Source organism: Ranitomeya imitator, chromosome 2, assembly GCF_032444005.1.
Source record: "Ranitomeya imitator isolate aRanImi1 chromosome 2, aRanImi1.pri, whole genome shotgun sequence".
Lineage (NCBI taxonomy): Eukaryota > Metazoa > Chordata > Amphibia > Anura > Dendrobatidae > Ranitomeya > Ranitomeya imitator.
In genome coordinates, this window is record NC_091283.1 from 414617135 (window position 1) to 414761313 (window position 144179).

Genomic DNA, 144179 nt, shown 5'->3' on the forward strand with positions numbered 1-144179 from the left:
AGAGAACACAAGTCACCCAGTACCATCTGTAACCACCAGAGGGAGCCCAAAAACAGAATCCACAACAGTACCCCCCCCTTGAGGAGGGGTCACCGAACCCTCACGAGAACCACCAGGATGAGCCCTATGAAATGCACGGACCAAATCAGCAGCATGAACATCAGAGGCAACCACCCAAGAATTATCCTCCTGACCATAACCCTTCCACTTGACCAAATACTGAAGTTTCCGTCTGGAAACACGAGAATCCAAGATCTTCTCCACAACATACTCCAATTCTCCCTCCACCAGCAACGGAGCAGGAGGCTCAAGCGAAGGAACAACAGGTACCTCATACCTCCGCAACAACGACCGATGGAACACATTATGAATAGCAAACGATGCCGGGAGATCCAAACGAAACGACACAGGGTTAAGAATTTCCAAGATCCTATAGGGACCGATGAACCGAGGCTTGAACTTAGGAGAAGAGACCTTCATAGGAACAAAACGAGAAGACAACCACACCAAGTCCCCAATACGAAGTCGAGGACCCACGCGGCGACGGCGATTAGCAAACTGCTGAGCCCTCTCCTGGGACAACTTCAAATTGTCCACCACATAACTCCAAATCTGATGCAACCTATCCACCACCATGTCCACTCCAGGACAATCAGAAGGTTCCACCTGACTAGAGGAAAAACGAGGATGAAACCCCGAATTACAAAAGAAAGGAGAAACCAAGGTAGCAGAACTAGCCCAATTATTAAGGGCAAATTCGGCAAGCGGCAAAAAGGTAACCCAGTCATCTTGATCAGCAGAAACAAAACACCTTAAATAAGTTTCCAAGGTCTGATTAGTTCGTTCCGTCTGGCCATTCGTCTGAGGATGGAATGCAGACGAAAAGGACAAATCAATGCCCATCCTAGCACAGAACGTCCGCCAAAATCTAGACACAAACTGGGATCCCCTGTCAGAAACAATGTTCTCCGGAATCCCATGCAAACGAACCACGTTCTGAAAAAACAGAGGGACCAACTCAGAGGAGGAAGGTAACTTAGGCAAGGGGACCAGATGAACCATCTTAGAAAAGCGGTCACACACAACCCAGATGACGGACATTTTTTGAGAGACAGGGAGATCCGAAATAAAGTCCATGGAAATGTGCGTCCAAGGCCTCTTTGGGATAGGCAAAGGTGACAACAATCCACTGGCGCGAGAACAGCAAGGCTTAGCCCGAGCGCAAACTTCACAAGACTGCACAAAAGAACGCACATCCCTCGACAAGGAAGGCCACCAAAAAGACCTGGCCACCAAGTCTCTAGTACCAAATATTCCAGGATGACCTGCCAACGCAGAAGAATGGACCTCGGAGATGACTCTACTGGTCCAATTATCCGGAACAAACAGTCTTTCAGGCGGACAACGATCAGGTTTATCCGCCTGAAACTCCTGCAAAGCACGTCGCAAGTCTGGGAAGACAGCCGACAAAATCACCCCATCCCTAAGGATACCAGTGGGCTCAGAATTTCCAGGGGAATCAGGCACAAAACTCCTAGAAAGAGCATCCGCCTTCACATTCTTTGAACCTGGCAGGTATGAAACCACAAAATCGAAACGGGAGAAAAACAGTGACCAACGAGCCTGTCTAGGATTCAGACGCTTGGCAGACTCAAGGTAAATCAGATTTTTGTGATCAGTCAAGACCACCACACGATGTCTAGCACCCTCAAGCCAATGACGCCACTCCTCAAATGCCCACTTCATGGCCAAAAGCTCCCGATTACCAACATCATAATTCCGCTCAGTGGGCGTAAACTTTCTAGAAAAGAACGCACATGGCTTCATCACCAAGCAATCGGAGCTTCTCTGTGACAAAACCGCCCCCGCTCCAATCTCAGAAGCATCAACCTCAACCTGAAAAGGAAGCGAAACATCTGGCTGACGCAACACAGGAGCAGAAGAAAACCGGCGCTTAAGTTCCTGAAAGGCCTCCACAGCCGCAGGAGACCAATCAGCAACATCAGCACCCTTCTTAGTCAGATCCGTCAAAGGCTTAACAACACTAGAAAAATTAGTTATGAAACGACGATAAAAATTAGCAAAGCCCAAGAACTTCTGTAGACTCTTAAGAGATGTAGGCTGCGTCCAGTCACAAATAGCTTGAACCTTGACGGGATCCATCTCAATAGTAGAAGGGGAAAAAATATACCCCAAAAAAGAAATCTTCTGGACTCCAAAGAGACACTTTGAACCTTTCACAAACAAAGAATTGGCCCGCAGGACCTGAAACACCTTCCTGACCTGCTGAACATGGGACTCCCAGTCATCAGAAAAAACCAAAACATCATCCAAATACACAATCATAAATTTATCCAGATATTCACGGAAAATATCGTGCATTAAGGACTGGAAGACAGAAGGAGCATTAGAAAGTCCAAAAGGCATCACCAAATACTCAAAATGGCCATCAGGCGTATTAAATGCGGTTTTCCACTCATCACCCTGCTTAATCCGCACAAGATTATACGCACCCCGAAGATCAATCTTAGTGAACCATTTAGCCCCCTTAATGCGAGCGAACAAATCAGTCAACAATGGCAAAGGATACTGATATTTGACCGTAATCTTATTCAAAAGACGGTAATCTATACAAGGCCTCAAGGAACCATCTTTTTTGGCCACGAAAAAAAAACCTGCTCCCAAAGGAGACGAAGATGGACGGATATGTCCCTTTTCCAAGGACTCCTTAACATAATCCCGCATAGCAGTATGCTCTGGCACTGACAGATTGAACAAACGACCTTTAGGAAATTTACTGCCAGGAATCAAATCTATAGCACAATCGCAATCCCTGTGAGGAGGAAGCGAATTGAGCTTAGGCTCCTCAAAAACATCCCGATAATCAGACAAAAATACAGGAACCTCAGAAGGAGTAGATGAAGCGATAGAAATCGGAGGTGCATCATCATGAACCCCCTGACATCCCCAGCTTAACACAGACATCGTTTTCCAGTCCAAGACTGGGTTATGAGTTTGTAACCATGGCAGACCAAGCACTAAGACATCATGTAAATTATACAGTACCAGGAAGCGAATCACCTCCTGATGAACGGGAGTCATACACATGGTCACGTGTGTCCTGTACTGAACTTTATTCATAGCCAAAGGTGTAGAGTCAATTCCTTTCAAAGGAATAGGGACTTCCAGAGGCTTCAGACTAAACCCACAGCGGTTGGCAAATGACCAATCCATAAGACTCAGGGCAGCGCCTGAATCCACATAGGCATCGACGGAAATGGCAGATAATGAACAAATCAGAGTCACAGACAGAATGAACTTAGACTGCAAAGTACTAATGGCAGCAGATTTATCAACCTTTTTTGTGCGTTTAGAGCATGCTGATATAACATGAGCTGAATCACCACAATAAAAACACAACCCATTTTTCCGCCTATAGTTTTGCCGTTCACTTCTAGACTGAACTCTATCACATTGCATTGTCTCAGGTGCCTGTTCAAAAGACACCGCCAAATGGTGCACAGGTTTGCGCTCCCGTAAACGCCGATCAATCTGAATAGCCATAGTCATAGACTCATTCAGACCTGCAGGCGCAGGGAACCCCACCATAACATCTTTAATGGCCTCAGAAAGGCCATCTCTGAAGCTTGCAGCCAGGGCGCACTCATTCCACTGAGTAAGCACCGACCATTTCCGAAATTTCTGACAATATAATTCTGCTTCATCTTGCCCCTGAGAGAGAGCCAATAAAGCTTTTTCAGCCTGAATCTCTAGGTTAGGTTCCTCATAGAGCAAACCCAATGCCAGAAAAAACGCATCCACATTGAGCAACGCAGGATCCCCTGGTGCCAATGCAAATGCCCAATTCTGAGGGTCACCCCGCAGGAAAGATATCACAATCTTGACTTGCTGAGCAGGGTCTCCAGAGGAGCGAGATTTCAAAGAAAGAAACAACTTGCAATTGTTCCTAAAATTCAGAAAACTAGATCTATCTCCAGAAAAAAACTCTGGGATAGGAATTCTAGGTTCAGACATAGGAGCATGTACAACAAAATCTTGTATATTTTGAACCTTAGCAGCAAGATTATTCAGGCTGGAAGCCAAACTCTGGACGTCCATGATAAACAGCTGAGGTCAGAGCCATTCAAGGATTAAGAGGAGGTAAGACGCAGCAAACTCTGAGGGAAAAAAAAAAAAAAAACTTCCTCAGACTACTTTTCCTCCTACTTCAGCCAATATGATTACCACTTTTCGGGCCGGCGATACTGTCATGATCCCAATGGCAGGGGATCACAAAAGGACAAGCACACAAAAAAACAGAACAAGCTCTAGGGTGATGGAAACTGAGCTGACCGCGATCCTGAACCTAATTCACAACACTAGCAGTAGCCGGGGAACGTGCCTACGATGATTCTAGACGTCTCGCGCCAGCCGAAGGACTAGCTTCCCCTATTAGAAGAAACAAAGACCTCTCTTGCCTCCAGAGAAACACCCCACAGAAATAGCAGCCCCCCACATGTAATGACGGTGAAATGAGAGGAAAGCACATACGTAGTAATGAAAACAGATTCAGCAAAATGAGGCCTGCTAAAACTAGATAGCAGAGGATACAAAAGTGAACTGCGCGGTCAGCGAAAAACCCTACAAAAAAACCATCCTGAAATTACCTGAACTCATGTGCCAACTCATGGAACATGAGGAGTAATATCAGCCCACTAGAGCAACCAGCAACAAGGAATCACATAACTGCAAGCTGGACTAAAACAAAAATAAAGCAAAACGTGGAACAGTAAAATCAAAAACTTAGCTTGTCCTGAAGATTACTGAAGCGGAAAGCAGAGGTAACAAGACACACTGATTACATTGATCGCCGGCGAGGAAATGACAAGAAAGCCAGGTTAAATAGGAAACTCCCATATCCTGATAGAACAGGTGGACACCAGAGACCGCAGAGAACACAAGTCACCCAGTACCATCTGTAACCACGAGAGGGAGCCCAAAAACAGAATCCACAACAGGGGTGTAGAGAGATGGTGTTTTCCACTCCAAGGTGTTCTCCAGGTTGCCTTTCCTGAGCTTCGATCTTCCGGCTCTCGTTTAGTAGTTGTTGGAAACTACGCTGCATTAGGCCTACAAATTGGGTATGGGGTGTAGAGAGATGGTGTGTTCCACTCCAAGGTGTTCCCCAGGTTTCCTCGCCAATGCTTCGATCTTCATGCTCTCGTTTAGTAGTTCTTGGAAACTACACTGCATTAGGCCTACAAATTGGGTATGGGGTGTAGAGAGATGGTGTGTTCCACTCCAAGGTGTTCTCCAGGTTGCCTTTCCTGAACTTCTATCTTCAGGCTCTCATTAAATTGTGGTTAAACGGAACAACTGCATTTGGCGTACTAGTTGGTTTGGGGCCTACTATCGGTGTCTGCCACTCCTTGCTGTTCTCCTGGTTTCCTGTCCTGAAATTCCGTTTTCAGGCGCTCGTTAAGTAGTTGTTAATGTTAGACTGCATTTGGCCTACTAGTTGGGTTGGGGCCTACTATCGGTGTCTGCCACTCCTTGCTGTTCTCCTCCACTGAACAAAGCTGTGCCGCCTGTTTACTACGGTTGCCAATTTTGAACTGCATTTCGACTACTTACTGATTTGGGCCTACTCTCTGTGTCAGCCTCTCATTCCAGTTGTCCTCCACTGCAATGCCCCCTGGTTATTCCTGTGTTACCAATTTTGAACTGCATTTAGCCAACTTTATTCTTTGGGCCTATATCTGTGTTTCCTCCTCATCCTGCCCATTGCCCAGCCAGTGATAGATGAGTCTGCTGGTACATTGACCCATAACGCAACATTCCCCGTGCACGCTACACAACAACATTGTGACCCTGCTGAAAGTCAGGTTGCTCTTCCCGCATACCATACCACCTTACACGGGGACAAAGAGGAAGGTGCAGATGAAAGTGCAGGTTCCTTCATCAGGTGGGGGGAGGAATACTAGTTGGCGACGTCACTGGCACAGGGCCTCTCATAGTACGCAAAAGTGTTGCTGCCGGTGGGAGGCGCCCCCGCCGTGCAAACACACCGCTGTACTTTGAGGGGCCCTGTGCCAGTGCCAATGCCAACGAGTGGGCCCCCCCTGCTTGCTCAGGTTCACAGCACTTGCAAAGTTGAAATACTTACCTCTCCCTGCTCCACTGCCGTGACGTGGTCCAGATTTCCTGGGCCCACTAATTACTTGAACCAGCCCTACCCACCACAACTTTAGCCAAATGACCCCCAATTTCAAATGCCTTCCAATTATTATAAGGTAAATTACGCTTGACAAGCTTCATTAAGAAGAATGGATGGTTTTGACATTAAAATGGGCACTCTAGGTGTTTTCCTGGCCCCCACTCACTGCCGACTATGCTGCCCCATTGACTTGCATTGGGTTTCGTGTTTCGGTCGATCCCGACTTTACGTCATAATCGGCCGATTTCACTCGACCCGACTTTTGAGATAGTCGGGTTTCGCGAAACCCGGCTCGACTCTAAAAAGGTCAAGGTCGCTCAACTCTAGTCGTGACCAAAATCTCATCTGAATTAGAGACAGAGATTTTGGAGGCACAGGCACTGGCTCCAGGGGTAAACCCTTAGGTAAATTATTTGTACCAGAACACTTCCATCTCAGACTTCTCCGTGAGTTTCATGATTCAGTGTTGAGTGCCCACCCTGGGGTTTCAGCCACCCAGGGGGCTGTTGCTAGGAGTTTCTGGTGGCCCCCTATGATAACAGATGTTAAAAAATTTGTGTCTGCCTGTGGGGTTTGCACCTGTTCAAAAAACTTCTCATTGTCGGCCGGGAAATAGGTGCCTTTGCCAATTCCAGATAGACCATGGACACATTTGTCCATGGACTTTATCAGGAATCTACATCTTTCCAGGGGCAACTCTGTGGTGTGGATGGTGGTAGATAGGTTCTCCAAACAGGCCCATTTTGTACCAGTCTGCTTTACTGTCTGGTGAGACTTGGGCCCGCTTGTTCATACAACATGTGGTCTGGCTGCACGGCATCCCAGTGAATATTGTGTCGGACAGAGGTGTGTTGTGAATTCAGCTTTTGGGCTCCCTCCGGTGGTTGTAGAGGGTAATGCAGTTGTGCCTGGACTGCAGAATTGGACAGGTGTATCTACTAATTGCAAAACTGACTGGGGTATATAGCTTTGCAGGACTCTTTAGTCCCTGCCAGTTGTCCATTGTTTTTGGAGGATTCACTTCCCTGCTGCTCTCTCCTGTTTGCTGTGCTTTTCTTCAAAGATAAGTCCTGGCTTTGTTTTTGCTGTCCACCTACTGTGGACCTTATAGTTCTGTGCATATTCATGTTTTGTCTTGTCCAGCTTTGTCTGTGAAGGATTTTTTGCAGCCAAGCTGTGTCTCTGGAGATGCAGATATACCCTCCATGTCTTTAGTCAGATGTGGTGATTTGTATTTTCTGTGGTGGATATTTTCTAGTGTTTTAATACTGACCGCATAGTACTCTGTTCTATTCTTTCTTTTTAGCTAGTATGGCCTCCTATGCTAAATTCTGATTTCATGTCTGCGTATGTTATTTCCCTCTCCTCTCACAGTCAATATTTGTGGGGGGCTATCTATCCTTTGGGGATTTTCTCTGAGGCAAGATAGGTTTCCTGTTTCTGTCTTTAGGGGAAGTTAGATCTTAGGCTGTGTCGAGGGGTCTAGGGAGTGTTAGGTACCCCCCACGGCTACTTCTAGTTGCGCTGCTAGGTTCAGGGTTTTGCGGTCAGTACAGGGACCACCTTCTCCAGAGTCCGTCTCATGCTGCTCCTAGGCCACCAGATCATAACAGTACAACTGGCCGACAATGAGTTAATTGCATCTCAGAAGAAGGGAGGGAAGCTTTTGAGCCATTTTTTTTCCTTAGCCTGTTTGGTATTTTCCTCCCTCTTAATCTCTGGGTGGCTACGGAATCTAGTATTAACATGAATATTCAGGAGTTAGTGTCTCGGGTGGATCAGCTTGCTGCTAGGGTACAGGGTATTTCAGATTATATTGTTCAGACTCCTGCCTTAGAACCTAAGATTCCCACTCCTGATTTATTCTTTGGTGACAGATCCACATTTTTGAGTTTCAAAAATAACTGTAAACTGTTTTTTGCATTGAGAACCCGGTCTTCTGGTGATCCTATTCAGCAGGTTAAAATCATCATATCTCTGCTGCGTGGTGACCCACAGGATTGGGCATTTTCCCTGGAAACTGGCAATCCTGCTTTGCTTAATGTTGATTCTTTCTTTCAGGCATTGGGGTTGTTGCATGATGAGCCTAATTCTGTGGATCAGGCTGAGAAAATCTTGTTGGCCCTGTGTCAAGGTCAAGAAGCGGCAGAATCGTATTGCCAGAAATTTAGAAAATGGTCTGTACTGACTAATTGGAATGAGGATGCCTTGGCGGCAATTTTCAGAAAGGGTCTTTCTGAATCCGTTAAAGATGTTATGGTGGGGTTCCCCACGCCTGCTGGTCTGAGTGATTCTATGTCTCTGGCCATTCAGATTGATCGGCGCTTGCGCGAGCGCAGAGTTGTGCACACTGTGGCGTTGTCCTCTGAGCGGAGCCCTGAGCCTATGCAGTGTGATAGGATTTTGTCTAGAGCTGCACGTCAAAGATTCAGGCGTCAGAATAGGTTGTGTTTTTACTGCGGCGATTCTGCTCATGTTATTTCTGATTGCCCTAAGCGTACAAAGAGAATCGCTAGTTCTGTTACCATCAGTACTATACAACCTAAATTTCTGTTATCTGTGACCTTGATCTGCTCATTATCATCATTTTCTGTCATGGCATTTGTGGATTCAGGCGCCGCTCTGAACTTAATGGACTTAGAATTTGCCAGACGTGGTGGTTTCCCCTTGCAGCCTTTGCAGAACCCTATTCCTTTAAGGGGCATTGATGCTACACCGTTGGCTAAAAATAAACCTCAGTTTTGGACACAGCTGACCATGCGCATGGCGCCAGCCTATCAGGAAGATTGTCGTTTTCTGGTGTTGCATAATTTGCATGATGATATTGTGCTGGGTTTTCCATGGTTGCAGCTACATAATCCGGTGTTAGATTGGAAATCCATGTCTGTGACTAGTTGGGGTTGTCAGGGGGTTCATGATCATGTTCCTTTGATGTCAATTTCCTCTTCCCCCTCTTCTGAAATTCCTGAGTTTTTGTCAGATTTCCAGGATGTATTCGATGAGCCCAAAGAAGGGGCATATTCGACCATCTTCTTCACCGTTGGGAGCGGGGTTCTTTTTTGTTGCCAAGAAGGATGGCTCCTTGAGACCCTGTATTGATTATCGCCTCTTGAATAAGATCACGGTCAAATTTCAATACCCTTTGCCTTTGCTTACTGATTTGTTTGCTAGGATTAAGGGGGCTAGCTGGTTTACTAAGATTGATCTTCGAGGGGCATATAATCTTATTCGTATTAAGCAGGGTGACGAATGGAAAACTGCATTTAATACGCCCGAAGGCCATTTTGAATACCTTGTGATGCTATTCGGACTCCTTCATGCATGATATTTTTCGGAGTTATCTTGATAAATTCATGGTTGTATATTTGGATGATATTATGATTTTTTCCAATGATTGGGAGTCTCATGTGAAACAGGTCAGGATGGTATTTCAGATCCTCCGTAATAATGCTTTATTTGTGAAGGGGTCAAAGTGCCTCTTTGGAGTGCAGAAGGTTTCTTTTTTGGGTTTCATTTTTTCTCCCTCATCTATAGAAATGGATCCGGTTAAGGTTCAGGCCATTCATGATTGGATTCAGCCCACATGTGTGAAGAGCCTTCAGAAATTCTTGGGCTTTGCTAATTTTTATCGTCGTTTCATTGCCAACTTCTCCAGTGTGGTTAAACCTCTGACCGATTTGACAAAGACAGGCGCTGATGTGACGAATTGGTCCTCCGCGGCTGTTTCTGCCTTTCAGGAGCTTAAACACCGATTTACTTCTGCCCCTGTGTTGCGTCAGCCAGATGTTTCTCTTCCATTTCAGGTTGAGGTTGACGCGTCTGAGATTGGGGCAGGGGCCGTTTTGTCTCAGAGGAATTCTGATGGTTCCTTGATGAAACCGTGTGCCTTCTTTTCTCGGAAGTTTTCGCCTGCGGAACGCAATTATGATGTCGGCAATCGGGAGTTGTTGGCTATGAAGTGGGCATTTGAGGAGTGGCGACATTGGCTTGAGGGGGCCAAGCACCGTATTGTGGTCCTGACCGATCATAAGAATCTGATTTACCTCGAGTCTGCCAAACAGTTGAATCCTAGACAGGCTCGATGGTCCCTGTTTTTCTCCCGTTTTGATTTTGTGGTCTCGTACATTCCTGGTACTAAGAATGTTAAGGCGGATGCCCTCTCTAGGAGTTTTTTTCCTGATTCTCCTGGGGTTCTTGAGCCGGTCGGCATTCTGAAGGAAGGGGTGGTCCTTTCTGCCATTTCCCCTGATTTACGACGGGTTCTTCAGGAATTTCAGGCTAATAAACCTGACCGCTGTCCAGTGGGGAAACTGTTTGTTCCTGATAGATGGACTAGTAAAGTGATTTCTGAGGTTCATTGTTCTGTGTTGGCTAGCCATCCTGGGATTTTTGGTACCAGAGATTTGGTTGGTAGGTCCTTTTGGTGGCCTTCTTTGTCGCGGGATGTGCGTTCTTTTGTGCAGTCCTGTGGGATTTGTGCGCGGGCTAAGCCTTGCTGTTCCCACGCTAGTGGGTTGCTTTTGTCATTACCGGTCCCCGAGAGGCCCTGGACACATATTTCTATGGATTTTATTTCCGATCTTCCTGTTTCCCAGAGGATGTCGGTTATCTGGGTTGTCTGTGACCGATTTTCTAAGATGGTTCATTTGGTGTCTTTGCCTAAATTGCCTTCTTCTTCTGATTTGGTTCCATTGTTTTTTCAGCATGTGGTACGTTTGCATGGTATTCCGGAGAATATTGTGTCCGACAGAGGTTCCCAGTTTGTTTCTAGGTTTTGGCGGGCCTTTTGTGCCAAGCTGGGCATTGATTTGTCTTTTTCTTCTGCATTTCATCCTCAGACAAATGGCCAGACTGAGCGAACTAATCAGACCTTGGAGACCTATTTGAGATGCTTTGTGTCTGCTGATCAGGATGATTGGGTGGTTTTTTTGCCATTGGCCGAGTTTGCCCTTAATAATCGGGCTAGTTCGGCTACTTTGGTCTACTTCCCGTCATGTTCCTATGAAGGTTTATTCCCCTAAGTTTAAGCCTCGATTTATTGGTCCTTATAGGATTTCTGAGATTATTAATCCGGTGTCCTTTCGCCTGGCGCTTCCGTCCTCTTTTGCTATTCATAATGTCTTCCATAGATCTTTGTTGCGGAAATATGTGGAGCCCGTTGTTCCATCTGTTGATCCTCCGGCCCCTGTGTTGGTCGATGGGGAGTTGGAATATGTTGTTGAGAAGATTTTGGATTCCCGTTTTTCGAGGCGGAAGCTTCAGTACCTTGTCAAATGGAAGGGTTATGGCCAGGAGGATAATTCTTTGGTTTCTGCCTCTGATATCCATGCCGCTGATTTGGTTCATACCTTTCATCGGGCTTATCCTGATCGGCCTGGGGGCTCTGGTAAGGGTTCGGTGACCCCTCCTCAAGGGGGGGTACTGTTGTGAATTCAGCTTTTGGACTCCCTCCGGTGGTTGTAGAGGGTAATGCAGTTGTGCCTGGACTGCAGGATTGGACAGGTGTATCTACTAATTGCAAAACTGACTGGGGTATATAGCTTTGCAGGACTCTTTAGTCCCTGCCAGTTGTCCATTGTTTTTGTAGGATTCACTTCCCTGCTGGTCTCTCCTGTTTACTGTGCTTTTCTTCAAAGATAAGTCCTGGCTTTGTTTTTGCTGTCCACCTGCTGTGGACCTTATAGTTCTGTTCATATTCATGTTTTGTCTTGTCCAGCTTTGTCTGTGAAGGATTTTTTGCAGCCAAGCTGTGTCTCTGGAGATGCAGATATACCCTCCATGTCTTTAGTCAGATGTGGTGATTTGTATTTTCTGTGGTGGATATTTTCTAGTGTTTTAATACTGACCGCATAGTACTCTGTTCTATTCTTTCTTTTTAGCTAGTATGGCCTCCTATGCTAAATTCTGATTTCATGTCTGCGTATGTTATTTTCCTCTCCTCTCACAGTCAATATATGTGGGGGGCTATCTATCCTTTGGGGACTTTCTCTGAGGCAAGATAGGTTTCCTGTTTCTGTCTTTAGGGGAAGTTAGATCTTAGGCTGTGTCGAGGGGTCTAGGGAGTGTTAGGTACCCCTCACGGCTACTTCTAGTTGCGCTGCTAGGTTCAGGGTTTGCGGTCAGTACAGGGACCACCTTCTCCAGAGTCCGTCTCATGCTGCTCCTAGGCCACCAGATCATAACAAAGGTGTGCAGTTTGTGGCCAGATTTTGGAGGGCTTTTTCAAGAAGTTGGGGGTCATGTTAGCTTTTTTTTCTGCTTATCACCTGGAGTCCAACGGACAGACTGAATGCACAAATCAATCCCTGGAGCAAATTCTAAGATGCTTAGCCTCTGCCAGACAAGAAGACTGGTGTGAGGTATTAAAGTACCGTCACACATAACGATTTCGTTAACAATATCGTTGCTTTTTGTGACGTAGCAACGATATCGTTAATTAAATCGTTATGTGTGACAGCGACCAACGATCAGGCCCCTGCTGGGAGATTGTTGGTCGCTGGGGAAAGTCCAAGACTTTATTTCATCGCTGGATCTCCCGCTGACATCGCTGAATCGGCGTGTGTGACGCCGATTCAGCGATGTATTCACTGGTAACCAGGGTAAACATCGGGTAACTAAGCGCAGGGCCGCGCTTAGTAACCCGATGTTTACCCTGGTTACCAATTTAAAAGTAAAAAAAAAACACTACATACTTACATTCCTGTCACGTTCCTCAGCATCAGCTTCCCTGCGTCCCCCAGTGTCAGCGCCGGCCGGCTGTAAAGCAAAGCACAGCTGCTTTCCGGCAAGCGCGCTTACACAGAGCAGGGAAGCTGAGGCCGGGGGATGCGACAGGAATGTAAGTATGTAGTGTTTTTTTTTTTACTTTTACAATGGTAACCAGGGTAAACATCGGGTTACTAAGCGCGGCCCTGCGCTTAGTAACCCGATGTTTACCCTGGTTACCCGGGGACTTCGGGATCGTTGGTCGCTGGAGAGCTGTCTGTGTGACAGCTCTCCAGCGACCAAACAGCGATGCTGCAGCGATCGGCATCGTTGTCTAGATCGCTGCAGCGTCGCTTAATGTGACGGTACCTTTACCTCTGGCAGAATTTGCATTTAACAGCCGTGTGAGTCAGTCTACAGGGAAATCTCCCTTTCTGGTCAACAATAGGTTCAACCCGCGTTTTGGGGAATTTTCTCATATGGATTCTGGTTGTCTTGGTGCTGAGGGTATGGTTCAACATTTGAGAACTCTTTGGAGGGAAGTTCAGGGTAACATATCCATGGCCCAGGAAAGATATAAATGGTTTACAGATAGGAGGAGGGGGTCAGGTCCAGTATTCATTGTGGGGGATAAGCTGTGGTTGTCCACTCGCAATATCAAACTCAAGGTACTCTCGATGAAGCCTGGACCTAAGTTTATTGGGCCTTACAAAGTGGTGGAAAGGGTCAATCTGGTGGCCTACAGGTTTCAATTGCCAGCCTCCTTCAAAATATCTGATGTCTTTCATAGGTCTCTCTTAAAACCGTTGGGGGCTGTCGAGGAAGATCCCTTGTCCGATATTAGGAGCAGTGCCTAGTTAAAGGACTATAAACATAAGGAAGAATGCCTGGGGGCAGTGTTCTGGATCACTGCGTTGAGAAACACGTGATAGTGTCTCTGCGGTGTTGGATGTTTTCATCTCCCCGAGGTCATTCTTCCTTATGTTTATAGTCCTTTAACTAGGCACTGCTCCTAATAGCCAGTTTCCTACTCCACACTGATGAGGGGCAAATACCCCGAAACAGCTGTCTGTGGATGGATACCATGTTTTGGCATAGGTGGTTTTCCCTTTTGGGATGCTGCCCTTCCCGTGGTTTTTCCTTCCTGGTGAAAGACCTGGCTATTTATTGCTTGCGTTGAGAAACACGTGATGGCGTCTCCGCAGCTTTTCTACATGCATTTGCATATTTCCCATAAGGAATGGGGGCAGTGTTCTGGATCACTGCGTTGAGAAACACGTGATAGTGTCTCTGCGGTGTTGGATGTTTTGATCTCCCCGAGGTCATCCTTCCTTATGTTTATAGTCTTTTAACTAGGCACTGCTCCTCCTAATAGCCAGTTTCCTACTCCACACTAATGAGGGGCAAATACCCTGAAACAACTGTCTGTGGATGGATACCATGTTTTGGCATAGGTGGTTTTCCCTTTTGGGATGCTGCCCTTCCCGTGGTTTTTCCTTCCCGATGAAAGACCTGGCTATTTATTGCTTGCGTTGAGAAACACGTGATGGTGTCTCCGCGGCTTTTCTACAAGTATTGGTGGAGGGGCAGCTGGAGCATGAGATGGGTCACATTATTGAATCTCGGGTAGTGCATTGGAATCTCCAGTATTTGGTACATTGGAAGGGGTATGCTCTGGAAGATCGGTCGTGGGTTCCGGCCAGTTCGGTGCATGCTGATTGAATCGTGCGGGCTTTTCATGCCAGACATCTGGAGAAACCTGGAGGTCCGGTGGCCCCCCGTTGAAAGGGGGTAACTGTCATGGTTGTGGTCTGGGTTCTCCCCCAGTGCTCATGGGGTTAATTGTCTTTGGCCTCCTTTTGGATCTGGGAGGGGCATGTATACCCACACCAGGCTCAGTTATACTTACGCCTTCGGCTGAGTGTGTTGACCCTCGTGTTCCTGTGCTTTTTGCCTGCTCTTGAGCTTGATCTTTTGGCTCTGACCTGGTTTGTCCCTTTGATTGTGATTTGGTACTTTGTCTCAGTACTGTTTGTTTGCCCGTTTTGTATATTGACTCCTGCCTGGCTTTTTGATTACCTGCTCTGTCTTTCCCCCCTGGTACCACTACATTATCTATGGTTCTGACCTTTGCCTGGCCCTGATTACGTCCCTTACTGTTCCCCCTGGTAACGGTGTCATCCTCTGGTTGTTACCTCCACCTGTCTGGCAGCTCTCCTTTTTTCCCCGTCAGAGCCTAGCTCTCCGCAGCGCCGGCCGTGGTCACTGCCCCCGGCCACTCCCCCTGGTGGTCTTGTGCCTCAAGTCCTGTCCGCCTGAAGCACATCTTTCTGCCACTGCTGCTCCCCGTCCCTGGGATCCTAAACTGACCCCGGAATCTGTCATTCTGAGCACTCACACCGGGCTAGTCTGTAAGTACCACTCGGAGTGCATGACAGTAGATACACATAAATTTAAAAAAACTGACCATCACATCCAAACTAAGGCTGGTTTCACATTTGCGGGTTTTTTTTGCGTTTTTGCGGTAAAAAACGCAAGAAAACGCATGCGTTTTTGTCCTATATTTAACATTAAAAACGCATGCGTTTTTTTGCATGTGTTTTGACGCGTTTTTGCAACGCATGCGTTTTTTCTCTGCATGCGTTGTGTTGCAGAAATGCAACGTAGTAATTTTTGCGGCGTTTTTTGCGGCAAAAAAACGTATTGATGTCTATGTAAACGCATGCTTTTTTAAGCACATGCGTTTGCATGCGTTTTTATAGAAAAACACAAGAAAACACCCTAACCCTAACCCAAACTCTAACCCTAACACAAACCCTAACCCAAACTCTAACCCAAACCCTAACACAAACCCTAATCCAAACTCTAACCCAAACTCTAACACAAACTCTAACACAAACCCAACACAAACCCTAACACAAACCCTAACACAAACTCTAACACAAACCCTAACCCTAACACAAACCCTAACCCAAACTCTAACACAAACCCTAACCCTAACCCTATGGGATCCTAACCCTAACCCAAACCCTAAGGGTTAGGGTTAGGATCCCTAGGGTTAGGGTTAGGATCCCTAGGGTTAGGGTTAGGGCTTGGGTTAGGGTTAGGGTTAGAGTTTGGGTTGGGGTTAGAGTTTGTTTTTTAGGGTTAGGGTTAGAGTTTGTGTGAGTTTGTGTTAGGGTTAGGGTTAGAGTTTGTGTTAGGGTTAGAGTTAGGGTTAGGGTTAGAGTTTGTGTTTTAGGGTTAGGGTTAGAGTTTGTGTTTTAGGGTTAGGGTTAGGGTTAGGATCCCTAGGGTTACTAGGGATCCTAACCCTAACCCTAGGTATTTCTGTTTATAGTGGGTTTTCTAGTTGATTTTGATGATTGGCAGCTGTCACACACTTCTTATCATGCGTTTCAAAAATGCAAATGCAGGAATAAACGCTTGTAAACGCGTCAAAACGCCGCGTTTGCGTTAAAACATGCAAAAACGCATGCGCCTAAAAAACACAGCGTTTAAATGCATTTAAACGCGTTTTTGCACCAAATGCATTTAAATGCGTTTGCGTTTAAAACACTGCAGATCAAAACGCAAGTGTGAAACCAGCCATAGATCAAGTGTGAACAGGTGCTGAACCTAGAGTCACCAACTCGTACATAGTCAAATAAATAAGGCAGCACACTGTAGCGCTAAAATATGCAAACAAGAAACTTGAAAGTTGAACTGCATTACTGCACTAGAAATAGGAAAAAATGAGAGCGTTTAGCGCATAAAATGGCCAATTTATGTGTACCTGGTAGCCACATTAGGGCATCTCTCGTACAGTTCTTCAATACAAAAAGTATTGTGGCGTGTGTCAATGACTGCCTTTTGGACATCTGTCACTTCAACAGTCTTCCCCATGATTGTGGAGCCTACTGAAACAAACTAATGCACCTTTCTAAACACTTAGGAAGCCTTTGCAGGTGTTTTTTTTTATTAATTATTCTAATTTACTGAGATAATGACTTTTGGGTTTTCATTGGCTGTAAGCCATAATCATCAACATTGACAGAAATAATCACTTGAAATAGATCACTCTGTTTGCAATGACTCTATATAATATATGAGTTTCACTTTTTGTATTGAAGAATTGAAATAAATTAACTTTTTGATGATATTCTAATTTTGTGAGAAACACCTACAGTGCCTATAAGTAGTATTCAACCCCCTGCAGATTTAGCAGGTTTAATAAGATGCAAATAAGTTAGAACCTTCAAACTTCAAACAAGAGCAGGATTTATTAACAGATGCATAAATCTTACAAACCAAAAAGTTTTGTTGCTCAGTTAAATTTTTATAAAATTTTAAACATAAAAGTGTGGGTCAATTATTATTCAACTCCTAGGTTTAATATTTTGTGGAATAACCTTTGTTTGCAATTACAGCTAATAATCGTCTTTTATAAGACCTGATCAGGCCGGCACAGGTCTCTGGAATTATCTTGGCCCACTCCTCCATGCAGATCTTCTCCAAGTTATCTAGGTTCTTTGGGTGTCTCATGTGGACTTTAATCTTGAGCTCCTTCCACAAGTTTTCAATTGGGTTAAGGTCAGGGGACTGACTAGGCCACTGCAACACCTTGATTTTTTGCCTCTTGAACCAGGCCTTGGTTTTCTTGGCTGTGTGCTTTGGGTCGTTGTCTTGTTGGAAGATGAAATGACGACCCATCTTAAGATCCTTGATGGAGGAGCGGAGGTTCTTGGCCAAAATCTCGAGGTAGGCTGTGCTATCCATCTTCCCATGGATGCGGACCAGATGGCCAGGCCCCTTGGCTGAGAAACAGCCCCACAGCATGATGCTGCCACCACCATGCTTGACTGTAGGGATGGTATTCTTGGGGTCGTATGCAGTGCCATCCAGTCTCCAAACGTCACATGTGTGGTTGGCACCAAAGATCTCGATCTTGGTCTCATCAGACCAGAGAACCTTGAACCAGTCAGTCTCAGAGTCCTCCAAGTGATCATGAGCAAACTGTAGACGAGCCTTGACATGACGCTTTGAAAGTAACGGTACCTTACGGGCTCGTCTGGAACGGAGACCATTGCGGTGGAGTACGTTACTTATGGTATTGACTGAAACCAATGTCCCCACTGCCATGAGATCTTCCCGGAGCTCCTTCCTTGTTGTCCTTGAGTTAGCCTTGACTCTTCGGACAAGCCTGGCCTCGGCACGGGAGGAAACTTTCAAAGGTTGTCCAGGCCGTGAACGGCTAACAGTAGTTCCATAAGCCTTCCACTTCCGGATGATGCTCCCAACAGTGGAGACAGGTAGGCCCAACTCCTTGGAAATGGTTTTGTACCCCTTGCCAGCCTTGTGACCCTCCACGATCTTGTCTCTGATGGCCTTGGAATGCTCCTTTGTCTTTCCCATGTTGACCATGTATGAGTGCTGTTCACAAGTTTGGGGAGGGTCTTAAATAGTCAGAAAAGGCTGGAAAAAGAGATAATTAATCCAAACATGTGAAGCTCATTGTTCTTTGTGCCTGAACTACTTCTTAATACTTTAGGGGAACCAAACAGAATTCTGGTGGGTTGAGGGGTTGAATAATAAATGACCCTCTGAAAAGACTTTTCACAATTTAAAAAAATAAATAAACAAAGAAATAAAAAATTTTTTTGCTGCAGTGCATTTCACACTTCCAGGCTGATCTACAGTCCAAATGTCGCAATGCCAAGTTAATTCCAAATGTGTAAACCTGCTAAATCTGCAGGGGGTTGAATACTACTTGTAGGCACTGTATATATACAATATATATATATATTCAATACTTTGATTAATGATTTGACAAGGATTACATTTTTGGTGCCCTTATGCAGCGCCCCAGAGTCCTGGTCGTTGCAGTAATGTCGCTCTGCCACTAAGGGGAGTGATGTTATGTCTGATTGCACTAAAGGAGTTCACCTGACCAGGTATCACAGTCACACATTACACTTCACACTCCGGCCACCAGGGGGAGCAAAAGGCACTATGTATTAGGCCACTCCTCACACGCTGGTAAAACTGGGGGTTGGATAGGAAGTTAGACAGAGCGCAGCCTGGGAGAGCTCCAGGGAGGACCTGTCAGGGGTGGGTTCCTGGCAGGTACCTAGCAGAAAGGACAGAACGTGACGGAGCCGCACCTTGCGGCAGTATCCTAAGGAAGGACATGAAGCGGAGTATATTGTGGAGAAGTGAGAAACGAGATCACAGCACAAGGAGATAGAACCAGTAGGAGTCGTGCCCCGAGAACGGCAACATCCTACTGAGGTGCGTAGCCGGTGGCCCGGAACGCCGAGGAAGTAACTGACTCCAAGCATTACTTCAAACAGCGGCAGGACAGTTGATTACAGGTTGGCTGTCTACCTTAAATCACCTAAGCAGACATAGGGGGCAAACGTGGAGAGGGGCGTCTCTAGGGTCCCAGAATAGCTCCGAGCCTACCCGTCATATGGGTACATCCTAGCCAGATAAACTTGGGGGACGGAGAAGAGAAAGAACTGATACGAGAGTTGTGAGGACTATCCCGTGGTGCTCAGCAGGGAAGGACTACAACACACAGGCGCTAGTTGGTAGGCAACGATTTCCACCTGCAAAGGGAACTCTGGATGTGCCTTCGGACCGACCGGACTCAGCCAGCCCTGTTAACAGTGCTTTGGATTGCGGATCCCGAAGCCTTCAGTAAAAAGGTAAAGAGACTGCAACCCTGTGTCCTCGTTATTAATCGCACCTCACATCATCACCACCTATACTACTGGGAAGCCCTGGGGATACACTTCACCTGTGGGAAGGTATACCATCTAGCTGCCATAACACCACTCCAGTGGGCCCCAAGCAGCGTCGGTCACCCTGACCGAATACCACAGGTGGCGTCACGAACCCTTGACAGACTTTCATCACCTTTCATTGGACGCCCCTTAGCCGGGTCACTGACTGGGTCCAGCCACCGTGGCAACCCCAGGACCGAGACAGAGAGGACTGGTAACGAGTACCCCGCGGCCCTGTGTCTGAGGGCGCTCCACTTACTTATATCTGTGGGCTTGCACTGCCAACTGTGATCAATGTTAATGTATTGTGCGGTACTATCCTATCTTATTTTAATGTTCAGAACATACTTACTATCCCATTACTCTGTGATGTTATTTCCTACTATTGCTTTAAGCTTTATACAATTTCTCTGCTATACAGCAGGAGATATTTTTCTGTATTGTATTCTGAATAAGCTCCTATTTTATTTTATTTTATATATCATCTCACTGGGCATTATAATAAATTGTTATCCACAATTTACTCGGGACATACCCATCACCCTCTAATTTTTTCTTCTTTTTCTATGTTTTAAGTGTCCTTGTGTATATGTGCTTGGTTTTATATATTTGATCTTCTAATAAAATTAATACTTTTTATATTTTGCTGTGTTGTGAATACTTTATGTGTTGTTCTCTTATTATGGTATTCCAGGGCATTTATCCATTTGTATCTTTGGCACTTCCTTCTCTTATAGGTTTTTGTTACATACAGGAGGGGGCTAGATACGAACGGAGCTTGGAGTTGGCCCCACATAACAGAGATTGGCAGGAGGATTCAAATTTAAAGGATGACATGGTGGTGATTGGGGGAATTGAGTTATGGGCAGCGGATTGGGGGTATATAGGGAAAAGGGCGGTTAAGTGGCCATTTGGGGTTTACAATCCTATGGATAAGTATTCTTCCCCTACAGCCCATAACCTAGTATCTGATGTCCGACGTTGATTCTCTCCCTAGGCAACTACAGTCAGTGGTGAGGGTTGGCAGCAGGATCAGATTGCCTTGATGTTGGGCGGTTATGGAGGGGCAGGATCTGCCTGAGGGGGCCCAAAGGTGGGCTAGAAGAATCATGCCTCCATAACATTTAAGCCCCGAGGTTACCCGTCGCTGCAGGTGCAGGCTAAGGAGCCCCTCCTTGGACCCTGATGGTGGTGGGTGCAGTCAGGCTGTCGCTGCCAGACACTCCAGGCACAGCAGGAATCCAATCAGCCGGCCTGCTGCTTCGTGAGTGAGCAGGCCGTGGCCTAGACCAGAAGTGCAGCCTGCAGCACTTGGATCTGCTGCCTCGGGAATCCTTGCTGTAGGCACACCCAACGATGTTCCGGTTGGGGTGCCTGCCAGATGGAGCAGTTGGGTAGCAAGTACTTTGAAGGAGATAGGCTGGTAGCATGGGGGTGAGGAGGTGCACCCTGACTCCACATGATGCTGCTACATTTCCCCCAATGTAGTATGATGCTTCCTTAATGGCCCCAGCACAGTGATGTCCCTACAGTTCCCCACACAAATTATGAGACCTCCAGTGTCCCCAACAAGGTATTATGTCACCCATAGTCCTACAACAGTATAATGGCCCCCACACAGTATAATAGCCTCCAGAGTTCCACAGCACAGCATGATGATCCCTCACTATCTCACAACATAGTATAATGTCCCCACAGTCCCATAACACAAGAGGGTATCACCACAACATAGTATACTGACCCCCATACAGTCCTCCATAAAGTATAAAACTCCCACACAGCATAATAGCCCCAACATAGACCTCCACACAGTATATTGCAAACACAGAGTTATGGCCCTCATACAGCCCCATACCCAGTTTGATCAATCCGATGTACAGTTGGGGGCCCCCAAGCAACTCTAGCTATTACCTCAGTACTACATTCATTGCAGTGTGTAGTCTAGAGCTCCGTACAGCAGGCAAGATGTAGTTATGTCACAGCTCAGACACTCTGAGTGAATGATAAAGAAAGCAACCAGCTGACATCTAAGGCTACTTTCACACTGGCGTTTTTTTTAATACGTCACAATGCGTCGTTTAGGGGAAAAAACGCATCCTGCAAAGTTGTTTGCAGGATGCGTTTTTGCCCCATAGAGTAACATTACCGATGCATTGCGGCATATTGTCACACGTCGCAACCGTCGTGCGACGGTTGCGCCGTGTTGTGGCGGACCGCCGGGAGCAAAAAACGTTAAATGTAACGTTTTTTGCTGCCGACGGACCGCTTTTTCTGACCGCGCATGCGCGGCCGGAACGCCGCCCCTACCTCCCCGTACCTTACAATGGGGCAGCGGATGCGCCGGAGAAATACATCCGCTGCACCCGTTGTGCGGTGCATCAAACGCTAGCGTCGGAATCTCGGCGCAACGCAATGTGACGGGCCGAATCCGATGCTAGTGTGAAAGTAGCCTTATGTTCCTTCATTGTTCTCGACTGTATTTACATCCAAGATGCAGATACCAAAGAAGATGTGACACCAGGTGGAATGGGAGGGGAGTGTTGGCATTGGACCACCTGACTCATGGCTCCCATAGTGGCGATGTGGTTTGCTGGTATTAGCAGTATGCCTCTGCATGGCACATGATAAGTGGGTTCCAATTCCAAACCTTGCATTGGCGACGAAGAGTTTAGAACTCCTATGAAGCAGGTATGCAGTTATAAGTGTAGTCCGTAAGAAGAAAATCAGATGGCAATAGAGGCTTATAGATACCAGCGGAGGTTGAATTTTGTGCCGTTTTTTTCTCTCCCTGCTATGTAGTTATAAGTGGAGCCCTCCTACTTAAGGAGGACTCTTTTAAACATCAGAAAGCACCAGAAAGATTAATTGCACATGATATGAGAGAGCGCATTCCATAATTTTCATTAGGGCCCAGAACTGTAACTGCAAGTTACCAGTAATTCCAAGGATATGGTTAGTCCGTGATATTTTTCAGTATATTAAGAACCACTTTGTAGAGCACAATGAAAAGTCACACAATGTGCCCAAATAGTGACGAATAGCCAAAAAGCAAATAAAAAAATAAAGAAGAAAATAATACTAAAAGTGATGCCAATGACACCGTTTTGTGCCAGTTTTGTATCCTTTGAAAAGTTAACAATTTCTCCATCGTGAATGGTAATTCTTGTCTCCTCTTCAAGAAAAAGTTGATTGAACTGAGATAGAAGTGGCTTTCGCCCACCTCTTTGCATTTCTCAGCTTTCATAATTAACCTGTGATCTCAGAGAATCAGCTCCTGAGATCTCTTCACATCCTCAGTCTCGTCATTGTGCTGGGCTCAATAGCGGGATTCAGAGCGTATCATAGCGCAAACTGCTGCAATCAACATCATAGTCATATGCTAAGATCTATATCCGCTCCAGGTGCTATGCCGACATATAAATAGGAAACATAAATAAGCGTCTCAAAAACAGCAGTCAACAAGGGATTGTCAGAAGACATTTGTAGAATGCAGGTTTTCTTCTAGGCGCTGCAGCTTCCCTTTAATTGCTGATTTTATTTTAATTTGGCACAGTACTTTCCGAGGCATCCTGCTGTTGGAACATTAGATTCTGTTTCCTACTTTTGTTACCCAACATGGTCTCTTCTATGTTTTTGCATTACTCTCTTATTTAATACTTTATGTAGAGCCTAAAAGTCGATTGTCGTGGCATTGATTTCTAACTTTTCCAATCATGGTTGTGTAAAAGAGTGTGCACTGGACAATGAGATTCCCCAGCATTGTGCACCATTTGTGATCAGAGATTGCCATCTACTGCTCAAACAGAACGCTGGAGAACTAGAAGAAAGAGGAAGTGTTTCAGGAAGGACTGGTCCAAAGGGAGCGCCGGGTCAGGTGACATCTGTGACGCAGCTCCCCAATATAAAAGACCAGAGTGACAAGGTCGAAAGCAATTTGGTGCCAAGAAGTGAGACCAGCAGAACGTGTGCTGAGAAGGACGCCGTGACTGAGTCACCATTATGGGTTCATGGGCTTTGTATGCCAGTGAGTCTATCAAGACTTGGGAGCTAGACTAAGCCTATCAATACCTGAGCGTAGCCCTGCGCCGGTCAAGATCCGTGACCTAGATTATGGCTGTCAAGACCCGAGGCCCAGCGCTCATCCATCCTGACCAACAGACGACCGTTACAGGTCAAGCACTGAAGACGGAATGCGGACTCCAATCTGGAAGTGAACATCCATTGCGGTGATCGGGAGGCGCTAATGAGCAGGGTCGTTACTTCCAACACTGATGTACAGTACAGGGTTCGGTCCATGGAGGTGCTGCAGATGGAATGGGGGTTAGCCAGTGTGAGGAAGGCCCAGAAAGCTTTAATTGACTTTGTTAGAAAGACTTTTGGCCTAACAGGAAGACCTGGTGACCCTTGTAAGAACTTGTAACTTGAGCAGAACCACTTTAATGACATCAATATTCCTGTGAATGCTGCACCCACTATGAATCAGCTAGTTAGGGAAGAATAATTCTGCTATACAAGTTATATTGTGCTTGATATCAACTATGACAAATTTGTATCCTGACATATTTTGTTCTCACACTTTTTACTTCCTATTCAAAACTACCCCTCCCTTCATCTGTGTCCGAAGAAATAAACTGTTAGTTACTTCCGCCTTGTCCTTATCTGTGTGTTGCATCCCAGTAACCTGCTTACAGTTGTCATTTGTCAGCATCAGCCTTTCTTTTCCAATTCATGTTATTCCCGAGATATGCCACTGACTCCATCATCATTGCCATTCCCAAAATCAGGCCTTAATTTTTTATTATATGGCACTGATTCCTAAATTTGGTGATTATGTTTGTCATTCACCAGTGTCAGCCTAACTTTTCTTATTGATACGATTCTGGTTTTTGACAAAGGACATTGGTTTGTAACTCTGTGAATGATGGTTGTCACTTGTCAGAAGCAGATCTCATATAAAACGATGTCTGTCTCTGACATTACTCCACTGAGTCACGTATCAGTCATTTATCATTTCTCCGGCACGCCTTTCACTCTTAAGATGTTTGTTTTTTAGACCATTTGTGGTTATTACTTGACAGCATTCGCACTCTTCTTCCAATTCACTTATGTCTGTCTCAGACATTTGGCACTGAATCCTGATTTTTTGTTGTCAGTTTGTTATTGAACGTTTAATTTCCCCTCCTGACAATGTGAATGGTCAGAATCAAGTATTGGTGTGTAAGAGGAGGTGACAATACTCCTGTGTATCATTGTGCTGTGTATCATTGGTGCGTGAAGGCTGCCACATACTGTTCAGATGGAAGCATGCGGAACTAAGCGGAAAAGGAGAAGTTGCAGGGAGCACCTCCAGTCTGATGCGACTGATGATAAAAGTTCCTCAATATAAAGGGTCTGTGCGCCAAACAAGAGCTGTTTTTTGCGCTAAAGGAGAGAGTGGACCAGACGTGCCCATGAGAAAGCACTACAGCAGAAGTGACAGGTCTGATAGAGAAGTGTGTGCCAGTTGGCTGCTGTACAGTTACAAACAGGATGCAAGCAGCACCAGTTGACACCTGGCAACCAGACTGTGCCGATCAAGACTCAAATATCCAATCTGCTCCAATCAATACCCACAGTCTCAACTACGCCAATCAAGACTCGAATCTCAGACCTGCTCCAGTAAAAACCCAGAATCCAGCTGACTGTTCAAGAACCAGAGCCCGGCTCTCTTTCCCTCAGACCTAGAACCTGATGTCAGTCAAGCACCGAAAATCTGTGAGGACACTTTAACTAGAAGAGGACACATGCAGTGGTGAAACTGCACGTGAAACATGAGTGAACTGAGCTGTCGCTTCCAGCACCGATGCATGGTACAGGGTTTGGCCTGGGCATGGATAGTGGGCATGGTCAATTGAGGTGAAGGAGGCCCAAAGTGCTGTGATAGACTTTGTCAGGAAGACTTGCTGCCTTTCAGTAACATTGGTATGGGAATAGTCTGTGCAGTAGTTCCCACCAGAATGGGTATATTTACTCCTGTTAGAGGGACATAAGCATAGCCTTCAAGAAGCTCCCCTAACGTTTAAAGTGAACTTGAAAGACTCATTGAATGCTCTGTATTGTATAATTTATCTGTGATGCACCTGTTGTACCTTGTTAATTGTTATTATAACTATTGCAATTTCCCGCCATATCCGAGGAAATAATTAGCTCATTGATTGTTTCTGCCTTATCCTCTTCTGTCTGTTGCATCTGACGATCTGCATTATAGGTGGCAGAAATAATTTAAAGTGGAAAAATTACTTATTGCTGACAACCATGAAAAACTATGACTGTCGAAGTTAGAAATCTGTAGCATGTGTCAAAGATAGTTATCATCTCAAGAAGGCTGATACTGAGCATGAGTAACATAGTAAGAACCTAGGCTCACGTGACTCAGAGGAAAACACCAGTCAACAGCAACGACTGCCACTGAAAAGTGACTGGAATGACTGACAAAGTTTGATTCTGATAATTGACTTTGTCAATTATAGTTGTCCCTTATCAACATCTCCATACTTTCCACTTGAAATTATGTCTTTCTCTTACATGAGACTTGATCTCCTTCCTATGTCAATCATCTTGTGTCACTTATCAGTGACTGACAACCTAATACCTGCCTTTGACAAATGATTTTGAATTCTAACATTGTCAATCATTCTATTCATTTGTCTCAGACCAATTTTCCATTCCAGATCCTTCTAGCAACAGGTGACTTTGTCAATCATGATTGTCATTTATCAACTTCGGTTCTTAGACATTATTATGTCTGTCTGAAAAACATTTTTCCTTTCTATGTTGTTAATTTTTATGCACTTTGTTTTATTATATAACCAAGTCAATGGGGAATGTTATTCTTACGCCTCTCTCTGACACATAGTCCAAACTTTTCAATCATGTTTGTCACTTATTAGCATCAACCTATGTTTTTCACCGGTATTAATGCTTGTTACGTATTTCATTGGTTTCTGACATTGACAATGATAGTTTCTGCTCTAACTAAATAAAAAAATATGATTTTGGTTCCGGAAATTGTCACTCATTTGTAAGTGTCAAGTCACATTTCCACTGTAAATGGTGTCTATAACATCAACAAAAACATCTCTAAAATTGGAAAAAAATATTGTTAAAACAGTTTTTAAGAATGTAATTTTATATTAGGAATATTAAGATAATATTAATAGTGATGAGCGATCGTGCTCGGATAAGGTGTTAGGTATGGTAATTACTGTATGCAATCCCTGTATTTTTCGAGCACGCAGAAGAAACTTGGTTAGCATATGAGCATTGTCAGATAACACCTTATCCGAGCATGTTCGCTCACGACTAATTATTAACAGTTAATATTAAATTACATCAATATTAATACATTATATTATGAAATAATCTATATATATAATTGTCTAAGGGTTTTTCCGTCTGTCTGTCTGTCTGTCTGTCTTTCTGTCTGTCTGTCTGTCCTGGAAATCCTAGAATATGCATGTCCCCGTAGTATATGGACAATGATGATTCCAGAATTCGCGGCAGACTGTGCCCGTCGCTGATTGGTTGAGGCAACCTTTATGACATCATCGTCGCCATGGCAACCATTATGACATCTACGTCGATACTGTGCCCGTCGCTGAATCAGAAACGTGAGATGTCTACGTCCTTTATGACATTATCGTCGCTGTGCCCGTTGCTGATTGGTCGAGGCCTGGCGGCCTCGACCAATCTGACGCGGGATTTCTACATCCTTTATGACATCATCGTCGCTGTGCCCGTTGCTGATTGGTCGAGGCCTGGCGGCCTCGAGCAATCAGAGATGCGGGATTTCTACGTCGATGCTGTGCCGGTCTCTGACGGCCTCGCGGCCTCGACGTCGACGTCTACGTCGATGCTGTGCCGGTCTCTGACGGCCTGGCGGCCTCGACCAATCAGAGACCGGCACAGCATCGACGTAGAAATCCCGCGTCTCTGATTGCTCGAGGCCGCCAGGCCTCGACCAATCAGCAACGGGCACAGCGATGATGATGTCATAAAGGATGTAGAAATCCCGCGTCTGATTGGTTGAGGCCGCCAGGCCTCGACCAATCAGCAACGGGCACAGCGACGATAATGTCATAAAGGACGTAGACATCTCACGTTTCTGATTCAGTGACGGGCACAGTATCGACGTAGATGTCATAATGGTTGCCATGGCGACAATGATGTCATAAAGGTTGCCTCAACCAATCAGCGACGGGCACAGTCTGCCGCGAATTCTGGAATCATCATTGTCCATATACTACGGGGACATGCATATTCTAGAATACCCGATGCGTTAGAATCGGGCCACAATCTAGTGTTATATAATTTTAATATATAAAAGAACACTACTATTATTAATACTATTAATAATTATACAAATATTATATATTTATATAATAATTATATTAATATTATATATTTATACAATGCTAATATAATAATTGTTACGATTAATTATATAAGAATATTATTAATGATATTGATCATTAATATATTAATGCTGTGAATAATTAATAATATTATTAATCTTAATTATTTTATATAGTTTTATATACGGTAAATTTGCGTGTACAAAAAATTTGTGTTTTTCCCATTTGAACATTGTCTGGTTTAATATTTAATTCTTGTTTCTCACTGTGCCACTTATAGTGGGTCACTGATTATTGCCACTCTCTGATGATGCCTCCTCCTGACACACGACACTAATTTTTAATAATTTAGCAGCATCAGCCAACTTTTTCCTTTGCAAATAATTTATTTCACCAATGCATAATGCTGATCTTCGACTTTTCACTCTTGGTTGTCCATCATCATTATCATCCCCATTAAAACCAAAAAGTTAATTAATCCTTTAGTGCAGACCTGGACAAAGTGCGGCCCGCGGGCCAGATCCGGCCCTCTGGCTGTCTCAGTCCGGCTCTCGGAATGAGACAGCCGTGGGGCTGAAAACCTGAGGTCCGCGGGCCGCACCATGCCCGCCTACTCGCTCGCTGTCTCCCGCAGTCAGCATTGGTGAAGGAGGGGCCTCCGGTCACTTCTTCCACCAATTAGCGTGTGAAACAGCTGACGCGATGATGTCATGTCATCGTATCAGCTGTGTACCGCCAGAGTGTCAGCGCACCGGAGACAGCAGCAGAAGCAGAGCACCTGGAACCGGGACAGAGGTGAGTATGTGGTGTTTTTTTTGTTTGTTTGTTTTTTCATGGGTATGAACATGGGGATTCTATGGGGTGAACATGGGGATTCTATGGGCTGAACATGGGGATTCTATGGGGTGAACATGGGGATTCTATGGGGATGAACATGGGAAATCTATGGGGTAAACATGTGGATTCTATAGGGTGAACATGGGGATTCTATGGGGTGAACATGGGGATTCTATGGGGGTGAACATGCAGCACATAGGGAGGTTATGGGGTTGTCATGCTGCACACGGGGAGGCTATGGGGGTGTTATGCTGCACACGGTGAGGCTATGGGGGTGTCATGCTGGACACGGGGAGGCTATGGGGTTGTCATGCTGCACACGGGGAGGCTATGGGGGTGTTATGCTGCACACGAGGAGGCTATGGGGGTGTCATGCTGCACACAGGGAGGCTATGGGTGAGTCATGCTGCACACGGGGAGGCTATGGGGCTGTCATGCTGCACACGGGGAGGCTATGGGGTGTCATTCTGCACACGGGGAGGCTATTGGGGTGTCAAGCTGCACATGGGGAGGCTATGGGGTTATCATGCTGCACATGGGGAGGCTATGGGGGTGATATGCTGCACATGGTGAGGCTATAGGAAGGCTGTATACTGTCATGCAATATATAGGGAGGCTGTGTGGGGCTCAATCAGTATATGGGGAGGCTGTGTGGCTCATGCTGTATGTAAGAAGGCTGCGTGGGGCTCAGTTTTTGGGAAGGCTGTGTGGGGCCTCATGCAGTATATGGGGAAACTGGGGCTCATGCAGTACATAGGGAGGCTTTGTGAGGCTCATGCTGTACATGGGGAGGCGGTGTGGGGCTCATGCTGTACATGGGGAGGCTGTGTGGGGCTCATGCTGTACATGGAGAGGCTGTGTAGGGCTCATGCTGTACATTGGGAGGCTTTGTGGGGCTCATGCTGTATATGGGGAGGCTGTGTGGGGCTCATGCTGTATATAGGGAGGCTGTGTGGGGCTCATGCCGTATATAGGGAGGCTGTGTGGGGCTCATGCCGTATATAGGGAGGCTGTGTGCGGCTCATGCCGCATATGTAGTAGGCTGTGTGAGGCTCATGTTGTATATAAGGGGCTGTGGTGGGTTCAAAGATATATAGGGGGGTGTCAGCATACTTAATTACATATACTCGAGTATAAGACGACTCGAGTATAAGCCTAGGGTGGAAAATGCAGCAGCTACCAGTAAATTTCAAAAGTAAAAATAGATACCAATAAAAGTAAAATTAATTGAGACATCAGTAGGTTAAGTGTTTTTGAATATACATATTGAAACAGGAGCCCCATATAATGCTCCATAAAGTGTGATGGGCCCCATTAGATGCTTTATATTAAAATATGCCCCATATAATCCTGCATAAAGGGTAATAAGGGCCCCATAAGATGCTCCATAGAGATATTTGCCCTATATAGTGCTGCACAAACGTTATGGCCCCATAAGATGCTCCGTACAGCCACTTGCCCCATATAATGCTGCACAAACGTTATGGCCCCATAAGATCATCCATACAGTCACTTGCCCCATATAGTGCTGCACAAGCGTTATGGCCCCATAAGATGCTCCATACAGTCACTTGCCCCATATAATGCTGCACAAGTGTTATGGCCCCATAAGATGCCCCATACAGTCACTTGCCCCATATAATGCTGCACAACCGTTATGGCCAGATAAGATGCTCCATACAGTCACTTGCCCCATATAATGCTGCACAAGCGTTATGGCCCCATAAGATGCTCCATACAGTCACTAATATAATGCTGCACAATCGTTATGGCCCCATAAGATGCTTCATACAATCACTTGCCCCATATAGTGCTGCACAAGCGTTATAGCCCCATAAGATGCTCCATAGTCACTTGCCCCATATAATGCTGCCCAAGCGTTATGGCCCCTTAAGATGCTCCGTACAGTCACTTGCCCAAAATAATGCTGCACAAGCATTATGGCCCCATAAGATGCTCCATACAGTCACTTGCCCCATATAGTGCTGCACAAGCATTATGGCCCCATAAGATGCTCTGTACAGTCACTTGCCCTTTATAGTGCTGCACAAACGTTATGGCCCCATAAGATGCTCCATACAGTCACTTGCCCCATATAGTGCTGCACAAGTGTTATGGCCCCATAAGATGCTCCATACAGACACTTGCCCCTTATAATGTTGCACAAACGTTATGGCCCCATAAGATGCTCCATACAGACACTTGCCCCATGTAATGCTGCACAAACGTTATGGCCCCATAAGATCATCCATACAGTCACTTGCCCCATATGGTGCTGCACAAGCGTTATGGCCCCATAAGATGCTCCATACAGTCACTTGCCCCATATAATGCTGCACAAGCGTTATGGCCCCATAAGATCCCCATACAGTCACTTGCCCCATATAATGCTGCACAAGCGTTATGGCCAGATAAGATGCTCCATACAGTCACTTGCCTCATATAATGCTGCACAAGCGTTATGGCCCCATAAGATGCTTCATACAGTCACTTGCCCAATATAATGCACAATCGTTATGGCCCCATAAGATGCTCCATACAGTCACTTGCCCCATATAGTGCTGCAAAAGCGTTATGGCCCCATAAGATGCTCCATAGTCACTTGCCCCATATAGTGCTGCACAAGTGTTATGGCCCCATAAGATGCTCCGTACAGTCACTTGCCCCATATAATGCTGCACAAGCGTTATGGCCCCATAAGATGCTCCGTACAGTCACTTGCCCCATATAATGCTGCACAAGCGTTATGGCCCCATAAGATGCTCCATACAGTCACTTGCCCCATATAGTGCTGCACAAGCGTTATGGCCCCATAAGATGCTCTGAACAGTCACTTGCCCCTTATAGTGCTGCACAAACGTTATGGCCCCATAAGATGCTCCATACAGTCACTTGCCCCATATAGTGCTGCACAAGTGTTATGGCCCCATAAGATGCTCCATACAGACACTTGCCCCTTATAATGTTGCACAAACGTTATGGCCCCATAAGATGCTCCATACAGTCTCTTGCCCCATTATAGTGCTGCACAAGTGTTATGGCCCCATAAGATGCTCCATACAGTGACTTGCCCATTATAGTGCTGCACAAGTGTTATGGCCCCATAAGATGCTCCATACAGTGACTTGCCCCATATGCTTTTGCTGCGATAAAAAAAAATCACATACTCACCTCTCTTCTCTCAGGACCCCGGCACTTTCAATAATTACCTGCTCCTCGTGCGGCTCAGTCTTCAGCACTGACATTCAGCAGAGGACGTGCACTGACCACGTCACCGCGCCCTCTGACCTGAGCGTCACAGCTAGAGGACGATGAAGACGGAGCTGCACCAGAACGAGGAGCGGTAAATATCGCGCAGCGCTTCCCTCCCCATATACTCACTTACTGCTGGCGCTGTGCAGGTCCCTGCTTCTTCCAGCGCTGCATCTTCTTCCTGTAGTGAGCGGTCACCGTTACCGCTCATTACAGTAATGAATATGCGGCTCCACCTCCCATAGAGGTGGAGCCGCATATTCATTACTGTAATGAGCGGTACCATGTGACCACTCAGCACAGGAAGATTCTGCAGCGCTGGAAGAGGCAGGGACCTGCAGGGACCGCGCCAGCAGTAGGTGAGTATTATTAGACAGCCCCCGCCCCCCCTCACCTGCCGACCCCTGGGTATGACTCGAGTATAAGCCTAGAGGGGGACTTTCAGCCCAAAAAAATGGGCTGAAAATCTCAGCTTATACTCGAGTATATACGGTATGCTCAATATTAAGTGATACAATTAAAATTAATAAATTAATATTGAGTAGAATTAATTTCAAGCTATTAGTTTGGCCCTCCACAACAGTCATGGTCTCTCATGTGGCCAATCGGGAAAATTAATTGCCCACCCCTGCTGTAGAGGCTTCACTGGGATTAAAGTAATGTGGAAGGAACAAATACAAATTTTACTTTTTCCCACAAAAATGTTGCTTTAGCTCCACATTTTTGCATTTTTATAAAGAGTAACAGTAGACCATACATTTTGTTGTGCAATTTCTCCTGAGCATGCCGATACCCCATATGAGGGGGAATCTACTATTTGGGTGCACGACAGGGCTCAGAAGGGGAGGAGCATTATTTAACTTTAGTAACGCAAAATTGTTTATGTCGCGTTTGCAGAGCACTTGATGTGCTTAAACAGTGGAAACCCCCCACAAGTGACCCCATTTTACAAACTACACTTCTCAAGACATTTATCTAGAGGTGAGGAGAGCACCTTGAACCCACAGGTGATTAGTAGAATTCTATAACGTTAAGCCAAGAAAATGAAAATAATCAAATTTTTACCACAGTAATGTTGTTTTAGCCCCAAATTTTTCATTTTCACAGGGGTAAAAAGGAGAAAAATGTATCATACAATTTGCTGTGCAATTTATCCTGAGTGCGCCAATACTCCATATGTGGGGGGAACTGTTTGTACCTGAAAAGGACATGCCAAATCAGCAGAAACCCCCACAAGTGACCTAATTTCAGAAACTACACTTCTTGAGGAAATCATCTACGGATGTAGTGAGCATTTTTAACCCTCAGGCAATTCACATAATTGCATAACATTGTATATTATTGAGCTAAGTCAATGGAAAATTACCAATTTTTCCACTAAAATGTTAATGAGACCCCAAGTTTTAAATTTACAAAAAGGATAATAGGAGAAAATGGACTACACAATTTGTTACACCAACACCCCATATGTGGTAAAAAAAAAATACTTCTGAGGCACTCTGCAAAGTTCAGAAGGGAAGGGATGCAATATAAGAGTTCATACTGTATTTTGCGGGAATGGTTTGAGGGTGCCACGTCACATTGACAGAGCCCTTGAGGTGACAGAACAGCAGAACCCCTCAATAAGTATCCCCATTTTACAAACTACAATTCTAAATGAATTCATCTAGAGATGCTGTGAGCGTATTAACACAACATGTGCCTCACAGAATTTTATATCATTGGGCGGTGAAGAAAGAATAATTGCATTTTTACCTTAAATGTTGTTTTAGCACACAATTTTAATTTGTATAAGGGTTAATAGGAAAAAATGGACTGTGTAGTTGGTTGTGCAATTTCTCCTGAGTGCGCCAATAACACACATGTAATCAGGAATTTCTGCTGAACATGCAATGTGGATGTTGCTGAGTGAAAATTGCAAATCTGCCATTGTAGTGCCCAGTACATTGTACAGCCCGTACAATGTGCTCAACTTGTGCTTCTGGAGACATGGACCCTGTAAATTAAGCAGACTCTCATTGCTGCAGAAATGCCACACGTGTGGACACTAAATGTGGTTTAGGCAAACCAAGGCTCAGAAGTGAGGGGGGCATTTGGATTTGGGAGCTCAGAATTAGCTGGATTTCTTAAAGAGGATTGGGGCCAAAGTGCTTTTCCAAAGCCTTTGTGCTACCAGTAACGTGGAAGCGCCCTATATTTCCATTAACAAATTATGGACCTGAGTGGGGACTTTTTTGTGGATTTTTTATTGGGAACATTTTACATTACATTTCGGATCGCATTTATCCTGCTCTCTACAATGAGCACTTACACCAGGGTTTCCATCGAAATCTCAGAATGACGTGATTCGGCATCTCCATCTGCCTTATTATGGAGGATGTCCACTGGGGGTTCCGTCTGAATCACGTATTTCAGAGATGTACAAGGAAACCCCATTGTAATCTGTGAGGAGCTGGCCCCAGACTAAAGACTATTGGAGCAATGGACATACAGTGGAGACCACAGCTCTAAGGGATGCAGAGTTTTCCAGGACGAAGCATCTGCTACCTCCACCAATGCACAATTAGCTTTGGGGGGTGTTTCCCAAGAGTCGGGTTCAGTTCCAGGGGTCAGCTTGGGATATTTAGAACACTGGAAAGGGAATGGGCGGTTGCTGCTAGCTGGGCTGAATACACATGCTACGGCCATGGTATCCATCATCTGGAAAAGAATAGGCTGTGACTGCAGACCATCCCAGCGGGAAATACAAAAGCTGTGGGCCAACCACAAATTAGGAGATTGGGTATTGCCTACTGCAGGGACAGTGGAACTACTGGTTCCGGGTTGGGATCTTGTGGACTGGGGGCATCTCATTGTGGCCATCTACCCGTAGTTGCAAATTGCAAACTAATTGCATTATAAACCTGCCTATGTGATTAATACAACCCACGACCTGATATTTTCATATTAGCACTCAGTTCATATAAGAACTCTGCATAACTGCAGTGTTCAGGATAAATGTGCTCCAAGCCTTACAGCAGTATTTGCGAGGCAGAAATGAACAAATCATCAGCAGGTGAAAAATTGGTTTTATTTTTTTTTTAAGCTGTTCCTCATGCGGTCTAAGTGACTGGATGACTTTATTTGGGTCAGAGTGATCAGAGCAATACCAGATTTATAGAGTTTTTTTGTGTTTTGCATCAACATATTTTGAGAGCTATAAATTTTCTATATTTAGGCCCAGAGTCGTGTGAGGGCTTGTTTATTTGAGGGACGAGTTGATGCTTTTATTGGCCATTTTCGGTCACATAACATTTTTGATCTCTTTTTATTTTCATTTATGGGTGGAAGAATAAGCAAAAACCAGCAATTCAGAAATATAGAGATATTTTTTATGCTGTTGGCATGGTCTATCAGGCCGAACTCCCGCCGGTGATCGCTTGGGCATCGCTCACACGATCACCATGATGCACCTATACGTCAAAAGTACGGAACCGGAATCTGACAAATGACATATAGGTAAGTCAAATGTAGTAAAGGGAACACAGAGTAACCTATATATTTTTTTTTTCATAAATCAATAGTCCACATGAAAATAGACAATATTGTAGTATATCTTATCAGGGAAATCTGCTTATTTCTACTCCTTGACTGATCTTTCACTATCAATTCATGGTGTATTCAATGAAGACAGATTTTCCCATTACTGAGATAGGAGATGACAGTTGGTGCTTTTAAAATTCTATGGAGAGTGGAAGAGCTAGAGGCCAACACAGACATTTTTCTGCAAGTTCTCCTGAAAGACAGTTAGGGTATGTGCACATGGATCTCTGGATGGATGGATCTCTGCAGATTTTTTGGCACCTGTTTTTGAAAATCTGCAGGTAAACCACACTACGGATTACCTGCGGATGCACTGCAGAATTATCGCGGATTTACCGCGGTTTTTGTGCGGATTCCACCTGCGGTTTTAAACTTGCGGATTCCTATTGAGTAGCAGGTGTAAACCGCAGCAAAATCCGCACAAAGAATGGACATGCTGCGGAATGTAAACTGCGGCGTTTCCGCGTGTTTTTTTCTGCAGCATGTGCACTGCGTTTTTTGTTTTCCATAGGTTTACATGGTACTGTAAACTCATGAAAAACAGCTGCAGATCCGCAGCGTCAAATCCGCAGTGGATCCGCAGCAAAATCTGCACAGTGTGCACATAGCCTAAAGGTACTGTCACACTAGACGATATCGCTAGCGATCCGTGACGTTGCAGCGTCCTCGCTAGCGATATCGTCCAGTGTGACAGGCAGCAGCGATCAGGCCCCTGCTGGGAGATCGCTGGTCGGGGAAGAAAGTCCAGAACTTTATTTCGTCTCTGGACTCCCCGTAGACATCGCTGAATCGGCGTGTGTGACACCGATTCAGCGATGTCTTCACTGGTAACCAGGGTAAACATCGGGTAACTAAGCGCAGGGCCGCGCTTAGTAACCCGCTGTTTACCCTGGTTACCAGTGTAAAAAAACAAACAGTACATACTTACATTCAGCTGTCTGTCCCTTGCCGTCTGGTTCCTGCCTTGACTGCTGGCCGTAGTGAAAGCAGAGCACAGCCACAGCGGTGAGTCACCGCTGTGTGACTCACCGCTGTGCTGTGCTTTCACTTTCACTTTACGGCCAGCAGTCAGTGCAGGAACCAGACGGCAAGGGACAGACAGCTGAATGTAAGTATGTACTGTTTGTTTTTTTACGCTGGTAACCAGGGTAAACATCGGGTTACTAAGCGCGGCCCTGCGCTTAGTTACCCGATGTTTACCCTGGTTACCGGGGACCTCGGGATCGTTGGTCGCTGGAGAGCTGTCTGTGTGACAGCTCTCCAGCGACCAAACAGCGACGCTGCAGCGATCCGGATCGTTGTCGGTATCGCTGCAGCGTCGCTAAGTGTGACGGTACCTTTACAGTGTCCATAGAACTTTATAATCACCAACTGCCATCTCCAATCTCAGTAATGGGATTGAGAAATAGAGAATGAATGATCAGTCCAGGAGGAGAAAGAAGCAGATTTCTCTGATAAGATATATTACGGTATATTAGTTAATTCTTTTCATGTGTCCTACTGTTTTATGGAAAAAAACGAGTATTCTTAGTTTTCCTTAACAGAAAATTATTCTTCACTTTCATGCTGTTCATTTTTTGTACAAATGAGCTAATCTAATTTGCATGTCAGTGGCTATGCCTGTGCTGTGTTCATCATAATAAATATCCGCATGGTCAGCCTATGCATGCCTCTGATAAATGACGCCGGGTGTCATTTTTCATCATCATATTATGTTTTTCACTGGCATTGATGCCGTCACATATTCTAGTGGTTCATGACAGTGTCAATTTACTTCAACTAAATTAAAAAATGTGTTACTGGGTCCCTGAAATCGTAATTCATACTTGTCATTTTGAAGTGTCAGCTCACATTTTAACATTAAATGGTTCAAATAACACACATATATTTATTTCCATCAACCAAGAAGGAACAGTCCAAACGGGACACAGAAAGATTCAAAGTAGAGTGCGGCAGCAGACAAGGCTGCACCCTGTCACCGTTTCTCTTCAATTTATGCAGAAGCTATTTTCAGGCAGGCTGAACTTGCCGAAAAAGAAGAAGGAATCAAAATTGAAGGACTTATTACGGAATGTCAAAATGGAAAGCTTGAACATGGGACTGCTACTCAACACAAGGAAGATACAGATATTGACTACTGCCAGGTACAGTACGACCAGAACATATTTGAGATGGACAGAGACGAACTGGAAATTGTAAAGAATTTCAACCTACTCAGATCAATGATAACTCAAGATGCGGCTGTGACCCCGGAAGTTTAAAGGAGAATAGCTGTAGGCAAATCAACAATGAAGTCACTGGAGAAGGTCATCAAATTGAGAAACATTTCGGACACGGCTCATACGTAGTCTGTTTTTTGTGTTCTACCATACAGATGTGATACTTAGATGATAAAGAAACAAGACAGAAGAATAATGAATGCCTTTGAAATGTGGTGCTGGAGAAGGATGTTATCAATACCATGGATGGCAAGAAGGACAAACACATACATTTTGGAGCAAATCAAGTCAGACAGGTCACTTAAAGCAAGGATAACCAAGCTACGACTTGCCTACTTTGGACACAGACATCATACAAAGAGAACAATCACTAGAGAAGGACATCATGGTCAGAAGAATAGAAGGAACAAGGCAAAGAGGAAGATGAACAGCTAGACAATTTGATGCCATTAAGATAATGGTGGAGAAGATCCTGGTGGACCTATGTGGGCTTGCATAATATCGATCTTCCTACACAGCATTCATCAAATCAAGTTGCCATGGCTCAAGATTGAGCCTACGGCTGTTAAATAATATATATGTGACACCAGTTATCCAGTTATATGTGGTACCAATTATCAGTGTCAGCCAACTTTTCGCTTTTGAGATTTTGCCTGCTTCTGACACATGATGTTGATTTATAACTTTTCTTAGTTTTTCCAATCTCTTGTCAGCTTCAGTCAACTTTTTTTCCCCTGGAAATGATTTCTACAGCAAAAAACCTTGACTTTTGTCACCCCTGGTTGTCAGTTATCAGTATCAGCCCCCTATGCATTATTACCATTATTACCATATTTCTTCGTCTTTAAGTCTTCCTACACAGAATAATATTCTTTGTTTCCATGTTGTTCATATTTATGCAAATTGCTTCATTTAATAGGCCTGTCAGTGGATACCTGTGTGCTATTCTTGTCACATTACATGTGTACTCGCGGATTCATAATGAGAATACAATAATTGGTTCTATAGGAACACAACCTATAATGAGGTTTACTGGGTGACTTTAGCAAGCCGCATTCTATTGTCTGATGTCGATAACATTGTAAATGAGAAATAACAGTAATATGGGTCATTTTTAACTTGGCCGCATTCCCATGAGCGCTCACGCTCCCCAGAGAAGGTGGAGAGTCCATGCCTTTCCTCCGCCAAAAAAAACTGAAAAAACACCTCCCCATGTAAGTAGAGAATGATGTAATTTTACACATGGATGGAATAGGATGAAATTGAGCCATGGGATGGATTCGGAGACTTCAGGAATGTTCTGCTAATGTTAAATGAAGCATGATCCTAAATGGACGAGGCTTCTGCCACACCATTTAGAGGCACTGAGTTGGCAATATTCAATCATTTCTAAGAGAATGGATCTCATTTACCATTTGCTGGAGAACAAAATATTTCTACCGGAAAGAGGAGTCAAAAAAGATGCCCAAAATACTAGTCTACAGTTTTAAAGGGGACCTGGCATGTTAATGCAAATGCCAACAGAATCAGTGCTGCCAGAGGTAGCTACAGGAGATGCCGAGATGACATGATTGAGGTTAACAGCCACAGAAAAAATAGATATACTTTTTGTGCCATTTTGGAATTATTACACACATATATCATTATCTCTCCCCTCTTTGCCCCTCACTTTGTTCTGCTTTTAACTTCTTCTCTGTTTTCCTTTGTTTCTCTTCCTGCCACATTACTCTTGACCCTCTCCCCTTATCTTGCCCTTTTGTCACCAGTAGCTCCCACCACTTGGCATCAACACCAAACAATCCAATTTTTGAAGAATGCATTTGATACCCCTCTTTTTACACAGGACAACATTTATTTCTGAAAACGGCTACTACATACATATTTAATTTATTGTTTTACCCTTATAGATTTGTCACAAGTACATACATACGTTTATTTTTACAGTTACATAGTTTGTTTTATTCTGCTTGCAATCTTTGTATCTGCTATAAAGATGTGGTATCACATGACCACAAAAGGTCATTACTGCGCACCTTTTCTTGAATACGTTGTCTACATATTCCTTAACTTTTTGAGTTGTATCCTATCATTGTGGTTTTGTCCTGATGAATAGGTTTGAAACCTTGAAATGCGTTGATATAAACCTGATTCATGCTTCCTCTTCATGTGTGATTGGATCTTGGAACCTTGAGGACCCCTGGGCAGCGCGGACTCTGAACCATCATATTCCTCATTTATTGCAACGTATCTCCTTGATGGTCCTGCTGCAGCCTTTACATGCTTTTATTGGAGTTGTGGCTGTCACAACCCTATGACTGTACCTAAAAACACAATACTATAGCAAAAAATACTGTTTAAATGTGTAAGAAATAAAGATATTGTATGAATTGATAGTTGAGGTGAGAGTCTTATAGCTGATCAGCCACTTTAAACAGTTCACAATACAGATATAGATTCTCAATGATGCACTAATAAATACACAATAAATCCGACTTCCACTCCATTCCCTTGGGAAATCTAGTGTCCAACTCCAATATCCCGAACGCTTCTCTAGTTATACGTTTTTTGTGCCATTCATTTAGTCTTTTTATACCTGTTCGATGTCAATTATCCTACAACCGTTTAGATCGCGATGATGAACCGGCGAAAAATGTTTTTAGAAAACTGAGATATTTCGTGTGCACGGATTTTTTTGAATCACGAAGATGTCTTGTAGCACACAAGACTCATATTGGAATGTGTGCATGACATGTGGAGTATTCCAATTAATCAAATATTTGCATAAATCACATTGGTTAATACCCAATTATGACAGACTGTGGCATTTAACCAGAACTATATTGATTTTCTGTCTGCGGTATACTGCACAGACTTGTGGATAACACTGTATTACCAAGGGGTTGTCCCTCACACAATTTCGAGTATTCCTGATAGATTTTTTCATGCTGATTTCAGAAATAATTTTAGATTTTTCCTATCACGCAAGGTTTTTGAGAAATGATACCAAACATAATATTCTGTTATAATTCTAAAAACTTATTTATGAACTTTTTCTGAAACAGTATATTCTGAATTTTCCACTGAAATAACACACAGTGGGGCAAAAAAGTATTTAGTCAGTCAGCAATAGTGCAAGTTCCACCACTTAAAAAGATGAGAGGCGTCTGTAATTTACATCATAGGTAGACCTCAACTATGGGAGACAAACTGAGAAAAAAAAATCCAGAAAATCACATTGTCTGTTTTTTTATAATTTTTTTTGCATATTATGGTGGAAAATAAGTATTTGGTCAGAAACAAACAATCAAGATTTCTGGCTCTCACAGACCTGTAACTTCTTCTTTAAGAGTCTCCTCTTTCCTCCACTCATTACCTGTAGTAATGGCACCTGTTTAAACTTGTTATCAGTATAAAAAGACACCTGTGCACAACCTCAAACAGTCTGACTCCAAACTCCACTATGGTGAAGACCAAAGAGCTGTCATAGGACACCAGAAACAAAATTGTAGCCCTGCACCAGGCTGGGAAGACTGAATCTGCAATAGCCAACCAGCTTGGAGTGAAGAAATCAACAGTGGGAGCAATAATTAGAAAATGGAAGACATACAAGACCACTGATAATCTCCCTCGATCTGGGGCTCCACGCAAAATCCCACCCCGTGGGGTCAGAATGATCACAAGAACGGTGAGCAAAAATCCCAGAACCACGCGGGGGGGCCTAGTGAATGAACTGCAGAGAGCTGAGACCAATGTAACAAGGCCTACCATAAGTAACACACTACGCCACCATGGACTCAGATCCTGCAGTGCCAGACGTGTCCCACTGCTTAAGCCAGTACATGTCCGGGCCCGTCTGAAGTTTGCTAGAGAGCATTTGGATGATCCAGAGGAGTTTTGGGAGAATGTCCTATGGTCTGATGAAACCAAACTGGAACTGTTTGGTAGAAACACAACTTGTCGTGTTTGGAGGAAAAAGAATACTGAGTTGCATCCATCAAACACCATACCTACTGTAAAGCATGGTGGTGGAAACATCATGCTTTGGGGCTGTTTCTCTGCAAAGGGGCCAGGACAACTGATCCGGGTACATGAAAGAATGAATGGGGCCATGTATCGTGAGATTTTGAGTGCAAACCTCCTTCCATCAGCAAGGGCATTGAAGATGAAACGTGGCTGGGTCTTTCAACATGACAATGATCCAAAGCACACCGCCAGGGCAACGAAGGAGTGGCTTCGTAAGAAGCATTTCAAGGTCCTGGAGTGGCCTAGCCAGTCACCAGTTCTCAACCCTATAGAAAACCTTTGGAGGGAGTTGAAAGTCCGTGTTGCCAAGCGAAAAGCCAAAAACATCACTGCTCTAGAGGAGATCTGCATGGAGGAATGGGCCAACATACCAACTACAGTGTGTGGCAACCTTGTGAAGACTTACAGAAAACGTTTGACCTCTGTCATTGCCAACAAAGGATATATTACAAAGTATTGAGATGAAATTTTGTTTCTGACCAAATACTTATTTTCCACCATAATATGCAAAAAAAATGATAAAAAAACAGACAATGTGATTTTCTGGATTTTTTTTTTCTCAGTTTGTCTCCCATAGTTGAGGTCTACCTATGATGTAAATTACAGACGCTTCTCATCTTTTTAAGTGGTGGAACTTGCACTATTGCTGACTGACTAAATACTTTTTTGCCCCACTGTAAATCGCTGATCTACACATATCCAATCACTTATTATGCGAATTCCGCGCAGGCGCAGTGAATCATTCAGCTGAACGTGTACAGAGCATACCACATCTCCAGGGGATAAATCAAAAGACAATACTGACATTACAGCAGGGGATCACAGTGGATTAATTTTGTGAGGTAAAATATTTCACTGAATGTTTTTAAACAATATTTAACCTTACAAAATGTATCCTCTGCAATCTCCTGTTGTAATGTCAGTATTGTCTTTTGCTGCCTCCCCTGCCCAGGAGCTGTGAGCACATGGGGGGAGAGATTCTCATCAGGCCTCCATCTAGTTACTATCATATATGTGATTAGCTTGAATACTTTTCATTGTAAAAACTGAAGATTTTTTTTCGAAATTGGAATGCCCGATAGGGCCGTGGGGTACTCGCTACCGGGTCGGCACAGTTCTTAAAGGGGATGTGTTACGGCAGCAGTGACCCGGTCCGTGGCCCTGGGCGTACAATAAAAGGGGATATAAAGTGGAGTGGGAAATAAAGTCTAATGTTTGTGATGCCACCTGTGGTACTCGGCCAGGGATGGCTGACACTGCTTAAACGGGTCCACTGGGACTGATGGTAATGCAGCAGGGTTAGTATAGCTCCCCACAGGTGGAGCATAGTCCCCAGGGCTACGGGTGCAGTTGGTAAGAGGGATGATAGATGGTGCGGTGCGGGAAATAATTGGAGAACACAGGATTTGCAGTCTCTTTACCTTTTACTGGTGAAATTGCAGTCCAAGGCACAGGTTACAGGTGATCTTGAAATCCAGGCAGCCTGGAAGTGGTTCGGAATCCCCCTTAGCCAGGTGGGGTTGGAAGCCTTCCTTTCTGCCCTGAATTCTAGGTACTTGATGCTTTAGCTTTCCTCAAGTCCCTCTCTCAATCTGTCCCTTAGATGGAACACTACCTGCATGGCAGGCAACTCAAGCCTTTTTACAGGTGTCCCTCTCTCATGGTGACTCCGGGCTCTAATCTGTTGCTGTGCCTTCGGGCATAGTTGTGGCCAGGAGACCTGCAATCTCTTGTCCTCCGGTTTATGCTGTGGGGCATACAGTTCCCGCACAACCTCGGACCCTGGTGTCCAGTTTCTTGTGCTTAAACTTGAAGTGAGCCCAATCGCAGCTCCACTTCAGTTTCTCTCTCCTCATGTGCTTCCTCTCCCTTCACTGTCTCACACAGACTGACCTCTAACTCATCCTCCAAGCCAGAAGTTATAGGGAAGTTACCCTGAAACTGGGCCTAGAGCTCCCCCTTCTGGCCTGGAGTTAGAAAAGTGTTGTATGTAAGTGTTACCTGCCAAGGGGATTCCTTCTCGCTTCCAGGCATGGCATCACCTTCCTCAAGAGGCAGGCATTACCACTGTGACAACCGGATTCCTGGGATGTCACAAAATGTTGCTTTGGTGTCTCAAGAGCAGTGATAATTTCTGATACATATGCAGAGAATATACAATGAAAGCACAAAAGATCAGCTTGACTGAACAGATGTGGATTAGCTGTAGAAGGCTCAAAGTCTGGGTCTGCAGCAGTTTCATTTTCCACTGACATTGTTAGTTCATCTTCACGGTCCTCCATTGTCCATACTTTGGGCGGCTTTGGAACACGAAGACTTTCATCGTGTGGCACTGGTCTTATGGCTGAAGGAAGATTAGGATATTCTATTGATTTCTTGCTCTTTGCTGAATATCCTGTTACATTTGTAAGGTAGAAGTGGCAATCTGTTACATGATCTCTCTGCTCTCTCCATATAATTGGGACAGCGGACTGCATTGAAGGTCGTGATCCATTCAGCCATGTTCTAAGGCTTCTAGAACAAGATGCACAGCTTATATGAGGTGCCCACTGTTTGTCCTGATCTCCAATTGAACATTCAAAGTATAGTACATATGCTTTCTTAACAAGTGGAGTCATTTCCTTCTGAGTGACTTGGTCATAGATTTGAAATTGTTGAAGAGGCAGGCAGAATTATTGGGATCAAGGCTAGAAGAGCGGAATCTCTTATTACAAGGAACAAGGGTTTTTGTTTTTCGCAGTCGTCAAGAAGACCTTAATCAATTTTTCAACCATGTCAACAGTTTAACCTTTTGCAACGAAGTCTTGGGGTTGTTTAGTGCTCTTGGAAGCGAACTTGACCCGAAGGAATGGCGACTGATCATAGACTGGGTCAGTTTTATGTCTGAAGGCTGTTGTACTACACAACGGAAATATCTATCCTTCTATTCCTATTGGACATGCCGTACACATGAACAGGGCTGTATTTGCCACTAGGCACTTGAGGGCATGTGCCTAGGGCGGGACGATGCGGGGGGGGCGGCACCTGAGCAAGTTTTTTGTTATCTGCTTGAGGATGTCATACTCACCTACTCCAGCAATGCCTGGTCTCAGCACCTGCAGCTCGTCCTGTATGAGCGGTCACATGGTGCCGCTCATTAAGGTGATGAATATGGATGCATATTCATCAACTTAATGAGCGGTACCACGTGACCGCTCACGCAGGAAGAAGCTGCCGCTCCGGGACAGAGCTGGGTTCAGCGCGTTGTGGAAAGGTGAGTATGACAGCCAGGAAGGACGGGGGGAGGATGAAGGAGGGCGGAGGGAGGATGGGCGAGTGAGCCATGCATGCAAGATGGGAGCAGGAGTCGGGGAAAGCTGAGCCATTCATACAAGGGGGGAGAGCTGAGCCATTCATACAAGGGGGAGGAAACTGAGCCATTCATACAAGGGGGAGGAAACTTAGCCATTCATACAAGGGGGGAGAGCTGAGCCATTCATACAAGGGGGAGGAAACTGAGCCAATCATACAAGGGGGGGACGAAAGCTGGGCCATTCATCAAGGGGGAGGAAACTGAGCCATTCATACAAGGGGGAGGAAACTGAGCCATTCATACAAGGGGGGAAGCTGGGCCATTCATACAAGGGGGGGAACTGAGCCATTCATACAAGGGGGAGGAAACTGAGCCATTCATACAAGAGGGGAAGCTGGGTCATTCATACAAGGGGGGGAACTGAGCCATTCATACAAGGGGGAGGAAACAGCCATTCATACAAGGGGGGAAGCTGGGCCACTCATACAAGGGGGGGGTGACTGAGCCATTCATACAAGTGGGAGGAAACTGAGCAATTCATACAAGGGGGGATGAAAGTTGGGCCATTCATACAAGGGGTAGGAAACTGTGCCAATGATACAAGTGGGGAAAGCTGAGCCATTCATACAAGGGGGAGGAAACTGAGAAATGCATACAAGGGAGGATGAAAGTTGGGCCATTCATACAAGGGGTAGGAAACTGAGCCAATCATACAAGGGGAGGAAACATCCATTCATTCAAGGGGGGGGCGAAAGCTGGGCCATTCATACATGGGGAGGAAACTGAGCCATTCATACAAGGGGGAGGAAACTTAGCCATTCATACAAGGGGGGGAAAGCTGAGCCATTGATACAAGGGGGGAGAGCTGAGCCATTCATACAAGGGGTAGGAAACTGAGCCAATCATACAAGGGGGAAAGCTGAGCCATTCATACAAGGGGAGGAAACATCCATTCATTCAAGGGGGGGACGAAAGCTGGGCCATTCATCAAGGGGGAGGAAACTGAGCCATTCATACAAGGGGGAGGAAACTGAGCCATTCATACAAGGGGGGAAGCTGGGCCATTCATACAAGGGGGGGAACTGAGCCATTCATACAAGGGGGAGGAAACTGAGCCATTCATACAAGGGGGGGGAGAGCTGGCCCACTCATACAAGGGGGGGGGAAACTGAGCCATTCATACAAGGGGGGATGAAAGTTGGGCCATTCATACAAGGGGTAGGAAACAGCCAATCATACAAGGGGGGAAAGCTGAGCCATTCATACAAGGGGGGGGGGAGCTGAGCCATTAATACAAGGGGAGAAAACAACCATTCACTCAAGGGGGGACGAAAGCTGGGCCATTCATACATGGGGAGGAAACTGAGCCATTCATACAAGGGGGGGAAGCTGGGCCATTCATACAAGGGGGAACTGAGCCATTCATACAAGGGGGGGGGGAAACTGAGCCATTCATACAAGGGGGAGGAAACTGAGTCATTCATACAAGGGTGGGACAAAAGCTGGGCCATTCCTACAAGGGGGAGGAAACTGAGCCATTCATACAAGGGGGAGAGCTGAGCCATCCATACAAGGGGGGAGAGCTGAGCCATTCATAGAAGGGGGAGGAAACTGAGCCATTCATACAAGGGGGGAGGAAAGCTGGGCCATTCATACAAGGGGTAGGAAACTGAGCCAATCATACAAGGGGGGAAAGCTGAGCCATTCATACAAGGGGAGGAAACAGCCATTCATTCAAGGGGGGACGAAAGCTGGGCCATTCATACATGGGGAGGAAACTGAGCCATTCATACAAGGGTGGGAAGCTGGGCCATTCATACAAGGGGGGAACTGAGCCATTCTTACAAGGGGGAGGAAACTGGGCCATTCATACAAGGGGGGGAAACTGAGCCATTCATACAAGGGGGAGGAAACTGAGCCATTCATACAAGGGGGAGGAAACTGAGCCATTCATATAAGGGGGAGAGCTGAGCCATCCATACAAGGGGGGAGAGCTGAGCCATTCATACAGGGGGAGGAAACTGAGCCATTCATACAAGGGGGGGAAAGCTGAGCCATTTATACAAGGGGGGCGAGCTGAGCCATTCATACAAGGGGGAGGAAACTGAGCCAATCATACAAGGGGGGGACGAAAGCTGGGCCATTCATACAAGGGGGAGGAAACTGAGCCATTCATACAAAGGGGAGGAAACTGAGCCATTCATACAAGCGGGGAAGCTGGGCCATTCATACAAGGGGGGAACTGAGCCATTCATACAAGGGGGAAAGCTGGGCCATTCATACAAGGGGGAGGAGACTGAGTCATTCATACAAGGGAGAGGAGACTGAGCCATTCATACAAGGGGGAGGAAACTGAGCCATTCATACAAGGGGGGGGGAAGCTGGGCCATTCATACAAGGGGGGGAAACTGAGCCATTCATACAAGGGGGGGAAACTGAGCCATTCATACAAGGGGGAGAGCTGAGCCATTCATACAAGGGGGAGGAAAGCTGGGCCATTCATACAAGGGGGAGGAAACTGATCCATTCATACAAGGGGGGGAAACTGAGCCATTCATACAAGGGGAGGAAACTGAGCCATTCATACAAGGGGGGAAACTGAGCCATTCATACAAGGGGGGAAAGCTGGGCCATTCATACAAGGGGGAGGAAACTGAGCCATTCATATAAGGGGGGAAAGCTGAGCCATTCATACAAGGGGGGGAGAGCTGAGCCATTCATACAAGGGGGGAGGAAAGCTGGGCCATTCATACAAGGGGGGGAACTGAGCCATTCATACAAGGGGGAGGAAACTGAGCCATTCATACAAGGGGGGAAAGCTGGGCCATTCATACAAGGGGAGGAAACTGAGCCATTCATACAAGGGGTAGGAAACTGAGCCATTCATACAAGGTGGAGGAAACTGAGCCATTCATACAAGGGGGGGGAGCTGGGCCACTCATACAAGGGGGGGGAAACTGAGCCATTCATACAAGGGGGGATGAAAGTTGGGCCATTCATACAAGGGGTAGGAAACAGCCAATCATACAAGGGGGGAAAGCTGAGCCATTCATACAAGGGGGGGAGGAGAGCTGAGCCATTCATACAAGGGGAGGAAACAGCCATTCACTCAAGGGGGGACGAAAGCTGGGCCATTCATACATGGGGAGGAAACTGAGCCATTCATACAAGGGGGGGAAGCTGGGCCATTCATACAAGGGGGAACTGAGCCATTCATACAAGGGGGGGGGAAACTGAGCCATTCATACAAGGGGGAGGAAACTGAGTCATTCATACAAGGGTGGGACAAAAGCTGGGCCATTCCTACAAGGGGGAGGAAACTGAGCCATTCATACAAGGGGGGAGAGCTGAGCCATCCATACAAGGGGGGAGAGCTGAGCCATTCATTGAAGGGGGAGGAAACTGAGCCATTCATACAAGGGGGGAGGAAAGCTGGGCCATTCATACAAGGGGTAGGAAACTGAGCCAATCATACAAGGGGGGAAAGCTGAGCCATTCATACAAGGGGAGGAAATAGCCATTCATTCAAGGGGGGACGAAAGCTGGGCCATTCATACATGGGGAGGAAACTGAGCCATTCATACAAGGGGGGGAAGCTGGGCCATTCATACAAGGGGGGAACTGTTATGAAAGGCAATTCAGTATCACAATGGACATGGAGGTCAGAGCACATACAGTGATCTGACCATAACCCAAAATAATAGAACGAATAGAACTAGAGGCAGCCGTGGATTGCGCCTAACGCTACCTATGCAACTCGGCACAGCCTGAGAAACTAACTAGCCTGAAGATAGAAAAAATAAGCCTACCTTGCCTCAGAGAAATACCCCAAAGGAAAAGGCAGCCCCCCACATATAATGACTGTGAGTAAGATGAAAAGACAAACGTAGGGATGAAATAGATTCAGCAAAGTAAGGCCCGATATTCTAGACAGAACGAGGATAGGAAAGATAACGTTGCGGTCTACACAAAACCCTAAAGAAAACCACGCAAAGGGGCAAAAAGACCCTCCGTACCGAACTAACGGCACGGAGGTACACCCTTTGCGTTCCAGAGCTTCCAGCAAAACAAATAGACAAGCTGGACAGAAAAAATAGCAACAAATAGCAAAGAAGCACTTACATAGTAACATAGTAACATAGTTAGTAAGGCCGAAAAAAGACATTTGTCCATCCAGTTCAGCCTATATTCCATCATAATAAATCCCCAGATCTACGTCCTTCTACAGAACCTAATTGTATGATACAATATTGTTCTGCTCCAGGAAGACATCCAGGCCTCTCTTGAACCCCTCGACTGAGTTCGCCATCACCACCTCCTCAGGCAAGCAATTCCAGATTCTCACTGCCCTAACAGTAAAGAATCCTCTTCTATGTTGGTGGAAAAACCTTCTCTCCTCCAGACGCAAAGAATGCCCCCTTGTGCCCGTCACCTTCCTTGGTATAAACAGATCCTCAGCGAGATATTTGTATTGTCCCCTTATATACTTATACATGGTTATTAGATCGCCCCTCAGTCGTCTTTTTTCTAGACTAAATAATCCTAATTTCGCTAATCTATCTGGGTATTGTAGTTCTCCCATCCCCTTTATTAATTTTGTTGCCCTCCATTGTACTCTCTCTAGTTCCATTATATCCTTCCTGAGCACCGGTGCCCAAAACTGGACACAGTACTCCATGTGCGGTCTAACTAGGGATTTGTACAGAGGCAGTATAATGCTCTCATCATGTGTATCCAGACCTCTTTTAATGCACCCCATGATCCTGTTTGCCTTGGCAGCTGCTGCCTGGCACTGGCTGCTCCAGGTAAGTTTATCATTAACTAGGATCCCCAAGTCCTTCTCCCTGTCAGATTTACCCAGTGGTTTCCCGTTCAGTGTGTAATGGTGATATTGATTCCTTCTTCCCATGTGTATAACCTTACATTTATCATTGTTAAAGCTCATCTGCCACCTTTCAGCCCAAGTTTCCAACTTATCCAGATCCATCTGCAGCAGAATACTATCTTCTCTTGTATTAACTGCTTTACATAGTTTTGTATCATCTGCAAATATCGATATTTTACTGTGTAAACCTTCTACCAGATCATTAATGAATATGTTGAAGAGAACAGGTCCCAATACTGACCCCTGCGGTACCCCACTGGTCACAGCGACCCAGTTAGAGACTATACCATTTATAACCACCCTCTGCTTTCTATCACTAAGCCAATTACTAACCCATTTACACACAATTTCCCCCAGACCAAGCATTCTCATTTTGTGTACCAACCTCTTCTGCGGCACGGTATCAAACGCTTTGGAAAAATCGAGATATACCACGTCCAATGACTCACCGTGGTCCAGCCTATAGCTTACCTCTTCATAAAAACTGATTAGATTGGTTTGACAGGAGCGATTTCTCATAAACCCATGCTGATATGGAGTTAAACAGTTATTCTCATTGAGATAATCCAGAATAACATCCCTCAGAAACCCTTCAAATATTTTACCAACAATAGAGGTTAGACTTACTGGCCTATAATTTCCAGGTTCACTTTTAGAGCCCTTTTTGAATATTGGCACCACATTTGCTATGCGCCAATCCTGCGGAACAGACCCTGTCGCTATAGAGTCCCTAAAAATAAGAAATAATGGTTTATCTATTACATTACTTAGTTCTCTTAGTACTCGTGGGTGTATGCCATCCGGACCCGGAGATTTATCTATTTTAATCTTATTTAGCCGGTTTCGCACCTCTTCTTGGGTTAGATTGGTAACCCTTAATATAGGGTTTTCATTGTTTCTTGGGATTTCACCTAGCATTTCATTTTCCACCGTGAATACCGTGGAGAAGAAGGTGTTTAATATGTTAGCTTTTTCCTCGTCATCTACAACCATTCTTTCCTCACTATTTTTTAAGGGGCCTACATTTTCAGTTTTTATTCTTTTACTATTGATATAGTTGAAGAACAGTTTGGGATTAGTTTTACTCTCCTTAGCAACCCATCACTTAGCTATGCAGAGCAGCAGGCCACAGGAATGATCCAGAGAAACACAAGTCCAACACTGGAACATTGACAGGAAGCATGAATCAAAGCATTAGGTGGGGTTAAGTAGAGAAGCACCTAACGACCTCACCAGATCACCTGAGGGAGGAAACTCAGAAGCAGCAGTACCAGTTTCCTCCACAAACGGAAGCTCCCAGAGAGAATCAGCCGAAGTACCACTTGTGACCACAGGAGGGAGCTCTGCCACAGAATTCACAACAGTACCCCCCCCTTGAGGAGGGGTCACCGAACCCTCACCAGAGCCCCCAGGCCGACCAGGATGAGCCGCATGAAAGGCACGAACAAGATCGGGAGCATGGACATCAGAGGCAAAAACTCAGGAATTATCCTCCTGAGCATAACCCTTCCATTTAACCAGATACTGGAGTTTCCGTCTTGAAACACGAGAATCCAAAATCTTCTCCACAATATACTCCAATTCCCCCTCCACCAAAACCGGGGCAGGAGGGTCAACAGATGGAACCATAGGTGCCACGTATCTCCGCAACAATGACCTATGGAAGACGTTATGTATGAAAAAAGAATCTGGGAGAGTCAGACGAAAAGACACAGGATTAATAACCTCAGGACCAATGAAACGAGGTTTAAACTTCGGAGAGGAAACCTTCATAGGAATATGACGAGAAGATAACCAAACCAGATCCCCAACACGAAGTCGGGGACCCACACGGCGTCTGCGATTAGCGAAACGTTGAGCCTTCTCCTGGGACAAGGTCAAATTGTCCACTACATGAGTCCAAATCTGCTGCAACCTGTCCACCACAGTATCCACACCAGGACACTCCGAAGACTCAACCTGTCCTGAAGAGAAACGAGGATGGAACCCAGAATTGCAGAAAAATGGCGAAACCAAGGTAGCCGAGCTGGCCCGATTATTAAGGGCGAACTCAGCCAAAGGCAAAAAGGACACCCAGTCATCCTGATCGGCAGAAACAACGCATCTCAGATAGGTTTCCAAGGTCTGATTGGTTCGTTCGGTCTGGCCATTAGTCTGAGGATGAAAAGCCGAGGAAAAAGACAAGTCAATGCCCATGCTACCACAAAAGGCTCGCCAAAACCTCGAAACAAACTGGGAACCTCTGTCAGAAACGATATTCTCTGGAATGCCATGCAAACGAACCACATGCTGGAAGAACAATGGCACCAAATCAGAGGAGGAAGGCAACTTGGACAAGAGTACCAGATGGACCATCTTAGAAAAGCGATCACAGACCACCCAAATGACTGACATCTTTTGAGAGACGGGAAGATCTGAAATAAAATCCATAGAGATATGTGTCCAAGGTCTCTTCGGGACCGGCAAGGGCAAAAGCAACCCACTGGCACGAGAACAGCAGGGCTTAGCCCGAGCACAAATCCCACAGGACTGCACAAAAGAACGCACATCCCGCGACAGAGACGGCCACCAAAAGGATCTAGCCACTAACTCTCTGGTACCAAAGATTCCAGGATGACCAGCCAACACCGAACAATGAACCTCAGAGATCACTTTATTTGTCCACCTATCCGGGACAAACAGTTTCTCCGCTGGACAACGATCAGGTTTATTAGCCTGAAATTTTTGCAGCACCCACCGCAAATCAGGGGAGATGGCAGACACAATTACTCCTTCCTTGAGGATACCCGCCGGCTCAGATAAACCCGGAGAGTCGGGCACAAAACTCCTAGACAGAGCATCCGCCTTCACATTTTTAGAGCCCGGAAGGTACGAAATCACAAAGTCAAAACGGGCGAAAAACAGCGACCAACGAGCCTGTCTAGGATTCAAACGCTTAGCAGACTCGAGATAAGTCAGGTTCTTATGATCAGTCAATACCACCACGCGATGCTTAGCTCCTTCAAGCCAATGACGCCACTCCTCGAATGCCCACTTCATGGCCAGCAACTCTCGGTTGCCCACATCATAATTCCGCTCAGCAGGCGAAAACTTCCTGGAAAAAAAAGCGCATGGTTTCATCACTGAACAATCAGAACCTCTCTGCGACAAAACAGCCCCTGCTCCAATCTCAGAAGCATCAACCTCGACCTGGAACGGAAGAGAAACATCAGGTTGACACAACACAGGGGCAGAAGAAAAACGACGCTTCAACTCTTGAAAAGCTTCCACAGCAGCAGAAGACCAATTAACCAAATCAGCACCCTTCTTGGTCAAATCGGTCAATGGTTTGGCAATACTAGAAAAATTGCAGATGAAGCGACGATAAAAATTTGCAAAACCCAGGAACTTTTGCAGACTTTTCAGAGATGTCGGCTGAGTCCAATCATGGATGGCTTGGACCTTAACAGGATCCATCTCGATAGTAGAAGGGGAAAAGATGAACCCCAAAAATGAAACCTTCTGCACACCAAAGAGACACTTTGATCCCTTCACAAACAAAGAGTTAGCACGCAGGACCTGAAAAACCGTTCTGACCTGTTTCACATGAGACTCCCAATCATCCGAGAAGATCAAAATGTCATCCAAGTACACAATCAGGAATTTATCCAGGTACTCTCGGAAGATGTCATGCATAAAGGACTGAAACACTGATGGAGCATTGGCAAGTCCGAATGGCATCACTAGATACTCAAAATGACCCTCGGGCGTATTAAATGCAGTTTTCCATTCATCGCCTCGCCTGATTCGCACCAGATTATACGCACCACGAAGATCAATCTTGGTGAACCAACTAGCCCCCTTAATCCGAGCAAACAAATCAGATAACAAAGGCAAGGGGTACTGAAATTTAACAGTGATCTTATTAAGAAGGCGATAATCTATACAAGGTCTCAGCGAACCATCCTTTTTGGCTACAAAAAAGAACCCTGCTCCTAATGGCGACGATGACGGGAGAATATGCCCCTTCTCCAGGGATTCCTTCACATAACTGCGCATAGCGGTGTGCTCAGGCACGGATAAATTAAACAGTCGACCTTTTGGGAATTTACCACCAGGAATCAAATTGATAGCACATTCACAATCCCTATGCGGAGGTAGGGCATCGGACTTGGGCTCATCAAATACATCCCGGTAATCAGACAAGAACTCTGGAACCTCAGAAGGGGTGGATGACGAAATTGACAAAAATGGAACATCACCATGTACCCCCTGACAACCCCAGCTGGACACCGACATGGATTTCCAATCCAATACTGGATTATGGGCTTGTAGCCATGGCTACCCCAACACGACCACATCATGCAGATTATGCAACACCAGAAAGCGAATATCCTCCTGATGTGCAGGAGCCATGCACATGGTCAGCTGGGTCCAGTATTGAGGCTTATTCTTGGCCAAAGGCGTAGCATCAATACCTCTCAATGGAATAGGACACTGCAAGGGCTCCAAGAAAAACCCACAATGCTTACCATATTCCAAGTCCATCAAATTCAGAGCAGCGCCTGAATCCACAAACGCCATGAAAGAATATGATGACAAAGAGCAGATCAAGGTAACGGACAGAAGAAATTTTGACTGTACCGTACTAATGGTGGCAGACCTAGCGAACCGCTTAGTGCGCTTAGGACAATCAGAGATGGCATGAGTGGAATCACCACAGTAGAAACACAGCCCCTTCAGACGTCTGTGTTCTTGCCGTTCAACTCTGGTCAAAGTCCTATCGCACTGCATAGGCTCAGGTTTAAGCTCAGGTAATACCGCCAAATGGTGCACAGATTTACGCTCACGCAAGCGTCGACCGATCTGAATAGCCAAAGACATAGACTCATTCAAACCAGCAGGCATAGGAAATCCCACCATGACATCCTTAAGGGCTTCAGAGAGACCCTTTCTGAACATAGCTGCCAGCGCAGATTCATTCCATTGAGTGAGCACTGACCATTTTCTAAATTTCTGGCAATATACAGTGGGGCAAAAAAGTATTTAGTCAGTCAGCAATAGTGCAAGTTCCACCACTTAAAAAGATGAGAGGCGTCTGTAATTTACATCATAGGTAGACCTCAACTATGGGAGACAAACTGAGAAAAAAAAATCCAGAAAATCACATTGTCTGTTTTTTTAACATTTTATTTGCGTATTATGGTGGAAAAAAAGTATTTGGTCAGAAACAAAATTTCATCTCAATACTTTGTAATATATCCTTTTTTGGCAATGACAGAGGTCAAACGTTTTCTGTAAGTCTTCACAAGGTTGCCACACACTGTTGTTGGTATGTTGGCCCATTCCTCCCTGCAGATCTCCTCTAGAGCAGTGATGTTTTGGGCTTTTCGCTTGGCAACACGGACTTTCAACTCCCTCCAAAGGTTTTCTATAGGGTTGAGATCTGGAGACTGGCTAGGCCACTCCAGGACCTTGAAATGCTTCCTACGAAGCCACTCCTTCGTTGTCCTGGCGGTGTGCTTTGGATCATTGTCATGTTGAAAGACCCAGCCACGTTTCATCTTCAATGCCCTTGCCGATGGAAGGAGGTTTGCACTCAAAATCTCACGATAAATGGCCCCATTCATTCTTTCATGTACCCAGATCAGTCGTCCTGGCCCCTTTGCAGAGAAACAGCCCCAAAGCATGATGTTTCCACCACCATGCTTTACAGTAGGTATGGTGTTTGATGGATGCAACTCAGTATTCTTTTTCCTCCAAACACGACAAGTTGTGTTTCTACCAAACAGTTCCAGTTTGGTTTCATCAGACCATAGGACATTCTCCCAAAACTCCTCTGGATCATCCAAATGCTCTCTAGCAAACTTCAGACGGGCCCGGACATGTACTGGCTTAAGCAGTGGGACACGTCTGGCACTGCAGGATCTGAGTCCATGGTGGCGTTGTGTGTTACTTATGGTAGGCCTTGTTACATTGGTCCCAGCTCTCTGCAGTTCATTCACTAGGTCCCCCCGCGTGGTTCTGGGATTTTTGCTCACCGTTCTTGTGATCATTCTGACCCCAAGGGGTGGGATTTTGCGTGGAGCCCCAGATCGAGGGAGATCAGTGGTCTTGTATGTCTTCCATTTTCTAATTATTGCTCCCACTGTTGATTTCTTCACTCCAAGCTGGTTGGCTATTGCAGATTCAGCCTTTCCAGCCTGGTGCAGGGCTACAATTTTGTTTCTGGTGTCCTTTGACAGCTCTTTGGTCTTCACCATAGTGGAGTTTGGAGTCAGACTGTTTGAGGGTGTGCACAGGTGTCTTTTTTATACTGATAACAAGTTTAAACAGGTGCCATTACTACAGGTAATGAGTGGAGGAAAGAGGAGACTCTTAAAGAAGAAGTTACAGGTCTGTGAGAGCCAGAAATCTTGATTGTTTGTTTCTGACCAAATACTTATTTTCCACCATAAAATGCAAAAAAATGATAAAAAAACAGACAATGTGATTTTCTTGATTTTTTTTTCTCAGTTTGTCTCCCATAGTTGAGGTCTACCTATGATGTAAATTACAGACGCCTCTCATCTTTTTAAGTGGTGGAACTTGCACTATTGCTGACTGACTAAATACTTTTTTGCCCCACTGTACCTCTATCTCATCCTGACCCTGACAAAGAGCCAGCAAATTCTTTTCTGCCTGATCCACTGAATTAGGCTCATCGTACAGCAATCCGAGTGCCAGGAAAAACGCATTGATATTACTCAATGCAGGATCTCCTGGCGCAAGAGAAAATGCCCAGTCCTGAGGGTCGCCGCGCAAAAAAGAAATAATAATCAAAACCTGTTGAACTGGATCACCAGAGGAACGAGGTTTCAAGGCCAGAAATAACTTACAATTATTTTTGAAACTCAGAAACTTAGTTCTATCTCCAAAAAACAAATCAGGAATAGGAATTCTTGGTTCTAACATAGATTTCTGATCAATAGTGTCTTGAATCTTTTGTACTCTTGCCGAGAGCTGATCCACAAATGAAGACAGACTTCTAATGTCAATCGGTACACCTGTGTACTGAACCACCCAAATGTCTAGGAGAAAAAAAAGACAAAACACAAAGCCAAGAAAAAAAAATGGTCTCAGAACTTCTTTTTTCCCTCTATTGAGAATCATTAGTACTTTTGGCTTCCTGTACTGTTATGAAAGGCAATTCAGTATCACAATGGACATGGAGGTCAGAGCACATACAGTGATCTGACCATAACCCAAAATAATAGAACGAGCTCTGAGACGTGGGAACTCTGCAGACCGCAATCCCTGATCCTCTCCAAACACAACTAGAGGCAGCCGTGGATTGCGCCTAACGCTACCTATGCAACTCGGCACAGCCTGAGAAACTAACTAGCCTGAAGATAGAAAAAATAAGCCTACCTTGCCTCAGAGAAATACCCCAAAGGAAAAGGCAGCCCCCCACATATAATGACTGTGAGTAAGATGAAAAGACAAACGTAGGGATGAAATAGATTCAGCAAAGTGAGGCCCGATATTCTAGACAGAACGAGGATAGGAAAGATAACGTTGCGGTCTACACAAAACCCTAAAGAAAACCACGCAAAGGGGCAAAAAGACCCTCCGTACCGAACTAACGGCACGGAGGTACACCCTTTGCGTCCCAGAGCTTCCAGCAAAACAAATAGACAAGCTGGACAGAAAAAATAGCAACAAATAGCAAAGAAGCACTTAGCTATGCAGAGCAGCAGGCCACAGGAATGATCCAGAGAAACACAAGTCCAACACTGGAACATTGACAGGAAGCATGAATCAAAGCATTAGGTGGGGTTAAGTAGAGAAGCACCTAACGACCTCACCAGATCACCTGAGGGAGGAAACTCAGAAGCAGCAGTACCAGTTTCCTCCACAAACGGAAGCTCCCAGAGAGAATCAGCCGAAGTACCACTTGTGACCACAGGAGGGAGCTCTGCCACAGAATTCACAACAGGGAACTGAGCCATTCTTACAAGGGGGAGGAAACTGAACCATTCATACAAGGGGGGGAAACTGAGCCATTCATACAACGGGGAGGAAACTGAGCCATTCATACAAGGGGGAGGAAACTGAGCCATTCATATAAGGGGGAGAGCTGAGCCATCCATACAAGGGGATAGAGCTGAGCCATTCATACAGGGGGAGGAAACTGAGCCATTCATACAAGGGGGGGAAAGCTGAGCCATTTATAAAAGGGGGGCGAGCTGAGCCATTCATACAAGGGGGAGGAAACTGAGCCATTCATACAAAGGGGAGGAAACTGAGCCATTCATACAAGCGGGGAAGCTGGGCCATTCATACAAGGGGGGAACTGAGCCATTCATACAAGGGGGCGGAAACTGAGCCATTCATACAAGGGGGGAAGCTGGGCCACCCATACAAGGGGGGGGGGGGACTGAGCCATTCATACAAGTGGGAGGAAACTGAGCAATTCATACAAGGGGGGATGAAAGTTGGGCCATTCATACAAGGGGTAGGAAACTGAGCCAATCATACAAGGGGGAAAAGCTGAGCCATTCATACAAGGGGGAGGAAACTGAGAAATTCATACAAGGGGGGGATGAAAGTTGGGCCATTCATACAAGGGGTAGGAAACTGAGCCATTCATACAAGGGGAGGAAACATCCATTCATTCAAGGGGGGGACGAAAACTGGGCCATTCATACATGGGGAGGAAACTGAGCCATTCATACAAGGGAGGGGAAGCTGGGCCATTCATACAAGGGGGGAACTGAAACATTCTTACAAGGGGGAGGAAACTGAGCTATTCATACAAGGGGGGGAAACTGAGCCATTCATACAAGGGGGAGGAAACTGAGCCATTCATACAAGGGGGGGACGAAAGCTGGGCCATTCATACAAGGGGGAGGAAACTGAGCCATTCATACAAGGGGGGGACGAAAGCTGGGCCATTCATACAAGGGGGAGGAAACTGAGCCATTCATACAAGGGGGAGAGCTGAGCCATCCATACAAGGGGGGAGAGCTGATCCATTCATACAAGGGGGAGGAAACTGAGCCATTCATGCAAGGGGGGAGGAAAGCTGGGCCATTCATACAAGGGGGAGGAAACTGAGCCATTCATACAAGGGGGAGAAAACTGAGCCATTCATACAAGGGGGGGAGAGCTGAGCCATTCATACAAGGGGGAGGAAACTGAGCCATTCACACAAGGGGGGGAGAGCTGAGCCATTCATACAAGAGGGAGGAAACAGCCATCCATACAAGGGGGAGAAAACTGAGCCATTCATACAAGGGGGAGAAAACTGAGCCATTCATACAAGGGGGAAAGCTGGGCCATTCATACAAGGGGGAGGAGACTGAGCCATTCATACAAGGGGGAGGAGACTGAGCCATTCATACAAGGGGGAGGAAACTGAGCCATTCATACAAGGGGGGGGGAAGCTGAGCCATTCATACAAGGGGGGAAAGCTGAGCCATTCATACAAGGGGGGAGAGCTCAGCCATTCATACAAGGGGGAGGAAACTGAGCCATTCATACAAGGGGGGGAAGCTGGGCCATTCATACAAGGGGGGGAAACTGAGCCATTCATACAAGGGGGGGAAACTGAGCCATTCATACAAGGGGGAGGAAAGCTGGGCCATTCATACAAGGGGGAGGAAACTGATCCATTCATACAAGGGGGGGAAACTGAGCCATTCATACAAGGGGGAGGAAACTGAGCCATTCATACAAGGGGGGAAACTGAGCCATTCATACAAGGGGGGAAAGCTGGGCCATTCATACAAGGGGGAGGAAACTAAGCCATTCATACAAGTTGGAGGAAACTGAGCCATTCATATAAGGGGGGAAAGCTGAGCCATTCATACAAGGGGGGGAGAGCTGAGCCATTCATACAAGGGGGGAGGAAAGCTGGGCCATTCATACAAGGGGGGGAACTGAGCCATTCATACAAGGGGGAGGAAACTGAGCCATTCATACAAGGGGGGAAAGCTGGGCCATTCATACAAGGGGAGGAAACTGAGCCATTCATACAAGGGGTAGGAAACTGAGCCATTCATACAAGGTGGAGGAAACTGAGCCATTCATACAAGGGGGGGGAGCTGGGCCACTCATACAAGGGGGGGGGAAACTGAGCCATTCATACAAGGGGGGGAAACTGAGCCATTCATACAAGGGCGAGGAAAGCTGGGCCATTCATACAAGGGGGAGGAAACTGATCCATTCATACAAGGGGGGGAAACTGAGCCATTCATACAAGGGGGAGGAAACTGAGCCATTCATACAAGGGGGGAAAGCTGGGCCATTCATACAAGGGGAGGAAACTGAGCCATTCATACAAGGGGTAGGAAACTGAGCCATTCATACAAGGTGGAGGAAACTGAGCCATTCATACAAGGGGGGAGAGCTGAGCCATTCAAACAAGGGGGAGGAAAGCTGAGCCATTCATACAAGGGGGTAAGCTGAGCCATTCATACAATGGGGGAAGCTGTGCCATTCATACAAGGGGGAGGAGAGATGAGCCATTCATACAAAGGGGGGGAAAGCTGAGCCATTCATACAAGGGGGAGGAAAGCTGAGCCATTCATACAAGGGGGGAAAGCTGAGCGATTCATACAAAGGGGGGAGTTGAGCCCTTCATACAAGGGGGGGGGGAAGCTGAGCCATTCATACAAGTGGGAGGAAAGCTGAGCCATTCATACAACGGGGAGGAAAGCTGAGCCATTCATACAAGGGGGGAAAGCTGAGCCATTTATACAAGATGGGAGGGGGGAAGCAGAGCCATTCATGCAAGATGGGAGGGGGGAACAATTTTAGTGGGGATGGAGGGATTTATTATGTGTGTGGTGAGTTTGAGTGGTGATGGGGGATTTAATGTGTGGGGGGATATTTGAGGACACAAAATGAAGAGCAAAGGGGGAGATGGGGAAACAGTATGGGGAATGGGGGGCATGTATAAGGAAACAGTACTGGGGAATGGGGGGTATGTATGAGGAAACAGTGCTAGGCAATGGGGGCATGTATGAGGAAACAGTACGGGGAATGGGGGGCATGTACGAGGAAACAGTACTAGGCAATGGGGGCATGTATAAGGAAACAGTACGGGGGAATGGGGGCATGTATGAGGAAACAGTACTGGGGAATGATGGGCATGTATGGGCAACGGGGGGCATGTATGAGGAAACAGTACGGGGGAATGAGGGCATGTATGAGGAAACAGTACTGGGAAATGGGGGACATGTATGGGCAATGGGGGGCATGTAGGAGGAAACAGTACGGTGGATGGGTGCAGACACACAGTATGAGTAGCGATGTGAAAAATGTACAGTTATATGAAAAAGTTTGGGCACCCCTATTAATCTTAATCTTAATGTTTTATAAAATTTGTTTTTTTGCAACAGCTATTTCAGTTTCATATATCTAATAACTATTGGACACAGTAATGTTTCTGCCTTGAAATGAGGCTTATTGTACTAACAGAAAATGTGCAATCTGCATTCAAACAAAATTTGACAGGTGCATAAGTATGGGCACCTTTATCATTTTCTTGTTTTAAATACTCCTACCTACTTTTTACTAACTTACTAAAGCACTTTTTTTTTGTTTTCTAACCTCATTGAGCTTTGAACTTCATAGCCAGGTGTATGCAATCATGAGAAAAGCTACTTAAAGTGGCCATTTGCAAGTTGGTCTCCTGTTTGAATCTCCTCTGAAGAGTGGCATCATGGGCTCCTCAAAACAACTGTCTAATGATCTGAAAACAAAGATTATTCAACATAGTTGTTCAGGGGAAGGATATAAAAAGCTGTCTCAGAGATTTAACCTGTCAATTTCCACTGTGAGGAACATAGTAAGGAAATGGAAGAGCACAGGTACAGTTCTTGTTAAGGCCAGAAGTGGTAGGCCAAGAAAAACATCGGAAAGGCAGAGAAGAAGAATGGTGAGATCAGTCAAGGACCATCCTCAGACGACCTCCAGAGAGCTGCAGCATCAACTTGCTGCAGATGGTGTCACTGTGCATCGGTCAACTATACAATGCACTTTGCACAAGGAGAAGCTGTATAGGAGAGTGATGCAAAAGAAGCCGTTTCTGCAAGCACGCCACAAACAGAGTCGGCTGAGGCATGCAAAAGCACATTTGAAAAAGCCAATTTCTTTTTGGAAGAAGGTCCTGTGGACTGATGAAACCAAGATTGAGTTTTTTGGTCATACAAAAAGGAGTTATGCATGGTGGCCAAAAAACACAGCATTCCAAGAAAAACACTTGCCACCCACAGTAAAATTTAGTGGAGGTTTCATCATGCTTTGGGCTGTGTGGCCAATGCCGACACCGGGAATCTTGTTAAAGTTGAAGGACGCATGGATTCCTCTCAGTATCATCAGATTCTTGACAATAATGTTCATGAATCAGTGACAAAGTTGAAGTTACGCAGGGGATGGATCTTTCAGCAAGACAATGATCCAAAACACCACTCCAAATCTACTCAGGCATTCATGCAGAGGAACAATTACACTGTTCTGGAATGGCCATCCCCAGACCTGAATATCATTGAACATCTGTGGGATCATTTGAAGTGGGCTGTCCATGCTCGGCGATCATCTAACTTAACTGAACTGGAATTGTTTTGTAAAGAGGAATGGTCAAAAATACCTTCATCCAGGATCCAGGAACTAATTAAAAGCTACAGGAAGTGACTAGAGGCTGTTATTTTTGCAAAAGGAGGATCTACTAAATATTAATGTCACTTTTCTGGTGGGGTGCCCATACTTATGCACCTGTCAAATTTTGTTTGAATGCAGATTGCACATTTTCTGCTAGTACAATAAACCTCATTTCAAGGCAGAAACATTACTGTGTCCAACAGTTATTAGATATATGAAACTGAAATAGCTGTTGCAAAAAAAACAATTTTAATAAAACATTAAGCTTAAGATTAATAGGGGTGCCCAAACTTTTTCATATAACTGTATGTGGACAGAGTACGGGGAGTGAGGGTGATGGGATGTGTGCAGACACAGTATGGGGAGTCATGTGCACAGGCAGTATAGAAAGCGAGCGGGTAAATATATGAGGAGACAGTATGGTGAACAGGAGGGATGTAAGAGGAGACAGTATGAGGAGGGAGGGGAATAGTGTGATGAGAAAGTATGGGGGGAGAAAAGTGAGTGGGCACAGAATAGAAACTGAGTAGTGGGTTCATAGCATGGGGGAGAGTGTAAGGGCACAGCCAGGAGTGGACAGTATACCAAGGAGGGGGGGTGTAATGAGAGAGTACAGTATACATACGGGGCCCTATAGGTGGGACACAGAGTGAGTGGACAGTGTGAAGAGGGAGCCGGTATGGAAAGGAGAGGTCAGTGGAAAGAGCATGTACCATAAGAGGGACAGTGTGGGGGTCATGCTTTGTGCAGACAATATAGTGAGGGGCAATTTTTCATTCAGAAGCATTATAATGACACTTGTATCTTTAAGGGCATCATGTGGAGATTTTCTGCAAAAGAGCGGAGAAGATGGAGGTCTGCAGAGACGGCTGTGGATGAGAAGACTCATCATGGGGTCTGGATAACATGAAGAAAAGAAGGAGAACGGCTCCAGAGGCGACGTCCTCTATCAGGTACCTGGATGTAAATGTTATTTGTGATATTAACTAACTCATGTTTTATTTATGTTAGGAGCATTAAAGGGGATGTCCAGGTTTGTAATGAATCTGCAGTCATTCTTTGTGACTGCAGACTTCTGACTTCTCAAAGTGCGCACTGCACGCTGTCAGGATTCTCTCGTGCTGGCGATTTACATACATACGGTCACATGCTGACTAGATATGTGTGGCCCCACTCTATGAAAATGAACTGAGCGAGGCCGAGAATGTCTAGTCGGAATGTGGTCAGAAGTATACAAATCACATGGTTGTGTTGACATGACTGTCCACCGGCAAGGGAGAATCCTAAAAGTGTGCAGTGCATGCTTTGTGAGAATTCAGAAGCCTGCGGTGTCAGGATTCAGCTCTGCAGGTTCCAGTAGTCGTCACATGGACACTTCACTCATATGCGACTTTCACACTTATGGTCCTGCGACATCGAGCTTCTCTTCTGCTTCTCTCTGTTTTTCACTGAACATTGAGAGTACTAGGAAGAGGAGCTCGTCGGTACATGACTAAGTGTGCAAATCGCATGTGTGAGAAAATGAATTCTTTCCCTGGGTGCCTGAAAACCGACATACACCTCTGCAGGTATGCTACTGCGAGGGGTGATTACTGGGTCCAGTGGAGGGAGGTCTGTGCACAGGTAATGAGGCACGCACTGAGGTTGTGCACAGCGAGAGAATGGAGACCCGGAGACTGCATGTCCCAGTCTACGCCATAGCCTGCAGCTCTCATTATTATAGGAATATTTCAGTTAATAAATTGTTTTTGTAAAGCTTTATAGTGTAGTTTTAGGTCAGAGAGGGATGAGCTAGCAAGGTGCAGGGACAGGTAGTGATGTCTATTTGCGGACATGTGCGGCACTTGCGGTTTTGCACTTGCGGTGAGACAAAAAAACACTGCTAGCAGCATTTTTTTCCATTGCTGCAAGTACCGCATTTGCCGGATCGTGGCAAAACCGCAAGTGCCGCATATGTCCACAAGTCCCACAGGGAATGTATGAGGCCGAACGCAGTGTTGCCGTAAGTGATCCGTAACGCGGCAGATGTGAAAAAACTGCCGGAACTGCTGCAAAAGGCTGCTTTCACATCAGCAATTATTGCCAAAGTCACTGCCGATAGTGTCATACTCACCAAAGGGGGAGGCAGCACTAAAAGTGCCTAGGGCAGCAGAAACTCTAAATAAGGCCCTGCACATGAAGGAAACGTATGAGAATATGGAGTTACTGTTGACCCACATTAATTATAGAAATTATAACTGGAACATATGTGGTGATCTAAAAGTTGTTGCACTTCTTCTTGGACTGCAGCTTGGATATACCAAGTATTGTTGTTTTATTTGTGAGTGGGACAGTCGTGCACGAGAAATGCACTATTTCAGAAAGGACTGGCCACTCCGCGAAAAACTGGTTGCTGGACAGAAGAATCTATATATATATAATTGTCTAAGGGTTTTTCCGTCTGTCTGTCCTGGAAATCCCGCGTCTCTGATTGGTCGAGGCCGCCAGGCCTTGACCAATCAGCAACGGGCACAGCGACGATGATGTCATAAAGGACGTAGACATCCCGCGTTTCTGATTCAGCGACGGGCACAGTATCGACGTAGATGTCATAATGGTTGCCATGGCGACGATGATGTCATAAAGGTTGCCTCGACCAATCAGCGACGGGCACAGTCTGTCGCGAATTCTGGAATCATCATTGTCCATATACTACGGGGACATGCATATTCTAGAATACCCGATGCGTTAGAATCGGGCCACAATCTAGTCTACTATATAATCGTCTAAGGGGCATTTCCGTCTGTCTGTCTGTCTGTAACGGAAATCCCGCATCGCTGATTGGTTGCGGCCGCCAGCTGCGACCAATCAGCGACGGGCACAGTCCGGCTGAGAATTAGTCCCGCCCTACTTCCGTCCAGTCAGTGCACGGCGCCCGCTCCATACTCCCCTCCAGTCAAAAACAAAAAACCTGCTATTCTCACCTTCCGTCATCTGCCAATGTGAGACCGCTAAGTCATCTGGGTAATTTCGGAATGCATCTCTGGGAACGGAATCTTCGCTGGACGCCGGCGGGTGAGTATATAGCTATTTTTTATTTTAATGATTTTTTAACAGGGATATGGTGCCCACACTGCTATATACTACGTGGGCTGTGTTATATACTGCGTGGCAGCTATATACTTTGTGGCCAGTGTTATATACTGCGTGGGCTGCATTATATACTGTGTGGGCTGTGTTATATACTGCATGGCCTGTGTTATATACAGTGTGGGCTGTGCTATATATAACGTGGGCTGTGTTATATACTGCATGGCTGCTATATACTACGTGGGCAGTGTTATATACTATGTGGGCTGTGTTCTACACTATGCGGCCTGTGTTATATACTGCGTGGCCTGTATTATATACAGCGTGGCCTGTGTTATATATTGCATGGGCTGTGTTATATACTGCATGGCCTGTATTATATAATGCGTGGCCTGTATTATATACTGCCATGGCCTGTGTTATATACTGTGTGGGCTGTGTTATATACTGCATGGCCACTGTTATATACTGCATGGGCTGTGTTATATACTGCGTGGCCACTGTTTTATACTGCGTGGCCTGTATTATATACTGCATTGCCTTTGTTATATACTACGTGGCCTGTGTTATATACTGCATGGCCTGTGTTATATACTGTGTGGGCTGTTATATACTGCGTGGCCACTGTTATATACTGCGTGGCCTGTATTATATACTACGTGGCCTGTGTTATATACTGTGTGGGCTGTGTTATATTTTGCGTGTGCTGTATTATATACTGCGTGGGCTGTGTTATATACTGCATGTGCTGTGTTATATACTGTGCGTGCTGTGTTATATACTGCATTGGCTGTGTTATATACTATGCGGGCTGTGTTATATACTGCGTGGCCACTGTTACATACTGCATGGCCTGTATTATATACTGTGTGGCCTGTGTTATATACTGCGGGGGCTGTGTTATATACTGTGTGGGCTGTGTTATATACTGTGTGGGCTGTGTTATATACTGCTTGGGCTGTATTATATACTGCGTGGCCTGTGTTATATACTGCATGGCTTGTGTTATATACTGCGTGTGCTGTGTTATATACTGTGCGTGCTGTGTTATATACTGCATTGGCTGTGTTATATACTATGTGGGCTGTGTTATATACTGCGTAGCCTGTTATATACTACGTGGGCTGTGTTATATATGTTATATACTACATGGGCAGTGTTATATACTGCGTGGGTTGTGTTATATACTGCGTGGGCTGTGCTATATACTGCGTGGCAACTTTTATATACTGCGTGGCAATTGTTATATACTATGTGGGCTGTGTTATATACTGCGTGGGCTGTGTTATATACTGCGTGGGCTGTGCTATATATTACATGGGCTGTGTTATATAATACGTGGCTGTGTTATAGACTGCATGTCTGCTATATACTACATGGCTCCTATATACTACGTGGCCTGTGTTATATACTATATAACAGAAAAAAGAAAAAAATATATACCAGCTCACCTGTCGGCATGTGTTGTGGGGAAGCACGGATAACGTGTAGTCATCACGTGAGCAAGCAATCCAAAAAAAGAGAAAAAAATCCAGCTTCCAAAAACTTACAAATTTATTCAGGATAAAAGGCAAAGTCCAGTCCAATCCAATAAATCACATAGTGCAGAGTAGCAAGCCACGCGTTTCGAACAATGGTATGTTCTTTCTCAAAGCTACTGCATACATGTGGCAGCAAGGTTAAATACCAGCTGTCACCAATGAGAATTACTCTGTCGATCACATGATAAACAGAGCAAATCATCTGGTTAAAAATCTTATATTTACAAAAAACAAAGAATGACTTAAACAACTTACAACAAAATAAAGAAAGAAAGAAAAACGCAAAAAAAACGCAAAAAAAACCATAATACATATTATAGTTGCAATTCAGTAGTGGAACATGATCTCTCTCCGCGCATTCAGACCTGCAGGGTAGCAGGTATTCAGGCAGAACATCCAGTATGCTTCACGGGTCATTAAACGTCTCTTGAAATCTCCTCCTCTCGCTGATAGTTTAAGTTTCTCAATGCCGACGACTCGCAGAGATGCCGTGCTCCTCTGATGACAGGTAATAAAGTGCTTAGATGCAAATGACATAGATCGATTATCATTAACAGAAGTAATAATATCTGTAATATGTTCAAAAATGCGAGTTTTGAGCATTCTTGTGGTGCATCCTATATAACTTAAATTACATTCTATACATTTAATCATGTAAATTACATTTTTACTACTACAATTAATGAACTGTTGTATTTTATATTGTTGTTTAACTTCACTGTCGTAGAAAAAATGTGCAGTGTTAGAATGGGCACACGTCCTGCATCTAGAAGCACCACAGCGATAAAAACCACTGGAATGTAACCAGGTGCACAATGGGTTAACTGAGCTGAAAAAACTGGGAGAAAGAGCATCTGAGAGAGTGGTGGCTTTTTTTGCTACTACCTGACACCCTGACGACAAAATGGTAGAAAGTGTCTCATCTTCATACAGAATGGGAATATTTTTAAGAATCAATGATTTAATATTGTTGTATTGAGGGCTATATTGAATAGAGCAAATCACTTTTTGATTCTCAGTATTGCTACTATTTTTTTCTTTTGGTCTTATCATATCACATTGTTTTTTCTTTTGAACAATTTTCCTAGCCCTATTTAGCGACCAATTAGGATATCCCCTCTTTTTTAACTTTACACAACATGTATCTATCTCTTGTTTTAAAGCCACAGCATCACTACAATTTCTGGTGATTCTATTTAATTCACCTACTGGTATTGACTTAATAGTGTGACTTGGGTGGCTACTAGAAGCATGTAAAATGCTGTTACCAGATAGAGGTTTGTAATACGTAGAAGTGGTGATGGTCTCATCAACAGTGCCACATAGTGCAAGATCCAAAAATGCAATCATATGGGGATCAGTACTGCATGTAAAACGAAGCTTGAGCGCATTTGAGTTAAAGTAGCTCAGAAGCTCTGGTATGGCAGATACATCACCACTCCAGATAAGGAGCGTATCATCTATGTATCTACCATACCAGAACACATCAGACAGAAAAGGGTTATCATCAGAATACAAAAACAGTTCCTCCCCGTAGGACATAACCAAATTGGCTATCGAAGGTGAGTGCTTACCGCCCATAGAAACTCCCTTACATTGAAGATAAAACTGTCGGTCAAAAGAAAAATAGTTATGATTCATCAGGAAAAATACAGCTTGCATTATAAAATTACATAGATCATTAGTGTAATTACTGTATTTATCTAGATGGAATTCTAACGCCTGAATAATGACATTCTGTGGTATGGACGTGTAAAGAGAAATGACATCACACCCAATCCAATGAAAATTCTCCTTCCATGTAATATTAGAGAGTTGATATAAAACATCTACAGTGGGGCAAAAAAGTATTTAGTCAGTCAGCAATAGTGCAAGTTCCACCACTTAAAAAGATGAGAGGCGTCTGTAATTTACATCATAGGTAGACCTCAACTATGGGAGACAAACTGAGAAAAAAAAATCCAGAAAATCACATTGTCTGTTTTTTTAACATTTTATTTGCATATTATGGTGGAAAATAAGTATTTGGTCAGAAACAAAATTTCATCTCAATACTTTGTAATATATCCTTTGTTGGCAATGACAGAGGTCAAACGTTTTCTGTAAGTCTTCACAAGGTTGCCACACACTGTTGTTGGTATGTTGGCCCATTCCTCCATGCAGATCTCCTTTAGAGCAGTGATGTTTTTGGCTTTTCACTTGGCAACACGGACTTTCAACTCCCTCCAAAGGTTTTCTATAGGGTTGAGATCTGGAGACTGGCTAGGCCACTCCAGGACCTTGAAATGCTTCTTACGAAGCCACTCCTTCGTTGCCCTGGCGGTGTGCTTTGGATCATTGTCATGTTGAAAGACCCAGCCACATTTCATCTTCAATGCCCTTGCTGATGGAAGGAGGTTTGCACTCAAAATATCACGATACATGGCCCCATTCATTCTTTCATGTACCCGGATCAGTCGTCCTGGCCCCTTTGCAGAGAAACAGCCCCAAAACATGATGTTTTCACCACCATGCTTTACAGTAGGTATGGTGTTTGATGGATGCAACTCAGTATTCTTTTTCCTCCAAACACGACAAGTTGTGTTTCTACCAAACAGTTCCAGTTTGGTTTCATCAGACCATAGGACATTCTCCCAAAACTCCTCTGGATCATCCAAATGCTCTCTAGCAAACTTCAGACGGGCCCGGACATGTACTGGCTTAAGCAGTGGGACACGTCTGGCACTGCAGGATCTGAGTCCATGGTGGCGTAGTGTGTTACTTATGGTAGGCCTTGTTACATTGGTCCCAGCTCTCTGCAGTTCATTCACTAGGTCCCCCCGCGTGGTTCTGGGATTTTTGCTCACCGTTCTTGTGATCATTCTGAGCCCACGGGGTGGGATTTTGCGTGGAGCCCCAGATCGAGGGAGATTATCAGTGGTCTTGTATGTCTTCCATTTTTTAATTATTGCTCCCACTGTTGATTTCTTCACTCCAAGCTGGTTGGCTATTGCAGATTCAGTCTTCCCAGCCTGGTGCAGGGCTACAATTTTGTTTCTGGTGTCCTTTGACAGCTCTTTGGTCTTCACCATAGTGGAGTTTGGAGTCAGACTGTTTGAGGGTGTGCACAGTTGTCTTTTTATACTGATAACAAGTTTAAACAGGTGCCATTACTACAGGTAATGAGTGGAGGAAAGAGGAGACTCTTAAAGAAGAAGTTACAGGTCTGTGAGAGCCAGAAATCTTGATTGTTTGTTTCTGACCAAATACTTATTTTCCACCATAAAATGCAAAAAAAATGATAAAAAAACAGACAATGTGATTTTCTGGATTTTTTTTTCTCAGTTTGTCTCCCATAGTTGAGGTCTACCTATGATGTAAATTACAGACGCCTCTCATCTTTTTAAGTGGTGGAACTTGCACTATTGCTGACTGACTAAATACTTTTTTGCCCCACTGTATATACTATGTGGCTGCTGTATACATACATACATACATATGCTAGAATACCTGATGCACCATCTAGTTTTAAACATAATCCTCAACGGGACAAGAGGCCATCATCAGCTGTAGTGTTATGATTCTGTAGGTAAAAGCATCATAAGGCAGTTTGAATGTAGTATATCAGTACAGGATACAGAATGTAGGGATTATATAGTAGTGAATTCATGGTGTATAGCTCTAATGTAAGGCAGTATATGAAACGGAGGCTTACTTTTAGGTGGTTGGAGGAGGATAGAGAAAGATTCTTAATGGTAGGGCATTGCACAATGCATGTGCAGTACTGCAATAAAAAAGCAACATGTGAGTAATGGTATAAAAAGCTCAGTCTTGACAATACCTTTGTGCAATATCCTACTATTAAGAATCTTTCTCTATCATGCTCCAACCACCTAAAAGTAAGCCTCCACTCTCTCTCTCTTTGAGCCACTTCATCTCCTCCACCTAGGGTCTGACTGGCCCACCAAAGAACCAGGAATTTTCCGGTGGGCCCAGGCACTGACATCTGCTGGTATACAGGGTCGGCAGCTTTTTAGGGCCCCAGCTGCCTAAAGCTAATGGCGCGTTGCTAATAGTGGCAAACAAAGCAGCTGCTATGGGCTTCATGAGTTAGGGGAGGCCCACCCAGTGCCAGCGGAGGCGGAGCACCAGATTACGGGAGGCAGGAGCCGACTACTACTACTACTACAGCTAAAGCCTGTGCCCGCTGCTAAAGAGAAATGAATATTCACTGCTCCCAATTCCCATGGGCAATGAGAGCAGTGAATATTCATTTCACTTTAATAGCGTGCAGCAGGGCAGATGTCAGCACCTGGCGGGGGATCCTCTCACCGTCAAGGACACTGGCACGCTATGGGGGACTGGTGCTTGTGACCGTGAGTGGGCCCCTGTACCGCCATAGAAATATCTCTACCATCGAATCCGGCGGCACAGTAGGACAAAGATATATATATAATGTGATGATACTATACCTCTGGTCTAATGGTGCCACAACCCCTACGCGCGTTTCGGCTGCGTGTGCCTTCTTCCGGATGGTAGTTTGGGGTCATACAGTGATTGTGCCGTGCAGGCATGAGAGACTTCCTTTCTCAGAGATATTTCTATGGCGGTTGGTTATAAATGTTGTAATATGCTTACCTCTGGTCTGGGGTGTTTTTACTTAGTACCAGTTCCCATCAATATCGTTTTTTAAACATCTATTGTTGTTATTGTTCCTAATAAAATTTGTTATATTTTTGTACGATGAGGTCTTTGTGCAAATTTTTGTAGGTTTATATGTATGTATATTGTACGGGGCCGATATAGGTATATATCCCCGGATGGGCATAGGGTGTGACTTGGTTCACCCTGTGTATTGTTTGTTTAATTGGTATTTGCATCTTCTTAAATAGTAAATCCATACCTACGTTATATATGAGCGACCATCAGCAGGCTGGATTACCGGGTCATGACTCTCGCAAGCACCGCATCGCGAGAGCGCAAGCGCGCCACCCACTAGACACGCCCACATCACGTCACCGCCATGCGGGCACATCTAGCTATGACACGCAAGCAACTCCCACAACTCCGGGCCCACGTGACATTGGATGAACATGACTATGGATACGAGGATGCTTCATTTTTATTCGCTGAGCAGAAGATAAACATATCATTAATCTTGTGTGTATCATTGTATATTGGGATTATCTATATGGAGAATTGCATTTTATGGGTGTTTGAGTATTATATGTCTATCTGATGTGTATTATGTGTTGTACTTTTTATATAATTGATGGCTGGATGGTGATTGGTGCCCTGCGTGGTATCCACACTATTTAAGCCAGCATGTTGTACTGATGTGAATGCTTGAAAAAGACCACACTTTGGTCGAAACGTTGCTGTACCATGGCTTAATAAATTTTTCACTTGGATATTATTACACCCGGCTGGAGCGCTGTTCATTTACTTGTAGTCTGTTTGGAATATCCGGGATGGTTCCCTGGACATGGAACGGGCGCCCCATTGAGTGAGTGCTGTCAGCCCTTCTTTCTTTTTTATGTCTATATACATTCCAGTTTCTGACCTTTTGTACAATTTACAATAGATATCACTAATGTATTGTAAGAAGTGAAATCTTTAGCATTGTACTATACCTATATTTATCTGCCATATCTGTGCATCATGAGCTATGGTATGTGTTAAAGACTCTTTTGCCCGGGCCCTTGAAAACCTGGAGCCAGCCCTGGCGGGCAGTGTTATCCGCAGCTGCCAGTTCCTGCAGGAGCTGAGCGATCACGTGTGCCCGCTACTAAAGAGAGAGTGAATATTCACTGCTTTCCATGCCCATGGGAGTGGAGAACAGTGAATATGCATTCCCTTTAGTAATAATAATAATCTTTATTTTTATATAGTGCTAACATATTCCGTGGCGCTTTACAGTTTGCCCACATCACTGTCCCCGATGGGGCTCACAATCTAAATTCTCTATCAGTATGTCTTTGGAATGTGGGAGTAAACCGGAGTGCCAGGAGGAAACCCACGAGAACACGGGAAGAACATACAAACTCCTTGCAGATGTTGTCCTTGCTGGGATTTGAACCCAGGACTCCAGCGCTGTAAGGCTGCAGGGCTAACCACAGGAACACATGATCACCCAGCAGCAGGAAGCCTGCGGCTAACACTGCCCGCTATTAAAGCAAAATGAATATTCACTGCTCTCCACTACTATAGTTCTGAGTGTGGGGAGCAATGGAAGTTCCCGCAGCTGTTCTCAGCTTGTTAGCAGCACATGAAATTACTTCATGCGCTGCTTACAGGATGAAATCAGCTGCTAGTATCAGAACAGGATGCTGCGAGGGAGCGCAGGGTAGGTAAGTACTGTAGAATGGTTTATGAATTTTTTTATGTTTTTTGATGGGGACATTCATACCAGGATGGGGGGACATGCATACCAGGATAGGAATGAGGGGGACATTCATACCATGATAGGGATGAGTGGACCATGCATACCATGATAGGGATGAGGGGGCCATGCATACCAGGATGGAGATGAGGGGGTCATGTATACCTGAGTGGGGATATATTTATATATATAAATATTGTAGCAAGGCTAAAGGTTGTGTAGTCGACGGGAGATATGTGTCACATAGGTGGCTTGTCGCTGTAACATAACCCTGCCTATCTATGTGTGTTCCAGGACCTGTGGTGATGTCATAACCACATGACTAATCATGTGATGGGTTCCTGGGTGTGGTTAGTCCTATAAAAGAAAGACTAATGTTTAGCATGGCAGATATATGTGTGAAGGTGAAACCCTCCAGAGTGTGTTAAGGCTCCAGGACTGAGCCTGAAGGGCTGGACACTTGTTTTTCTTTTCCTGAGCTAAAGGCTATTTGCTTTCTGTTATTTTGCATGCGGTTTATGGAGCAATAAACCCTGTGAACTTTTAAAGGAAGGTGCCTCCTGAGTGTCAGCCGTTGCACCTGAGTGAGTGAAACCCCTACAATTGGTGGTAGACGTGCGGGCAGCGTTCCCAGCGGAGACGTAAGTCTATTATTGAATGTCTTGGGTCAAGTCTGTTGCAAGTCAGCAAGCATTGCTGGAGAATGGAGGACCTGCTGAAACACTTGGTCCAGTCGCAGTCACAGCAGCAAGAGACCAACAGGCTGTTGATGCAGCAGATACAATAGAGCCTGCAGGAGCAATGGCAGCAGATGCAGCTTCTGGCAACCGCCATCCAGGGCAAGATGAGCGCCCCAACCCCAGGTCTGGCTGATGACACCCACGTCCGGAAGACGGTAAGACGCGCATTGCAGAAAATGACCCTGGGGGATGATGTTGAGGCCTTCCTGATGGTATTTGAGAGGGTCGCTGAGAGGGAAAAACTTCCGCTAGAGCAGTGGGCAGAGGTACTGGCGCCATACCTGACGGGAGAACCCCAGAAGGCGTACTATGACTTGACCTTGCAGGATGCCAAGGAGTATCACAAATTGAAAGCCGAGATTCTCGCACGTTTGGGGGTGACACTGTCAGGGCACAGCGAATTCACTCTTGGGTCTATCACTGGGACAAACCCCCTCGCTCCCAAATGTTTAATCTGTTGCACCTGGTCCAGAAATTGCTGCAGCCAGAGTCAACTACACCTGCACAGGTGGTAGAACGAGTGATGATGGATCGGTTTGTGCATTCCCTCCCGAGGCCTATACAGACTTGGGTTGCCCAGGGTAATCCCCAGAATGCCAACGAGCTGATCGGACTTGTTGAGAGATACCAAGGGTTGGAAGGCTCCTTCGGGACGCAGCCTATGCCGTACTGGGGGTCCCAGAAGGGGGCTGAGTCCCAGAAAGTGGTGGGGCATCCAACGTCACAAAGGGCAGGGGAGATGGTGCCCAAGGTCCCTACGGGTGATATTATTTGCTGGAGGTGCCACAGGCCAGGACATATAGCTGCCCGTTGTTCCCAGACCACTGAGCAGATGGACTGCAGCATGGGACGCCGTAATTCATACTATGCATATCCAGCCTGCAGTGTGAACTCTCCGCCCAACGAGGGGCCTCAAGCGTGTGAATGGTCAAGCAATAACGGCGCTGTTAGACTCGGGGAGCTTAGTGACCCTGGTGAGGGCCACTTTTCCTCTCCACCTGCTCCCGGGAAATAAAGTCGGTGTGTGATGCATACATGGTGATGCAAAGGACTACCCTATGGCCAGGGTGGACATTGAAACGGCATGTGGCACTGAGTCCCATGTAGTCGGCGTCATTCAGGACTTGTTGCACCCTATAATTATTGGCTGGGATTTCTGGTTGTTTTGGGATTTGTGGGGAAAAGGTTCTGAGCTCCCTAGCAAGAGTAGGGAACCAATGAACCCTAAAAAGGTGTCACCACACCCAGAGACAGACAGGTTTCCTTCTTGTGTTCTGGTTGGGGATGAGGAGGAAGTGTCCCCTGCATCTGACATTCTGGAGATAGAGGTAACCAGTGAAAATTTTGGGACTGCTCAACATAGGGACCCCCCTCTGAGGGAAGCCTTTAATAATGTCACAGTTATTAATGGGGTTGTACAGGAGCCAGGGGCAGACACAAGATTTCCCTATTTTCTGATGAGTGGGGAGTTGTTGTACCGGGTCACGAAGATAAGGGAGGAGTTGGTAGAGCAGTTGGTAGTGCCGGGTCCATATAGACGGAAGGTGTTGGACATGGCCCATTCACACATCTTTGGTTGACACTTAGGGGTGGAAAAAACACAGGAACGGGTTGTGTAGAGGTTCTATTGGCCTGGGTGTCACTGGGAAATAGTGAACTATTGCAGGTCCTGCCCTACATGTCAGCTAACTGCTCCCACTCCTCATTTCCGGATCCCCCTTGTGCCATTGCCCATTATTGAGGTGCCATTCGAGAGAATTGCCATGGACTTGGTCGGTCCCTTAGTTAAATCAGCCCGGGGCCATCAGTATATATTAGTCATCCTGGACTATGACACACGCTATCCTGAGGCAATTCCCTTGAGAAATTCTTCCTCAAAGAGTATAGCCTGCGAGTTGGTCCATGTGTTTTCCCGGTCAGGTCTGCCGAAGGAGATCCTGACTGACCAGGGGACACCTTTCATGAGCAAGGTGATGAGGGAGTTATGCAAAGTCCTGAAAATCTCCCAGTTGAGGACCTCAGTGTACCATCCCCAGTCAGATTGCCTTGTTGGAAGATTTAACAAGACACTGAAGAGCATGCTGAGAAAAGCTATAGAGAAAGACAGTAGAGACTGGGACTGTCTCTTAACATATCTGACGTTTTCCATTCGTGAAGTTCCACAGGCCTCCACAGGGTTCTCACCATTTGAGCTTCTATATGGCCGACATCCACGAGGACTCCTGGATATAGCCAAGGAAACCTGGGAAGTCGAAGTCACGCCCCACAGAAGCGTCATTGAGCATGTGGCCCTGATGCAGCAGAGGATTGCAAAGGTGATGCCTATCATGAAAGAACACCTCCTCCAGGCACAAGAAGCTCAGGCCAGGGTCTACAACCGGTCTGCAAGAGTTAGGCAGTTCAATCCGGGAGACCGAGTTCTTGTGTTAGTTCCGACGGTGGAGAGCAAGTTCTTGGCCAAATGGCTAGGGCCATATGAGGTCGTCGAGAAGCTTGGTGAGGTAAACTATAAAATTCACCAACCAGGAAGACAGAAACCAATTCAAGTCTACCATGTCAACTGCATCAAGCCATGGCAAGATAGAGAGCCGGCAGTAGCTCCATCTTTGCTAAGCAACCCAGAAGGGGAGGTTGGAGGGATTACTATAGCGGAGATGCTATCGAAGGGCCAGAAACAGAGGTGCCGGGAGTTACTCCAGAAGAACAGGGACCTGTTTTCAGAGTTGCCAGGATACACGAAGGTTATAGAGCACGAGGTCCTGACAGAGCCACATGTGCGGGTGAACGTGAAGCCCTACCGAATTACTGAGGCCTGTCGAGAAGTAATCTCCAAGGAGGTGGAGCGTTGTTATGAACTGGTGGTTTAGGAGCAACATGGGACGAGCTCTGAAGGAGGTGGTACCTGTACTGACCGCAGTCCCTAAGCTCAACACAACACTAGAAGTAGCCGTGGGATGCTCCTGTCACTCCCTAGGCACCTCATCACAGCCTGAGAACTAACTACCCCTAAAGATAGAAACAGGAAAACTATCTTGCCTCAGAGAAAATCCCCAAAGGATAGATAGCCCCCAACAAGTAATGACTGTGAGTGGAGAGGGAAAAGACATACACAGAATGAAACCAGGATGTAGCACAGGAGGCCAGTCTAGCTAGTTAGATAGGACAGGATAGAATACTGTGCGGTCAGTATTAAAAACTACAAAAAATCCACACAGAGTTTACAAAAATCTCCACACCTGACTAAAGGTGTGGAGGGTAAATCTGCTTCCCAGAGCTTCCAGCTTAACTGAATTAATCCATACTGACAAGCTGGACAAAACATAGAAAGCACAGAATGAATAAGTCCACAACCTGTGGACAGAATAAAGCAAGCAAGGACTTAACTTTGCTGAACTGGTCAGGATAACAGGGAAATCCAAGAGAGATGTGAATCCAACCAGGAACCATTGACAAGTGGCACTGGCTGAAGGGAAGAGCCAGGCATAAATAGCCGAGCAGAAAGACAATCAGTGGAAGCAGCTGCAGACTGCTAAATCCAAGGAGCAGCCATACCACTTAAAACCACCGGAGGGAGCCCAAGAGCAGAACTCACAAATTGCTACTTACAACCACCGGAGGGAGCCCAAGAGCGGAATTCACAACAGAGCGTATGTTGAAGCTTGGAGTCATTGAGGAATCCAAGAGCGGTTGGTCAAGCTCAATTGTCCTGGTCCCAAAACCTGATGGGGAGTGGAGGTTTTGTAATGACTATCGGAAGTTTAATGAGGTCTCCAAGTTCGACGCGTATCCCATGCCTCGCGTTGATGAGCTCATCGAAAGGCTTGGGCACGCCAGCTATATAACCACCTTGGATTTGACGAACATCCTGTTCTCTATCTGAGTAGGAAACTGTCCTCGTCTGAGAAGAATTACTCAGTCGTAGAGAAGGAGTGTTTGGCCATAAAGTGGGCTGTGGACACGTTACGGTACAATCTGCTGGGAGGTAAATTTAGACTGATATCTGACCATGCCCCACTTAGATGGATGAGGGAAACGAAGGGTAGAAATGCTAGGGCCACCCATTGGTTCTTAGCCCTGCAGGACTTCAATTTCCATGTGGAACATAGGGCCAGGAAGCTGCACGGTAATGCTGATGCCCTATCAAGTGGTAGAAAGTGCCAAGCCCCAAGGCTTTAGGCAGAGGGGGAGGTATGTAGCGTGGCTAAAGGTTGTGTAGTTGACGGGAGATATGTGTCACATAGGCGGCTTGTCGCTGTAACATAACCCTGCCTATCTATGTGTGTTTCGGGACCTGTGGTGATGTCATAACCACATGTCTAATCATGTGATGGATTCTTAGGTGTGGTTAGTACTATAAAAGAAAGGCTAATGTTTAACACAGCAGATATATGTGTGGAGGTGAAACCCTCCAGAGTGTCTTAAGGCTCCAGGACTAAGCCTGAAGGACTGGACACTTGTTTTTCTTTTCCTGAGCTAAAGGCTATTTGCTTTCTGTTATTTTGCTATGTGGTTTATGGAGCAATAAACCCTGTGAACTTTTAAACGTGCCTCCTGAGTGTCAGCCGTCGCACCTGAGTGAGTGAAACCCCTACAATATATATATATATATATATATATATATATACAGTACAGACCACAAGTTTGGACACACCTTCTCGTTTAAAGATTTTTCTGTATTTTCATGACTATGAAAATTGTAAATTCACACTGAAGCCATCAAAACTATGAATTAACACATGTGGAATTATATACTTCACAAAAAAGTATGAAACAACTGAAAATATGTCTTATATTCTAGGTTCTTCAATGTAGCCACCGTTGGCTTTGATGACTGCTTTGCACACTCTTGGCATTCTCTTGATGAGATTCAAGAGGTAGTCACCAGAAATGGTCTTCCAGCAATCTTGAAGGAGTTCCCAGAGATGCTTAGCACTTGCTGGCCCTTTTGCCTTCACTCTGCGGTCCAGCTCACCCCAAACCATCTTGATTGGGTTCAGGTCTGGTGAGTGTGGAGGCCAGGTCATCTGGCGTAGCACCCCATCACGCTCCTTCTTGGTCAAATAGCCCTTACACAGCCTGGAGGTGTGTCTGGGGTCATTGTCCTGTTGAAAAATAAATTATGGTCCAGCTAAACGCAAACCGGATGGAATAGCATGCCGCTGCAAGATGCTGTGGTAGCCATGCTGGTTCAGTATGCCTTCAATTTTGAATAAATCCCCAACAGTGTCACTAGCAAAGCACCCCCACACCATCAGACCTCTTCCTCCTCCATGCTTCATGGAGGGAACCAGGCATGTAGAGTCCTTCTGTTCACCATTTCTGTGTCGCACAAAGACACAGTGGTTAGAACCAAAGATCTCAAATTTGGACTCATCAGACCAAAGCACAGATTTCCACTGGTCTAAGGTCCATTCCTTGTGTTCTTTAGCCCAAACAAGTCTCTTCTGCTTGTTGCCTGTCCTTAGCAGTGGTTTCCTAGCAGCTATTTTACCATGAAGGCCTGCTGCACAAAGTTTCCTCGTTGTTGCAGAGATGTGTCTGCTGCTAGAACTCTGTGTGGCATTAGCCTGGTCTCTAATCTGAGCTGCTGTTAACCTGCGATTTCTGAGGCTGGTGACTCAGATAAACTTATCCTCAGAAGCAGAGGTGACTCTTGGTCTTCCTTTCCTGGGGCGGTCCTCATGTGAGCCAGTTTCTTTGCAGCGCTTGATGGTTTTTGGAACTGCAGACTGTGCCCGTCGCTGATTGGTCGAGGCAACCTTTATGACATCATCGTCGCCATGGCAACCATTATGACATCTACGTCGATACTGTGCCCGTCGCTGAATCAGAAAGGTCTGGCGGCCTCGACCAATCAGAGACGCGGGATTTCTACGTCGATGCTGTGCCGGTCTCTGATTGGTCGAGGCCTGGCGGCGTCGACCAATCAGAGACGCGGGATTTCCAGGACAGACAGACAGACAGACAGAAAGACAGACAGACGGAAAAACCCTTAGGCAATTATATATATAGATACTGTATATAGGTACACACATACTATATACACATATACAGACACACACACTGTACACTGCGCATTTACAGATACACATATATATTTAAACTTACCAGGTACCGAGGACAGTGATGTAGGAGCAGCGATGATGAGGAGGAGGTGACACATACACAGTGCTGCAGTCATTCTCCTGCCCCAGGTCTGACCTCTGCTGCACTGTGATCGCCCCCCCCTCTCAACCTCTAACCTGACTCTGCAGGGGGGAGAGAGAGGGGGGATTGGAGAGGGTTTGGGATCAAGGACTACCGAGGATGCAAGCATTAATCACTGTCAGTAATGCTGTAAACCCTATGGGCACTTCATAAAGGGGCTGCAGACACAGGGGGCCTCCTTTGTGGGTGGGGGGCCCCAGGCGATGGCCTTGTCTACCTGCCCCAGACGCCAGCCCTGTCTGTGTCTGCTGTGTATGAGAGACACCATAGAAACTCGTCTCCACCCTTTAGCTCAGAAACAACTGAAAATTAGAAATAGGACCAACAGAAAAGAAAATTGGTGAACATAAATAAGGGATACAAGTCATATAATAGAAATTGTTTTATTTTATTTTTTGTGTGTATAGGCCTTGAATATTAACTTAAGTTGCTGAGGTTAACCTTCCCTTTAAGGACACTATATTTTTGTTTGCAGTAAATAGCATTTCAAGTAAATTGCTTGCAGTAAGAAAGACTTAAGGAACAATTCCACAAATCAGAATGAAAGCGATGTACCCATCTGTAAAACTTAGGCCGGCTCACTCTTCCATGGTAGTAAAATTCAATTAGAACTCAAAGAAATGACTCATTAAATGTCATATTACAGAGGAGGAAAGAAATCCTCTGTCATCAATTACACAGTTCTTTTCTTTTTCTTTTTTAAAGTTTTTCTTGGAGAGTAGATAATCAAGGCCAACTCATCCACTTCATCAAGGCAAAATAATTTCAAGATGGTGGATGGCCAGCAAGAGCAATAAGTGGGTCACCCCATCCACAACAAAAGGTCCGATAATCACAGGCGGCACTTAATTACTACATTACTTCATATAAATACAGCTCTCATCTTGTGCACACTCAAGAATGCTTTTAAGATTTTTAAGACTTCACTTTTCTGTGCTGTGATAGCAACATACAAAGCCACGGTCATCAGACGGTATCTGCACAAAATACATGGAATCTAATAATTCCTGTCTATGGTGCTCACCTGCTGACTGAACCCACCGACCCACTAATTCAGGATCAAAGAGGAATTTGGGTCAAAGAGGTGACATGTATGTGTGTACACATTTATGGTGGCATCTCATCTGTGTATATGTGCATTTATGTTTATATATTAATGTAAGGGTGTGTGTATGTGTTACCAGTTCCTCGTTAGATATAAGCCTGGTCCATTAACAAGCTTATATCGAGTCAAAAACCAACCCCAGGTAGGGTATAAGTACTAACCGGACTTATAGATGTGGGAAATCGGGATTCAAGGTAAAAGAGCAGCCCAAAATGAATTGATATGTTAACTGCCAAAAGGCACACTGGATAATACAAATATATACAGAGTAATTTACAGATATTACAGCCAGAAGTATAGATAAAGATAGGGTACAGGCATGGGATTGCAGTTAGCTGTATGTGTCAAGTTACCGTTCCTTAAAGCATGTGGGCCCAGGGAAGTGCTCGAGTCCACAGGTACTTTCCTAGATACTGGTCCGTCTCCACGAGTGATGTGACATGGCTTTTGTGGCAGAACAATGACACTAGCTAAAGGTGTGTAGCTAGCTTTTAACCCTTAGCTTACCTCCTCCCATATTTGCCACCTCCCCTCTGGGTTGAACTGAAATCTCCCTTGACCTTCCTAGCTGAAGAAGAAGTAATTCCCAATATCTAGGATGGGTTATAACTTCCTAGTGGGAGGTCCAAACGAGATAAATGACATCTCAACGGGTTTGTTGGGGCAGGACCGATATGGAGAGCTCAAACTTGGGTAGGTTAAGTGGTTCTGGAGAGCCAGTCTCGATAGCTCGGTATTTGGTACAGGTAGAGAATGATGAGATACAGGGGTGTGCGCAGAGGACTCCCAGGATTCTGGTGGCATATTGGACTTAACCCTGAGATGCACGGTTCTCTCATAATTCATCTTTATGTGTCGGTGCCTAACTGTCTGGGGATTCCATTGATAGCTCACCACCTTGCACAAAAGACAGCAGGGGGTCCCAGCTTTGTTCCTCCTCGCATTAATTGATATAGGGCCTCTAATTCTCTGGCCATATGGCATGTTCCTGCTGTTTTGGGAATTTGTGTATTTATCCCATGGATGGGGCCACAGTTCGGGAGCAGAAGGAGATCTCTGGATAATATATGGGGCCTGAATTAATAAATCCAAAATAAAGTCTCCCTTGTCCTTAACACCTGTATACACACGTGGTTAAAATTGCTGGTACCCCTCTTTTAATGACAGAAAAACCCACAATGGTCACAGAAATAACTTGAATCTCACAAAAGTACCGTATATAGTCGTGTATAAATCAAGTTTTTCAGCACATTTTTTTTGTGCTGAAAATGCCCCCCCTCAGCTCATACATGAGTCAATTGTCCCAGAAAGCCGGTGGGGGAGGGGAAGCGGCGGAGCAGCTGGTCACAGAGGCAGGAGCCGGCGACTGTGGCTAAAGCCTGTATAGCTGCTAAAAAGAAATGAATATTAATTTCTCTTATAGCTCGCACAGTGACACCAGCAACCGCCAGCTTCTAGAAGACATCCTACTCACCCTCCAGTGTGCCCTCGCAGCATCTCATTGGTCTCGGTGCCCTCACAGCATCTCGTTGGTTCCGGCTTCCAGCAGCTCTTCCTTTGCTGAGCGATCTTGTGGCACTGCTCATGAATATGCACGCATCTCCACTTCCATAGGCGTGGAGGGAATATTCATTACCATAATGAGCGGGGCCACGTGATCGCCCAGCACAGGAAGAGCTGCTGGCGCCGAAGCGAGGTGCTGCGAGGGCACGCTGGAGGGTGAGTAGGATGTTTGTTTTTTTGTAATAGGAAGCATGCATACAAGGACGGGAGGGGGTAGCCACGCATTCTAGAACAGCTAAAGGGGGAGCAACACATACCAGGACAGGGATGAGGGGACAATGCATACCCGGCTTATACTTGAGTCAATAAGCTTACCCAGATTTCCATGGCAAAATTAAGTGCCTCGGCTTATACTCGACTATATATGGTAATAATAAATAAAAGATCTACGAAAATGAATAAATGAAAGTCAGACATTGCTTTTCAACCATGCTTCCAGAAAATTAAAAAAAAAATAAAACTCATGAAATAGGCCAGGCAATTACTGCAATCAGAAGATTCCTGGAACTGTCAATGAGACTTCTGCATCTCTCAATAGGTATTTTTTCCCATTCGTCAAGAGCAAACTGCTCCAGTTGCCTCATGTTTCAGCTCTTTCCAAAGATGCTCAATAGGATTTAGGTCAGGGCTCATAGAAGGCCACGTCAGAATAGTCCAATGTTTTCCTCTTAGTCATTCTTGGGTGTTTTTAGCTGTGTGTTTTGGGTCATTATTCTGTTGCAAGACCCATGACCTGCGACTGAGACCAAGCTTTCTGACACTGGGCAGCACATTTCTCTCTAGAATCCCTTGATAGTCTTGAGATTTCATTGTACCATGTTCACCTTTAATCTGTTTATAAGTTTTTCTGGGCTCTTTTGTTACCATTTGTATTATCCGTCTCTTTGATTTGTTACCAATTTTCCTCCTGCGGCCATGTCCAGGGAGGTTGGCTACAGTCCAGCGGATCTTAGATCTCAGACCGGCAGGGCCGCAGCATATTTCTGTGAAGTACTCTAGGGGCAGACGCCCCACTCTCAATCTGCACCTTGTAGACAGGGCCGTTAGCATACACTCGCTCAATTACTCTGTAAGGCTATACTTCCCATCTCTCACTTAGTTTTCCCTTGGGGCATTTCTCTCTGACTAATACTTGGTCTCCGGGTTGGAGCGGTAACTCTTGAGTCGGTGTATGGCCCGTATGTTCTTTTCCTTGCAGCTGCTGACCCACCAACCACCGTATCGTTTGTAATCATTGCTGATGCTCTTTCACCCATGAGGTGACAGTTCGCTCCATCAGCTCCTCTGGCTGTTCCAAATTCAGCTCAATGATCTCTCATCCAGCTCTTCCAAACAGCAGTTGATAGGGGGTATAACCTGTGGGGGAGTGGACCCAATTGTTGTAGGTCCAAACCAACTCTGTCAGGTAGTCTGGCCAACACGCCTTCTTATCCTCCTCCAACGTTCTTAGCATTTAAAGTAAAGTTCAGTTGAAGCGTTCACATGCTCTGTTGCCTTGAGGATGGTAAGGGGTGGTCCAGGACCGATGCCATACATACGATACAGTTCTTCCATCACCTTGCTTGGAAACATGCGCCTTGGTCGGAGTGGATGCGCTTTGGGCACCCATACACCCGGATGAAGTCTTGACAGATGGCTCGTGCAGCCAATTCCGCAGTCTGCTCTCTAGTCGGGGTGACTACTGCGAACTTAGAGAAATGATCAATCATCACCCAACAGTACTGTAGCCCCCGGGCTGAGTGTCCCACGAGGAGATAGTCGGACATCAAGACATCTAGCGGCTCCTTAGTTTGTATGGTCTGGATGGATGCCCTCTGTTCGCTACTCTTAATGAGGTCACATACTCGACATTGAAGGTAAACCGCTTCCACCACACACTCCAACTGGGGGCAATACACATGCCGCTGTAACCTTTGGTAGGTCTTTGTGGGCCCAAAGTGAGCTCCAAATTTGTGGGTTTCTTTAGCTACTTCTGGAGCCATTCTTCCTGCGATGACCACCTGCCACCTTACTTCCATATCTTTTGGCTGTTGTCTCTTATGATATAGCACTTACTCTCGCACTTCCAGTCTATCCCACTGGTGAAACACACTTTTCATTTCAGAGTCCAGATCATCTCTCTCTTGTCTGCCAGGCTTCCGCTTCTGAGTTACCCACCATTTCATCTATCTCAGCCCTTCGTCTTCATTATGAACATGTCCACATTCCTCATTGGTTCTCCCCAGAGAACGGGGTAATGAGCAGGCCTCCCTTCTTGACTGGGCTGCAACCACTGGGGGCTTAAACTTATGAAAGTCTGGGGTTTCCTCTTCTTCGAGTTGCTCATCGAGATCCTCCATTGGAGTCTCCACAGTCACTCTTCACAACCCATCAGCATGTGCGTTTTCGGTAGCAGAACGATAACGGATGGTAAAGTCACACTTGGCTAGGCGTGCCACGCACCGTTGCTCTAAGGCCCCCAATTTAGCATTCAGAAGGTGGGCCAGGGAATTATTGTCTGTTCGAACTTGAATCTTGGTCCTTGTCAAGAAGCCCGCAAACTTCTCTGTTATGGCCCACAGCAGGGCCAGGAGCTCTAACCGGAAGGAGCTGTAACTGTGAGGGTTTCTTTCGCTGTCTCGCAGGAACCTGCTGACATACCGGATAAGTCTCTCATGTGCATCCTGTATCTGAGAAAGTACTGCACCGAGTCCATGAAGGCTACCATCTGTGTACAACCGGAGCAGTTGATCGAAGTCTGCATAGGCCAAAATCAGGGCTGAGGTTAGGGCATTCTTTATAGCCTGGAAGGTCTCGTCTTGTCTCTGGGCCCAAGGGATGTACTGGGTCTTCGGTACTCCAGCGGTCCCCCTCAGCAGCTCATTGAGAGGACCCGCAACCTTCGCGAAGTCTTTAATGAACCGGCGGTAGTACCTGGCGAGCTCCAGAAAGGCCTGGAGTTCTCTCACTGTTCGAGGGACTGGCCATTTCTGGATAGCAGCAACTTTTTCTGGTGAGGGTAGAACTCCATCTTGTGACACAATGTGGCCCAGGTACTCAATCTCACTCTTGAAAAGGTGGCACTTCTTTGACTTCACCTTCAGGTTATGAGCCCGCAGTCTTCCGAGTACCTGTCCAAGCCGGGCAAGGTGTTATTCGAATGAGGCCGAAAACACAATGATGTTGTCACAATGATGATGTCACTCAGATAGATCAGGGTAGCCTCAAAATTTAAGTCTCCCAAACACTTTTCCATCAGCCCTTGAAACGTGCCCAGAGCATTGGAGAGCCCGAAGGGCATCGAGTTAAACTTGAACAGCCCCATAGGGAGGATGACAGCGTTTTTTTTTGTCTTTCTCTGCCACGGCTACTTGCCAGTATCCGCTTGCTAGGTCCAGGGTTGAGAAGTACTTGGCTATCCCCAACGCTGTCAAGGATTCCTCAATGCGGGGCAACGGATACGAGTCTCGACCAGTGCAGGCATTGAGTTTCCTGTAATCTACGCAGAAACGGATGGTCCCATCCTTTTTCTTGACGAGCACCACCAGGGCTGCCCAAGGGCTCTGACTACTCTGCACCACTTCTGAATCCACCATCTGCCTCAGTAATGCTTTCACCTCTTGATACATTTTGGGCGGGATCTGCCGGTATCGTTCTCGAATTGGACGAGCTTCTTCGGTCGGTATTTCATGCGTGATGGCTTCAGTACAGCCGAAATCCTCGGCATGATGGGCGAATGCGGCCTGATTTTCCCACAGCATAGCTTCTATTGCTTGCACACGCTCAGTGCCCAGAGCCTTCACTTCCACTTCCATTTGATCAAGTATGACCCGTTCACTCCACTCCGGGGATGGCGTCTCTTAGGCCCACTCAGCAACTGCTAGGGTCCACCCCGCACCTTCTTTCGGCACTAAAGACATCTTCTGACGCACCACTTCACCCTTATGTAGGTACACCAGGGCCAGATCTGTCCCTCATGGCAGGGTGACCTCCCTGGGGCCCACATTCAAAGCTCTTATGGGGACGTGTCCTCGCTAGACCACAGCTATTGTACGAGCTATCATGACTTCTTGGTCCACTCCTCCTCCTACCACAGGCTGAACAATTACTTCCAACCAGTCAAGGTTGCGATGCGTTCCCCCTGGAAGGTATACTATAGTTTCTTGCTTGGGAGGCAGGATTACAGGTTCTTTAACAGGACCCCTGATGACCCCTACCATCTGGTAGGATGGCACACTCTTCTGCATCCCACAGATGCGGATCAGTTGTTGAAGGGCTTCTTGAGTAGGCTTATGTGTAGTAGCCTTCTTCCAATATCCAGGTCCCCGTTTGGTAAATCTGATTGAGTTCACGTAGGATATTCATTCCCAGTACTACAGGCACATCTTCTTTGATAGGCTCAGGGACTAGCAGGATCCCTTTTCTCCCCACTTCTTGCCCAAAGATTCGAATATTCATCCACACGACCCCTGTGACCGGGATCGGTTGTTGGTTGGCAGCAAACAACCGGATCAATGTCTCTTTTTCTGGCTTGGATAGGGCCTGGAAATGCTGCTTGAAATACGTTTCTGGCATCATCGTCACTTGTGACCTGGTGTCTATCAGGCACGTAGGATGGGACACCCAGCAATCAAGTGTTCATTATGATATGGAGCGGCCTCCCTCCTCACCTCCCCCACTACTGCGGGGGTTGGTAGTTTAACGGCAGCTTCCGCTGGCCTTGAGCATAGTTTCGACAGTCTCTAGCAAGGTGCCCCGGTCCTCCACATTCCGAGCATTGAATGTCTCCTCCTCGCCGGGGGGGACCTCAAGCCTGTCCTTATGCCTCCGAAGCCTGACGGGAGGGGGCTTGATCCCACTAATCCCTTATCAGTCGGGCCGAAGAATGGTTGCATGAGTACGGTGGGTCAGACTGTTGTAGTTCCCGCACTCTTAGCTCCATCTGGGTCAGTTTCTCTTGCACATTGACAAGGGACCGCTGCAAGTCTTGCACCACCTGGACCAGCACCTCCTGATGGTTTGGGTCCCCTTTGGTATTGGCGCCCTGGACACGCATCACCCCAGATGTGTAGCTCTCTTTTCTTCGGGCCACTGTTTCCGCCAGGATTTGATGAAACGTAAGAGCCGGATCTGCCTGGACCTGTTCTACGAGTGCTCGCCTCAAGGATGTGCTGTGCAGTCCTAGAATGAATTTATCCGGTCTTTAGAGCCCATGCCGCCAAATCCATCCACCTCCTTTCTCTGTACCTCTGCTAACACTTCATGCAGTGCTGTTGCATACTGAGAAATTCCTTCTTCCCACTGCAGCCTAGAGAAAAATTTGGCGTGAAGGTGTATGGCGCTAGCAGTCTCTTCGTAGATCTCTTCCAGGAACTTCACTAGCTCCTTCAGGGCACTGCAGATGAGTTCTGGTTGTAGGCAGAAGCTTCTATGGGCTTCTCCCTCTAGGGCAGTTAAAGCAATATCCGCTTCAAGTTCTGGGCTGATGTTATAAATCTTCAGGGTGCTTTGCAGCAGGGACAACCAGTCAGACAGTGGCATATTATTGCGGTCAAACTTTGGTAGCACACTAAATATGGTGCCCATAGGGAGTGTCCTTGCAGGAGTTCCACCAATGCCCACAGCATCTCCATTAACATTAGCATTCCGCCGTTGCTGTCTGCTGCCTCCATCTTGGTGACAGTACCCTGCTCGCAGCGCCACTTGAAGCGATGGCCGGGGGACCACAACGGTGCAGGAAGACTACCATACACAAGATGAGGTGCAAACAACAAAGGGTAGATTTATTGGAAGGCAAGGAATGAAGTGGATGAGGAAGATGCAAACAGGGGTATGCGACGGCAAAAGATAATTTACAAGAGTTATATTCTTTAGCTTGTCCGTAAAATAGCACACTGCTCCAACTGTTACAGACTCAATATATGTTACACAAGTAAATGAAAACAATAAAAAAAGAATAATGCTACTCTATGTATAACCTCCCTGGCCTTTACTGAGCAGGCCACACGGCTGTTGTGTTCTAACTATTGAAGCCTACACTAGGCCTTGACATGTGCACAAAACAGGAAAAAAATCATGGTGATGTTGGGGACTCAGATCCAGTTTCGGGGGCCGCCAGCAGTCTAGTACAGTGGTGTGCACAGCTTTCTGCCAGTTCCGTGAAATGTGGTCTTCTCCTTGCTTCGGGGTCCTGGAGGTGCTCCTGGAAACTGTAAATCTCTTTCTCGGTATCTTGCTGCACCCGGAAAAGTCTATCAAATTTCACAAATCCACTCCGTTACAGGCTGTGGGTCCTCTCTTGCAGCACAAAGTTCTCTTTGCAGCAGCTTCAGTTCTCACACGCTGTCCAGGCTCCACCAGCACCCTCTGCCCAGTCGAGTTCATTCACACAGTCTATTGAAGGGGAGAAGCAGACCATTCCATGACGCCAGACAAGGGGTTGCTGTATCTTAAAGTGACGGCGTGTTCCTTACTGTCCATAACAGCACCACCCTCTTACATATATATATATCTATATATATAATTGTCTAAGGGTTTTTTCCGTCTGTCTGTCTGTCTATCACAAAAAGGGATGCTGTCATAAAAAGATGTTCAGTATACAAAGAAGGTACATAAAAACATGTATACCTGCATTGAGTCACTGGGGCAATAGAAAGTGCTTGTGCAATGAGTAGAAACTGGTAAGTTTAATATTCAAGATAAATTGCGAAGTAACAATGCCAACCACAGAGAATATACATATGAGATACAGCTAAATGTAAATGACAACCAATCAAATATGGTAAAAAAAAAGACCTGATAATGAATAATTAACTTCATCTGTAAACAGAAATTAATAAATACATGGTTAATGAAGTAATAATGGCTAATAGATATGGTAGAGAGCCCTAATGTGGATCACCCCTGTTTAAAAAAAAAAATGAAGCAGGATGCAAGTAGCTGACAACCCAGTGACTAACCTTCTGCAAGACGTGGAAGAAGCAGGTCCCAACGCGTGTTTTGCGGTTTCCTTCATTTAGATATGATTCATGTATATAGGTGTACCTATATATGTATGTATCAATCATGTATGTAGGTGTTCTAGTATATGTATGTCTCTATAATATATATAGGTGTACAGTACAGACCAAAAGTTTGGACACCTTCTCGTTTAAAGATTTTTCTGTGTTTTCTGTATTTTCATGACTATGAAAATTGTAAATTCACACTGAAGGCATCAAAACTATGAATTAACACATGTGGAATTATATACTTAACAAAAAAGTGTGAAACAACTGAAAATATGTCTTATATTCTAGGTCCTTCAAAGTAGCCACCTTTTGCTTTGATGACTGCTTTGCAAACTCTTGGCATTCTCTTGATGAGTTTCAAGAGGTAGTCACCGGAAATGGTCTTCCAACAATCTTGAAGGAGTTCCCAGAGATGCTTAGCACTTGTTGGCCCTTTTGTCTTCACTCTGCGATCCAGCTCACCCCAAACCATCTCGATTGAGTTCAGGTCTGGTGACTGTGGAGGCCAGGTCATCTGGCGTAGCACCCCATCACTCTCCTTCTTGGTCAAATAACCCTTACACAGCCTGGAGGTGTGTTTGGGGTCATTGTCCTGTTGAAAAATAAATGATGGTCCAACTAAACGCAAACCGGATGGAATAGCGTGCCGCTGCAAGATGCTTTGGTAGCCATGCTGGTTCAGTATGCCTTCAATTTTGAATAAATCCCCAACAGTGTCACAAGCAAAGCACCCCACTCCATCACACCTCCTCCATGCTTCAGGGTGGGAACCAGGCATGTAGAGTCCATCCGTTCACCTTTTCTGCATCGCACAAAGACACGGTGGTTGGAACCAAAGATCTCAAATTTGGACTCATCAGACCAAAGCACAGATTTCCACTGGTCTAATGTCCATTCCTTGTGTTCTTTAGCACAAACAAGTCTCTTCTGCATGTTACCTATCCTTAGCAGTGGTTTCCTAGCAGCTATTTTACCATGAAGGCCTGCTGCACAAAGTCTCCTCTTAACAGTTGTTGTAGAGATGTGTCTGCTGCTAGAACTCTGTGTGGCATTGACCTGGTCTCTAATCTGAGCTGCTGTTAACCTGCGATTTCTGAGGCTGGTGATTCGGATAAACTTATCCTCAGAAGCAGAGGTGACTCTTGATCTTCCTTTCCTGGGGCGGTCCTCATGTGAGTCAGTTTCTTTGTAGCGCTTGATGGTTTTTGCAACTGCACTTGGGGACATGTTGTGAATTCTGCTTTTGGGCTCCCTCCGGTTGTTGTAGGTGGTAATGCAGTTGTCCCTGGGCTGCAATCTTGGACAGATGTACCTGCTGATTGCAATTCTGACTGGGGTATTTAGGTTTCCAGGACTCATTAGTCCTTTCCAGTTGTCAATGTTTCTTGGGAAGTGTTGGATCTTTGTCTGGCTTCTCCTGCTTAGCTGCCAATTCAGCAAAGATAAGTGTCTGTTTCTTTTTCTGTGGCACACAAGCTGTGTGCTTATATTCTGTGCTATTCATTTGTTTTCTCTTGTCCAGCTTAGACTGTGTCAGTGTTTTCTCAGTCTTGTTGGATTCTCTGGAGTTGCAGATATACGCTCCACATCTTTAGTTAGATGGTGGAGTTTTTATATTTTCTGCTGTGGATATTTTTGGAAGGATTTTAATACTGACCGCTTAGTATCCTGTCCTATCCTTTCCTATTTTAGCTAGAGTGGCCTCTTTTGCTAAATCCTGTCTCCTGCCTGCGTGTGTCTTTTCCTCTACTACTCACAGTCAATATTTGTGGGGGGCTGCCTATCCTTTGGGGTTCTGCTCTGAGGCAAGGTAGAATTCCTATTTCCATCTATAGGGGTATTTAGTCCTCCAGCTGTGTCGAGGTGTCTAGGATTTGTTAGGCACACCCCACGGCTACTTCTAGTTGCGGTGTTAAGATCAGGATTTGCGGTCAGTATAGTTACCACCTACTCCAGTGAAAGTTTTCATGCTGCTCCAAGGTCACCTGACCATAACAGGGACACTTTCAAAGTTTTCCCAATTTTTCTCACTGACTGACCTTCATTTCCTAAAGTAATGATGGCCACTCGTTTTTCTTCACTTAGCTACTTTTTTCTTGCCATAATACAAATTCAGCTGTGTATCCACCAGACTTCTGCTCAACACAACTGATGGTCCCAACCCCATTTATAAGGCAAGAAATCCCACTTACTAAACCTGACATGGTGTCACGGCCGCTACTTACCCTTGTCGCTCCGCTTCTGGTCGCCGGCGCGCTGTCCCTGCTTGCTTCGGCCGCTCCTCTTCCGGGTCCTGGCGTGCCGTTCCTCCTGCCTCTCCAGCGGCGCCAACTCCTTCCGCCGCTGTTCGTCCCCGCTGTCCTGCTTCTGGGGGGCGGCGTGCTCGTCCTCAGCAGGGTTTTACGGTGGACGCCTGCGTTCCAGTCCTGGATCTCCTGCTTCCGGGGGCTGGAATCCAGTAGTCTCACCCAATCCCGGTAAGACCCACAGTATTTCAGGCCACCTCCCCTGCTAGGAGGTGCCTGAGTGTCATTTGCCTGTGCTTTTGCCTCTTGCCCCTTCTCATCTTGTGCTTCGTACTTCCGTGTTAGCCCTGTGTTCTACGCTTGCCTCTCGCTATTGTGCCTCCATTTATCCCGTCCTCTCTCTCTTTCTCTCTACAGTTTTGCCTCCGTCTCAGCTTTTCCTCAGTAGAGCCAGATTTCCAGTCTCCGTGTCCTCCGTTGTTTTTCGCCACCTTTCCCGCTCCTGTGTTTCCGTTTTTGTTTTCCTCTCTTGTTTTTCTCCTGAGCCGTCCCTTCTGGTATCTGCTACTGTGGTTTGGTCTTCTTCGGGCCTGCCCCAGCCAGTCCCTGTATAGGGGTTGGTTAACACCAGGTCAGCTCGCCCGGAGGTAGTACCTTACCACGGTCCAGAGGGTCCACTCTTGCTTTCACCTCAGATAGCATAACACAGGGCACACCTGTGAAGTGAAAACCATTTCCGGTGACTACCTCTTGAAGTTCATCAAGAGAATGCCAAGAGTGTGCAAAGCAGTCATCAAAGCAAAAGGTGACTACTTTGAAGAACCTAGAATATAAGACACATTTTCAGTTGTTTCACACTTTTTTGTTAAGTATATAATTCCACGTGTGTTAATTCATAGTTTTGATGCCTTCAGTGTGAATTTACAATTTTCATAGTCATGAAAATACAAAAAAATCTTTAAATGAGAAGGTGTGTCCAAACCTTTGGTCTGTACTGTATGTGTTTGTCTATTATGTATGTAGGTGTACCTGTGTGTGTGTGTGTGTGTGTGTGTGTGTGTGTGTGTGTGTGTGTGTGTGTGTGTGTGTATGTATCTATTATGTATGTAGGTGTACCTGTGGGTGTATGAATCTAGCTACCATGTATGTAGGTGTACCTGTATATGTAAATATATATAATTTATGTGTGATTCATATATAGGTGTACCTGTATATGTATGTATCTATCATGTATATAGGTGTACCTGTATGTATATATACAGTGGGGCAAAAAAGTATTTAGTCAGTCAGCAATAGTGCAAGTTCCACCACTTAAAAAGATGAGAGGCGTCTGTAATTTACATCATAGGTAGACCTCAACTATGGGAGAAAAACTGAGAAAAAAAAATCCAGAAAATCACATTGTCTGTTTTTTTATCATTTTTTTTGCATTTTATGGTGGAAAATAAGTATTTGGTCAGAAACAAACAATCAAGATTTCTGGCTCTCACAGACCTGTAACTTCTTCTTTAAGAGTCTCCTCTTTCCTCCACTCATTACCTGTAGTAATGGCACCTGTTTAAACTTGTTATCAGTATAAAAAGACACCGGTGCACACCCTCAAACAGTCTGACTCCAAATTCCACTATGGTGAAGACCAAAGAGCTGTCAAAGGACACCAGAAACAAAATTGTAGCCCTGCACCAGGCTGGGAAGACTGAATCTGCAATAGCCAACCAGCTTGGAGTGAAGAAATCAACAGTGGGAGCAATAATTAGAAAATGGAAGACATACAAGACCACTGATAATCTCCCTCGATCTGGGGCTCCACGCAAAATCCCACCCCGTGGGGTCAGAATGATCACAAGAACGGTGAGCAAAAATCCCAGAACCACGCAGGGGGACCTAGTGAATGAACTGCAGAGAGCTGGGACCAATGTAACAAGGCCTACCATGAGTAACACACTACACCACCATGGACTCAGATCCTGCAGTGCCAGACGTGTCCCACTGCTTAAGCCAGTACATGTCCGGTCCCGTCTGAAGTTTGCTAGAGAGCATTTGGATGATCCAGAGGAGTTTTGGGAGAATGTCCTATGGTCTGATGAAACCAAACTGGAACTGTTTGGTAGAAACACAACTTGTCGTGTTTGGAGGAAAAAGAATACTGAGTTGCATCCATCAAACACCATACCTACTGTAAAGCATGGTGGTGGAAACATCATGCTTTGGGGCTGTTTCTCTGCAAAGGGGCCAGGACGACTGATCCGGGTACATGAAACAATGAATGGGGCCATGTATCGTGAGATTTTGAGTGCAAACCTCCTTCCATCAGCAAGGGCATTGAAGATGAAACGTGGCTGGGTCTTTCAACATGACAATGATCCAAAGCACACCGCCAGGGCAACGAAGGAGTGGCTTCGTAAGAAGCATTTCAAGGTCCTGGAGTGGCCTAGCCAGTCTCCAGATCTCAATCCTATAGAAAACCTTTGGAGGGAGTTGAAAGTCCGTGTTGCCAAGCGAAAAGCCAAAAACATCACTGCTCTAGAGGAGATCTGCAGGGAGGAATGGGCCAACATACCAACAACAGTGTGTGGCAACCTTGTGAAGACTTACAGAAAACGTTTGACCTCTGTCATTGCCAACAAAGGATATATTATAAAGTATTGAGATGAAATTTTGTTTCTGACCAAATACTTATTTTCCACCATAATATGCAAATAAAATGTTAAAAAAACAGACAATGTGATTTTCTGGATTTTTTTTTCTCAGTTTGTCTCACATAGTTGAGGTCTACCTATGATGTAAATTACAGACGCCTCTCATCTTTTTAAGTGGTGGAACTTGCACTATTGCTGACTGACTAAATACTTTTTTGCCCCACTGTATATGCATCTATCATGTATATAGGTGTACCTGCATATGTATGTGTCTATTATGTATGTAGGTGTACCTGTATGTATGTATGTATGTAGCTATCCATTATGTATGTAGGTGTACCTGTATGTATGTATGTATGTATGTAGCTATCCATTATGTATGTAGGTGTACCTGTGTGTGCATGTAGCAATCCATTATGTATGTAGGTGTACCTGTTTGTTTGTGTATGTATCTATAAACCATGTATGTAGGTGTACCTGTATATGTACTGTATATATGTATCATTTATGTATGATTCATGTATATAAATGTCCTGTATATGTATTGTGAGATAGCACTCACTGCATTTGATGGGGAACACTCACTTGGCAGCGGGATTAAGGCACACAGGAACGATTTTCCACTTAAACAGTTCATGAAGTTTATTTATACACATCATAAACCACATACAATACAGTCCATTTCATTACATTGATGAAACATTGCTGTTCCAACAGCAGCCACACCTGTCAGCTTTTCTTACAACCCCCTTGTCCGAGATTACCTTCCAGGAGCTCCGCTCCACACGTTTACTTCATGTCAGTCCTGACTTCCAGGGAAGCTGCCTTACTGGGATCACTGACCCGTACTATGACTTGCGACAAACTCCAACCTGTCAGTTCGAGACCCTCAGAAGGATGGTAGCTTTCCCCAGCTCAGATAGCCGTCATGGACTCTGTAGGCACATGTCCTCCTCCATGTGCTTTCCAGAAACCTGTCCTCTTCCAGGACCTTCCACACAGAGACCATGTGACCAAACAACAGTCTCATTTTATCCCCTGAGACACACCCATTGATGGGAGGTAGGTGGTTAAACTCTTAATAAGCAAAGACAGGAAATCATAACAAAAATAATGAATCCCTCCAGTTATAACCAAAATAGCAATTAGGGACTTTAAAACATAACATTTAATATTATTTGTTAAAATGCACAGACACAACTATAAAAGTCAATGTCCCTCAACAGGACAAACCTTGTTAAATCAAAGGACCAGTTGTCTACCACATAGCTACCTATACCAGTACCACTGGAAGTGTAGCAAAAATAGACATAATAAACCAACAAGGCTAGAGCTAAATATATAAATGATCAATCATCTCATGTTGGCCCAAATGCACAATGAAGATCCATATGGGATAACAACAGGAACAATCTCACCCATCCAATGGGAAATAGTATCTCCAAGGTAGTTCAGAAAATCTCCTGTGGAACTATGGGCATCACAACACAGAGACTCTTGCGTATCACATGCCATGGTGGAGTTCTCCTTTCCCAGCTGCCATTTTCCCTGATGATGAGTCCTGGAGGGATGAAATGTTTTGGGAGGCTGTTCCCGGTAGGATTGGCATAATTCCTGATCTCCTGGTTGGATGTTGGACCCCAATATAAATATTTAGCTCTTTGTTTGTTGATTATGTTTATTTTTGCTACATTTCCAGTGGTACTGGTATAAGTAGCTACGCTACATGGTAGACAGCTGGTCCTTTGATTTGACAAATTTGGCTAGTTTTTGGCTTGTCCTGTTGAGGAACACTGACTTTTATAGTTGTTGTGTTTGTGCATTTTAGCAAATAAAATTCAATGTTATGTTTTAAAGTCCCTAATTGCTATTTTGGAGGTAGTTGGTTAGCCAGACCTGCCCAACTCTCTGGCTAACCTGCAAGCCCAGCCCCCATAAACTAAACAAGGCTCATGGAACTACAGGTCCCAAAGCTAACATTCCAGGCTTACATTCACAATAACACCGGTCACTGTCTCACAGTATGTATCGATCATGTATGTAGATGAACCTGTATATGTATGTGATGCACCCACAGGGCAGTGGGTGTCCAGTCGCAAAGGGGGATGTCACGGTGGCTGTGACCCGGTCCGTGGTCCTGGGCATCAACGTTAAAGGGGATTAAATGTTCAAAGTTTGTTGTGACGCCACCTGTGGGGTTCGGTCAGTATTGGGGACTGACGCTGCATTAAAGGGGTCCCCTGGAGGATGTTGCAGCAGCACAGATGTTACACTTCCCACAGGTGAAGCGGGGTCCCCAGGGGTCCTATGGTGTAGGGCCTGGATCCTATAGCCGGTGAATAAATGAGAGGAGACAAGTTGTAAGTCTTTACCTGGTTAACTGCGGATGACAGGCCACAGTCCAGGGTACCAGGCACGGGTGATGGTGGTCCGGCCGACTCAGAGGCAAGTGAGAGCTCTCCTGTACCAGTAGAGGTCCGTGAACTTTTCCAACTAGCGCCTTTCAAGGTGAGGTCCCTGCTGCCTGAAGCTTCCAACAGGGTCCCCCAGTTTCCCCCTGTCCTGGGACAGGTACCTGCATGACGGGCAGCTTGAGCCTTTTTACAGAGACGCTAACATGCTCTGGAATCCTCAGGTGCTGCTGCGTCTCAGGTGTGGTGCGGGCAGGTAACGTGTAGTGTTGTGCCCTCCGGTTCTGCTCTGTGTCTTAGAGTCCCAGAAGAGCCTCGGGCTCCCGGTTCCCGCACTTCAGCTCTGAGGGTGCCCTGCCACAGTTCCCCTCTGAGCTCTGTTTCTCCCCTGTGCTCCTTCCCTTCCGGCTACTCCACATACAACCCTTCAGGTCTTTCTCCTTTCTGAGGCTGCAGCTCCCTCGTGGCTGCCAGGCCTCTCTGTCTGCACTCAGTTCCAGACTTCCTTCTCCATCCGTGTCTCTGAACAACTAACTAGCTCCTCCTCAGGATCTTTATACAGGGAAGCTCCCCTGAAACCGGGTATTGAGCTCCCCATCCTGGCCTGGATTCAGAATGTGTTGCATGTGTGTGCCTTACCTGGTGAAGAGAACTCCTTTGCCTCTGAGCATGACATTACTGTCCCCGAAGGAAAAGTAACATCACTGCAGCAACCGGTAACCAGAGGTGCTGCATATGTAGCTATCATCTATATACAGTGGGGCAAAAAAGTATTTAGTCAGTCAGCAATAGTGCAAGTTCCACCACTTAAAAAGATGAGAGGCGTCTGTAATTTACATCATAGGTAGACCTCAACTATGTGAGACAAACTGAGAAAAAAAAATCCAGAAAATCACATTGTCTGTTTTTTTAACATTTTATTTGCATATTATGGTGGAAAATAAGTATTTGGTCAGAAACAAAATTTCATCTCAATACTTTATAATATATCCTTTGTTGGCAATGACAGAGGTCAAACGTTTTCTGTAAGTCTTCACAAGGTTGCCACACACTGTTGTTGGTATGTTGGCCCATTCCTCCCTGCAGATCTCCTCTAGAGCAGTGATGTTTTTGGCTTTTCGCTTGGCAACACGGACTTTCAACTCCCTCCAAAGGTTTTCTATAGGATTGAGATCTGGAGACTGGCTAGGCCACTCCAGGACCTTGAAATGCTTCTTACGAAGCCACTCCTTCGTTGCCCTGGCGGTGTGCTTTGGATCATTGTCATGTTGAAAGACCCAGCCACGTTTCATCTTCAATGCCCTTGCTGATGGAAGGAGGTTTGCACTCAAAATCTCACGATACATGGCCCCATTCATTGTTTCATGTACCCGGATCAGTCGTCCTGGCCCCTTTGCAGAGAAACAGCCCCAAAGCATGATGTTTCCACCACCATGCTTTACAGTAGGTATGGTGTTTGATGGATGCAACTCAGTATTCTTTTTCCTCCAAACACGACAAGTTGTGTTTCTACCAAACAGTTCCAGTTTGGTTTCATCAGACCATAGGACATTCTCCCAAAACTCCTCTGGATCATCCAAATGCTCTCTAGCAAACTTCAGACGGGACCGGACATGTACTGGCTTAAGCAGTGGGACACGTCTGGCACTGCAGGATCTGAGTCCATGGTGGCGTAGTGTGTTACTCATGGTAGGCCTTGTTACATTGGTCCCAGCTCTCTGCAGTTCATTCACTAGGTCCCCCTGCGTGGTTCTGGGATTTTTGCTCACCGTTCTTGTGATCATTCTGACCCCACGGGGTGGGATTTTGCGTGGAGCCCCAGATCGAGGGAGATTATCAGTGGTCTTGTATGTCTTCCATTTTCTAATTATTGCTCCCACTGTTGATTTCTTCACTCCAAGCTGGTTGGCTATTGCAGATTCAGTCTTCCCAGCCTGGTGCAGGGCTACAATTTTGTTTCTGGTGTCCTTTGACAGCTCTTTGGTCTTCACCATAGTGGAATTTGGAGTCAGACTGTTTGAGGGTGTGCACCGGTGTCTTTTTATACTGATAACAAGTTTAAACAGGTGCCATTACTACAGGTAATGAGTGGAGGAAAGAGGAGACTCTTAAAGAAGAAGTTACAGGTCTGTGAGAGCCAGAAATCTTGATTGTTTGTTTCTGACCAAATACTTATTTTCCACCATAAAATGCAAAAAAAATGATAAAAAAACAGACAATGTGATTTTCTGGATTTTTTTTTCTCAGTTTTTCTCCCATAGTTGAGGTCTACCTATGATGTAAATTACAGACGCCTCTCATCTTTTTAAGTGGTGGAACTTGCACTATTGCTGACTGACTAAATACTTTTTTGCCCCACTGTAGGTGTACCTGTATATGTATATATCATTTATGTATGATTCATGTACTGTATATAGGTGTACCTGTATATGTATGTATCAATCACGTATGTTGGTGTACCTGTATATGTATGTTTGTAAGTGTACCTGTGTATGTTTGTATGTACCTGTGTATATATCTGTATGTTTTTATAGAGCTCTGTGGTAGCTTATTATAACAATGAGTGTAGGACATTTACATGCAGATCATTCTCATGTTTTGGCTTCTTCCTTAATATCAGACATTATTTTTCTAATACGCTTTCATTGCCAAAGCATCAAATTGAACCTGATTGTTCATGCAATTTTACAGTCTACATTTCCTTATTTCCCTATTGAGTACTAATTCCCTATTTGCATCGGCTTTGCCAAGTCAGCTGTCAGCGGCCTCCACAAATCCGGAACATTACAGCCAAAATTCCTCTAAAGATACAGACATTACCTTCCTCCACCCTCCAAAATGAGTCTGGTCCAGTCTATTGATCTCAAAAAAGGGACAGCTGAAGATTTCTCCCTATGGGAAGGGGTCTGTAGCTACTGAGGTCGGCCGGTAGTAAGTAATTCCTGGCAGTCGCAGGTAAGTCTGCAGAGAGATCTTATTTTATAAAGGAAGCAATGTCTCCAGAAAGTATACAGTAATAATTGGTAAGAGAAAGGGCGCGGGCACAGGACTCTGGAATTCAAGGAAGAAAGCTGGGTCACCTCACTATAGCATCAAGTAGCTTAAGTGATTAGGAGGAAGGATATAGGGGGACAATGAAGAGACGGTAATGAAAGCCACAGAGAGAATGGGAATGAATGGGATTAACACACAATGGCGCGGTGGAGCAATGATGGGTAACTGCTCCAAGGATGAAGAATAAAGGAAAGACTGAAGTAGGACAAAGAGACAGAGAAGCCGGATAGCGAGCTGGCCTTTCATACTGACATGCTGAACCACTACCATTTAATGATTAATTAAGTGCGGAGAAGAAATGAGGCGAGGAGGGGAGTACAGTATGGCACAGACAGACTAGACTAAGGGTAATTTTACATGGGCAGATAATCAGACCATTACTAACACTGATCGACAATTTAGGATGAGATACACTTTTACTGTACCTGTATGGCAGATGAATGATCGTTAGTATAATTGCTCATCCCCATTCCACTACAACATCACATCTCCGACTTACATGAGGAAATGTGCTGCCAACCAACGACGATGTTTAGGTTTGCATAAAATATTCACACTGCAGGCAATATTATAGTAGTCACATTCTTGTACATAGGAGCAGTATTATAGTAGTTACATTCTTGTACATAGGGGCTGTATTATAATAGTTATTTTCCTATACATAGGGTGCAGTTGGAGCGCCCCCAGACAAAGGGCCACAAGTCACTCGGTACCGGTCCCTTCTCCTTCGGTTCTGCGGTTGTCACGGTGGCTGGACCCAGTCGTGACCCTGCTAAGGGACGTCCAATGGAAATGGTAGTACAGTCTGTCAGTAGTTCGTGACGCCACCTGTGGTGTTCGGTCAGGGCGACCGACGCTGCTGTGGGGTCCGCTTTGGTGATGGAATGGCAGCTGGATGGTATACCTTCCCACAGGTGAAGTATGTCCCCAGGGCTTCCCAGTAAGGTGGATGGTGATGGTGTGAGGTGCAGGCAATAACGAGGACACAGGGTTGCAGTCTCTTTACCTTTTACTGAAGGCTTCAGTACACTCAGTCCAGAGCACGTTCAACAGGGCTATCAGAGACCGGCCGGTCCGATGGGCACATCCAGAGTTTCCCTCGCAGATGGAAATCGTTACCTACCAATAGCGCCTGTGTGTTGTAGTCCTACCCTGCTGAGCATTCGGAATAGTCCTCACAACTGCTGTTCTCTTTCGTTCGTTCTCTACAGCTCTCTCTCTCTCTCTCTCTCTCGTTCTTTGGTTCCAGATGTTGCTAGTTTCTAACGTCCCCCAGATAAAGTATGGCTAGGACGCCACCCGTTTGACGGGAAGGCTTGGAGGTCTTCCGGGACCCTAGAGACGCCCCTCTCCCAATGTTGCCCCCTATGTCTTCGTAGGTGTAAAAGGTAGACAGCCAACCTATAATCAACTGTCCAGCAGAATTTGAAGTAAGGCAAGAAGTCAGTTACTCCTACAGTGATCCGGCCACCGACTACGCGCCTCAGTAAGATGTTGCCTTCCTCTCTCGGCACGACTCTTACTGGCTCTCCTTTCTGCTGATCTCGTTTACACTGTTCCACAGTATTCTTCCCCTCTTGTCTCTCTCTTAGGATACCGCCGCAAGGTGTGCAGGCGCGGTTCCGTTACGTTCTGTTCTGTCGCTAGGCACCTGCCAGGTTCCCACGCCTGACAGGGACCCCCCTGAGTCTTCTCCCCGCAACACCCCCTGCCACGGGATGTTGCCTGGTTCCAACCCAGTCAGCTTCTGACTAACTTCCTCCCCAGCCCCTAGTTTTACCAGTGTGAGGAGTGGCCCAATAAATAAAGCCTTTTGCTCCCCCTAGTGGCCGGACTGTGAAGTTTAATGTGTTCTGGTGATACCTGGTCAGGAGAACTCTTTAGTGCCATCGGACGTACCGCTACTCGCCTTGGGGCCATACTGCAACGACCAGGTCTCTGAGGCGCTGCACAGTAATATAGTAGTTATATTATTGTACATAGGGGCAGTATTATAGTAGTAATATACTTGTACATAGAAGCAGTATTATAGTAGTTATATTCTTTTACAAAGGGCAGTATTATAGTAGCTATATTCTTGCATACAGGGGCAGTATTATAGTAGTTATATTCTTGCACATAGGAGCAGTATTATAGTAGTTATATTCTTGTACATAAGGGCAGTATTATAGTAGTGATATACTTGTACATAGGAGCAGTATTATAGTACAGCAGTTATATTCTTGTACATAGGGGCAGTATTATAGTAGGTATATTCTTGTACATAAGGGCAGTATTATAGTAGTGATATACTTGTACATAAGAGCAGTATTATAGTAGTTATATTCTTTTACAAAGGGCAGTATTATAGTAGTTATATTCTTGTATATAGGGGCAGTATTACAGTAGCTACATTCTTGTACATAGGGACAGTATTATAGTAGTTATATTCTTGTACATAGGTGCAGTATTATAGTACAGTAGTTATATACTTGTACATAGGAGCAGTATTATAGTACCGTATTTTCCGGCAAATAAGACGACTGGGAGTATAAGACGACCCCCAACTTTTCCAGTTAAAATATAAAATCTTCTCAAAAGTCGGGGGTTGTCTTATATGCCGGGTGTCGTCTTATAGGGTGGGTGCGGAGCAATCTGCGGTCGAAGTATATAGTGGGGGGGAGTGGTCCCGATGACGAGGTGAGGGAGCGCCTCACCAGGATGGTGTAAGTGAAGCAAACTGTCAGCGTCTGGGATGCCAGGGTTATGCAAAAAAGAGAGAGAGAGCGGTGCTGTGCCTAGAAAAACACTCCTCTTTCACTCATCTGGCTCACCCTTGTATCCTATTATCTCCTTCTCTGCCTCTGCTTCACTTACACCTTCCCGGTGAGGTGCCCCCTCTCCTTGTCATTGGGGTCGCTCCCCTCACAATATGCGGCGACCGCAGATTACTCTGCACCTGCCCTATAAGACGACACCTGGCGTATAAGACGATACCCGACTTTTGAGAAGATTTTCAAGGGTTAAAATGTAGTCTTATACGCCAGAAAATACAGTAGTTATATTCTTTTACAAAGGGCAGTATTATAGTAGTTATATTCTTGTGTATAGGGGCAGTATTATAGTAGTTACATTCTTGTACATAGGGACAGTATTATAGTAGTTATATTCTTGTACATGGGTGCAGTATTATAGTACAGTAGTTATATTCTTGTACATAGGGGCAGTATTATAGTAGTTATATTCTTCTACATTGGGGCAGCATTACAGTAGTTATATTCTTGTACATAGAGGCAGTATTATAGTAGTTATGTTCTTATACATAGAGAGCAGTATTATAATAGTTATATACTTGTACATAGGAGCAGTATTATAACAGTTATATTCTTTTACATAGGGGCAGTATTATAGTAGTTATATTCTTGTACATAGGAGCAGTATTATAGTAGTTATATTCTTGTACATAGGAGGAGTAATATAGTAGTTATATTCTTGTACATTGGGGCAGTATTACAGTAGTTATATTATTGTCCATAGGGGGCAGTATTATAGTAGTTATATACTTGTACATAGGAGCAGTATTATGATAGTTATATTCTTGTACATAGGGGGCAGTATTATAGTAGCTATATTCTTGTGCATAGGAGGAGTATTATAGTAGTTATATTCTTGTACATTGGGGGCAGTATTACAGTAGTTATATTCTTGTACATAGGAGCAGTATTATAGTAGTTATACTCTTGTACATAGGGGGCAGCATTATAGTAGTTATATACTTGTACATAGGGGCAGTATTATAGTAGTTATATTCTTGCACATAGGGGGTAGCATTACAGTAGTTATATTCTTACACATAGAGAGCAGTATTAGAATAGTTATATTCTTATACATAGGGGACAGTATTATAGTAAAAAGCAAATGACCGAGTATCTCATTTGCATAAGAAATAAAAAGCTTTTTCTGAGCAAAGAAGGAAGTGAAAATTATGCTACAGGGATGATTTCTATAGGGCCGGAGTCCTTTATATAACTGTATAAGTACCGTAGTTTAAAGTGGACCTTGAACTAGATTTTTTTAATTCAACCCTATTATGTACTCCAATTTCTGCTGCTCTATGGATTGTGGGACAGTTTTTCTTTAACCTTTTTGGCAATCCATTCCAAAGTAATGTCCCCCAGTAATTTTCCCTTTGACTAACTGTGTGCACATCATAGAACGTTAGAACGTTTCCATTTTTGATTGGTCAGCATCAGAGAAGAAAAAGCCAACGCACATGGCGAAGTTCTGTTCTATATGCCCCGTTAGTTGGAGGGAAGATTTGCATTATTATTACAAGGGAGCATAACTTTGGAACAGAGGAACACAGAAGGACCACAGAAGTAAAAGGAAAACTGTTCCAGAATCCTTTGATTGATGGAGGATGTACTCAGTTTAAATGAAAAAATCCAATGAAAGCTTCTTTTGAATTGACATTGTTGGAACAGACTCATTTCAAATTCTTAAAAAAAAAACAAAAAAAAAACAGCAATAGAGTAGTAACATTTTTGTCCAGAGGGCAGTATTTAATTATTATTTTCAATTCCACAAAGAAACCCAAGAAGAAATGGGAGAAAACTGAAATGGAGAAAATACAGATTAGATATTAGAACAAAACTTTTTGACAGTGAGGGTGATCAATGAATGGAACAGACTGCAACGAGGTGGTGAGTTCTTCTTCAATGGAAGTCTTCAAACAGAGGCAGGACAGACATCTGTCTGGGATGGTTTAGTGAATTCCGGCAGGCGCAGGAAAGGTCAGAGGCCCGGCGCCTGCGCACTGCAGTACTTTGTCTGCCCTCAACAGGGCAGAGCAAAGTACGCCTGCGCCAGAGCCGTGGCTGAAGATCAGAAGAGGACGTCTTGTAATGAAGATAGGAGGCGCCGCAGCGGACCGGAAACGCCCATCTGACCTGACCAGCAGCGGGACCGCCCCTGGGTGAGTATAATATAACGTCTTTTTCTCGTTTTTCAGGTGACATCGGGGGCTTATCTACAGCATTACAGAATGCTGCAGATAAGCCCCTGATGCCGGTGGGCTTACCTCACCCGCGATTTTCGGGGTGACAGGTTCCCTTTAATAACCAAGCCAATTTTTACAATTCTGACTACTGTCACTTTATGAGCGCTTCAACATATCTCACTGATTCTGAGATTGCTTTTTCATGACATATTGTGCTTCATGCTAGTGGTAAAATTTCTTCGATATAATTTGCATTTATTTATGAAAAAAATAAAAATTTGGCAAAAATAAAGAAAAATTTTGCAATTTTCAAGCTTTTAATTTTAGTACCCTTACATCAGAGAGTATTGTCACACAAAATAGTTACCGTATATACTCGAGTATAAGCCGACCCGAGTATAAGCCGACCCCCCTAATTTTGCCACAAAAAACTGGGAAAACTTATTGACTCGAGTATAAGCCTAGGGTGGAAATGCAGCATTTACCGGTGAATTTCAAAAATAAAAATAGATCATTATTTCCCCATAGCTGTGCCATATAGTGCTCTGCACCGTTCATATTTCCCCATAGGTGTGAACCATATAGTGCTCTGCACCGTTCATTGTGCCCCCTAGCTGTGCCATATACGGTGCTCTGCACCGTTCATTGTGCCCCATAGATGTGCCATATACGGTGCTCTGCACCGTTCACTGTGCCCCATAGCTGTGCCATATACGGTGCTCTGCACCGTTCACTGTGCCCCATAGCTGTGCTGTGCCATATACGGTGCTCTGCACCGTTCACTGTGCCCCATAGCTGTGCCATATACGGTGCTCTGCACCGTTCACTGTGCCCCATAGCTGTGCTGTGCCATATACGGTGCTCTGCACCGTTCACTGTGCCCCATAGCTGTGCTGTGCCATATACGGTGCTCTGCACCGTTCACTGTGCCCCATAGCTGTGCTGTGCCATATACGGTGCTCTGCACCGTTCACTGTGCCCCATAGCTGTGCTGTGCCATATACGGTGCTCTGCACCGTTCACTGTGCCCCATAGATGTTCCACATAAATTTGTGCCGCCGCTGCCGCAATAAAGAAAAAAAAACACATACTCACCTCTCTTGATTGCAGCTCCCGGCGTCTCGTTCCGGCGCCTCCATCTTCCCGGCGTCTCTGCTCTGACTGATCAGGCAGAGGGCGCCGCGCACACTATATGCGTCATCGCGCCCTCTGACCTGAACAGTCAGAGAGCAGAGACGCCGGGAAGATGGAGGCGCCGGCCGGGAAGATGGATCGGCGCCCGGCGGCTGGAACGAGGACAGGTGAATATGCTATACTCACCTAGTCCTGGCGATCCTCGCGCTGTCCCCTCCTGTCTTCGGTGCCGCAGCTTCTTTCTCTATCAGCGGTCACCGGCACCGCTGATTAGAGAAATGAATAAGCAGCTCCGCCCCTATGGGAGGTGGAGCCGCTTATTCATTTCTGTAATGAGCGGTCCCACGTGACCGCTGAAGAGAGGAAGAAACTGCAGCGCCGAAGCCCGTGGGACGGCAGGGACAGCGCGAGGATCGCTGGGACTAGGTAAGTATACCTCAGCGCCCTCTCCCCCTCACCCGCCGACCCCACCGCTACCGTGACTCGAGTATAAGCCGAGGGGGGCACTTTCAGCCCAAAAATTTGGGCTGAAAATCTCGGCTTATACTCGAGTATATACGGTAATAAATAAAATTTCCCACATGTCTACTTTACATCAGCACAATTTTGGAAACATAATTTTTTTGTTAGGACGTTATAAGGGTTAAAAGATGACTAGCGATTTCTCATTTTTCCAGCAGAATTTACAAAACTATTTTATTTAGGGACCGTCTCACATTTGAAGTGAGTTTGGGTGGGTCAATATAACAGAAAATACCCAAAAGTGACACCATTCTAAAAACCCTCGAGGTCCTCAAAACCACATTCGAGAAGTTTATTAACCCTTAAGGTGCTTCACAACAACTAAAGCAATGTGGAAGGAAAAAAATGAACATTTTATTTTTTTTTTCACAAAAAAATTAACTTTGGAATCAAATTTTTTTATTTTCACAAGTGTATCAGGAGAAAATGGACCACAAAATTTGCTGCGTTATTTTATCCTGAGTACAATGATACCCCGTATGTGGGGGAAAGTCACAGTTTGCGTGCATGGCAGGGCTCCGAGGGGAGGGAGCACCGTTTGACTTTTTGAACGCAAAATTGTCTGGAATCAGTGGTGGGCGCCATGTTGCATTGGAGACCTTCTGATGTACTTGAACAGTGGAAACCCCCCCAATTCTAACTCCAACCCAAACACAACCTTAACCCCAACACACCCCTAACCCCAATCCCTACACTAACCTTAACCCTAACCACAACCCTAACACTCCCCTAACCCTAATCCCAACCCTAACCGTAATCCCAACCATAACCACAACCCTAACCCCAACACCACAACCCTAACCCCAACACCACAACCCTAACCCCAACACCACAACCCTAACCCCAACACCACAACCCTAATCCCAACACCACCTTAACCCTATCCCAACCCTAACCCTAGTCCAACCCTAACCATAGCTCTAGCCCCAACTCTAACCCTAGCCCCAACCCTAATCCTAATGGAGAAATGGAAATAAATACATTTTTTATTTTATAATTTTTACCTGACTAAGGGAGGGATGAAGAAGGGTTTGAGTTACTAATTTTTTATTTTGAGCACTGTGATAGGGTCTATCACAGTGATCAAAATGAATCAATAGGAAATATTTCCTATTGTTGCCGGGTGCCGGCCTGCACATCTTGGCGGGCAAACCATTTTCTTCCCAGAAGAAGATGCCGAGGGCCGGGGGACAGGAGGGTCCAGGGACATCAGAGGTATCGGGGGGGGTGCAGGGGACCCCACTTCCCTCTCCTCTAATATGCTAGATCATATCAGAGGAGAGAGAAATTAAATAAGAAATCTGATTTTTTTTTGTGGTCGGTGAATAATGGTGATCGCAACTCTGGGGACGGAAAAATACCGATCTGAATCATGTTCTCCGGGGTCTCGGCTACCAGGGGTTTCCCTGGTGCGGAGGAATAAGTACCCTTAACTGCCACCATTAAAAGGCATATTGGTGGTCGTTAAGGGGTTAAGAATGAGGATTCCAGCATCAGGATCTTCATTAAATACTCAATTTATTGGGAAAGTAAAAAAACATAAATTTGAGAAAAAAAAGTAATGTCACAACCACCAAAGGGATGGATTATGGGCAAACGCGTTTCAGACAGAGTCCTTAATTATTGCATATTTTATTAGTTACTACTTGTGTATCACAGCAGCTATTGAATGTTCACAAAGTCACCCAGACATCGTAGCCCATTTGCATTCCATGGCCCCTGCTGTCTTTTTTCCTTTGTGAATTTTACACTGATTTTAATTATATCAGTATTCAGACTGTAGTGCTATTAGTTTTGTAGCAATCCCAGGAGATCCACTTTTAGGGAACTTTTATACTTTTGTGATTGTTCAGATTTGTAATGCTGTGAATAATGGGATGGAAATATCCGACTGCTAAAAACAGGAGCTTTTAGCAGCGTTCTGGGTGACGTCCCTGGCGTCATTCATTTCCCGCACGTGCAGCTCCAGTCGGATCCTGACCATAGGGAGCCTATTTGTTTATATAATGGCGCTGATGGATCAGAGAGAGGATTGCTTCATTAGCTGTCACTCTGAGTTTGCATAAGCGACTGCAGTCAGAAGGTCACAGCATAACAAATGAAAATATGAAGGAAATAGGAAAAATATAGACTTAAGAACTCTGCATACACCGGGAGGATGAAAGCTCTGTCAGGGCTATTTTACCGGCGGTAGTAATGAGAGCTTCTAGCACTACAATTTTGACCACTTTGCCAAGAAATAAATAAAGGAAAGATATAATGAAGCAAAAAAGGTACAACAATGGCAAAAATATTGTCTACGACGCAGTTAGTAACTGGATAAATATGAAACAATGATTTGCATATTGTGTATCAAGAATTTCAATCAGCGGCTTCTAAGGCCATAAGCAATACGAATTCTCTGAAAGAAAATTAAAATCCCTTCAAACCTATTAACATGAAAACAAATGCGATATACGAGAATTAGCAACACGATCAAAAGTATAATGCGATATACACATTTTAATACATGTTAATAATAAATATTAATACTACATGACTACCAAAAAGTAACACAAATTAGTTAATAATAACGACAGGGGAACTGGAGAGAGAGAGCATAAAACCTATTAATCCTGACTAAGATAAATACTGAAATAGTAGTATGAGCACCTATACATAGCATATTAGCATAATGCAGTAATAACAGTTATAAGTGCTAGTATAGGTGTTCATAAATTAATCTATTCATAGGCTCACAGTGAACGAAACATGTGCCCAAATATGTTAGGTACTGGTGTTGCAGTAATCTCATGGTGATAGCACATTTGATCATAGAGTATTATATTAAGATGGACAATTACCTGTGGCCATGTTAAGCAGGATGAATTGTGACGGCACCTCGATGCGCGTTTCACCACCACTGCAGCCTCATCAGGAGGCTTCTAAGGCCAGCAGGATAGTCACGTATTAACAGAGGTATGAGGGCGGGACATGTACGTAATACTACCACTTTTTCATCTGGAATGTGCAGTTCAGTTCTGGACACCAGTATGGAGGATCAAATTAAATTTATTTATTTCTTGAGAAGAGACATCAAAGGGGAGTATATAAATGGCCCATACAAAAAGTAAGGTCAAAAGCTGTTTCATTTAACTACAAACCCATCAAAAGGCAAAGAGGGTGCACCCTCCGCCTGGAGAAAGAAAGGTTAAATCTCCAGAGGAGACAGTTCTTTATTATGAGAACTATTAGGGGCAGACAGATGACCGTATTTCTCATGCGAGGATCGCTTTGGAATCCTTGGACTGACCATCGGCTATCCTGACCTGAGCCTGACAGCTGCATAGGAATACATCACGCTGTCACTCTCGGGTAAGGAGAGGTGTTGGGCCAGTCCGTGCACTGTGATGCGATCATCACACGAGCAATACGCCCATCTGTCTGCCCCAGTAATCTGTGGAAGAGCCGACTACAGGATCTGGTCAGAGCGGGAGCCGTTGATGGTTTAGATGCTTTTTTGGAAGAAAATAATTTAAATAATCATGTAAATGAGTAAAGTTCTTTTCTGAACATTTGATCCCGTTGATTGACATTTGAGATTAAGAGGGTATGATCAGCTTTTTGGGGGGATGGACCAGAACATATGATGTGGTTGTGCATGTCACCCTTCTCATTGTTCTTTTTCATCCCCTGGTTGAACTTGATGGACGTTTGCCATTTTTTCAGCTGTATTAACTAAATTAATTCAAGGCTAGTCTGGAAAAAGAAATAACCCACAAACAGTTCGGACACTGTTTTTTGGAAGATGTCAGCAAAGTTTTTTTTTTCCTGGAAACACTATTATCTCAGTAGAATTTTCAAAACTATTTTATAAAATGAAATTGCTGTTTCCGATTTTCCAGTCGTCTTTTGTTATAATCAACAACTCATTGTATAAAGTCTGTTCATGCTCAGAGTCCACTATATTTTGCAGTTACGCAGGTCTCTTGAAACCATGGGAAATTGTGACTAATGCGTGGGATCTTAGGAAATAAGATTAATTAGCAGCTTTTCGACCCAAAGGGGGGAAATAGGAAAGTGTTTGGTTTAAGATGCTGCTTGGCAGCTGCCATAGGAAAGAAAAAAATCCCTGGGAAGGCATTCTGTGTGTTTCCGCACTCTAGATAAGCCATCTGCTCCTTCTGCTGGACCCAAAAGCTGGCACAACTCACAATACAGGATGAGACAGCGAGGGTCCATCATGGCATAATTGCACAAGAAGCCAAAAATGTGTAAATTCTTTCACTTTTTGGAAGGAATATGGGACAGCAATTGTATTTGTCATGGGTGTGAATATTCCATGCCCACATGTTACTGTTTATTGGAAGTGTCTATGTTCTTGCACTAGGACAAGAAACAATGACATACAGAGAAATAGACGAGCCCACCATGGGTCAACCTGTGTATTTAGGGTCGGCAGGGGCATGGCTGTAGGGGGCGTAAGGGCGGCAATCCAACCCACTGCCTGGTACCAAAAGGGCCGAATATCCCTTTGCCATAGAGATCAAAAATTATATGTGAGAATTGGTCAGCTCTTTTGTTGAAATTCCATTGGATCTTGGAGCACACAGCCTCCCAATATTGCTAAAAAAAAAAAACCTGCCCTCACAACTCTTTTCACTAGTGGGCCAATGAAACTTTCAAACTGAAGTCCAAAAAAAGTTCACCATGACCAAGACATCTAGAACATATAATTAAAGCCCAACTTTGTCCTTCTAAGTCATGGGGGAAAAAGAATTAATAAGAACCAGCTTCGTCCTATCAAGTCCAGGTGGTGATATTGAAAGGATTGTCCAGTTTGGTCAAGACTTTTTAGTTCAAAAGACCTCTGGAAAATAAGCCCATTTTGGCAAAAGGCTTTCAAACTTTTATCCACATATTGTAAATGCAGCATGGAATGGTGTGAATTGAAAATAGAAGTCGCCTTTGCAATGTAAAGATGTTCGAAGTCCTACAGAGCAAGAGTAACTTTTTTGACTCTTGTTGTCTCCAAGACTTTGGCGTGATGTTCACTGGGAGGTTGTAGTCCAATGTAACCACATGTTCCTCATTCTTAAAGGTTTTTCCAATGAATGACTGTCCACTGAGTCATAAAAGTCAACTGGTTGGAAATGTAATCTTGGTACCTCTGTCAACCTTGAGAACCGGTTGACCTATAGTCACAGGAGAATGACAATATCATCAATATTAATAAGGTACTTTGGCACACATAGGAGTAGATGAAGTTCCGCAATGCTCCAGTCTCCCGACCACTCTGAACACAGATACCTTGTGTGAGGCAGTGACTCATGTCACAGGTAGGGGCATTGTGTGTTCTCCCCAGGTTGTGCATACAGATGGATAAAGTCCATAGGTGTGCATGGGAGTCTCAGATTTCTGGTCTGGGTTTTCCATGTGGCTGAAGGCCACAGGTTTGTGTGTTAGAAGCCCTGCAGTAAGGGGTATGAGTGTGTCAGGTGTGAGGTGCAATGCCAGTGTCAGTCTGGTGTGTGCTGGTGTGCACAGCAGAGGCCTGCAGAGCGCTGGCTGAGTGCATGGAGGCACAGGCCAGCAGAATCAGCATCCAGGGCAGCTGAGTGGCCTGGCACCTGCAGCGTATACAGCGATACAAGTCGTCTATGGTACTGGTCTCGGATGTGGGCAGTCCTGTGTCCGGAGGTGGATGTCCTGTGCCCGAAAGAGATGGATGTGGACAGTCCTGTGCCCGGAGGTGGATGTCCTATGCCCGAAAGAGTACAAGCATGTGTAGCAATTGCAAACAGGTGGATATGGTGCCCGGCTGCTATCCAGAGGATATCTTGGGCTGTGTACGGCTGTGTGAGTAAAGAGACTGTGACAGAGCGATGCAGGACACCCACGAGAACTAGTCAGAGTAGTGTTGGCGTGTGTAGTGTCTGAAACATGTAAAGCTGTGTGTTCGGAGACTTTAATATGGCGTGCGGTCGTCCAGGGAAACTGGACAAAGGAAGTCTGGCCTGTTTAGGGACTGCAGTTTAAAGCCATATGTGTAGTGCTCTGAAACAGGCACTGAGACAAGATGCAACTGTGTGTATCGAACTTTGATGTCGTGTACTACAAAGTGCTATGAACTGGTGTGAATTGAACACTGATAATATACACTGAAGTTATATGGACTGAAATGATATGCACTTGTGTGTGAATTGGATTTAATGCTGTGAGGAAACACATTAAAGAGACTTTGTGTTGGAACTTTGTGGGTCACTGCCTCTTCACTGCATAAGATGCTACTGCAGCCTTACACTTGATAAAGGACTTATATGGTCAAACGTTGGCTATTTCTGTTTTTCAAGGCTCATATTGCAGTAAAATCTTTCAAAAATATTTACTTGTACGTGTGCCAAAGTACTTTTTTAATATTAGTATCTCCCAAAGCCAAGATATAACATACATAGTTAGCAAGACCGAAAAAAGACATTTGTCCATCCAGTTCAGCCTATATTCTGTCAGAATAAATCCCCAGATCTACGTCCTTCTAAAGAACCTAATAACTGTAAGATACAATATTCTTACGCTCCAGGAAGACATCCAGGTCTCTCTTGAACCCCTTGACTGAGTTCGCCATCACCACCTCCTGAGGCAAGGAAATCCAGATTCTCACTTCCCTAACAGTAAAGAATCCTCTTCTATGTTGGTGGAAAAACCTTCCCTCCTCCAGACGCAGAGAATGCCCCCTTGTGACCGTCACCTTCCTTGGTATAAACAGATCCTCAGAGAGATATTTGTATTAACCCCTTATATATGGTTTTTAGATCACCCCTCAGACATCTTTTTTCTAGACTAAATAATCCTAATTTTGCTAATCTCTCTGGGTATTGTAGTTCCTCCATCCCCTTTATTAATTTTGTTGCCCTCCTTTGTACTCCCTCTAGTTCCATTTTATCCTTCCTGAGCACCGGTGCCCAAAACTGTACACAGTACCCCATGTGCGGTCTAACCAGAGATTTGTACAGAGGCAGTATAATGATCTCATCTTGTGTATCCAGCCCTCTTTTAATGCACCCCATGATCCTGTTTGCCTTGGCAGCCGCTTCCTGACACTGGCTGCTCCAGGTAAGTTTATCATTAACTAGGATCCCCAAGTCCTTCTCCATGTCAGATTTACCCAGTGGTTTCCCATTCAGTGTGTATTGGTGATAAAATTGATTCCTTCTTCCCATGTGTATAACTTTACATTTATTATTGTTAAACCGCATCTGCCACCTTTTAGCCCAAGTTTCTAACTTATCCAGATCCATCTGTAGCAGAATACTATCTTCTCTTGTATTGACTGCTTTACATAGTTTTGTATCATCTGCAAATATCGATATTTTACTGTGTAAATCTTCTAAGACACTTTTACAATGGCTATGGGGATCAGGCAACCTGGTTTTCTGATCAATGTTGGCTCCAATCTAACTCCATTGTGGCAATGGGTAAGCGAAATCAGGAGACCTAAGTGAACGTCAGGATAAAGACAGATTCATACACTAGAGTCTGGTTTTATCAAAACCATTATAAATTTACCCAAAAGTTATCAAGGTTGTTGAGTTTTGTTGGAAACAAGACTTCTGAGACTCATCTGACCCTCACTAGGACACAGATCACAGAATATGACACCACACAATTCCTACCTGGCTTGCTAAGTTATGCTCATGTTATGTAGGTTCATGATAAATAAGAATTAACATATAGGATGCGATGCAGATTAGGAGGCCTGTGCACATAAACTATTCATCACATCACTGGAAGTATGCTCATTATAAAAAAGATCAAGACAAAATGAAATAAAGGAACCAGGAGGGAGTCCATGTCTTTAGGCCATGTTCACCGTGTGTTGTGACGCAAGGATAGTAAATATTTTAAAGGTGCAAGTGACTTCACGCATCCGGAAGAACGTTGGCAGGGACTGAAATCAAAGATAATCAGGCATCATCCCAAAATCCATCCAGCCTTCAGCACATGCGGCGTACAATGATCTGCATCTAATTTTCCATGAAATTATCCAACCAGCTGTGATGACAACTAGACCACACACTATAGTTGCAACCATGAAATGTTTTGTATTAAAGAAACAGAAAAAAAAAATATGATATGGTGAAAATTATGATTGTGGCATAATAGGGCGAGCTGAGGTTAGTGACAACCTGCTGCTGCTGCGGTGTGTATGTGCAGTGTTGGCTGTCGGACAAGGTGTAGGTGCCATAATCACAGCACTCATTGTATAACTGCTCCTGCATTCCCCCGATGACTCAAAGTGAGCAGCTGCAGGGAGACTATATTAGTTTTCTCCCTGCAGCCGCACTTCTACTAACAAAGAAAAAAATGGTTACAATTCTATTTAACTGATAATTACCACTATATATTTTTGAAGGTCATGTGTGCAGGAGATAAAGCATAGACAGGATGTTTCTTTGTAGAGTTGTTCTCAATGACGCATATGTTTGCAGAGATAGTGTGTGCAGAAGATATGGTCTGGACTGAACAGGAAATGCGTGTGCAGAGTTGTCCCTCATGGTGCACATGGGTGCAGAGATCTTGCATGCAGGAGAAAAAGTTTGAACAGAAAGGAAGTATGTGTACAGAGTTGTTCCTGATTGTGCATGGGTGTGCAGAGATTGTGTGTTCAGAAGATAGAATCTACACTGAAAGTGTTTGTGCAGAGTTGCCCCTAATGGTGCATGCATCATCGTGAAATGGCCTGGACAGAAAGTGTGTGTAGAATTGTGCCTAATAGATTGTTCCTAGCAGAACAGAGATTTGTGCGTGCAACTCAATCGAGTCCAGACACCAGAGCAGTAAAAGTGTAGAACTGGAGATGCGAAAACAGAAGGTACAGCTTTATGGTCACACTACAAAGTATCATACCTCCCAACTTTCGAGGAGGGGAAAGAGGGACAAAGTTAGCGCAGCGCGCCGCGGCAAATTTTAGCCACACCTCTGACCACACCCATTTTACAACTAGTCACGCCCCAACCACACCAATTTAGCACTTCTGATCACAATGTTTCGTAAACAATAATTATAAATAAAAAAAAAATATGGCCACACAGTGCTTCATACTGTATAATGGCCCCACATGATGCTCCATACTGTATAATGGCCCCAAATGATGCTGAATACAGTGCACTGGCCCCACGTGATGCTCCATACAGTATAATGGGCCTACATGATGCTGCATACTGGCCTCACGTGATGCTCCATACAGTATAATGGGCCCACATGATGCTGCATACTGTATAATAGCCCCAAATGATGCTGTGTACAGTGTACTGGCCCCAAGTGATGCTCCATACTTTATAATGGCCACACATGATGCTCCATATTGTATAATGGCCACAAATGATGCTGCGTACAGTGTACTGGCCCCACGTGATGCTCCATACAGTATAATGGGCCCACATGATGCTGCATACTGTATAATGGCCACACATGATGCTCCATACTGTATAATGGCTCCACATGATGCTCTATACTGTATATTGGCCACACAATGCTCCATACTGTATAATGGCCACACAGTGCTCCATACTGTATAATGGCCACACATGATGCTCTATACTGTATAATGGCGACATGATGCTCCATACTGTATAATGAATACACATTATGCTCCATACTGTATAATGGCCACACATGATGCTCCATACTGTATAATGGCCACACATGATGCTCCTTACTGTATAATGGCTCCACATGATGCTCCATACTGTATAATGGCCACACAGTGCCCCATACTGTATAATGGCCACACAGTGCCCCATACTGTATAATGGCCACATTATGCTCCATACTGTATAATGGTGCCACATGATGCTGTGTACAGTATACTTGCCCTACGTGATGGTCCATACAGTATAATTGCACCACACAATGCTCCATGCAGTATAATGGCTCCAGACAATGCTGGGTACAGTATAATGGCCACACATGGTTACCCCACCCCCATCATTGCCTTCTCCATCACTACACACACCTTTCACCACGCTCCCTCGCAGCAGCCGGCAGCTTCCACACCCACGGCGCTGAATGGTGTCATCCAGCTGTGCCGCTGACTACTCACATCGCTGCAGCTGTGACACACTGATAAACACCTCTCCGTGTCTCCTGTGCCAGTCAGTGTCAGAGCGAGGAGCAATATCTGCTCCGATCCGACACAGCCAGCGTCCACTCCGTACACATGCGACTCCACTCCCTACACCTCGTACACACACGACTCCGCTCCATACACTTTGCACATGCGGCTCCGCTCCATACACCTCGTACACAAACGGCTCCGCTCTGTACACCTCATACACACACGGCTCCTCCCCATACACACAAGGCTCCTCCCCATACACCTCGTACACACATGGCTCCGCTCCATACACCTCGAACACACACGGCTCCGCTCCGTACACCTCGTACATACATGGCTCCGCTCCATACACATTGCACACGCTGCTCCTCTCCATATACCTTGTACACACATGGCTCTGCTCTGCACTCCTCATACACACGTAGCTCTGCTCCATACACGTCTTACACACACGACTCTGCTCCATACACCTTTCACACGCTGCTCTGCTCCGTACACCTCGTACACACGGCTCTGTCCACCTCTTACACACACAACTCCGCTCCATACACCTTTCACACGCTGCTCCGATCCATACACCTCGTACACACAATGCTCTGCTACATCCACACTGTAAACACCTCCTGACCTCACACTTACGCTTACCCTCGTCCGGCACCATGACAACCAGCAGAGTCCTGTACACGGAGGTCCTTCCGATTATGTGACCTCCTGACTCCTCCCATCCTGTGACTTCATCACAGGTCCTGTGCGCACAGAGCAGCCAATATGTGGTGTGCTGCTCTGCGGGTGCAGGGACTCAGGGAGCTGACCGGGTGATATTACACACCTCCGAACCAGTGCGGAACAACTAATGTCCAGCCCGGGATCGCGGGGCTGACTGTCAAAATCGGGACAGTCCCGCTGGATCCGGGACGGTTGGGAGGTATGGAGTATCAGTTGCAGATTTGGCCAATTACTGTAGCTACAAGCAGCAAGTGGACCTATACGGAACCCAGAACTGTGCAGATCGAAACGCTGCTGAAGAACACTGCCATGTTGCATCTCCAAAACAGGCACTGGTGGTACCCAACAGACCTTAGAGGAGGAAGAATATTATTTACCCATAACATGGTACAGAGCATGGTTAACAAAATACTGCTTTTAATATTGTTATTCCACAAACTACGTCCAACTTCTATCTTAAGACTATCCTATATATTTGCTATAACATGTCAATAAGAACGTTAGTCCTAGACTAAGAAAAATAAGAAAATCATGGAGGATCCTCAGAGATTTGGCGGATTTGACCATAACAATGGCAATATTACATGGAACATTGTAATCTTTCCAAAAATAGTTGTTTTTATTTTTTACCCCTGCTGCTCCTTATTTATATTCTGCCATTGGAAGTCGCCCTCTTCTAAATGTGCAGGATGCAAGGGAGATCACGACTGTGCATAATACAGGACCTATAACAATATTTTGGACCCAAAGGGATATAATGTGCCAACCTGAAAGGGGTTGGATTAAAAACGTGCTTCTGCCTTGGCATATCTGACAGCTGCCCATTGAAGTTAAACAGTCCTTGTTTAAGAACCTAAAAAGGCTAAATATGGATATTTCTGGGTGATTGTTTTTATGTATCTGGCTGACAACTTTTTAAAACAAGGCACCCAAGTTCCATCAGTCCGGGAGGGAGGTGTGCCCAATATTATAACTCAGCTCAATTTTAGGAGTTGTATCAAGGAGGCAAGTTTTCTTACATCTATAAGGTAGAGAATAAGGTTCCAATTGGTGGGTTGAATGATGCTCTGTAGGACCGTCTGACTGAAGCGGACATATAGCGTGCCCAATTCTGCCCCATTCATTGTCTTTGACACTGCTGGAAACAGCGGAGCCCCATCTCGTCTGGACTTCCACTCCATTCAGATGGGTCACTGGTAGAGGTGAGCAATTTGACTTACTGAAGCGATGGCCGGGGGACGACCACCATGCAGGAAGACTACTGTACACAAGATGAGGTGCAAACAACAAAGGGTGCAATACACATACCACTGTAACCATTGGTAGGTCTTTGTGGGGCCGAAGTGCGCTCCAAATTCGTGGGCTTCTTTAGCTACTTCTTGAGCCATTCTTCCTGGGATGACCACTTGCCACCTTCCATATCTTTTGGCTGTTGCCTCTTACGATATAGCACTGACTCTCGCACTTCCAGTCTATCCCACTGGTGTAACACACTCCTCATTTCAGAGTCCAGATCATCTCTCTCTTGTTTGCCAGGCTTCCACTTTTGAGTTACCCACCATTTCATCTGTCGCAGCCCTTCGTCTTCATCCTGAACATGTCCCCATCCCTCATTGGTTCTCCCCAGGGACCGGGGTAATGCACAGGCCTCCCTTCTTGACTGGGCCGCAACCATTGGGGGCTTAAACTTACGAAAGTCTGGGGTTTCCTCCTCTTCAAGTTGCTCATCAAGATCCCCCACTGGAGTTTCCACAGTCACTCTTGACAGCCCATCAGCATTTGCATTTTTGGTAGCAGAGCGAAAACGGATGGTAAAGTCGAACTTTAACATTAGCATTCCCGCCATTGCTGTCTGCTGTCTCCATCTTGGTGATTTTACTCTGCTCGCAGCGCCACTTGAAGCGATGGTCGGGGGACCACCATGGTGCAGGAAGACTACTGTACACAAGATGAGTTGCAAACAACAAAGGGTAGATTTATTGGAAGGCAAGGAATGAAGTGAATGAGGAAGATGCAAACAAGGGTATACAATGGCAAATGACAATTTACAAGAGTTATAAACTTTATCTTTTCCATAAAATAGCACGGTGCTACAACTATTGCAGACAAAATATGTCTAAGAAGCAAATGTAAACAATAACCAAGTGATGCTACTCTACATATAACCTGCTTGGCCTTTACTAAGCAGGCCACACGGCTCCCGTGTACTGACTATTGAAGCCTACACTAGGCCGTAACATGTGCACCAAACAGGAACAGACTCACGGTGATGTTGGAAAATCAGATCCAATCCCAGGGGGGCCCCCAGCAGTCTAATACGGTGGTGCGCACGGCTTTCTGTCAGCTCTGTGAAACGTGGTCTTCTCCTTGCTTCTGGATCCTAGGAATGCTCCTGGAAACTGTAAATCCCTTTCTCTGTATCTTCGTGGCTCTCTTGCAGCTATAACAGGACACAGTTCTTCTCTCTTTCAGCTATCAGCACAAAAAGTCCTCTCTGCAGCAGCCTCAGCTCACACATGCTGCTCCAGCTCCACACCTGCACTCTGCACAGACTAGTTCATTACACTGACTATTGCAGGGGAGAAGGAGAACATTCCATCATGCCAGACAAGGGGCTTCAGCCTCTTAAAGTGACAGCGTGTTCCTTACTGTCCATAACAGCACCACCCTCTTACATTACACTGCTCTGGTCATGACCCTGCAGGTCCTATTACGTGCCAGAGGCAACCAGGGTGCAGAAGTGAAGACTCACTGTCATGGAGGACTGGACTGCACGTTGGCCTCAGAAACTGAATTGTTTATCTCATTTCATTGGGGCTGAGCTACAGTACCAGACATCACTAGAGTCACGGGACTCTGCCCCATAGGCCAGGTCACTAGTATCTGTCCAATGGATGAGAGGCTTATGAGTCTCTTACCTCTTGGGACCCCCAGCATGGCTTTGGATTGGCTGGGTTGATATAACGTGATCATTGCACCGTGACACACAGACGACATCACGCCAGGAATCTCGGAAGATAAAAATTCACACAGCTTCCATCTAGCGGCCAGAGACTACTGACCTGGAACATGGAACACAAATAGATCTAGCTACATATGAACTGTAGGCAAACGGAGTGATGATTTTCAGAGATAACATGTTTTTCTAATTCTGTACAGCTCCTTTGAAAATTGGGTTTTCTGCCATAAATTGTTCTGGAAACATCTGACTCCCTGCCGTCATGAGGAGGCATAGAGTTAAACTATAGGCAGACCCATCACAGAACGCTTGACGCATATGTCAGTTCCTCCGTCGCTCGGCCTGCAGCGTGCCGAATCTTTGCTGAAGCCATTTGCACTTAGTAAAAGGCCACAGACCTATTGATTACTAGAAGATTCAGGCTGTTGGCACAATTCAACCTTACACACCGCCACGTGTACGAAAATCCATCATTGGAAATTCTCCGGAGCCGGACAGACAAGACAGAGAATTATGGTAGACACCTGGGTTACTTTATATCTGCAGAGCACAGAGGAGAATCAGCGGAGAGCTGCTCAAACAATCTCTGACGAGGAGAAAATGAGCTCCTAATACTGATATCGATTGTCATGTCTCACAAATCACGACCAAAGCCCAGTGCAAATTCCCACAAAACATCTCTCCGTAACTCGCTGATTCTACTCCAGTCGTTGTTTCACTGGCAGTCACTGGGGCATATTTCACATGGCACAGAGACTTTACACTGCAATGTAAAGGACAGAGAACATCCAGATTTTGAAAGTCCGACCTGTTACTAGACCTTTGATCCTATTTGACCTATATAGTGTGTGTTTATGCGTATAGGGTCTGTGCGTGACAAAATGTGTGCATATATGGTGCAAAGCAGCATAAAAGAATATAGTATAATCCTTACTATTTGAGCTCTGTAAGGCAGTATTTTAGCAAGGTATGGTGGTATTATTTTATACATCCTATTAAAATTATCTTAATTCTGCATGGTGGTAGTATGGTAGTATACTACAGCACTTTTGTTTAACCGATGTATGGTGATGTAAATTCAGGCATTGTATGGCACAATTCTTTTTCAGCACTATATGGTAATACAATACACACAGTGTACTACCCTGTTCAGCGCTGTTAGGAGGTTAAATTTTAGTATAATATACTATTATTCAGCACTGTATGGTTGTTTCATTTGGTCATGACACCATCATTTAATATAGTGTGAAGGTATTATTTGTATGGTATTATATGTCTATTGTATTGCATTGTTATTTTAGCACTCTATGGCGATATTCCTAGGCATTGTATGACTTATTTTACCATTGCATGTATTATTTTGTTATTGCTCAGCACTGTTATTTCAGTGCTACATAATGATATTATTTGGGAATTGTACAGTTAGGGCCAGAAATATTTGGACAGTGACACAAGTTTTATTATTTTAGCTGTTTACAAAAACATGTTCAGAAATACAATTATATATATAATATGGGCTGAAAGTGCACACTCCCAGCTGCAATATGATAGTTTCCACATCCAAATCGGAGAAAGGGTTTAGGAATCATAGCTCTGTAATGCATAGCGTCCTCTTTTTCAAGGGACCAAAAGTAATTGGACAATGGACTCTAAGGGCTGCAATTAACTCTGAAGGCGTCTCCCTCGTTAACCTGTAATCAATGAAGTAGTTAAAAGGTCAGGGGTGGATTCCAGGTGTGTGGTTTTGCATTTGGAAGCTGTTGCTGTGAGCAGACAACATGCGGTCAAAGGAACTCTCAATTGAGGTGAAGCAGAACATCCTGAGGCTGAAAAAAAAGAAAAAATCCATCAGAGAGATAGCAGACATGCTTGGAGTAGCAAAATCAACAGTTGGGTACATTCTGAGAAAAAAGGAATTGACTGGTGAGCTTGGGAACTCAAAAAGGCCTGGGCGTCCACGGATGACAACAGTGGTGGATGATCGCCACATACTTAATTTGGTGAAGAAGAACCCGTTCACAACATCAACTGAAGTCCAGAACACTCTCAGTGAAGTAGGTGTATCTGTCTCTAAGTCAACAGTAAAGAGAAGACTCCATGACAGTAAATACAAAGGGTTCACATCTAGATGCAAACCATTCATCAATACCAAAAATAGACAGGCCAGAGTTAAATTTGCAGAAAAACACCTCAAGAAGCCAGCTCAGTTCTGGAAAAGTATTCTATGGACAGATGAGACAAAGATCAACCTGTACCAGAATGATGGGAAGAAAAAAGTTTGGAGAAGAAAGGGAACGGCACATGATCCAAGGCACACCACATCCTCTGTAAAACATGGTGGAGGCAACGTGATGGCATGGGCATGCATGGCTTTCAACGGCACTGGGTCACTTGTGTTTATTGATGACATAAGAGCAGACAAGAGTAGCCGGATGAATTCTGAAGGGTACCGGGATATACTTTCAGCCCAGATTCAGCCAAATGCTGCAAAGTTGATTGGACGGCGCTTCATAGTACAGATGGACAATGACCCCAAGCATACATCCAAAGCTACCCAGGAGTTTATGAGTGCCAAAAAGTGGAACATTCTGCAATGGCCAAGTCAATCTCCAGATCTAAACCCAATTGAGCATGCATTTCACTTGCTCAAATCCAGACTTAAGACGGAAAGACCCACAAACAAGCAAGACCTGAAGGCTGCGGCTGTAAAGGCCTGGCAAAGCATTAAGAAGGAGGAAACCCAGCGTTTGGTGATGTCCATGGGTTCCAGACTTAAGGCAGTGATTGCCTCCAAAGGATTTGCAACAAAATATTGAAAATAAAAATATTTTGTTTGGGTTATGTTTATTTGTCCAATTACTTTTGACCTCCTAAAATGTGGAGTGTTTGTAAAGAAATGTGTACAATTCCTACATTTTCTATCAGATATTTTTGTTCAACCCTTCAAATTAAACGTTACAATCTGCACTTGAATTCTGTTGTAGAGGTTTCATTTCAAATCCAATGTGGTGGCATGCAGAGCCCAACTCGCGAAAATTGTGTTACTGTCCAAATATTTCTGGCCCTAACTGTATGTATTGTATTATCTGCTCTGTATGGTGATATAATTTAGGTATTGTGTGGCACTACTATTTTAAAGGGTTCACCTGTGAAGTTAAGTTACTACCTCTTTACACCATCATTTCAGCAGTGTGGATTTGTATTGCACAGTTCTCTCAGCAGTATATTATTTGGGCATTGTATGAAACTGTTATTTAGGTACTGCAAATATTCCCAGCTTTATAAAAAGCCAGCCTCCTCTAACCTTGTGGTTCTTCTAAGTAGCTGCCTAGCACTCTGAAAATGAAAAAGGTGGAGGCCCACAAAGCAGCAGAAAGTTATAAGAAGATAGCAAAGTGTTTTTAAAGTGAAGGTGCCATAAAAAAAAAAATTTCCAGCGATTAAAAAAATGTAAAGAATTATGTTTAAATTTTCTTAAATATTATAATTTGTTTATAATTTAGTAAAATATGAAAAATAATTTTAAAAGGTTTGGCATTTCCACTTTTAAACACTGGGGGGAGCAGCTAATGAAATTTGACAAAACCTAGGGTACAACTAGCTCACTTTACTGCACTGCAGTAACTATGGGCGGAGTCTGCTGACATGGCTGTGTACACAGTGAGAAGCCATTTTATTGGTGACTGAAAAGTTATACTGACAAGTAGACAGTCACCGAGGATGGCAGGCAGAAAGGATTCTGGGAGATATATGGTGGAGGGAGCAGGGTGACAGCGGCACAGAGTATTTCAGGAGAGCAGTGTGCTGGTCTATGGGGGGGGGCACCCTGTTCGGTGCGCGGAGCAGCCAGAAATTGTACATAGAGCGCCGTCTTTTACACACATGGATGGACCGTCTGCTTGTCTGCTCCACAGAAATCCAGGAAACATTTCTGTGGATTGATGGCCTGTTCTGATCCAGACTTTGCATGCAAAGACCCCATTCCCCTCCTCAGATCCTGTCTTCTCCATCCTGTCCTGGCGATGTGTGAAAGCGAGGCGACAGGCGCAGTCTGGGGTGACGCTGGGAAGGAAATGTAGCCATATAGTAACGATAAAAATGAGACCCCTCTCTTCAGCTGCCTCACCAGCCCTCCCCTGACTGCACCTACCTGGAGGTCATGCTGCCCCCTCTATTACCCCAGACCCATATGCAGGTGCTCAGCCAGAACCACCCTAGAACAGGTCCCCTTTCTGAAGATAATACTGAATAGTGTTCTCACATAATACCGCCATACAGATCACACATAATACTGTCCTATAGTTCTCACTTAATACCATCATATAGATCACACATAATACTGTCCTATAGTTCTCACATAATACCATCATATAGATCGCAAATAACGACGCCATAGTGTTTTCACATAATACCGTCATACAGATCACACATAATACTGTCCTATAGTTCTCACATAATACCATCATATAGATCGCAAATAACGATGCCATAGCATTCTCACATAATACCGCCATACTGATCACACATAATACTGTCCTATAGTTCTCACATAATACCATCATATAGATCGCAAATAACGACGCCATAGTGCTCTCACATAATACCGCCATATAGATCACACATAATACCGCCATATAGATCACACATAATACCGCCATATGGTTCACACATAATACCGCCATATACTTCACACATAACGACGCCATATACTTCACACATACCACCAGTGTTCTCACAATACCGCCATATAGATCACACATAATGCCACCATATACTTCACACATAATACCGCCATATACTTCTCACATAATACCGCCATATAGATCACACATAACAGGGGGGAGAGGAGTGCATAGGAAAGGATTAGATACAAGGCCCAACAGTTAGTATCACACATAGGAGGATTAGATACACAGCTCAGCAGTCAGTTTCACACCAGATAATATTAGATACACAGCTCAGTCAGTATCACACAGGATAGGATTAGATACACGTCTCAGCAAAATATCACACAGGGTAGGATTAGATACATGGCTCAGCAGACAGCATCACACAGGAGAGGATTCGATATAGCTCTGTCAGTATCACACAGGATAGGATTAGATACACAGTCAGCACAGTAACACACATGGGAGGAGATACACTGCTCAGAGTCAGCATCACAAAGGATAGGATTAGATTACCTCTCCTCCTCCCCCGCCGATATTACTTCACTGCTGTCGACGCTGCTCCTTTCTCCCTCCTGTGCCGTCCTTGGACTCCTCCTCCTATAACAGCAGAACTCTCAAGTGGAGCTCACAGATGCACTGTGAGCTCCAGAAAGATGGCACCGATCTCCTGCCTCTGCTGTGGTGCAGCCGACTCAGGGGGCGTGGCCAGATCACAGGAGGGAGCAGCTCAATGGAAAGTATAGGGTCGGATGCCGACCACAGATCTCCATGCCCAGGGCTGCCGTATTTGCAGAGTGTAAGTGTCATACAGCTACACTTACACTCCTGCAAAACAAAATGGTGGCACCCAGTGGCTGAAAAAATAATAATAAAAAAAATGTTAAAGTTAAAAAATGTAAATTTGTATCTAATATATAATTGCCTAGAATACTACTTCCTGCAATTTGTGCCAACTTCCGTGGCTTTGTCCGGAGCTAATGTCCGGAGCTAATGTCCGGAGATAAGTGACGTCAACAGTGTCCAGTGTCTGATTGGTTGCCGCCTGCTGCGAGCGACCAATCAGAAACGTGCCGTACTGTGACACACTCCGCCCGCCATTTTGGTGTGATTTTTGAATTTTTACCTCACAGCAAGTTTCTACTGCGTGGAGGCGGGCCCAGTGACGTTGCTCTTCAAGCTCCTGCCGAATTTCGTCAAAAAAATGATAATACCATTTACCAAAACTATATATATTTAGTTGTGAAGTGGTTCAGTGACATTTTCACACCAATTTTGAACTTTTGTTTGGTGTTTTCTCCATATACTGCCTATTATTTTTGTTCTTTCTTACTATTATTTATTAATTGTATTATTCTTACATTTGAATAAATAAAGTATATATGGATTCTAGACTCCCGATTCTTTAGAATCGGGCTGCCATCTAGTTAAAAATAATTGTTTATATAAACAATCATTTTTAATACAAAAAATAAAATGCGGCACCTTCCCTTTAAGTTGTCCTTTCCTCAGTTTGAATTGTGATTAAGAAATGGCAATTAACAGAAACAGTGATGGTCAAGATAAGGTCTGGAAGACCAAGCAAATTTTCAGTGAGAACAGCTGATAGGATTGCTAGTGAGGAAACTCAAAACCCCCACTTGTCTGCAAAAGACCTTTAGAAAGATTTAGCGGACTCTGGAGTTGTCGTACATTGTTCTACATTGCCTTCCTGGAAGAGTCATCAGCAGAAAACCTCTCCTGCATCCTCACCATAAAATTCAGTGACAGAAATATGCAAAAGAACATTTAAACAAGCCTGATACGTTTTGGAAATAATTTCTGTGGCCAAATCAGGTTAAAATGGAACTCTTTGGCCACAATGATCAAAGGTATTTGTGGAGAAAAAAGGGCACAAATTTCAGGAAAAGAACATGAGGAAAATTTCACTAGTAGAGTGAAAAATGGATTTTATGAAATGTCAACAAATTCTTAATGCAAACATAATACCATCTGTAAAACCATATGAAGTTGAAAATGGGATGGCTTTGGGCATTGTACAGCAGAGATATTTCAGTACTGTATAAAGTGGTAATATTGTAATATACTAAAAACAGGAACCGCGCTAGGGAGATACAGATGATTAACCCCTACTGGCAGGGGTGCAATAAACCTGAGTGCAGCAATAGAATGCAACAGCCAAAACAATCCCCTATGGACAGTGTGTAGGATACACCGCAGGACAACAAACTGTCCCCCTGGCGATAGCAGTAAAAACGCACTACGCTAGTGAGACCCCCGCTCCTACATTAGGAGTAATATCAACAGGCACGGCGGCCGTAAAAACAATATTGTTATATGCCTCTTACCGTATGCTGCATGTGGCAGGACGCCCGGCTATTCCTGGTGGATGTCGGGAGGATGTGCAGTACTAAATGTGTTGCAGTGGCGGTTAGGAAAGCACAAGGCATGTGCTGATGGTGACCGGAGGGTAGGTGCCGCTGAATACTCAGGCTTAACCGGTGCTAAGTGCCACTGGTAAGTGCAGAGCCAGGGAACGTCCCGGCCGGAGGCGTCCCTGGTTGCACTTAGAAACAAAGATAACCGCCGCTGTCTAACAGCGTGTGACGTCACAGGCCTATGGAGCCTCGCTGGGACCAAAAGACTAACCAACGCATTTCGAAGGGTAAGCGCCCTTCTTCCTCAGGGTTGAAGTCCAGCAGCGGCTCCTATTCTATATATGCCCTCGCTCACCCTATGGTCCTGCCCACTAGAACTCTAAATCCGCCTCAGTCGCTGCACTAACTGTACAACTAAAATATAAGCACATCAATCCATCATGTGATTAATCCCTTAATTTACCGCACAACTGGTACCTAACTATTGAGTATTAATAAGGCACATAGCCCGATATTCGTACATGCGGGAAACGTACACAAACTCTCTAGGGAAAAAAAACAAACGGACAAAATGAAAATACTACCCATAAAATTGAATCTTTAATACTAAAACATGTTAAAAACGCACCAAAAAGGCTGCGAACGCAAATGTGATGCCATAACACAATGATATAAAATAATAATAAAATAGAATAAAATCTGAATGTATGTCCTGCAAGAACATATGCGGGCCTAATACATGTGGTGGCTGGGGTGCAAAATTTAGAAATCCTCACTACATAGTCACCCCTCGAAACACTGCCCACAGTTATTGTGTTAAAACAAGTTAAAATAAAATAAAATAAACTGATTTATACCAACTACGAACATCCAGTATATACCTTTAGAATGCATATAGTTCAAAATCGTGATTAAGGCCCTTGGGGGCAAGGCAGTCTAATCTGAATATCCATTCTGACTCGATCTTGGACATTTGTTTCAGAAAATTGCCCCCCCCCCTCACACTTTGGTGGACTTTTTGAATCCCACAAAATGACACGTCCCGAACACACCCATTGTGAACCTCTTGGAAGTGTCGCGATATGGGGTGGCCCAAAAAACCTTTCTGAATATTCCTCAGGTGCTCCTTAATTCGAACCATTAGTTTTCTCTTGGTTCTACTACCCACATACAGTTTCCCACACGGACAGCGGATCAAATAGATGATCCCTGTTGAGAAACATGTAATCTTATCCGGAATATCAAAAGTCAGCGTGTGTTGTGAATTCTGTGGCTGAATTCACTCCTGTGGTCACAAGTGGTACTGCAGCTTCTGAGCTTCCTCCCTCAGGTGTTCTGGTGAGCTCGTTAACTGCTTCATTACTTAACTCCGCCTGATGCTGCTATCCTTGCTCCTTGTCAATGTTTCAGTGTTGGATCTGAGCTTCTCCTGATTGTTCCTGTGACCTGCTGCTCTTTTTAGCTAAGTGCCTTTTGCTTTTTTGTTGCTTTTTTTCTGTCCAGCTTGTCTTTTGTTTTGCTGGAAGCTCTGAGACGCAAAGGGTGTACCGCCGTGCCGTTAGTTCGGCACGGTGGGTTTTTTTTGCCCCCTTTGCGTGGTTTTGCTTTAGGGTTTTTTGTAGACTGCAAAGTTCGCTTTACTGTCCTCGCTCTGTCCTAGAATATCGGGCCCCACTTTGCTGAATCTATTTCATCCCTACGTTTTGTCTTTTCATCTCACTCACAGTCATTATATGTGGGGGGCTGCCTTTTCCTTTGGGGAATTTCTCTGGGGCAAGTCAGGCCTATTTTTCTATCTTCAGGCTAGCTAGTTTTTTAGGCTGTGCCGAGTTGCCTAGGTAGTTGTTAGGCGCAATCCACAGCCGCTTTTAGTTGTGTTTAGGATAGGATCAGGTGTGCAGTCTACAGAGTTTCCACGTCTCAGAGCTCGTTCTTGTATTTTTGGGTATTTGTCAGATCACTGTGTGCGCTCTGATCGCTATGCACACTGTGTTTCTGGATTGCCTTCATAACACCTGTCATTAGCAAACATAACAGTACAAGGAGCCTGCCAATGATTCTCAATAGAGGGAAAGAAAAAGTTCTGACATCATTTTTTTTTTTTTTTCTGCTCTGTGTTCACTTTTTTTTTTTTTCCCCTAGACATTTGGGTGATTCTGGACACAGGTGTGGACATGGATATTCAGGGTCTGTGCTCTTCAATGGATAATCTCGTTATAAATGTACAAAAAATTCAAGATACTATTGATCAGAAATCTATGTTAGAACCAAGAATTCCTATTCCTGATTGGTTTTTTGGAGATAGAACTAAGTTTCTAAGTTTCAAAAATAATTGTAAGCTATTTTTGGCCTTGAAACCTCATTCTTCTGGTAATCCTATTCAAAAGGTTTTGATTATTATTTCTTTTTTGCGCGGCGACCCTCAAGACTGGGCATTTTCTCTTGCGCCAGGAGACCCTGCATTGAGTAGTGTCGATGCGTTTTTCCTGGCGCTCGGATTGCTGTACGATGAGCCTAATTCAGTGGATCAGGCTGAGAAAAATTTGCTGGCTTTGTGCCAGGGTCAGGATGATATAGAAGTATATTGTCAGAAATTTAGGAAATGGTCAGTACTCACTCAGTGGAATGAATCTGCGCTGGCAGCTTTGTTCAGAAAGGGTCTCTCTGAGGCTCTTAAGGATGTCATGGTGGGATTTCCTATGCCTGCTGGTTTGAATGAGTCTTTGTCTTTGGCCATTCAGATCGGTCGACGCTTGCGCGAGCGTAAATCTGTGCACCATTTGGCGGTACTGCCTGAGGTTAAACCTGAGCCTATGCAGTGCGATAGGACTATGACTAGAGTTGAACGGCAGGAATACAGACGTCTGAATGGTCTGTGTTTCTACTGTGGTGATTCCACTCATGCTATTTCTGATTGTCCTAAGCGCACTAAGCGGTCCGCTAGGTCTGCCGTCATTGGTACTGTACAGTCCAAATTCCTTCTGTCCATTACCTTGATATGCTCTTTGTCGTCGTTTTCTGTCATGGCGTTTGTGGATTCGGGCGCTGCCCTGAATCTGATGGATTTGGATTATGCTAAACGTTGTGGGTTTTTCTTGGAGCCTTTGCGGTGTCCTATTCCATTGAGAGGAATTGATGCTACACCTTTGGCCAAGAATAAACCTCAATACTGGGCCCAGCTGACCATGTGCATGGCTCCTGCACATCAGGAAGTTATTCGCTTTCTGGTGTTGCATAATCTGCATGATGTGGTCGTGTTGGGGTTGCCATGGCTACAAACCCATAATCCAGTATTGGATTGGAATTCCATGTCGGTATCCAGCTGGGGTTGTCAGGGGGTACATGGTGATGTTCCATTTTTGTCGATTTCGTCATCCACCCCTTCTGAGGTCCCAGAGTTCTTGTCTGATTATCAGGATGTATTTGAAGAGCCCAAGTCCGATGCTCTACCTCCGCATAGGGATTGTGATTGTGCTATCAATTTGATTCCTGGTAGTAAATTCCCTAAAGGTCGATTATTTAATTTATCCGTGCCCGAACACGCCGCTATGCGCAGTTATGTGAAGGAATCCCTGGAGAAGGGACATATTCGCCCATCGTCATCACCACTGGGAGCAGGGTTCTTCTTTGTAGCCAAGAAGGATGGTTCGCTGAGACCGTGTATTGATTACCGACTTCTTAATAAGATCACTGTTAAATTTCAGTATCCCTTGCCATTGTTATCTGACTTGTTTGCTCGGATTAAGGGGGCTAGTTGGTTCACTAAGATAGATCTTCGTGGTGCGTATAATCTGGTGAGAATCAGGCAAGGAGATGAATGGAAAACTGCATTCAATACGCCCGAGGGTCATTTTGAGTATCTAGTGATGCCGTTCGGACTTGCCAATGCTCCATCTGTGTTTCAGTCTTTTATGCATGACATCTTCCGTGAGTATCTGGATAAATTCCTGATTGTTTACTTGGATGACATTTTGATCTTCTCAGATGATTGGGAGTCTCATGTGAAGCAGGTCAGAATGGTTTTTCAGGTCCTGCGTGCTAACTCTTTGTTTGTGAAGGGATCAAAGTGTCTCTTCGGTGTGCAGAAAGTTTCATTTTTGGGGTTCATCTTTACCCCTTCTACTATCGAGATGGATCCAGTTAAGGTCCAAGCCATCCAGGATTGGATTCAGCCGACATCTCTGAAAAGTCTGCAAAAGTTCCTGGGCTTTGCTAATTTTTATCGTCGCTTCATCTGTAATTTTTCTAGCATTGCCAAACCATTGACCGATTTGACCAAGAAGGGTGCTGATTTGGTTAATTGGTCTTCTGCTGCTGTGGAAGCTTTTCAGGAGTTGAAGCGTCGTTTTTGTTCTGCCCCTGTGTTGTGTCAGCCAGATGTTTCTCTTCCGTTCCAGGTCGAGGTTGATGCTTCTGAGATTGGAGCAGGGGCGGTTTTGTCACAGAGAGGTTCTGATTGCTCAGTGATGAAACCATGTGCTTTCTTTTCCAGGAAGTTTTCGCCCGCTGAGCGTAATTATGATGTGGGCAATCGAGAGTTGCTGGCCATGAAGTGGGCATTCGAGGAGTGGCGTCATTGGCTTGAAGGAGCTAAGCATCGCGTGGTGGTATTGACTGATCATAAGAACTTGACTTATCTCGAGTCTGCCAAGCGCTTGAATCCTAGACAGGCTCGTTGGTCGTTATTTTTTGCCCGCTTCGACTTTGTGATTTCGTACCTTCCGGGCTCTAAAATGTGAAGGCGGATGCTTTGTCTAGGAGTTTTGTGCCCGACTCTCCGGGTTTATCTGAGCCAGCGGGTATCCTCAAGGAAGGAGTCATTGTGTCTGCCATCTCCCCTGATTTGCGGCGGGTGCTGCAAAAATTTCAGGCGAATAAACCTGATCGTTGTCCAGCAGAGAAACTGTTCGTCCCTGATAGGTGGACTAATAAACTTATCTCTGAACTTCATTGTTCGGTGTTGGCTGGTCATCCTGGAATCTTTGGTACCAGAGAGTTAGTGGCTAGATCCTTCTGGTGGCCATCTCTGTCACGGGATGTACGTACTTTTGTGCAGTCCTGTGGGATTTGTGCTAGGGCTAAGCCCTGCTGTTCTCGTGCCAGTGGGTTGCTTTTGCCCTTGCCGGTCCCAAAGAGGCCTTGGACACATATTTCGATGGATTTCATTTCTGACCTTCCCGTTTCTCAAAAGATGTCAGTCATTTGGGTGGTCTGTGATCGCTTTTCTAAAATGGTCCATCTGGTGCCCTTGGCTAAATTGCCTTCCTCCTCTGATTTGGTACCTTTGTTCTTTCAGCATGTGGTTCGGTTGCATGGCATTCCTGAGAATATTGTTTCTGACAGAGGTTCCCAGTTTGTTTCAAGGTTTTGGCGAGCCTTTTGTGGTAGGATGGGCATTGACCTATCCTTTTCCTCGGCTTTCCATCCTCAGACTAATGGCCAGACCGAACGAACCAATCAGACCTTGGAAACATATCTGAGATGTTTTGTTTCTGCAGACCAGGATGATTGGGTGTCCTTTTTGCCGTTGGCTGAGTTCGCCCTTAATAATCGGGCCAGCTCGGCTACCTTGGTTTCTCCATTTTTTTGCAATTCTGGGTTCCATCCTCGTTTCTCTTCAGGACAGGTTGAGTCTTCGGACTGTCCTGGTGTGGATTCTGTGGTGGATAGGTTGCAGCAGATCTGGACTCAGGTAGTGGACAATTTGATCTTGTCCCAGGAGAAAGCTCAACTTTTTGCTAATCGCAGACGCCGTGTGGGTCCCCGACTTCGTGTTGGGGATCTGGTTTGGTTATCTTCTCGTCATATTCCTATGAAGGTTTCCTCTCCTAAATTTAAACCTCGTTTTATTGGTCCGTATAGGATTTCTGAGGTTCTCAATCCTGTGTCTTTTCGTTTGACCCTCCCAGACTCCTTTTCCATACATAATGTATTCCATAGGTCGTTGTTGCGGAGATACGTGGCACCTATGGTTCCATCTGTTGAGCCTCCTGCCCCGGTTTCGGTGGAGGGGGAATTGGAGTATATTGTGGAGAAGATTTTGGATTCTCGTGTTTCTAGACGGAAACTCCAGTATCTGGTTAAATGGAAGGGTTATGCTCAGGAAGATAATTCCTGGGTTTTTGCCTCTGATGTTCATGCTTCCGATCTTGTTCGTGCCTTTCATGCGGCTCATCCTGGTCGGCCTGGGGGCTCTGGTGAGGGTTCGGTGACCCCTCCTCAAGGGGGGGGTACTGTTGTGAATTCTGTGGCTGAATTCACTCCTGTGGTCACAAGTGGTACTGCAGCTTCTGAGCTTCCTCCCTCAGGTGTTCTGGTGAGCTCGTTAACTGCTTCATTACTTAACTCCGCCTGATGCTGCTATCCTTGCTCCTTGTCAATGTTTCAGTGTTGGATCTGAGCTTCTCCTGATTGTTCCTGTGACCTGCTGCTCTTTTTAGCTAAGTGCCTTTTGCTTTTTTGTTGCTTTTTTTCTGTCCAGCTTGTCTTTTGTTTTGCTGGAAGCTCTGAGACGCAAAGGGTGTACCGCCGTGCCGTTAGTTCGGCACGGTGGGTTTTTTTTGCCCCCTTTGCGTGGTTTTGCTTTAGGGTTTTTTGTAGACTGCAAAGTTCGCTTTACTGTCCTCGCTCTGTCCTAGAATATCGGGCCCCACTTTGCTGAATCTATTTCATCCCTACGTTTTGTCTTTTCATCTTACTCACAGTCATTATATGTGGGGGGCTGCCTTTTCCTTTGGGGAATTTCTCTGGGGCAAGTCAGGCCTATTTTTCTATCTTCAGGCTAGCTAGTTTCTTAGGCTGTGCCGAGTTGCCTAGGTAGTTGTTAGGCGCAATCCACAGCCGCTTTTAGTTGTGTTTAGGATAGGATCAGGTGTGCAGTCTACAGAGTTTCCACGTCTCAGAGCTCGTTCTTGTATTTTTGGGTATTTGTCAGATCACTGTGTGCGCTCTGATCGCTATGCACACTGTGTTTCTGGATTGCCTTCATAACACCTGTCATTAGCAAACATAACAGCGTGCCACTAGAGTCCCTGAATGCGGTTTGGCAGCTTTTCTTTATCCCTGTGTGGGTGCAACCAAAACACCCCCCACATGGCGTGAAGCCCCCATTCGGTTTGGATTTTTGATTTCCCACCGGATCCTGTTTGTTATAGGCCAATTTGGCTGTGGGGGCCAGCAGGTTGATCAGCGTCCGAGCTTTTCTGTACACAAACCTAGGGTACGATGAAAAATGTTCTCCTATTACCCTGTCGCTCTGCAGGGTTGCCCAATGTTTCCGAATAATCCCCTGGAACTGTTTGTATCCTGCATGAAACTGTGTTATAATGGGCAGTTGTTTGATTTGTTCAGGAATGGATACTGTTCCTTGCGGGTCGGATCTAGGTTTATGTACCAAGGCGCTCCTGGGTAAGGCCCTAGCTTCATTTGCTGCCTGTTCCACCAGTGGCAAAGGGTAACCCTTCTCCAGGAATTGCTGTGTAAGATACCCAGATTCATGATCGAAGTCGGTGAGGTTAGTACAGTTACGTCGAATTCTGGTAAACTGTCCCTTTGGGATGTTCGTGAGCCACACCGGAAGGTGGCAGCTGCTGGTGTGAATAAAACTATTCGAATCCACTTCCTTCTGGTAACATTTTGTACGAAGGGGGCCCTCTTCCACAAAGATGGTTAGATCCAGGAAATTGATGGTACTGTCACTTACAGTGGGTGTGAACTCTAGGCCAAAGTGGTTGGTATTTAGGCCAAGGAGGAATGAATCCAGGTCCGCCCTGGAACCTCCCCAAACAAGTATGACGTCGTCTATAAATCGACGACACAATACTATCCCAGTACGTGGCTGGCCCTCATCATAGATGGCTGACTCCTCCCATTTGGCTACGTACAGGTTGGCGAACGCGGGGGCAAAACGCGTCCCCATTGCCGTACCCCATTGTTGTAGGAAGAAACGGCCTTCAAACATAAAATAATTATGTTTGGCAATGAACATAATACACTCCTGTATATACTCAATTTGGGTTGTAGAATATGTGCCTAGTTTATGGAGGCACATCTTTGTTTCTAAGTACAACCAGGGACGCCTCCGGCCGGGACGTTCCCTGGCTCTGCACTTACCAGTGGCACTTAGCACCGGTTAAGCCTGAGTATTCAGCGGCGCCTACCCTCCGGTCACCATCAGCACATGCGTTGTGCTTTCCTAACCGCCACTGCAACACGTTTAGTACCGCACATCCCCACGACATCCACCAGGAATAGCCAGGCGTCCTGCCACATGCAGCATACGGTAAGAGGCATATAACAATATTGTTTTTACGGCCGCCGTGCCTGTTGATATTACTCCTAATGTAGGAGTGGGGGTCTCACTAGCATAGTGCGTTTTTACTGCTATCGCCAGGGGGACAGTTTGTTGTCCTGCGGTGTATCCTACACACTGTCCATAAGGGATTATTTTGGTTGTTGCATTCTATTGCTGCACTCAGGTTTATTGCACCCCTGCCAGAAGGGGTTAATCATCTGTATCTCCCTAGCGCGGTTCCTGTTTTTAGTATATCCACTTTGTTCTCGCAGAATTGGCACATATTCTGAGGTTACCAGCAGCTACGGGATTCTGTAGGGTCTCCCTCACATATAGTGTCATCAGTGTCGAGCGCCAGTGTTATCATATTGTATAATATTGTAATATAGTATGACAACCATATCTCTGTACTAAATGTTGGTATTGTTTAGTGGTTCACAGGAAAAGGTGAATGAGTTTTACTAACCTCTTCCAGCACAAGCCCGGGGCCAGGGCACCTTCTCCTATGGCTGCATCCGTTTGTAGTCCACACTGGGGTTCTCAGATAACCCAGTGAATTCCTCTGACATCATCACCTGGGGAATTTTACGGCTGCCTTAGGGCAGTCTCACACATCCAGATAATTCCGGTACCGGAAAAATCGGTACCGGAATTATCCGTGTCCGTGTGCCGGTGCCTTTCTGTGGCACACGTGCGGTACACGTGTGCCGCCCATGTGCCCACTGGGTACCACACGCACCGTGCAGGAGACAGCACTAAAGTTTAGCACTGTCCCCTGCATCTGGTGCTGAAGCCGCGATTCATATCTTCCCTGCAGCAGCGTTTGCTGTAGAGAAGAGATGAATAATCGTGTTTAAAATAAATATCCTTGTCACCACCCCCCTCGCACCCCATGTGCGCCCCCCTGCTGTTATTAAAATACTCACCCGGCTCCCTCGCTGGCTGGCGCTGCTTCCTGTCCTGGCCGCACCTTCTACTGTATGAGCGGTCACGTGGGGCCGCTCATTTACAGTAATGAATATGCGGCTCCACCCCTATGGGAGGTGGAGCCGCATATTCATGATTGTAATGGGCGGCCCCACGTGACCGCTCATACAGTAGAAGGTGCGGCCAGGACAGGAAGCAGCGCCAGCCAGCGAGGGAGCCGGGTGAGTATTTTAATAACAGCAGGGGGGCGCACAGGGGGTGGGAGGGGGGTGGCGTCATGGATTATTCATATCTTCTCTACAGCAAATGCTGCTGCAGGGAAGATATGAATCATGGCTTCAGCACCAGTGGGGGGGGCAGCACTTACAGTAGCGCTGTCTGCTGCACGGCACGTGGACTGCACACGGACAACGTCCGTGTGCGGTACGTGTTTTACACGGACCCATTGACTTTAATGGGTCCGTGTAATTCGTGCGCTCCCACGAACACTGATATGTCTCCGTGTTTGGCACACGGAGACACGGTCCGCAAAAAATCAATGACATCTGCACATATGCATTGATTTCACTGTGTCTACGTGTGTCAGTGGCTCTGGTACGTGAGGAAACTGTCACCTCACGTACCAGAGCCACTGACGTGTGAAACCGGCCTTAAGCAAAGCTCAAGTGCTTGGGTATTGTGGACCCAGGTGCCTCAAATTGGTCAAGAGATTTTGTTTACTTCACTTTGCTCAGCTCCAACCAGTTGTCTATTATCTCCTCTGTTACTCTTGACTTCCATTCTACAACCAGAGTTATTTCCAAGCTCAGTCCATCTTACTAGGTGTTGTTCACACTTACCACTCAGCAAGTTACCAACTTTAACAACTGTTCTCACTACTCAGCCTTGTTCACACTTGACTCTGCAATCAAGGTCACATATCTCTGCAATCAAGGTCACATATCTCTGCATGCATGTTTTCAGCTTGCATTTACTTCTGTTACATTGCTGCAATTAACCATTGTCCTGCTGGAACATACCAGTTTGCATTTATTTCTCTGTTCCATTGACACTATTAACCATTTTCCTTCTGGACGATTCCATACTGCATTTGCTGCTCTGTTACTTTGCTGCCATTAACAATTATCCTTCTTGAAGATAGCAGACTGCATTTTTTTTATCGGCTACTCTTGTGCTTAAACATTGCCTTGTAGAACATATCAGAATACATTCCTGTGATTCACTGCTTCCCTGTCAGTAGATACCAGTTTTCTGTACTGCTACTGTTCCTTTATGTATCCACATACCTGGCTCTGCTTCCTCTGTGCTACCTGCATCGCTTGTTTGTCTACCATCGTGGATACGCTGCTGTCCTCTTCACTTATCCATGTGTTGTCCATCAAGATATTCTCCACCACACTGTCACCTCTGAGCACTGCTGCTCACCCAACATACGGCTTTGAGAATCCTCGTCACCAGATCATTACTGCATCCTTAGAGCTGGAACAAAACGCACCCGAACAAACTTTTGCCCTGTTCTTCATCTTTCCCAAATGTGTATTGGCATGATTTCCAGCCATGGAATCAATGAAGCTTTTTCCTTTTTTATCGTTGCCAATTCAAAATGCGTCATTACATCGACATCAGCCATTTGTGTACATTGCTCTTTTTATGCTACCAAAATGCAGTCATTTTGATTTTTGCTTTAATTTGTTATTTTTAAGCGTAAAACCTTTTTTTAAAAAAAAAGTGCTGTGGCGTAAAAATGTCTGCCACCGTGATGGCTCACCAGCTGTTGTACAGTTCAACAGATTGCTTCTCCGCCACATCAACTATTAATGTTTATACTTGATTAATGGTGGCATCAAAATAGCTTTACAGTAAAGGAACATTAGACACAGAAGCCTTCGTCTCATTCAAAGATGGCGGAATGTCTGATCCGCACCTAATAACGACATGATCATCAACATCATACCACGGCCTGACCAATGTGCTGCTCTTGGTCATAGAAAAAAAATAGTGCCCACCCTCTGTCTTGATCATTAATGCCGGGTTATTCGCTATGGTGCTTTAATCCAAGAAGATTATATAAAATCTGCCCCGCTCTAATGTGCTTTCGCCACTGTACTGCAAAACGGCATTTATTTAATTAACGTGACATGTTGTTAATTGAATTAACCCAGAGTTAATCAGCCCAAATGTGTTTCCACATGGAATGATGCTTGCGGCTGAGCACTTAAAAATGTGGCAAAAAAGGGAGACTTGACTAACTCCTTCACTGCCAGAAGACCCTTGCAATCTGGTGCTGCATTTGCATAGTGTCCTGTGTTGTAACTTCTGTTGGTGTGCCTTATCGTGCTTTGTAATACAAAGTACAAAAATAATAGAAAATGACTAATTAAATCGGCTATATAGTGCAATAACTGAAATAATACCAATACTGCAAATAACTACATAGTTACATAGTTACATAGTTATTAAGGTTGAAGGAAGACTATATGTCCATCTAGTTCAACCCATAGCCTAACCTAACATGCCCTAACATGTTGATCCAGAGGAAGGCAAAAAAAACCCATGTGGCAAAGAGTAAGCTCCACATTGGGGAAAAAAATTCCTTACCGACTCCACATACGGCAATCAGACTAGTTCCCTGGATCAACGCCCTATCAAGGAATCTAGTGTATATACCCTGTAACATTATACTTTTCCAGAAAGGTATCCAGTCCCCTCTTAAATTTAAGTAATGAATCACTCATTACAACATCATACGGCAGAGAGTTCCATAGTCTCACTGCTCTTACAGTAAAGAATCCGCGTCTGTTATTATGCTTAAACCTTTTTTCCTCCAGACGTAGAGGATGCCCCCTTGTCCCTGTTTCAGGTCTATGATTAAAAAGATCATCAGAAAGGTCTTTGTACTGTCCCCTCATATATTTATACATTAAAATAAGATCACCCCTTAGTCTTCGTTTTTCCAAACTAAATAGCCCCAAGTGTAATAACCTATCTTGGTATTGCAGACCCCCCAATCCTCTAATAACCTTGGTCGCTCTTCTCTGCACCCGCTCCAGTTCAGCTATGTCTTTCTTAAACACCGGAGACCAGAACTGTGCACAGTATTCTAAGTGTGGTCGGACTAGTGACTTGTATAGAGGTAAAATTATATTCTCCTCATGAGCATCTATGTCTCTTTTAATGCATCCCATTATTTTATTTGCCTTTGTAGCCGCTGCCTGACACTGGCCACTGAATTTAAGTTTGTCATCCACCCATACACCCAGGTCTTTTTCATTGACGGTTTTGCCCAGAGTTTTAGAATTAAGCACATAATTATACATCTTATTACTTCTACCCAAGTGCATGACCTTACATTTATCCCCATTAAAGCTCATTTGCCATTTATCAGCCCAAGCTTCTAGTTTACATAAATCATCCTGTAATATAAAATTGTCCTCCTCTGTATTGATTACCCTGCAGAGTTTAGTGTCATCTGCAAATATTGAAATTCTACTTTGAATGCCCCCTACAAGGTCATTAATAAATATGTTAAAAAGTAGAGGGCCCAATACTGACCCCTGTGGTACCCCACTGCTAACCGCTACCCAGTCCGAGTGTGCTCCATTAATAACCACCCTTTGTTTCCTATCCCTGAGCCAGCTCTCAACCCACTTGCACATATTTTCCCCTATCCCCATTATTCTCATTTTATGTATCAACCTTTTGTGTGGCACCGTATCAAAAGCTTTTGAAAAGTCCATATACACTACATCCACTGGGTTCCCTTGGTCCAATCCGGAACTTACCTCTTCATAGAAACTGATCAAATTAGTCTGACATGAACGGTCCCTAGTAAACCCGTGCTGATACTGGGTCATGAGGTTATTCCTCTTCAGATACTCCAGTATAGCGTCCCTTAGAATGCCCTCCAGGATTTTACCCACAGTAGAGGTTAAGCTTACTGGCCTATAATTTCCGAGTTCAGTTTTTGTTCCCTTTTTGAATATTGGCACCACATTTGCTATACGCCAGTCCTGCGGCACAGACCCTGTTATTATGGAGTCTTTAAAGATTAAAAATAATGGTCTATCAATGACTGTACTTAATTCCTGCAGTACTCGAGGGTGTATCCCATCCGGGCCCGGAAATTTGTCAATTTTAGTGATTTTTAGACGCCGCCGCACTTCCTGCTGGGTTAAGCAGGTGACATTTAATTGGGAATTTTTATCACTAGACATTTTGTCTGCCATGGGATTTTCTTGTGTAAATACTGATGAAAAAAAGTCATTTAGCATATTGGCTTTTTCCTCATCCTCATCCACCATCTCACCCAGACTATTTTTAAGGGGGCCAACACTATCATTTTTTAGTTTCTTACTATTTATGTAGTTAAAGAATATTTTAGGATTATTTTTACTCTCTCTGGCAATGAGTCTCTCTGTCTCAATCTTTGCTGCCTTGATTTGCTTTTTACAGAATTTATTTAATTTTCTGTATTTATTTAATGCCTCCTCACTACCTACTTCCTTTAATTCTCTAAATGCTTTCTTTTTGTCACTTATTGCGCCCCTTACAGCTCTATTTAGCCATATTGGTTTCCTCCTATTTCTAATATGTTTATTCCCATACGGTATATACTGTGCACAGGTCCTATCCAGGATGCAAATAAACGTCTCCCATTTTCTTTGTGTATTTTTGTGTCTCAGGATATCGTCCCAGTTAATTGCACCAAGATCCTCTCTCATCCGTTGGAAATTTGCCCTCCTGAAGTTTAGTGTCCTTGTAACCCCTCTACTACACATCTTTTTAAAGGATACATGAAAACTTATTATTTTGTGATCGTTATTTCCCAAGTGACCCCCAACCCTTATATTTGATATGCGGTCTGGCCTGTTGGTTAATATTAGGTCTAGCAGTGCCCCCCTTCTTGTTGGGTCCTGAACCAGTTGTGAAAGGTAATTGTCTCTCATAATTGTCAAAAACCGATTACCTTTGCTGGAACTGCAGGTTTCTGTTCCCCAATCTATTTCAGGGTAGTTGAAGTCCCCCATAATAATGACTTCTCCTTGAGTCGCAGCTTCATCTATTTGCTTTACGAGCATATTCTCCATTGCTTCCATTATTTTTGGAGATTTATAACAAACCCCTATCAGTAATTTATTATTTGTTCCCCCTCCCCTTATCTCCACCCACAGGGATTCTACATTTTCATTAAATTCACCTATATTATCGCGCAGGATGGGTTTTAAGGATGATTTTACATATAGACACACCCCTCCCCCTCGCTTATCTGTACGGTCATTTCTGAACAGGCTATAGCCCTGCAAGTTAACAGCCCAGTCATGGCTCTCATCCAGCCACGTTTCAGATATCCCCACCATGTCATAATTATGCTCCAACAACATTAGTTCTAATTCGTCCATTTTGTTGGCGAGGCTTCTGGCATTAGTATACATGCACTTTATGTTCCTCTCTGTACTTCTATTTCTTAAATTGTTAACTGTTCTGACCCCACCCCCCATGCCACCGCCACCCCCAACTTCCTTATTTGTGCCCAGGTCTCTGTCTGCACTATCTTCCCCTCCTATAAAATGAATACCCTCCCCCCCAATTCCTAGTTTAAACACTCCTCCAACCTTCTAGCCATTCTCTCCCCCAGCACAGCTGCACCCTCCCCATTGAGGTGCAGCCCGTCCCTAGCGTAGAGCCTGTAGCCAACTGAGAAGTCGGCCCAGTTCTGCAGGAACCCAAACCCCTCTTTCCTACACCAATTCTTGAGCCACTTATTAACCTCCCTAATCTCCCGTTGCCTCTCTGGCGTGGCACGTGGTACCGGCAGTATTTCGGAAAATACCACGTTGGAGGTCCTTGCTTTCAGCTTGCAGCCTAATTCCCTGAAATCATCTTTAAGGACCTTCCACCTACCTCTAACTTTGTCATTAGTGCCAATGTGCACCATGACCGCTGGGTCCTCACCAGCCCCTCCCAATAATCTGTCCACCCGATCAGCGATGTGTCGGACTCGAGCGCCAGGTAGGCAGCACACCGTTCGACGATCCCTGTCTTTGTGACAGATTGCCCTATCTGTTCCCCTAATAATTGAGTCGCCCACTACCAGCACCTGTCTGGCCTGCCCTGCTCTCCTATTTCCCTCCTAATATCGCTAGACTGAATAACAGTAAAACATTCTGCAGTGTTGATTGCAAAAATAAAATATTATACAGTGCTTAAGTATCAGTGCCACATAACTAGGTAAATGCCGCCATATGGTGCTTAAAGTGAACCTGACAGCTGATTGATGCTGCCCATTCTTCATTATTTTACTCTGAAACTCAGCGACAGTGTCGGACTGAGGTGGCAAGGGCCACCAGTAACCAATTCCGGGGCCCCACTTTTCACCTACATACAAATGTGACATTATCCTCAATCACAAATGTGTATAAGAATGTACAGGGTAGATTGGTGAATGAATAAGATGCTGCCTTCATCTGTACACGGTGATTCAAGTATATAGTGCCAAGTACTGCTCATATAAGAAGGTGGTGGCCCACCGGAGGATTCTCCTGTTCTCCTGTGGGCCAGTCTAAGCCTGCTCAGCGGTGTTTCATAGAATACATTCTTTTATAGTGCCAAGTACTGCTCATATAAGAAGGTGGTGGCCCACCAGAGGATTCTCCTGTTCTCCTGTGGGCCAGTCTAAGCCTGCTCAGCGGTGTTTCATAGAATACATTCTTTTATAGTGCCAAGTACTGCTCATATAAGAGTGTGGTGGCCCACCAGAGGATTCTCCTGTTCTCCT